Consider the following 121,798-nt stretch of genomic DNA (forward strand, 5'->3'; position numbering starts at 1 on the left):
TTTTCATGTAGATCTTCTTGACCGATAATTGCTTTGGTGACACACAGCAGCCCACGCTCTTCGGATTCTTCATTTTTCAGAGATGTGGCCCTCCCGAGGGAGACTTTATCTTCTTCCTCAACAGTAATGGAGGGCCAACACTGGGAAAATCTCATGTGCATGGGTGGGAGGTAGCATGGTGTATGGGTATAGTTGGTGGCATTTTAAAGATAAGCCTCAAAGTAAATGCTTGCTCCTGAGATGGACACCATTGCATTCAAGGATATTCTTCCCATTCTCACTTAACACAATAAGGTCAAATTTGCCATTATTGATGGACTGATTTTGGAATGAAATACAGGCATAGAGGCAACCATGAAAATGTGGGGTGAATCACAAGAGCACCTTGCAAATCTGCCTGCTAGATGTCACTGATTTGTCAGATGAGACTTCAGTGTTCTCTTCTTGAGGGTCAAGCTCATGAGTGGACAAAGTCTGTGTTCATCTCTCAAGCATGTAGAACTGTTGGTAGGGCTGTTGAACTAATTTCAGGGCACTATTAAAGGGTGTGTGACTGCCCACAGGGCAATACAAGAGAAGAAAAATGGCACACAATTTTATTCTTGGAAGGGATCACCATCCCAGGTTGAAATTTTTTTGTAGTAGGGACTATCAGCCACATTGATCCACCATTCTTCAGAGTAATGTCATGTTGCCTGGTCTTGTGCACTGGGAAGGTCACTTTTTCCACATGGGAACTGGGCTCCTGAAGGACCTCCTGGCTCACTGGAATTTTCACTGCTATCTCAACATGAGACATGTGAACTCCTGGTCCCACAGGCTGATGTGCAGGGAAAGGTTGCCTTTCTTACAGAATGTCTCATGGGGTCCTTCCAATCCCAGACTTTGCAGGACTGGGGAGCCAGGAAATTTCCCCACACATAGTCAAAAACCGTCCCATCACCTCAGGACTCACAGTCCTCATTTTGAAGGTAGCTGTCTACACGTGTGGCAAGCTCAAGGAGGAACTTAATCATGAAGCAGAATGTGACCACAGACACTCTGATTCCACCAATAAGGTAAAACATCAAGCTCCTTCATTGTCAACAGACAGCTGAGGATCACAGCTGCTGCTTTAAATTAGAGAACCAAGTTATTCACAAAAGCATATAATTTCGGGCCCCTTTCACTTTGTCTTCCAACTTCCACGTGAAGAAAAAGCCACAGTCACTGGAAAGGGTCTGTCCATCACCTTCACAGTAAGCAGAGTAAGAAACAGGCTCAGAGAGCCACCAGCAGCACTCACCTAACTAAGGGGCTGGGTTGAAGAAACACATCTGTTTAGCTCCAGACTGCTTCAAACACCCTGCAGTCTCTCATGTGGCAAGACAGTCAATGCAGACCCAAGAACACAAAGACTGAGCTAGAAAGCATGCTCACGAAAAGACTACTGCAGAACATTAAAGAAAATCACTACCACTGTCAGCAAAACTTCTTTAACCTTGGGAAAAATGCATTTGCTTTACAACACAGGAAAAATCAGAAGGCAGGGGAGTCCAGCCTGTTATGGGGCGCAACTTAAGAACAGACCGATCACCACTGAGAAGTCCAAATTTGAGAGTCTTTATTAAGCTGGCCAGCTGACTGTCTCACACAATGCCCCAAAAAATGGCTATTAGGAGAACAGCCCCAACCGCAGGGTTGTAGGGGTTCTTATACTAAAAATCACATTAATCATAAGTGTCTGTTGCTATGATTCGAAATTACAAACTAACATCATGAGATCATCAACAGAGAGAGAAGTGGATCAAAATGACCCTTACCTAGGTACAAACTAAAGAATGGTTACTAACATCCACACAATCACTGTTCACATGGTACATTGTTTAGGAGCAATAGGAATCAAAAGAGAACAATTCTTTACTACATAGGAGTTGCCATTGTATATTATTAAACGTGTCACACCAAGTAACTGATGATGGATACAGAGGCGGGGTGTTCCCATGGGAGAAGCTTATTTCCTACATAACATGGAGTCTCAGAGCAAAATGGAGTCTGTTTAGTCATTTCCCTTAGAGTCTGGCCTATAACATTTTCATGGAACCAAATCTGTCAGCCCATCACTTTCCCCACTGGTTTTACGTACATAATCAAATCATTGATTTATTAGTAGTATATAGGTGATTGCCGTGAGTGTGCAACCCCATTAGCTTAACAGACTGGATTTTATCTTTAACATATTTAGTTGAACAGTTTATCATGCATGACCTGATTAAAAGTACAGGAGCCACTTGTTTAGATCAATGCATGAGTCCCATATGTTTCATTTTTGCAACCATTTGACATAGACATAGTCTTCTGACTGAAATGGGTGTTGGAAATCAGTGGTCTCCTGGGGCTGGTTCTCTCATAAGTTGAACCTGTTAGAGAGACTTAACAACAGGTTAGAACAGGAGCAGGTTCTTGGTAAAGGTGGAGGAAGGGCTCTGAAAACATTAACATTTTAATCTCTCAGAGGTCATTTGCCTCCAAATTCCTGGACCAAAACTGGCCCTTATTTTTGTGATTTAACCCAATTTACCTATCCATATTGACTGTCTTTTTAAAATTTTTATTATTACCCCTCTAATTTTAGGGACTTTTTACTGCTGTAAGGAAAAAGGGTGATGACCCCTCTTGCTGCTTCGAGCTGACAGGGGACGATGTGGGGTGGGGCAAGCAGTAAAAAGTTCCTTTCTAGGGGTAAAAGTCTTGTTCTATGAAAGAAACAAAAAACCATGAGTACAAAATAAAAAGCATCTGGAACATGCCAATGAACATCATGAAGCTGATGGAAATTAATAATCTCTTACCAGGAGGTGGAAGAGCTGAGAGGTTGTTCCCATGAAAAGGCCTAACAAAGCTTAACAAGGCTGGAAAGGATAAGGCCTCAATTGTAAATGTTAACACTGTCAGAGTTATCAGAAATGTAACCATGACATTTAGTTAAGTTACTTAATGTCACCTGATTTTTGTAAAATATCTTTTTACTGGCATGATCTTTTTGTTTAGTAGCGATCCCTTTATTTTTGTTACTTAGGGCTAGAGAATCATACTAGCAAACATGATTAAGTCTACCTATATCAGAGGTTAAGATGATCTGCAGGCCTTAAACTGACTGAAAACTTATAACTCTGGCATTTTCTCTTGATAGTTATCAGGCACTTTTGTCTAAGAATATTTTTTGCTGCCTCTAGTTTTACTTAAAATGTCCAGGAATGACTGTGTTTTAGTTTTAACTGTTTTGCCAGGTGTTTAAGACCAAGCTTGTCAAATTGACCTCATTCCTATCTGCTGTTAAGAGTCAGCTGAGTTCCCACAGGGGTCACTCTTGGGGAACTTGAGAGCAGCTTCTTAGCACCTTTAGTGCCATTCACCTGGTAGGGTCTCCTTGATGAGGTGGCATCCTTTGGAAGCATTAGTGATGGCTCCCTTTCCCAAGGACCCTCCTCTGCAGCAGGTGCACTGATAGGCTTTTCATCCTCTAGTGGTCTCATTAATCGCCCTGATCGGAAGGTTGTGTGGCCCAGAGTTGCAAAGCTCCTTAGAGAAGTTCTCTTGTTCCCTGTGTTTAGGCTGACTCTGAGGGCAAGAACCAAATACTGATTCTCTTGAACCCTTTGTTTTAATCTTAATCTTTAAGTCTTGATCTTAAACATCCAACAACTCAGTTTCACCAGGTATATAGTAAGAGTATGGGGCTTTAACTTTAATGTCTATGACTTTTCAGTCATTTACTGAATTTTATTAAATTGGGGACTACATTATCTGTCCCATAGGTGATGGCTTATTATCTCAAATTAATTTAGATTGTTCTTGAAGCGGTACCTCTATAAAACATTAATTGATCAACAGTTACAGAGTTTACGAGGAAAATACAAAATGGAATTAACAACAGTAAAAACATATTTAGTTGTGTAATAGCTATCTTAAATTTTGACTGAGCTATGTATTATATCCCCAGTTTGAGATTACAGTAATTTTACAACAAAAAACCAATCTTTTGAATATAACTTTAAGTGAACTGAAGTCTGACTTATTTTGGAGCCACTGTAACATGTAGTAAGGTGGGAGGCAGAACTTTATCTCAGGTAAGGCAGGGCTCTTAGTTAACACAGTATGATATTACACTTAAAGTATGAATCAAAGAAAGCTGAGAGAGTTTTAAATTTTTTGTGTGTGTAGTAAAGTGGTAAAATGTTTTCCTGTTTCATGATATTAACTTTTAAACAGATCAGATTCTTGTTACTTTTTAGAGCTACATTTACATTTTTATCCCAGTGCAGAAGGTAACATAAGGTTCAGGTCCAGTTACAGACCACCAAATGATATAAATGAGTCCCCAATAAATTTTTTTATTTTGATAAGTTCAAATTTACCATTACAACTTTAGATTGGAGAACATCAGCTTGATATAATGTTCTTTTTAAACCTTTTAAAGACGTGTATACCTGGAAGATATGAACACATTTAATATATAGACAGAGTAATAGAATCATAATTGCATTGATGTTTTTATATTAACCATGTTTAACTTTTAAAGAAAATTTAGACTTTGTAATATAGTACAATACTCTAAAATAACAGTTGCTGTTTAACCAGAATTGTACAAACCCCCAATTTTTAAGACTAGCTGTTCTAGAGAATAAAACTTAACAGATACAATGTTAAGAGTAAATTAATGCTTTTAGAATTATTGGTCATTTTAGCATATAGACTGAAATTTGGTTTATATCAGTACATTAATATTTGACCTTTGGAAAAATCCTTGAATAGTTTTAACTGTTGTATTACTTATGTATACATGTAAACCTTTTAAAATTTACTCTTAATTAACATTTTTTAATCACTTAGACACTCTTGTTGTTTACTTAGATGTATTATAGCCTTATTTTATCACATAGACTTTTTTATCTAGAAACATTTTTATTAAATATATTTTTATATCTAAAACCTTATAATATTTTAATCTGTTGATCCCTTTTTAAAATTTATATTTTGAAACAACCCTTATAAATTTCTGAATTTAGATAAATTACTCCATTTTAATCTGATGAAATACTTTGTTACTTATAAAACTCTATTTAAATACAGTTAAAACTTTTGAACCCCTTATATAGAATAATACTGTTAAGACTTTTAGTAATCATGTTTTTAGTGATAACATAAAGTAAATTTAAACCCTTTTTTATTTACCAATTTATGAAAACACCAAACATATTTTAAGTATGTTACCCTGTGGAATTTAAGGAGTTAAGAGTACTTGATGTTATATTTAACAGTTAGCATTTTTAATTTTTTACACCAATCAGATGTCTCTAACAAACACATCCATGATCAACCCTATATATGTTAAATCTAATTTAGTTTTTTTTTTTAAAAACCAAGATATCGGAAAATTGTATTGAGCCATATCAGTCATTTCTTTCTGTTGAAGAAAAACCTAGAAACAATGGATATTAGACATTTTATAAAACTAACATTTTATTTATTTTTGACTACCTAGAAACAAAACTGTATTAGTAACTTGAAAGCCATATTTTTGTTTACCCAATTTAAAAACCTTTTAAATCATATAAATCAAAAGCATTTGGATCCATTTTTTTAATTTTAATTTTTGAGCTCACATGTCAATTTTGGTACCAAATATATGTAGACATGATAATACACCAGTGTACATATACATAAAATAAACAGAAGGACAAAGGCCTTATAGCTAATTTTTTAAAACCCATTAGATTGAGAGTTAACCCTTATAAACTGGCCTCTGAATGAAACAGAGCATTAAGAAAACCTTATAGTTGGATAAAAGAGGTCTGATAAAAAAATTAACTTAGGCACACCAGATCGAAATTATGAACTCAAAAAATAAAACTTTTAAAAGTCTTTGACCTCCATCCTGATGTAGTCCTTCTCATCAGAGATGAAAAGGAATGAAGAGAATATAGACAAAGGTTATGCCCTATTCCTCCCTGAAGAAGTTTCTGGAAGAGACAGCAAAGGAGCTGCTTCCATTGGTCTCCTTGGGAGAGCCCCCTCAGGTTGGGGTCTTGTTCTAAACCGGTTTTTCTGGTCTCTTAGATAGCAGCCATCAAAATCTTAGCCTGGCATCTTGGTGGACCAACTCCAATAGTTGGAAGTTCCTATTGGCAGCAGTTTATATTTTAATGTAAGCTCTAGTGAACATGGTTAAAAACCTTTTTAACCATTTTTTTCCAAATTTGACTATAAAACATTTGATCAGATTGTTCAGGCTGCCCAAAGAAAATTTGGTGGTCCCCTGAGGGGGCCATCTGACCTCGAAAGTTGGTCATTCTCTCTCACAGAATTTCGAGAAAAGACACTGCAGCGGGTTCCGTAGTCACTGGCTCTCTTCTGGAACTCCTGGAAATCAGTTAACATGCACTGGAGGGGAGTACATGACTGATGTGAGGGAGACTGACCCAGGCTTATACTTAAGGGCAGCAAAAAACAGAAAAGGACAAACAAACACAGAACAGGTAAAACACCAAAGATGCAGACAAGCAGCCACTCCAGATTCCAGATCGGAGGGAATGAGCAATGTCTTGCCAGTCCCAGACTCGGGAAGTAATGCTGCGTCCAGCCTTCCTCAGAGTCCCCAGATGCGGATCCGCCAGAAACAGACTTACCGGTCCCCCAGGGGTGCAGAAACAGGTGACTCCCTTGGAGAATTTAGTTCAGTCCTGGGGCGGGGCTCCACAGACCTTGCAGCCTGGGGCTGAGGAACCTCTCTCAGAGGCCCTCCCCTAGGAGCAACGTTGTGGCCTCTCCCCTCCACAGGGTTTCCAGGTCACTGGTGAGCGGTGATTGTTCACCAGGCAGCGAGGATCTCGCTGGGGCCTCCAAATGTTATGGGGCGCAACTTAAGAACAGACCGATCACCACTGAGAAGTCCAAATTTGAGAGTCTTTATTAAGCTGGCCAGCTGACTGTCTCACACAATGCCCCACAAATGGCTATTGGGAGAACAGCCCTGACTACAGGGTTGTAGGTGTTCTTATACCAAAACTCACATCAATCATAAGTGTCTGTTGCTATGATACAAACTAACATCATGAGATCATTGACAGAGGGGCAAGTGGGTCAAACTGACCCTTACCTAGGTACAAACTAAAGAATGGTTGCTAACATCCACACAATTACCGTTTACATGATACATTGTTTAGGAGCAATAGGAATCAAAAGAGAGCAATTCTTTACTACATAGGAGTTGCCATTGGATATTATTAAACATGTCACACCAAGTAACTGATGACGGGCACAGAGGAGGGGTGTTCCCATGGGAGAAGCTTATTTCCTACATAACATGGAATCTCAGAGCAAAATGGAGTGTTTAGTCATTTCCCTTAGAGTCTGGTCTATAACATTCTCATGGAGTCAGATCTGTCAGCCCATCACAGTTTAAACTATTTCTCAGGAACTCTGCTTACTGTATCATATATAATTATTTTATATGCACGCACACTCACAAAATGACAGCATTTCATTCCATAAATATGTCGGGCATTAGATGAGTTAAAAAGTTTTAGAAGTGATCATAGTTTCTTACTCTACACTAGGTAAAAGAAATAGAAGTCATTCAGTGTACTGAAACACATGACATAAGGCAGAAATCGGTGGGAGACAAATGATCAAAGTAGGAAAAGGGGCAGCTCCTGAGTTTTAGACTTAATCTATAGAAACTGGTGTCCAAATAGTGGTCTGTGGATCAGTTCAGGATTGGCTGCATTACAATGGTTAGACTTCTGGGCTCTGCCAGTGTTCACTCTGATTTGGTAGACTTCGAATGTTTGAAAAATTGTATCATAGAGCCGGATATGGGGATACACATCTGCAATCCCAGTGATTTGGGAGGCTGAGGCAGAAGAATCTCAAGTTTGAGACCAATCTAGGTAATTTAGAGAGATTCTGGCTCAGAATAAAAACTGAAAAGAACTGAGGATATAGCCTACTGGTCAAGTGCCTCTAAATTCAATCCCTGTTAATACACACACACACACACACACACACACACACACACACACAGTTTGTATCATAGAAAGTTCCCCAGTTCTCTCCATGAACTGCTGAGACCAGAAATAAGGGGAAGCTACTAAAAGATTTTTATGGAGAGGTAAATTGTCCTTTATATATATATTATATAGTTTACTCTGAACAGTGTTTGGGAATTTGTGATATTTATGAGCAGAACATACAGATAAATGAGAACACTATGGAAATCATCTAGGCAAGAGGCACTAAAGGCTTACCTTAAACTAGGATGGCAGAAGAAAAGCAAATAAGAGGGAAGATAAAGGTATTTAGGTCAGGACAAGCAAGACAGGATTAATCTAATCAATGATTCTCAAACTTTGACTTCCTTAAAACCACCTGGAAGGTAAATTGCTATCTCACTTTACCTGGACTTTTAGAGTTTTTTTTTCCCTTTTCTTTTCTTTTCTTCTTCTTTTTTTTTCTTATCAGAGATTAAAGATTAAACTCTTTAATCTTTACCCCTGAGCTTTACCCCTGGTGCGTTACCCCTGAGCTATATCCCTAGCCTCTTTTTTTAAAAAAATATATTTTTAGTTGTCAATGAATCTTTTATTTTTTTATTTATATGTGGTGCTGAGTATTATACCCAGGGCCTCACACATGCCAGGCAAGAACTCCACCACTGAGCAACAACAACTCCAGTCCCTTACTAGCCCCCTTTTAAATTTTTCTTTTGAGACACAGTCTCGCCAAATAGGTTAGGGTTTTGATAAATTGCTGAGGCTGGCCTTGAACTTGGGATCCTCCTGTCTCAACCTCCCAAGTTTCTGGGATTACAGAATTGACCACAAAGAACTTGACACACAAATTAACTTCTCACTAATACTCAGCACTCTGCTGTGTATTTACTATCACAAATTCACTTCTGTGAGGCAGTAAAGCAAGATAGAATTTCAGTCCTCTCAGCTGCACTAAGATTCCAGCTACTCATGGAAGTGTGAGGGAGAATGGAAGCCCCCCATCAACTACTCAGGTTAAGACACAGAGCTGGCTCTGAGACTAGCAATGATCTTAGCAGTGAACTCTATGTGCCAGGCCTCCCTCTAGTGCTTTATGCATGCTGTGTCTTTAATCTGCACAAGGTTCTTAGGCAGGAACAACTCAAGGGTCAGAGGAACTCTCATACAAATAAATTAATGTTCCTGCAATAACACAAATCATCAGCCGGGCATGGTGATGCATACCTGTAATCCCAGTGACTTGTGAGGATGAGGCAGGATGATCACCATTTCCAGGCTTTGAAAAGAGGTTTAAAAGATCAGTGTAGACTTACAGAATAAAACAAAGCAAAAGCACAGGCTGGGGTTCTGGCTCAGTGGTAGAGTGCTTGTCTAGTGTATGTGAGGCACTGGGTTCATCCTCAGCACACATAAAAATAAATAAAATAAAGGTCTATTGGCAACTAAAAAAATAAAAAAACAAAGCACATTGTAGTTCTTGTCTCTTCTCCTGCTTTCTTAATGACTGTAACACCAAAATATCTCAATTGAGATTGCAGAATGACACTCTCCACAGAAGCCATGCTGGGCTAACGGAAAGCTCTGCTCTAAAGGTACCTTTGGCCCTTGGACCCCACTCTGCACTTCCCATCTCCAGGACACACACACACACACACACTCTCTCTCTCTCTCTCTCTCTCTCTCTCTCTCTCTCTCTCTCTCTCTCTCTCTCTCTCTCTCTCTCTCATACACACACACAAACACACACACACAAGCACATCCCAAGCACATCCCTGCCCAGAATATTTCTTTAAAATTTGCTTTGTGTTATTCACTTAGAAATTCACCACAATTTTTTTCCTACCAAGAAAGAAACGAGGTTTGCATGAAAAGGCAAATATTTTTAAATGCAGTTTTATGCAAAGCCAAGTTTAAAAATTGCTGGACGTTTCTTTTGTCATTGGTTGCATTGTTCTACCTTCTAATTCAGTAACTCTCTTCACTTCACGCTTAGTTTCTTTCCTTGCAGTCCCCCTTTTCCATGAATGCTGCTATTCAACCATAGAATCGGAAATGAACTCCCATATTATGGTCAGGGAATCTGTTTCCAATTCTTTGAAAATGTGGTAAGAATACGACTCACAACCTTATTTGTAATGACTGCAGACTTGAAGTCATTTTGGGTTTGCTCCCTGGAAAAACAGGCCAAACTGAATAGGCAAACAGCCCTTTGCCTTGACCATAACTATAACCAAGTTGGAGTGTTGCAGCCCATGCTCAAAATTTAGGTGTTTTTGCTTTAATGAGAAGTGGCAAAACCCCAACCCCTTTACGTGATCAACAGCACTTAGAGGGAACCAGGAAGGCAGAGAGAGAATAAAGAAGGCGGAATTATCTCCACCCAGATTTCTGGAAATTACGGAGAGGAAAGAGGTGTCAGTCAAGAAGGAACCCCAAAAGAGGTCGGTGCCCTGGGGAAGCCTCTCTGGGTTTCCTGGAAACAACCCTATAAGGTCCAGCCAGCAGCACAGATGAACTCTCTTGAGTGGCCTTTTCTTCTCCTGGCCAATGCAGTGACTCCAGAGGAATGGGGCGCGGTATGCGGGTCCCCGAGGAACCGCGCGGCTCACAGCCCATCCCCGCCCTCCAGCGACCTCGACCAGTGGGAGTCTCCGAGACCCAGAGCGCGGCCAATGGAAGCGGCCGCGGGAGGAGAGCTGCCCTTGAAGAAGCTGCCCAGTACCCACCAGGCACCCAGGCCAGAGAGCCGCAGCATCCCTGCCTTTGTCACCTTGTCCCTGCAGGTAGTACAGCATAGGGAGGCCTTGCGGGGTCGCAGTGGGGGACGCTCTGAGAGGGAAGCGCTCAAATGGGGCTTGAGACAGGCATGCCTGCAGTCTGTGGTCACACCCACACCTGTTCCAGCGCACCCTTACGGCATAGACTGCACCTTGCCGCCTGTTGATGACAAGCCAGCCTCCCCGTGGCAATCCTTCTGGGCCCCAGACACTGGTTAAACTACCCTGAGTGAAAAAGTAGGCACAGGCCTCTGGCAGAGCGAGCGGGCCCTCCCTCAGCCGCTCTCGGTCTCTGGGAAGGAGGTGACATTCATGGAGTCAGACCTTCGCGTTGGAACCTTCTTTGCTTCTCATAGGCAAGTGTCTCTGAACACCAAGGCTCTGTGAGGCTCTAAGTTTAAAATACTTTTTTATTGATATGTCAGAAGTGGAAAACTTTGGGAAAGAAAACAAATAGAATAAATATGTGTCATTGGGAACTCTTTCAGCAGGGCGATAACCACTGCTAATGCAACGAGTGACTTCTTTGTATTTTTCCGTGTGTGTGCGCGCGCGCGCGCATATGATTATAGGTGCAACTTTATGTGCATATCATGCACACTTATGTTATTGTGTGTATGCAGTTTTTTCCTGTACTTAACGCCGTATTAAAAACATTCTTATTAAATATCCTTCTAAAATATTAACTTTATATACATGAAATTTCATAGAATGAGCATAGCTGATTAACCGTTTCTTCAGCAGGATGTTATGGGTAGTTGAAGGACACCCTCCAGAGTCATGGAGGTTCATGCCCATGCCCTGTCACCCCCTTTGTGCCTGTGACATGGTTAATCTCTGTGCCTCAGTCTTTTCATCTGAAAATGAAGGATAAATGACTGTTAAGTGAGCTCCAGGAACAGCATTTCAAACAGGGCCTAGTGTAGGGTAAATGCAGTAACAATAAGCTCCGTGAAAGTTTAAATATCTTTTTCTTATGTATGATTTATATAATTCATATTGAACTTTCCCCCAAATCATCAAAACTTTCTTCAAAGAAAAAGACTTGAATGGTAGCTATTTAGCCTAGTACGTTGGTTCTTAGTTGTTATTGGTACTGTTTTTTTTGTTTTTTGTTTTACCATTTCTAACTTATTAGTTTTTAAAATATTTTCAGTAAGGGTTTAAAAGTTGAGAAACATTACAGAAGAGCAACAGGCTAAGAAATATTAATAGCACCCACCACGATGTTATCTACTAATAATATCCCTGAGTACTCAGATAATTGGAGAAAAATACCACTTACAAATTAAACAATAAAATATTGTTTTATTAAACATTATTTTATTAAACATAAAACAATGGGGAAAGTGGATACAGGGTACACTTAACTCATACTACTTTGATAACGATTATCTGAATCTAAAATTATTTCAAAATAAAAGTCTCAAAATACTAATAAAAATTAAAAGTAACTTTAAAGACCAATAGTCAGCTGATATATTTAAACCTTCATGACCTAACTGAAAATATGGCAGGCACTGCATTGGTGCTTGTGTTGTTCCAAGATGCTATCAGTGACTCAGTAGAAGTGAGAAGAAGGGGAGCAAGTACAGGGGCCCCAGTCTTCTATGTTTTATGATAGAATAAACAGAACTGGCAGACACTCCTGGAAGCAACAAGACAAATGGAATTCCTAACTCAGCTATGATCCCCTAGTTTTATTTTTAAATTACAGTGTATTTACTCTCTCAGCAAAGCTTTAGTAGGACTGAAGTCATCTTGGCTGGACATATTTCATTCCTACATGGTGAAGCTAAGATATCAAACTGGTCCTTCAGGAAGGTACATCTTTTCAAGTCTGGGGGGATTCATGGTTTTACATTCAGCAAATAACTAACCTTTTCTTCCCCCAAACCTATGTGTGATTAAGATCAGTGAAGTACTGTGAGGAGTTCTTATCTTCATGGTTCGGTTCCTCAGTGGGAATGAATGGCTCAAAAAGGCTTTGTCAAGGTCACATGTGGATTGCCCGTGTTCTTTGGCTGCAGAAAGTGAAGTGTGAGTCCCCTTTAGAGACTATTTGCAGCTGGGGTGAAATGTGAAAAGAAACGTACACATACTGGGCTCAGTGGCACAGCCCATGATCCCAGTAACTCAGGAAGTCGAGGCAGGAGGGTTGCAAGTTTGAGGTCAGCCTGGGCAATTTAGTGAGACCCTGTCCCAATAAAAAATAAAAAGGGCTGGGAGTATAGCTCAGTAGTACTGCATTGTCCAGTATGTGCAAGCCCTGGGTTTGGTCCCTAGTACTGAAAAAAAAAAAAAAAAAAAAAAAAAGAAGAAGAAGAAGAGAGAGAGAGAGAGGCAGGAGTAAAGAAAACCTGTTTAAGAATCCATAGGATAAACATCCCCCAAAATAGTGTACCTCTGATTCCTGCATTTAGAGTTCAGTTTGGGGGGATTAGGATAGAGCTCAGTAGTGGAGTGCTTGTGTAGCAATTGTGTGGCCCTGGGTTCCATACAGCACCAAGAAAGAAAAGGGAAAGGAAAGGAAAGGAAAGGAAAGGAAAGGAAAGGAAAGGAAAGGAAAGGAAAGGAAAGGAAAGGAAAGGAAAGGAAAGGAAAGGAAAGGAAAGGAAAGGAAAGGAAAGGAAAGGAAAGGAAAGGAAAGGAAAGGAAAGGAAAGGAAAGGAAAGGAAAGGAAAGGAAAGGAAAGGAAAGGAAAGGAAAGGAAAGGAAAGGAAAGGAAAGGAAAGGAAAGGAAAGGAAAGGAAAGGAAAAGTTCATGTTTGATGTGGAATTACCAGAAGGATAGATTTGTTTCATTTTACCTTAAAAAAAATTTCTCAATCCTCCAATGAATTTCCAGGGAATTAAGTTGAGTGTAGAGTCAATCCCAAAATGTTATGTGCTGTATGATTCTATCTATGTAACCTTTTGAAGTGACAAATTATAGACATAAAGGACAGAATTGTGGTTTTCAGAAAGGAGGGAGGTGTGTGTAGCTATCACAAGGCACTAGGAGTGACCTATAGTGCTGGCATGTTCTGTCTCCAGAACATAGTAATGTCAGTATCCTGATTGTGAGATCTATTACACAATAGTTTACAGTGGGAGACACTGGGTTAAAGGCTACACAAACTTTTATTAGTGGATATTAATTATACATCAAAATGGGTTTCATTGTAGCATATTCACACATGCATATAACATACTTTAATCATTTTATAGGATTATTTTTATAATTCATATAATTACATGAGAATTTATAGTTCTCTTTAAAAAACTTTAAAAAATCAAAGTTGCTTTCTTAATTTTGCGTAAGTAAAAATGATTCTCATCTTTACTAAGTTTTCCTAAGGACAGACGTTTTCCATAATGATATCAAAGCCCAAGACTTCAAAGATAAGACATTAGCAGCAATAGGCCTGGTTGTTTGTAATTGAAGGCCTGAAACTCAGAGCTGTTCCCTAGTGGACTTTCCCTCCAACTGGTGGAGGGAAAAAGCCCACCCCCAAACCCTGGCATTTGCTCCATCATGATACTCCCAAAAGTGAACTATGTAGACTAAAGTGTTTCTCAAATTAATTATCACAAATACAAATTAATTTTGTATCAATCTTTTACTAAGGGAGTTCTGGAAATTGCATCAAACTAAAAGGTACAGTACAACACATATTAAACTGTGGGGGTCCTCCCTGCCACATCCTTCATGGAGAAGGAAAGGGCAAACTGCCCAAGGAGGATGTTGGCAGGTTTTCTATTACCCAAAAACCTTATCTACTCAATAAACACATAAGAGCCAATACTCTTTTTTTAAATGAGAGGAGGTGTGATGGGTCTGGCCATACCATCTCTGGCCTCTTACAACTCATCCAACTCTCCTTTATTTATAACATACAGGTAAAGGGGGTCAGGACCTGGAGGAGCTTCTACTGTGATGGACAGGATAGGGTGGAGTTAGGGAAGCCATTCTCTGAGGGGGAAAATTCCAGGGAACCACTCTCATGAAGTCCCTATGCTTCCTTGCAGTTCCTAGAAGCCAAGTCTCTGTGTCCCATAGCTCAACCTAGTCTGATTCTGCTAAATAAGGATGGCTTCCCACACTAAACATTTAATATAAATTGCTTGAGCCTGTTTCTAGCCCAAGTTTATTATGTGAATTCTAACTCAACACCTCCCACCCCAGTAATAAATTTTATATTATTCATACTTGGTTTAAAAAGTTGATAAATTCTTTTTAAAAAGTCTCCTGTATGCATTTTCCTTAATCTTATTTCCTAAGACTCTACCTATGCTATTTTAATAAAATGAATGATCCTAAATATGCAGATGCTTTAAAAGTTAACATTTTAATAAATAGCATTATGCTAAGTGGTGTGGGCTGTAAGGAAGAGACATTAGTCCTGTTAAGTTAGTAGAGTTTATTATAAAGATATGATGGAAAGAGGGAAATGGTGGGGGGGTGGTCTACTTGCATTAGTAGGCCTTGAAGAGATAGCCCAGTCTGGGAACTGTCAGAGCTCAGGGCCCAGGCAGCCCCAGGGATACAGTGATACTTCATTCCCTTCAGCAGGCATCTGTGGACCCCATTTGTAGTTTCTGTCATGGTTCTGACCCAGGCCATTTTCTCCATTTCTCCTCTTTTTCTCTTGGGTTCTTGTTTGTTTCCAACTATTCCATTTTCTTTCCATGTCAAGTTCAAGCTATCACAGTGAGACCAAGACAGCCTATTTGGGTTACTTTCATTCTTGACCACTACCTATGCCATGGGTACAATCTAGGTGGTTGTCCTTTGACAGGCTCACCCTGAGTCATCAGTCATAGCAGGACCACAGACAGCCACCCAGTAGTTGACAAGAAGGAACTGCTTACAAAGAAGCCTGAGGTCAAAGGCACTTTGAGTACTTGTCGATATAGACTGCCTTGTCTTCATAATACAATAGGTTACATTTTCTTATTAAATAGGACTGCTCAGTATTTCAAAAGATTAGATCGAGCTTTGAATTACAGCATATGTTGAACAATAATTCCAAGCATTTCCCCGTCAATCATTTTCACCATTAAAATAACTGAAGAAGGCTAAGGGGTATAGTTAAGTGGCAGAATGCTTGCCTGGCATGTGCACTGAAAAAAACAAATAGTTGAAGGAAAAAGTGATAATTTGCCAAGCATTGATTTTGGCAAACTTTCCACAGATGAAAACTGAAAAATTCTAATACAAAGATAAGGACTGCCAAAAGTGTGTTTTTAACTCTTTGCCTTTTGTCCTCCTTTTGTCATAAATGCTGGAGAGAGAAATGCATTCAAATATAATGAATCACCCTGACAGTAGAAAACATGTGATTTCCAATCTCTGAATAAAACTACTGAGCTACATCTGTATAACCAAGAAAACTATTTTAAAGCTAAAGGAAAAACTCCTAAAAGTTAGCAAGCATTGATAGTTCTAGACACTTGGTTATGTAGTTCTTGATGAAATTTTCATTGTCAGGTTCCAGAAGATAAAAGTGATCTCCTGGCAGCACATGAATATCAACATTTCCACTGGTTATATCTTTCCAGGCTAAAAGTAAACAAAATTTTATTTAATAACAAATGACATTTGCCATCTACAACAAAAAAATTTTTTCCAAATACTATTTCTCTAAGAGCTGATATCCATTGGCTGATATCCATTGGTAGTTATTTCTAATGTCAGGTTCTATGCATCCTATGTTTTTAATTTCTCTAAGACCTATCAATGGCATTTCTCTCTCTCTCCCTCCCCCCACCTCTCTCTCTGTCTCTCTCATACTGGGGATTAAACCCAGAGGCACTTTACCTCTGAGTCACTCCCCAGTCCTTTATTTTTTTTTTCTTTTGAGACAGGGTCTCACTAAGTTGCTTAGGGCCTCACTAAGTTGCTAAGGTTGACCTTGAACTTGTGATCCTTCTGCCTTGCTGCTGGGGTTACAGGTATTCACCATCATGCCTGGCTGTGTTCTTTTATTTCACATGAGATCAGTACCTCTCCATCTATACTAAATAAAACTGGGATGAACTTTCTATTCACTGCAGTAACTGTTAGTTGACATTTGCTGAAAACCATCAAACACATATTTCAATAAAATTCCCAAAACTATAAAAATAATTTCACCTTCTACATCCTTTGCTAAGTCTTCGGATCCAACAAAGCATGTCAAATCACAAGAAAGAACGGCCTTAGAGGGTGTGTCAAAGCTGTAGACAAAAAAGAGCTGGTTAAGCAACATACCCGAACCTCTTCCTGTTAATAGCATCACTGAAATGAAACAGGAGACCTCATCTTTTTGCTCTTTCCACAGTGCAAATATATTTTCATCAAGTGGGGGCCACTTCTCCCTATCAGAAACTGCCTGAGACTCACTGTGGCCTGGGACATTTTCCAACCTCATCTAAGTTCTAGAATGTACACTGGCAGCAGGATGGTGCTGGGGGGGTCCCAACTCAGGGTGAGGCTGGTTAACAACCAGTGCTGTTGGCTGTTGTAGCCTAGTTATGACCTCCCTGATACCTCCCAGCTCTCTCCACAGAACAAGAGTGAATTCTAAATAGAAGCTACTCTAACATCTGGAGACTAAATAATACACTATTGAATGACCAATGGATAGTAGGAGAAATCAAGGATGAAATAAAAAAAAAATACTTAGAGGTAAATGAGAATACCGATACAACACATCAAAATATTTGGGACACTGTGAAAGCAGTACTAAGAGGAAAGTTTATTGCATTGAGCTCATTTATTAAAAGAATAAAAAGTCAACAAATAAATAACATTACATCTCAAAGTCCTAGAAAAAGAACAAATCAACACCAAAAACAGTAGAAGACAGGAAATAATTAAAATCAGACTGAAATAAATGAAATTGAAACAAAAGAAACAATTGAAAAATTTGACAAAACAAAAAAAAAGTTGGTTCTTTGAAAAAAAACAATAAAATTGATAAACCCCTAGCCACACTAACAAAGAGAAAACGAGAAAACCCAAATTCCTAAAATTCATAATGAAAAAGGAAATATCACAAGGGACACAACTGAAATACCCAAGATAATTAGAAACTATTTTGAAAACTTATACTCTAATAAAACAGAAAATATTGAAGACATCAACAAATTCCTAGAAATATGTGACCTATCTAAACTGAATCAGGTTCTGCCTCAGTTTCACCACAACAGCACAAGTACATTTACTGAGCTGGATGCTGGGTGCTGGGGACATGCAAATAAACAAGTCCAGTCCTGCCCTCCTTCATCTGATAGACTGGGTGGGGAGAGAGATGTGAATGAAATAATCAGACAACTGAAGAGAGATGAAAGTAAGTAACATCGAGCCAGGTGATCTGAGAGCATGGGACAGGAGTAGGGACAAGCCAGGGTCATGGTGGGTCTCCCTGAGGAAGTGAAGTGTATCTGAGATCTGGATGAATAGAAAAGAACTGAATGAAGAGGACAGAGGCTTCAGGGAAAGAGAAAAGGAGTTCGATTTATTGCTCAGAGGATGAAGTGGGTATTGGGAGAAAAATAAGGTGAGGAAGTAAGCAAGGACCAGGTCTAGGCCACATAGAGGATTATGGTTGTCCTAAGAATGGTAAGGCACAAAAGGGTCTAACTCATAATTAAACTTGACTCTCATTCCCCTGGATATAGTGCAGGGAATGGACCGGAAGGGGACAAGGGTGTATGACAGCCAATTTAGGGGCTCTTTCAATAGTCCAGGTGAGAATTTCTCTTCTGCCTAGAATGTAAACACTAGGAACATGACTCCCACCCTCAGAGCAAGGGGGAAAAACAGAGTAACTCACGGGAAGCTGGGGTGCAGGGCACACTGTAGGCCCTCTAAGGAGAGGTGGAGGAGTCATAGGCTCAGTCCTGGCCAAGTGCACAAAGAGACATCCAAAATCAGTGAGGGTTTTAACAGGGGTTAGGGTGGTGGTCAGATGGAACTCACTCCGACTCACAGACTCTTTTCCATGGTCCTCCACTAGTGGTCCACAAGGAAGATTGGGAGCAAAGCTAGAGGCAAGATTTGTCTGTACCAAGGAGAGGGGACAGCCGTCTTGAGAAAGTCCCACCCACAAAGCCCAGACACAGGGGGCTACCTAGGAATGATGCTTGAGACAGTCTAGATGCCCAAGCATTCCAGTAGCGCACATCCAGTAACAAGCAATAGCTGTCTACACTGGGGAGCAGCAATACGAGGGGCTCAAGAAATAATGAAGGTTTGGGGTGAAGCAGGACCATTGAGGAAAACAAGTACGCTTCAGCAGCCTCGGCCCCACATTAACACCAAAGGAATGAGGAATTGATGGTGCATGAAGGTAACCATAACAACAACAAAACCCAAACTCAGCTCACCTCCAGTCTAGATTGACTCAAACTCCCTCCTGTAAGGGCAGAAGGAAAGATGTGCTAATTCCCATCATAGATTCATTTCTGCATCTACTATTCTATTCCAAAAAGTATAAAAAGCTTTAAAATTTTATATATAAATTTCAATAACAATTTTCAGACACACAAGAAAACAAGAAATAAACAATTAGTTGTTAAGGGATAAAACACTCAAAAGAATCAAGAGTGACTAAGACCCAGATGTTGCAACTATCTAACAGGAACTTCAAGATACCTATGATTAATATGTCAACTGAGTTACTGGGAAAGGTAGACGATGTATATATACAAATGAGAAATGTCTTTTCAGAGATATGAAAACTCTTAGAGACAAATGGAATTTCTAGAAATAACCAGATACAGAAATGAAGAGTTCCTTTGAGAAGCATGTCATTAGACTCACAGTCAGGGAAACAAGTCAGTGAACTTGAAAGCAGCCAGCAGAAATTATCCACATGGAGACACAAAAAGGAATGAAAGCTTAGCAAAGACATCATCCAAGAAATGTGGACAAAATCAAACAGCCTAGTGCATGTAGAGTCACAGAGGAGCAGAGAAAGCAGACCAGGCAAGAGACTGTCAGAGCTTTGGAACCACCCTGCTGACACAGCTCCACTCTGGACACCAGACTATGAGCATTGGTGTTAGGTGATGGGGAAGGACTGAGAGATGCACTGGGCCTAATTTTATTTATAATGGAAAGAGCTGAGAGCTGAGGCTGGGTAAAGACACAACAGAGTGAGAAAGGGAAAGGAGCAAGAGAGAAAGAGAACCAAAGAGCAGGGTTTGGGGAGACCTTTGGGTACTGGAGGAAGCTAATAGTGGTGACTGGCTATCACAATTTGATTCACAGCAGTGAGGGTGATAATGTTAATATGACTTTCTCTATTCTAGAAGTATAATATTTCTAGGACTTATTTATTTATTTATTTTGTGTGTGTGAGTTTGGGAGGTTTATTTGGAGTGAAAAACAATGGAATGCTAGTGAGTTTTTTTCTTGTGTTTTGTTTTTAAAAATGACCTATGGCCTTTTTACATGTCATACCCAAACTGATGGCCTGCAGCTAGTTACTTGAGTTACGCTTTTTACCCTTTCCTTGCACAGATGAGACAAGGTGTTAATGAAACATGCTTAGAATCTCACAGCTGGTAAAACACAGGATTTTGATAGTAGTAAGTGGACTCTTTAACATTTAAGTCAAACCTTAATATTCAACTATTATGCAAGTCTTAGTTATTATAAAACAAGCTTTTGTATATATTATTTCATTTAATATTAATAGTGATATGAATTATTTGTAATTTTTAAAAAATTTTATTTAGTTGGCAAGTAATAATTATATATATAGGTATATGAGGTGATATTTTCATATATGCTTTCATTATGGATCAATTAAGTCATTAATTAGCACATTCATTATTTGACATACTTCTAATTTTTTACCATGTGAACATTTAAAATCTACTGTCTTAGGGGTTTTGAAGTGTACATTACATTGTCATTAGCTGTAGTCATCATGCTAATAGGTCTTAAAAACTTACTCCTCCACTCTAACTGAACCTTAGTACCCTCTGGGCAGCATCTCATATTCCTCCCCCAAATCTCCAGCAACAGGTAACCACCATTCCACTCTCTACTTCTATTGGTTCATGTTTTTAGTGTCCACGCATTAGTGAGACTGTGTTCTGTTTGTCTCTCTCTGTTTGGTTTATTTCACTTAACATAATGTCCTCAGGATTCATTAAGGCTGTTACAAGTGACAGGACTTCATTCTTTTTAAGGCTGAATATTGTTCCACTGTGTATATATACTTCTTTATTTGCTGATGTAGGCTTAGGCTGATTCCACATCTTGGCCCTCGTGGATAACACAACAATAAACACGGAGTGCAAAATATCTCCTAATGAACTAATATGATAATTCTATTTCTTTGTTTTCAGGCACCTCTCTTCTCCATAAGGGCTGTACTAATTCACAGTACCATCAACAGTGAACAAGTGTTCTCTTTTCTCCACATTCTTTCCTGCACTTAATATCTTTTGTCTTTCAGATCCATTCTATCAGGTATCAGATGGCATCTCATGTTGGTTTTGATTTGCATTTTCCTGATGATTAGTGATGTTAAGCACCTTTTCCTATACCTGTTGGCTATCTGCACAACTTTTGAGAAATGTCTATTCAGGTCCTTTGCCCATTTTTCCATCAGGTTGTTTACTTGCTATTGGTTCTTTGAGTTCCTCATATATTTTGGATCTTAACCTCATTAGATATATGATTTACAAATACTTTCTTCTAATCCATAGGTCTTCTCTTCTGTTGATTGTTTCTTTTGTTTTGATATAATCTCATTTGTCAATTTTTGCTTGTTTCCTATGCTTTTGGGGTCATATCCAGGACAATGTCATGGAGCTTTCCCAGACTGTTTTCTTCCAGGAAGTTTTTCTTCTCAGGTCTTGTGTATAAGTCTTTAATCTTTCTGAGTGAGGCAAAAGTCCAGTTTCATTATTTTGCATGTGTCTATCCAGTTTTGCTAACACCATTTATTAAGGAGAGAAGAGAATGTCCTTTCCTCATTCTGTATTTTGGCATTTTTGTTAATAGCCTAAGTACATAGGTTTATTTTGATGCTTTTAATGCTCTCTCTTGGTTGAAGAGTTCATTTTTATGTCAGTACCATGCAGATTTATTACGATAGCTTTTTTTTAAATGTCAAGTTCCTTTTCCTTTCTTTTTATATGAGACAGGCATTTCTTTGATCCTGACTCTCTGCTCAACTTAGTCTTAGGAAAATCACATTTGGGTTAAGATGCTTGGGATAGAAATGGAAAGACGGATAGACTTAGGATATCTAGGAGGTGAACTGTGAACTATACAGTAGATTGAAGTAGGCAGTGATTGGGGAGATGTGTGACAACAGAAAGGCCTATCTCACTTCTCAAGGTGCTGCACATCTGCTCCACTTTTTGTAGCTATCTGTGTAAATGTCCAGTAGCAAGCACAGCCCATGGTGGCCCAATGCCTGTTTCAGGCTTAGTGGATGAAAAACAGGTAATGTAGGCCCAAACATATGCTTTCAAGGAATTTAAACCGAGAGAACAAGCACCAGGCAAAATAGAAGAAATGCATGACAGTATATAAGGATGACTAGGGTCCAATGCTGGTCCCACAATGATAGCTCTTGGGATGGTAGACCAGGAAGAGTCATTTGTAGGCTTAGGTTGTTGGGGGAGGATTGACAGAGCCTTATGATTTCAGTCCTATCAGAAGACTCAAGCTTCAATCCAGACAGCCCATGAGACAAGGAAAGAGGGAGATGTCACGAAGCTAAGGGAGTTCTGGAACAAATTCACAATAAAACAAGCTTAGCAAACTACTGCTCCCCTCCCCACTGTCTACCCCACACTTAACAATAAGTAGTGATCCATTCCTGCTGATCCTGCTAAGATGATGAGATTGCTTTGGCATTTATTCAATAAATATTCATTGTATGATGAAACATACATATCAATATATAAATGTATATATATGATATATATAAAATATATATTGTATATATGTATTTGTGTATCTTTATAGATATAATTTTTGTGCTCAGTCTCCATTCTAAGCCAGTACAAATATTATGAATGACCCCAAAGAAAATGGAGCCCAACTCTTTGAATATTACCTTTTCATCTACACGCCCTCTGAGAACTGCCCATCTGTATTTTTCTATAAACATCCACACACAAAATTGTCTCTGTTACTTACCTGTAATTGCTAATAAGCTGGATATCTGCCAAGATTCTGGGAATACTTTGTTGTAAAAGTTCTTTGTCATTAATAAAACTCTTGGGGGTGCCTCCAAACTCTATAAGGAAAGAATTCATTTGTTCTTCTGACAATTCATCAAGTTTGGGAATTTGAGGCCGGGCCTTTGACTGGAAACATAAGCAAATACAGGATGACATGGTACAAAACACACTTGTTCATAAACTGAAAGCTTTCTATCTAAAGTCAAGTCCTCAAATCAAGGTTGGGAAATGGAATTCTTCTTCTAAAGGCTTCAGGAGAGAATTCTTTCTCTACGAAAGCAGGGAAAGGAAAGTTCCTCAGCAATTCTAGCCTCATAGTGCCACCAAAATGACATTCTGGACTCAGAATCCCAGGTCAGACGGTGAATTTTTGAGGACAGGATGGGGATCAAAGGGAGAAGTGGAAGAGGAGCAGGAACCACAGCTTAACCTAGGTTTAAAAGTTAGAGAAGTTTGACATCACTATCCCCTTTTCAATTTTCAAGGATTCTTTCCTGGCTGATTGATCACTTTTCTGAAATTGTTCAGAAAACAATTAAGTTCCCAGCTACCCAAAGTAAGAGAAAAAGCACTGGTGCTCAGTATGAGCTCAGAGGCAGGAGCAGTGCAGGTGATTAACAGGGGACTGATGAAGTGCACTTCAGAGAAATGGAGAGAGAATGACATTGAAAGAGATTTGAGGAATTTTCAATAGCAAATAGTGTGCCTGCCATCATTCCCTTGTCAAACCAAAGTTTGCCAGAAAGAAAAATAACAACCTGATTTTTTATTCCCCCAATTCCCTCCTCTTCCCTCCTCTTTCCAAGGAAAATGAAATTACTTACATGGGGGGCAGTCATACTTGACATAAACAAGTGCACTGGCTCCAGCTTGTATTTTTCTTTTAGGTGCAGGGAAGTCATAAAAGCAACGTAGGATCCCATACTAATTTGTGTAAAGACAAACATGATAACTGTTCAGCAAGACTCGTGATGGTTCAAGTATCACAAACACAGCAGTGATCATGAAAGAATTAAAAGTAAAAGTTAACTGATTAATAACTATTTTATAAAGGTATATTTTCAATGATCAATATCAACATAAAGAGTATTTCAAACACACTAGTACTGATGTCCCCAGTGCTACAGTTTGGATCTGGAATGTCCCCAAAGGTTATGTGTTAAAGGTTTGGTCCCTGACTTGATATTATTGGAAAGAAACCTAAGAGGTGGGGCCTAGTGGGATGTCTTTGGGTTACTGAGAAAGTGCCTCAGAGGTGGATCGTGGAATCCCAGCCCCTTTCTTTTCCTCTCTTTACTTTCCTGGTGATGAGGTCAGTGGTTTTGCTCTGCCACATAGCAGGACCAAGAAATCATGAATTGAAACCTTTGAAACTATGAGCCAAGTAAACTTTCTCTCCCTATAAGTTGATTACATCAGGTATTTATTTATAGTAATGGAAAGCTGACTAACATACATAGGCTTGCAATTCATTTAAATTTCCTTTTCTTCCTTAAAGATGAATATCACTAGGTCTTTGACAGTTTATATCAGCAATTCTTTTTTTTTTAATTTTCATTGTAAACAAATGGGATACATGTTGTTTCTGTTTGTACATGGAGTAACAGCATACCATTTGTGTAATCATACATTTACATAGGGTAATGGTGTTTGATTCATTCTGTTATTTTTTCCTTCCCCCTGACCCCACCCGCAGCTCTTTTCCCTCTATACAGTCCCTCCTTCCTCCATTCTTGCCCCTCTCCCACCCCCCATTATGTGTCATCATCCACTTATCAGCAAGATCATTTGTCCTTTGGTTTTTCAAGATTGGCTTATCTCACTTAGCATGATATTCTCCAATTTCATCCATTTGCCTGCAAATGCCATAATTTCATTATTCTTTATAGCTGAGTAATATTCCATTGTATATATATAACACAGTTTCTTTATCCATTCATCAATTGAAGGACATCTAGGTTGGTTCCACAATCTGGCTATTGTGAATTGAGCAGCTATGAACATTGATGTGGCTGTATCTCTGTAGTATGCTGATTTTAAGTCCTTTGGGTATAGGCCAAAGAGTGGGATAGCTGGGTCAAATGGTGGGTCCATTCCAAGATTTCTAAGGAATCTCCACACTGCTTTCCAGCATGGCTGCACTAATTTGCAGCCCCACTAGCAATAATGGATGAGTGTACCTTTTTCCCCACATCCTCTCCAACACCTATTGTTGCTTGTATTCTTGATAATCGCCATTCTAATTGGGGTGAGATGGAATCTTAGGGTAGTTTTGATTTGCATTTCTCTTATTATTAGAGATGGTGAACATTTTTTCATATGTTTGTTGATTGCTTGTAGATCTTCTTCGTTGAAGTGTCTGTTCATATCAAATGGGCATTTGTTGATTGGATTATTTGTATTCTTGGTGTAGAGTTTTTTGAGTTCTTTATATATTCTGGAAATTAGTACTCTGTCTGAAGTATGAGTGGCAAAGATTTTCTCCCACTCTGTAGACTCTCTCTTCACATTGCTGAGTTTCCTTTGCTGAGAGAAAGCTTTTTAGTTTGAATCTGTTCCAGTTATTGACTCTTGCTTTTACTTCTTGTGCTATGGGAGTCCTGTTAAGGAAGTCTGATCCTAAGCCAACAAGTTGAAGATTTGGACCTACTTTTTCTTCTATAAGATGCAGGGTCTCTGGTCTGATTCCGAGGTCCTTGATCCATTTTGAGTTGAGTTTTCTGCAGGGTGAGAGATAGGGCTTTAGTTTCATTCTGTTGCATATGGATTTCCAGTTGTTTATTTTGGTGCCAATACCATGCCGTTTTTGTTACTATTGCTTTGTAGTATAGTTGAAGTTCTGGTATTGTGATACCCCCTATTTCATTCTTCCTGCTAAGGATTGCTTTAGCTATTCTGGGTTTCTTATTCTTCCAGGTGAATTTCATGATTGCTTGCTCTATTTCTGTAAGGTATGTCATTGGGATTTTAATTGGAATTGCATTGAATCTGTATAGCACTTTTGGTAGTATGGCCATTTTGTCAAAATTAATTCTGCCTATCCAAGAACATGGGAGATCTTTCCATCTTCTAAAGTCTTCCTCAATTTCTTTCTTCAATGTTTTGTAGTTTTCATTGTAGAGATCTTTTACCTCTTTGGTTAGATTGATTCCCAAGTATTTTATTTTTTTTGAGGCTATTGCAAATGGAGTTGTTTTCCTCATTTCCCTTTCAGATGTTTCATCACTTGCATATAAAAATGCTTTAGATTTATATGTGTTGATTTTATAGCCTGCTATTTTGCTGAATTCATTGATGAGGTCTAGAAGTTTTCTGGAGGAGGTTTTTGGATCCTCTAAATATGGAATCATGTCATCAGCAAATAGTGACAGCTTAAGTTCCTCTTTTCCTATTCGTATCCCTTTAATTTTTTTAGTCTGCCTAATTGCTCTGGCTAGAGTTTCGAGGACAATGTTGAATAGAAGTGGTGTAAGAGCATATCCCTGTCTTGTTCTAGTTTCTAAAGAGAATGCTTTCAGTTTTTCTCCATTAAGAATGATGTTGACCTTGGGCTTAGCACAAAGAGCCTTTACAATGTTCAGGTATGTTCCTACTATCCATATTTTTTCTCGTGTTTTGAGCATGAAAGGGTGTTGTATTTTGTCGAACGCTTTTTCTGCATCAATTGAAATAACCATATGATTCTTATCCTTAAGTCTATTGATATGATGGATTACGTTTATTGATTTATGGATGTTAAACAATCCTTGCATTCCAGGGATGAATCCCACTTGATCGTGGTGCACAATTTTCTTAATATGTTTTTGGATATGGTTTGCCAGTATTTTGTTAAGGATCTTTGCATCTGTATTCATCAAGGATATTGGTCTAAAATTTTCCTGTCCTTGATGTGTCTTTGCCTGGTTTGAGTATGAAGGTGATATTAGCTTCATAGAATGAGTTTGGTAGGGTACCCTCCTTTTCTATTTCCTGGAATACTTTGAGAAGTATTGGAATGAGTTCTTCTTTGAAGGTCTTGTAGAACTCGGCTGAGAATCCATTTGGTCTTGGGCTTTTCTTGGATGGTAGATTTTTAATGGCTTCTTCTATTTCATTGCTTGATATTGATCTGTTTAAATTGTGTATGTCCTCCTGGTTCAGTTTGGGAGGAGCATATGTCTCTAGAAATTTGTCAATGTCTTTGGTAGTTTCTATTTTGTTGGAATACAGATTTTCGAAGTAGCTTCTCATGTTCTGTATCTCAGTGGTGTCTGTCATGATGTTTCCTTTTTCATCATGAATTTTAGTAATTTGAGTCTTCTCTCTCCTTCTCTTTGTTAGTGTGGCTAAGGGTTTATCTATTTTGTTTACTTTTTCAAAGAACCAACTTTTTGTTTTGTCAGTTTTTTGAATTGTTTCTTTTGTTTCAATTCCATTGATTTCAGCTGTGATTTTAATTATTTCCTGTCTTCTACTACTTTTGCTGTTATTCTGTTCTTTTTCTAGGGCTTTGAGCTGTAATGTTAGGTCATTTAGTTGTTGACTTTTCATTCTTTTCTGGAATGTGCAATGAATTTTCCTCTTAGTACCACTTTCATAGTGTTCCAGAGATTTTGATATGTTGTATCATCATTCTCATTGACCTCTAAGAATTCTTTTATCTCCTCCCTGATGTTTTTTGTTATCCATGTTTCATTCAATAGCATATTATTTAGTCTCCAAGTGTTGGAGTAATTTCCTTTTTTTACTTTGTCATTGATTTCTACTCTCAGTCCATTATGATCTGATAGAACACAAGGCAGTATCTCAATTTTTTTGCATTTCCTAAGGGTTGCTTTGTGGCATAACATATGGTCTATTTTTGAGAAGGTTCCATGTGCTGCTGAGAAGAAAGTGAATCCACTCATTGATGGATGGAATATTCTATATATGTCTATTAAGTCTAGGTTATTGATTGTGTTATTGAGTTCTATGGTTTCTTTGGTTGGTTTTTGTTTGGAAGATCTATCTAGTGGTGACAGCGGTGCATTAAAGTCACCCAGAATTATTGTGTTGTGGTCTATTTGATTCCTGAAATTGAGAAGGATTTGTTTGATGTACAGGGATGCACCATTGTTTGGGGCATAAATATTTACTATCGTTATGTCTTCCTGATTTATGGTTCCCTTAAGCAGTATGAAATGTCCTTCTTTATCCCTTCTGACTAACTTTGGCTTGAAGTCCACTTTATCTGATATAAGGATGGAAACCCCCACTTTTTTACTGAGTTCATGTGCATGGTAGGTTTTTCCCATTCTCTCACCTTTAGTCTGTTGATGTCTTTTTCTATGAGATGAGTCTCTTGCAGGCAGCATATTGTTGGGTCTTTCTTTTTAATCCATTCTGCCAGTCTATGTCTTTTGATTGATGAGTTTAGGCCATTAATGTTCAGGGTTATTATTGAGATATGATTTGTATTCCCAGTCATTTGGGCTTTTTTTTGGTTTTTAATTTGGCTTGGTTTCTCCTTTGAGTGGTTTTTCTCTAAGGTTTTTCTCTTTGCTGACCTACATTGTTATTTTTCATTTCCTCCTCATGGGATATTTTGTTGAGAACATTCTGTAGTGCAGGCTTTCTATTTGTAAATTCTTTTAACTTTCGTTTATCATGGAAGGATTTTATTTCATCTTCAAATCCGAAGGTTAGTTTTGCTGGGTATAGGATTCTTGGTTGGCAACCATGTTCTTTCAGAGCTTGAAATATGTTGTTCCGGGCCCTTCTAGCTTTTAGAGTTTGGGTTGAGAAGTTTGCTGCTGTCCGTATTAGTTTCCCACATATGTAATCCGATGCTTGTCTCTCGCAACTTTCAAAATCCTATTTTTATTTTGAATGTTAGGCATTTTCATTATAATGTGCCTTGGTGTGAATCTGTTGTGATTTTGTGCATCTGGTGTTCTGTAAGCCTCTTGTATTTGATTTTCCATTTCATTCTTCAGGTTTGGGAAGTTTTCTGATATTATTTCATTCCTTTGGTTGGTATCTCTAAGCCTTCCTCGATCCCAATAATTCTTAAACTTGGTCTTTTCATGATGTTCCATAGTTCTTGGAGAGTCTGTTCATGATTTCTTACCATCTTCTTTTATTGTGCAACTTTATTTTCAAGATTAAATATTTTGTCTTCATCATCTGAGGTTCTGTCTTCCGAGTGGTCTAGTCTTTTGTTGATGCTTTCCATTGAGTTTTTTATTTGGTTTATTGTTTCCTTCATTTCAAGGATTTCCAATTTTTTTTTTTTTTTTTTTTTGGTGTTTTTTTTTGAGAATCTCTATCTCTTTGTTGAAATGATCTTTTGCTTCCTGCAGTTGCTCTTTCAACTGCTTATTGGTGTTATCAATCATTGTCTGCATTTGCTCTCTTAACTCATCCTTTGCTTTGTGAATCATCTTAATCATGTATAATCTGAAGTCCTTTTCTGACATTTCTTCTACCATACTGTCATTGGATTCTATTAATATAGAATCTAGATTTGTTTGGATCATTTTCTTTCCTTGTTTTTTCATGTTGTTCATGAATCTTCCCCTCTAGCAGTGCAGATCTGGGGTATTGCAGATTCCCCCCGATAGACTTATAGTGGCCCTATAGGTTTCCAAAACCTTTTCTTTAAGGGGAGATCAATATTAGCAGTGCCCACTTCAGACACTATGCAATCCTAGACCAAATAGCTGCTATGAGGACAATAACAAAATTGTCATAATAAACAGAATGAGTTCAACTATTATCTTCAGTATAACAAACAGATTTGCAATAAGGTCTGCAGTTTCTAATGGAGGACAAAGAGGATGCAGAGGGATGTAGGAGGTAGCTATTAATGGAATAAGAAAAGAATATACAGAAGTTCTAGATAATAGAAAGGGTGATAGTGTAATCAAAGGAAATTGGATGTTAGCATGCAAAAAGGGAGAAAGAGGGAACAGGTAAACAAAAGGAAAAGAGAGCCAAAAAAAGTAAAGAAATAAAAACTTAAAATTGTTCAATAAGGAAAAGAAAGATAATCTACACTATAACAGTCATATAGATATGACTTTAGTAGCCTGATGCAGGAGAGGTACCTGGAGACATGAGCTTCAAGTCTCCAGCAGGCGTCTCAGGATGGGATTTGCCCCACCTAAATATCGGAGCTACGGCTTCCAGGATTACCCAAGATAGCCGCTCCAGCTTCCAAATGTGTCGGCAAACGGGGAGCTGCAGCTTAGGGTGTGGATATGGTTGGCTGGAGGTCCTGGAGGCGGGCTGTGGTTAGTCAGGCAGGGGTCCTGGAGGTGGGGTATGTTTGGTCTGGTTGCAGGATCCTGGAGGCCGGGTACAATCAGTTGGTCTGGGGTCCTCGTGAGAGGGCGCACTCAATTGGTCTGGGGGTCCTGGCAGCAGGGAGCAGTCAGTTGATGTGAGGGCCCCAGAGGCAGGGAGAGATTGGTCGGGCTGAGGGATCCTGGAGACGGGGCTCGGTCAGTCCAGCCAGGGGTCCTACAGGGCCTGGCTGTTGTCTCAAAATGGTGGCAGCCACGTGTAATCAAACCTGCAGGTACTGTCACAGTGAACTTCCAGGCAATGGCAGGCAGCTGGTGCTCCACTTGCAGTCTGCGGTCAGTCTGCTGGCAGCTGTCAGATGATCGGGAGATGAACCTCGGGTGGTGGGTGATGGGTAGGTGAAAGGCAGGCAATGGACAGGCAGGAGGCAGGCAAATGGCGGAGAATAGGCACCTGATAGTGAGTAATCTGCACTCAAAAAAGGCGTCGATATGCTGGCAGACTGCAGATGATCACAGCAGACAAATGGGGTAAACAGCAGGGGATCGATAAGCAGCAAAAACTGCCTCACCAAGAAACAGATATCCTCTGCTTGAAACCAGAGTTACGGAGCAACAAGGAACGCAACCTCCCTCTAGTCTGCCATCTTGGATCCCCCAGCAATTCTTAAAGAAAGGGTTTGGGGACCTCTGGGAACTTCTGAGACTCCAACTGGTGGCCCAGCAGGTCAAAACTGTTTTAAGGATAACACTAAAATGTTATTTGCCTTTTTTACACACATGAGTACACAGTGGATTTTTCCAGAGGTTATGTGACATGAGATATTGCAAGAATGTAAAGACAGAGAGATTAGAGTCCAGCTGTCTTCTATTATGCCAGCAGGTAAAGAGATTTGCAAAAGTGTAAAGCAATGCTGTTCTTCTCATTGCAACTTTTTGGGTAAAATACAGTCTTTAATAAAAATATATTGTTTATGTCAACAATATGTGGACTATTAATGTTATGTTTTTGTTTTGGGGGTTCTTTTAAGGGGGTGGTGGGGATTGAACCCAGGGTCACTTAACCACTGAGCTACATTCCCAGTTCTTTTTATTTTTTATTTTGACACAGGGTCTCACTAAATTACTTAGGGCCTTGCTAAATTGCTGAGGCTGGCCTTGAACTCAGCCTTCTATGTCACTGGATTTACAGGCAAGCAACACCATGCCCACTGGTTAGTGTTATTTTTAGATAAGTTAATAATTAAAAATATTTAAAATTTCTTAGTTGTACTTTCTAATATGGTAACTATCAACTGATATATCACATATAAACAAAAGATATCTGAGGTCCTCGATGCTTCCCAAAAGTACAAAAGGAGACTAAGACCAAAAAGTTTGTGAACTATTAGAGCTATAGATACATTTTTGTAGAAAAAAAAAAATACCAAGGGATTATTCACTTGCAAATTGCATATTTACAGATCTTATAAAAGAAAGAGAAACCCAGTCCCATGTTCATAACTGGAGTGTGAAGTGCAGGTAACTTGGAAACACATATCAAGAGTGTTAACAAAGAGTATCTTATTCAACCTAAATATTGGGAATTTATCCTAAGAAAGCAATAACAGATTTAAACCAAGTTTTCTATAAAAATGTTCACTGAAGTTCTGCTTATAAAGGAAAAAGAAGTAACTTGTATCCCCCAAAAAAAAAAATTTAAATGAGGAAACAACATATACTTACAGGCTTTGAAAGATGATCACAGCAACGTTTAAGTGATAAATTCAGGTAAAGATATAAAACAGGACTCCATCATGTAGAATGTAGAATTACATTGTCCCATCAATGTAGAATTACTAAAAAACCATGTCAAAACTTTAAAGCATTGTTATCTGGCTGGTAGGATGATGAGTAATTTTTATTTTTCAGTTTTTGCTTTGCCATATTTATAAAAAAGACTATATAGCAGCCAAAATTTATTGAGTCCTTTCTACAAACCACATTATTTATGATCACTATTCATTTAATCCCTATAAGAAGGAACTATCATTAGTCCAGCTTTATAGAGGAGGAAAGGGATTCAGAGGCCTAAGGAACTTGCCCAAGGTCACAAAGCTACTAAAAAGTAGCCAGAACCCCAGAATTAATGACCTAACCTCAGAATTATGCAACCTAACTTCAGAAACATACTTTTTACATAATTGATATTTTTAAAATAAATGAAAATAAGTTGCTGCTAGAATTCTGATTTTATGCCTGTAAGGACAAAAAAGATATAATGACTATGCAAACTAGAGTCAAGAGAGTTGTGATTGGTCATCATTACCCAACATGCTCTTCAGCCAGTACAAAAGGTATGCATCTTACAAGTCAGAAAGAACAACATTAACCATGGACTTGTGAAGAAATTCCCCCAGATGCCTTTTAGAACATTTAAATACCTGTGGCCAAAAAATGCAAATGGTTTATCCTGGATGATTGGCAGCAAAGCATGAGCAATTTCCTCAGCTACCTGGTTGATGTCATTTGCAAAAGGTTCTTCAAGGCGACTTTCTCTTCCAGCAAGTCTTAAAGAGAGCACTGGAGATTGGGAAACACAAGTAAGGGCATGTGATAATGAATGAGGTACTGTGATGTTTAAAGGGTCTTATATTTACACAATGTGAGCACCTCCAAAGAAACAAATAATGAGTAAAAGGTTTAGAATCTGCTAATAAGAAAAACAACATGAAATACAAAAACTAAATGTCTGAAAGATACCTTCTAATTTCAAAATACCCAGAAATAGATAGATAGATAGATAGATAGACAGATAGATAGATAGATAGATAGATAAAAGATGCATGTGATTAGATGCATAGTGTAGTTCACAGTAAAGGAAGAACCTCGAAGAAGAATAAAATAAGAAGGAATTGAAATTTTCAGAGATGAGTATTACCAGTGATATGACTATTCTGACAGCCATTTCCTCTACCAGAAAAATAAAACACGAGGTTTCAAAGGTGACCAAAAGAGTTAAGAGACAAGACATTGGAATGCTTAAAATTTGAGAGTCAGAACTGAGTCCTCTACATAAAACTGGGAAACTCTAAACTCTAAACCCTCCATGGAGAAGTAGTGAGAGAAAAAATATATATCCTCCTAATGGCAAAGGAGAAAGCAGAAGTTTCTGATTTTGACTTTGGATGTAGGATGCTTGGGGAGTGTGCCCTTAGACTTTTTTTTTTATAACCAAAGCCGTGCATTTATGCAAATTTGAAGTTAGTTTATATTACCTTGATAATACAAGGAAAATGAAGTCGAAAAAATAACTCTTAAGTGAACCTGTGTTAATAGCATCAAAGTAGCACCTTTGGTTAGAAGCACCCAGTATTGCCATTAAAAAGCATTGATAAGTTTCTCCTCATGAATACATACACAGCATAAATCTTTCAGAATCAAGACTCAAGCTGATCCTAAATAGCAGCGGGCCAGAGAAAGTCTAACACACATAAAAAGGAGTATAACAAAATCTAGCAATCAACAATATAAAAATCACAATGTCTAGGATCTAACAGAATTCACCAGACGTGCCAAAAAAGTGGGAACACATTACTCATGACGTGTTTTCAGGGGTGGGGAGTGGGTATACAAACATGAGAAACAGACAAGAAATAACAAATGATGGAGTTAGAACCTTAAAACAGCTATTATGAATATGCGCTGTAATATAAATGAAAACAAGAATGTGATAAAAAGGAAGATTTTTAAAGACCCAAGGAGAAGTTCTAGGGATGTGAAATACAATCTCTGAAATTAAACATACACACACACACGCATACACACGCACCAGATGTGATTAACAGCAGATAAGACACGAAGAAGAAATAATAGTGAACTTGGAGCATTTAGAAAATGAAATATCCAAAATTAAGCATAGAGGGTATAGAATAAAAGGGGAAAAAACAGATGAGGTCCTGTGGATATAATATATGTCAATTTAATATAAATATAGCCCAAGTCCCAGAAGGACAGTAGAGAGAAAGGAAATAGACATTTGAAGAAATAATGGCTGAATATTTCCAAATTTGATAAAAAGTATAAAGTCACACATCTAGGAAACCCAAACAGAATAAATAGTGAAAACCACATCAAGGTAGGTCATAATCAAATTGCTGAAAACATAATAAAAAAAGTCTTAAGCATCTAAAGAAGAGATACATAGAGATACAAATGTAGGAATGACAGATTTCATGTCAGAAACTGCAACTCAACATGGGAAGGACAATTGTCAAGCTGGAATTCTATAATTAAATTTGGATATAGATTGTAATAAATTAAATAAGCATATTGGAGATCCTAAACAAACACCTAAGAAATAAAACAATGATTAATGGCTAATCACCCAGTGGTGGAAGTATATGAAAGGCTTAAAAACAACTAATTCAAAAGAAAAGAGAAGATGAAAGGAAAAAAAAACATATGGAATTGCATTGAATCTGTATAGCACTTTAGGTAGTATGGCCATTTTGACAATATTAATTCTGCCTATCCAAGAACATGGGAGATCTTCCATCTTCTAAGGTCTTCCTTAATTTCTTTCTTCAGTGTTTTGTAGTTTTCACTGTAGAGATCTTTTACCTCTTTGGTTAGATTGATACCCAAGTATTTTATTTTATTTTTTTGAGGCTATTGCAAATGGAGTTGTTTTGCTCATTTTCCTTTCATCTGTTTCATCGCTTGCGTATAAAAATGCTGTAGATTCATGCGTGTTGATTTTATAGCCTGCTATTTTGCTGAATTCATTGATGAGGTCTAGAAGTTTTCTGGAGGAGGTTTTTGGATCCTCTAAATATAGAATCATGTCATCCGCAAATAGTGACAGCTTAAGTTCCTCTTTTCCTATTCGTATCCCTTTAATTTCTTTAGTCTACCTAATTGCTCTGGCTAGAGTTTCAAGAACAATGTTGAATAGAAGTGGTGAAAGAGGACATCCTGTCTTGTTCCTGTTTTTAAAGGGAATAGTTTCAGTTTTTCTCCATTAAGAATGATATTGGCCATGGGCTTAGCATAAATAGCCTTTACAATGTTCGGGTATGTTCCTGCTATTCCTATTTTTTCTAGTGTTTTCAGCATGAAGGGGTGTTGTATATTGTCAAATGCTTTTTCTGCATCAATTGAAATAACCATGATTCTTATCCTTAAGTCTATTGATATGATGGATTACGTTTATTGATTTATGAATGTTGAACCATCCTTGCATTCCAGGAATGAACCCCACTTGATCGTGGTGCACAATTTTCTTAATATGTTTTTGGATATGGTTTACCAGTATTTTGTTAAGGATCTTTGCATCTATATTCATCAAGGATATTGGTCTAAAATTTTCTTTCCTTGATGTGTCTTTTCCTGGTTTGGGTATGAGGGTGATATTAGCTTCATAGAATGAGTTTGGTAGGGTACCCTCCTTTTCTATTTCCTGGAATACTTTGAGAAGTATTGGAACGAGTTCTTCTCTGAAGGTCTTGTAGAACTCAGCTGAGAATCCGTCTGGTCCTGGGCTTTTCTTGGATGGTAGATTTTTAATGGCTTCTTCTATTTCATTGCTTGATATTGATCTGTTTAAATTGTGTATGTCCTCCTGGTTCAGTTTGGGAGGAGCATATGTCTCTAGAAATTTGTCAATGTCTTTGGTAGTTTCTATTTTGTTGGAATACAGATTTTCGAAGTAGCTTCTCATTATGTTCTGTATCTCAGTGGTGTCTGTCATGATATTTCCTTTTGCATCATGTATTTTAGTAATTTGAGTCTTCTCTCTCCTTCTCTTTGTTAGTGTGGCCAAGGGTTTATCTATTTTGTTTACTTTCTCAAAGAACCAACTTTTTGTTATGTCAATTTTTTGAATTGTTTCTTTTGTTTCAATTTCATTGATTTCAGCTGTGATTTTAATTATTTCCTGTCTCCTACTACTTTTGCTGTTACTCTGTTCTGCTTTTTCCAGGGCTTTGAGCTATAATATTAGGTCATTTAATTGTTGACTTTTCATTCTTTTCTGGAATGTGCTTCATGCAATGAATTTTCCTCTTAGTACCGCTTTCATAGTGTCCCAGAGATTTTGATATGTTGTATCATCATTCTCATTGACCTCATTGAGAATTTTTTAATCTCCTTCCTGATGTTTTTTGTTATCCATGTTTCATTCAATAGCATATTATTTAGTCTCCAAGTGTTGGAGTAATTTCCTTTTTTTACTTTGTCATTGATTTCTACTCTCAGTCCATTATGATCTGATAGAACACAAGGCAGTATCTCAATTTTTTTGCATTTCCTAAGGGCTGCTTTGTGGCATAACATACGGTCTATTTTCGAGAAGGTTCCATGTGCTGCTGAGAAGAAAGTGCATCCGCTCTTTGATGGATGGAATATTCTATATATGTCTATTAAGTCTAGGTTATTGATTGTGTTATTGAGTTCTATGGTTTCTTTGGTTGGATTTTGTTTGGAAGATCTATCTAGTAGTGACAGCGGTGCATTAAAGTCGCCCAGAATTATTGTGTTGTGGTCTACGTGATGAAATTGAGAAGGATTTGTTTGATGTACAGGGATGCACCATTGTTTGGGGCATAAATATTTACTATCGTTATGTCTTCCTGATTTATGGTTCCCTTAAGCAGTATGAAATGTCCTTCTTTATCCCTTCTGACTAACTTTGGCTTGAAGTCCACTTTATCTGATATAAGGATGGAAACCCCCGCTTTCCAATTCCAATTAAAATGCAATTCCAATTAAAATCCCAATGACGTACCTCACAGAAATAGAGCAAGCAATCATGAAATTCATCTGGAAGAATAAGAAACCCAGAATAGCTAAAGCAATCCTTAGCAGGAAGAATGAAACAGGGGGTATCGCAATACCAGAACTTCAACTATACTACAAAGCAATAGTAACAAAAACAGCATGGTATTGGCACCAAAATAGACAGGTAGATCAATGGTACAGAATAGAGGACACGGACACAAACCCAAATAAATACAATTTTCTCATACTAGACAAAGGTGCCAAAAATATGCAATGGAGAAAAGATAGCCTCTTCAACAAATGGTGCTGGGAAAACTGGAAATCCATATGCAAAAGAATGAAACTAAAGCCCTATCTCTCACCCTGCACAAAACTCAACTCAAAATGGATCAAGGACCTTGGAATCAGACCAGAGACCCTGCATCTTATAGAAGAAAAAGTAGGTCCAAATCTTCTCCTTGTTGGCTTATGATCAGACTTCCTTAACAGGACTCCCATAGCACAAGAAATAAAAGAAAGAATCAATAACTGGGATAGATTCAAACTAAATAGCTTTCTCTCAGCAAAGGAAACTATCAGCAATGCAAAGAGAGAGCCTACAGAGTGGGAGAATATCTTTGCCACTAATACTTCAGATAGAGCGCTAATTTCCAGAATCTATAAAGAACTCAAAAAACTCTACAACAAGAATACAAATAACCCAATCAACAAATGGGCTAAGGAAATGAACAGACACTTCACCGAAGATCTACAAGCACTCAACAAACATATGAAAAAATGTTCAACATCTTTAGTAATAAGAGAAATGCAAATCAAAACTACACTAAGGTTCCATCTCACCCCAATTAGAATGGTGATTATCAAGAATACAAGCAACAATAGGTGTTGGAGAGGATGTGGGGAAAAAGGTACACTCATGCATTGCTGGTGGGGCTGCAAATTAGTGCAGCCACTCTGGAAAGCAGTGTGGAGATTCCTTAGAAAACTTGGAATGGACCTACCATTTGACCTAGCTATCCCACTCCTTGGCCTATACCCAAAGGACTTAAAGTCAGCACACTACAGAGATACAGCCACTTCAATGTTCATAGCTGCTCAATTCACAATATCCAGACTTTGGAACCAACCTAGATGCCCTTCAATTGATGAATGGATAAAGAAACTGTGTTTTATATATATACAATGGAATACTACTCAGCTATAAAGAATAATAAAATTATGGCATTTGCAGGCAAATGGATGAAATTGGAGAATATCATGTTAAGTGAGATAAGCCAATCTCAAAAATCCAAAAGAGGAATGATCTCACTGAAAAGCAGATGATGACACTTAATGGGGGGTGGGAGGGGGACAAGAATGGAGGAAGGAAGGGCTGTATAGAGGGAAAAGAGAGGTGGGAGGGGTGGGGGAAAGGAAAAAAATAACAGAATGAATAAAAAAAATGAAATGCTGTATTGGGGGTGGGAGGGGGGCAGGAATGGAGGAAGGAGGACTGCATAGAGGGAAAAGAGGGGTGGGAGGGGTGGAGGGGAAGGGAAAAAAATAACAGAATGAATCAAACAACATAACTCCCCCCCCCCAAAAAAAAAAAAACATATGGGACAAATTGGAAAACAAATTGCAAGAGGTAGACTTAAATCTAACCATATTAATAATTATGAAGATGTGAAGGACTCAACAGTCCAATTAAAAGGCAGAGATAATCAGACTAACTTGAACACAGCAAAATATATCTACATGCCTATCAACAAGGGACACATCTTAAGTATAAATCACAGAGAAAAGTTAAAAGAATGGGGAAAGATAAATCATGCAAACAATCATAAAAGAAAATGGGAATGACTGTAATTAATATCAGACAAAATGGACTTCAAAATAAGGGTTAAGGCAGGTGCAATGATACACAACTGTAGTACCAGTGACTTGGGAGGCTAAGGCAGGAGGATTGAAAGTTGGAGGCAGTCAGCCTGGGCAACTTAGGGAAACCCTGTCTCAAAAAAAGATATTTTTTTGAAGGGTGGAATCAATTGATGAATGGATTATGCAAATGTGGTGTATATACACAACGGAGTTTTACTCAGCCATAAAGAAGAATGAAATCATGGCATTTGCCAGTAAATGGATAGAACTGGAGAACATCGTGTTACCTGATGTAAGCCAAATTCAGAAAATCAAGGTTCAATGTTCTCCCTCATACGCGGAAGCTAGAGTTGGATATCATACAAGAAGAGGAAAGAGTAGAAGGATTGAGAGGGAGGGAGGATGGACGGCTATGGGGAAGAAATGCAGAATGAATTTGACAAAATTACACTAGTGCCCCTATAAATATACCACAGTGAATTCCACTTTTATGATTCTCTATAAAGCACCAATTACAAATATATAAATGAGTGGAAGTTAGACACCCAGTAGAGAAGAAGGAGAAGTGGGGGAGGGCAATGATGATTGAAATGGAGTAAATTAAATTCCATGCGTGTATAATTATGTCAAAGTGAACTCAACTTTTAGGTACAACTATAATGCACCAATAAAAGAAAAGAAAAAAGAAAAACACTGGGGGGGGGTTGTGGATGTGGTAGAGCCCAGTAACACACACATATACGAAGAAAGAGAAAAAAATAGGATTCCTAAATTTGCATGCACATAACAGAGCTTCAAAATACATAAAGCAATGCCGGACACCGGACTCCAGAGGCCAAAGTGCAGGATGAGGTGAAGCGGAGCGGCCAGGGCGGCTGGGAGCAAGACAGAGATGGAGCGGCTGCGGTGAGGGCGGTAGCGGGAAGCTGGAGGAGAGGTGCAGCCAGGGGAGCCGCGCGGCAGCTCCCCCGTCTCCTGGGTTGAGGGGCTGCCTGAGCTTTTAAATTGGTTTCCACGGATTCATCCTGAGCCAAGAGAGTTTGAATAGGTGCTGAAGACTAAGGAAAACACTCAGCCATTGGGTCCTGAGACTTTGGACTGGATATCTGGGGTAGTATCTTTCAAATTTAGCCAACTTGAACTAATAATAATTTGAGAATGCTCCATACAAGAGCAGGATGCACATTCTTCCAGTGCACATGGTAGATTTGCCAAAGTATACCGCATTCTGGGCCATATCACGTATCTAAATAAATTTAAAAGAACTGAAACCATACAAAGTGTATTCTCTGATTCACAACACATTTAGGCGGAAATAATAGAAAGATGTCTGGAAAAATTCTAAGTACTTGAAAAGCAAACAATTCTAATTAACATGTGTCAAAGAATAAGCCATAGGAAGTACTGGCAAATATTGTGAATGGAAAGAAAATTAAATCAAACACTGAAAATTGTATGGTGCAGCTAAGGCAGTAATTAGAGGAGAATGTTTAGCATTGCAGACATATTAAAAAGGAAGAATGTTCTATAATCAAAGACCTATTCTTCCCCCTTAAAAATGGACAAGGCTAACACAGTGATGCATGCCTGTAATCATTCGGGAGGTTGAGGCAGGAGGATTACAAGTTCCAGGCCTGACTCAGCAACTTAAGGAGACCCTTTCTAAAAAGGAATGCAGATGTAGCTTAGTGGTAAAGTGCCCCAGATTCAATCCCCAGTACAAAAAAATATAAGAAGAAGAATATCACAAATTAAATTGCTTTCCTATATATCAGCAATGAATAATTGGAATTTGAAATTAAAACTACAATTCCATTTATATTCCCACCAGAAAGAAAATATGAGACAAATATTTAGCCATAAATCTATTAAGGAATATGTACAAAATCTACATCAGGAAAGTGATAAAAATCTGATGAAAGAAATCAAAGGATATTTAAATAAATGGTGAAATACCCTATGTTTGTGGATAAGAGGACACAATATTGTTTTATTTGTTTCGCTTTAATAAGATGTTGATTTTCTACAATTCGATGTGCAGATTCAATGCAATCCCAATTAAAATCTAACAAAATATTTTGTGGATACTACAAGCTGGTTCCGAAGTTTACATGGGAGCTGGGGTGTTCTTAGTGGTACAGTTCTTGCCTAGCATGTACAAGGCCCTGCGTTCAATCCCTAGCACCACAAAACCAAAGCAAAGTGAATATGGAAAGGCAAAAGAGGGCTGGTGTTGTAGCTTAGTGGTAGAGTGCCTGCCTGGTATCCATGAAGCACTGGGTTTGATCCTCAGCACCACATAAATAAAATAGTTAAATAAAGGTATAGTGTCCATCTACAACTAAAAACAGAATTTTTTTTAACTGAAATCTGTTCTTTATTTACACGGTGTAAAATTTTCATTAACAAAAAATTCTCATCATGAAAGATGCAAAATGCTGTCAAGATTGACAATTTATTGAGGTAACATAAAGTATGCTCTATTTCATGAATTTTCACAAGAAAAGCTCGAATTTGGTTTGTCTAAGTGTGTCAAACATCCTGTTACATTCACTCTTATAAGGAATGCCCTCTTCCTGGGCAGATCTGGGAGCAGTGATGACCCCAGTGCGCCCCCACTCCACGCCAGCATGCCTGCTTGACCCTCAGTTATCTTGGACTTGTCTCCAATCACAATAGTTCTTCTAGGATAGAATTCTATTTCCACAAATATATACTGAAATTCATATTTTGCCACCTTCTGGGCTCTCTTTCACTTCCACTTACACTGTTCCTTGCTTTCCTGGCTCGGAGCCCTGAATGTAGAACTTCACTCGCAAGAGTTTCAGAATTTGTAACAACAGAAAATTTTAATAAAAAAAAAAGGCAAAAGAATCAAACAAGCTCACAAAACTCTGAAGAAGAGGAGCAGAGATGGAGAAGTGAAACTACCTAATTTAAGAATTACTACAAAGCTATAGCAATCAAGACAGTATGGTATTAGTGAATGAATAGACAAATGGACCAGCAGAACAAAATAGCTCAGATAGCCCATACATATACAGTCAACTGAACTTAGCCAAAGGAGCAAAGACAATCCAATGGAGGAAGAATGTGATTTTTTAATGGCACTGGAACAATTAGGCATCCATATGCAGAAAAAAAAAAGAATCTGGCATCATCTTTTCATAAAAATTAACTCAAAAGAGATCATAAGCCAAATAGAAAATGTAAAAATAGAAAACCTCTAGATGCAAACAAAAAGAAAAAATGTAGGAAACCTTTGGTTTGGCAATGAGTGTTTAGATATAGCACTAAAGCAGTATCTTGAATGAAAGAAAAAATTAAAACGTACAGACTATAAAAACCTTCTCATAGTAAAAAGAAAAAAATTGCTAAATTGAACTCTATCAAAATTAGATAGGAAACAAAATTTAAATTTTCCTTTTGCTTTAGGAAAGACACTGTTATGAGAATGAAAAGAGAAGTCATGGAATGAAAGCAACTATCTGCAAAAACACATAATGGTAAAGGTCTGGAAAGAAGAAATGTCAGGAAGTAGGAAAAGACATTTTCAACCCACAAAACATACAAAACAATTTGGATCCAGAATATACAAAGAGTTTCCAAATGCCCATAAGAAAAACACAAGCAATCAAATGAAGAAGTGGGCATAAGAAACTAACAAGAAATTCATAGGAAAGAAAATATAAAGAGCCAGTACATTTATAAAAAATGCCCAGTCTCACTTATCATAGGGTATGCAATTGAAAGTCAAAATAATGTCCTGCACAGAGTAGCAAAAAAAGAAAAAAGAATGATGCTGTTAAAGATATAAAACAATAAGATTTTTCACACATGGCTCTGCTAGTATAAATCATTGTGATTCCTTGGGAAAACAATTTGACATTTCCTGTAGGTGAGGACATTCACACCCTACCACATAGAAATTCCACTCCTAGACAGAGTCTCTCTTGTCCTATATGCAAAAGACATATATAAGACTAATCATTAAAGTTCTATTTGTAAGAGAAAAAAATTTTAAATGATCTTAATCCCTATTAAGAGAACAGATATTACACATTGTGTTCTGGTCACACAATGAAATACTATATAATGGTTAAAAAATTGATGAAGCAGAGAATCCCAGGACACATGATGGATCTCAAATAAGAGCAAACTGAAGAGAAAAAAGTAAGTTGCAAAGGAATAATTAAAATATGATACACTTCTATAAAGTAAGAAATGTGTGAAATGATCCTGATACCTGGCTTAGGTTAGGTTTGAGGCCAAGAGTGGAGAGAGAGGGTGTCCCTGGGGACATGGAGACTTCATTTACATTGGTACTGCTCTACTCCTTAAGGGGAGCAGTGGCCACCATCAGATTTGTGGTTTTATGCATTTTCATATATTCATTGTTTAAAAAATTATTTAAAGCAATGATCTTTAGTATATATTGAACATTAGCTTGACTGAAAACCCACAAAAGTACTTCCAACAGTTTCTAAAAAGTATATTCGTGCATGAATTACAGGGTTCTCTTCTTCCAATGAGGGCATGAGCCTGTTTGAGACCTGCTGTCAGAGCAAGGGTGACTGTAGAGTAGATAGGAAAGGACTTGGGAGGCTTGGGGGACAAAAGCCTAGTGCTGGGAAGACATTTCCAGGCTAGAGAGGGACACCTTGGAAAGGGAAAATGTCTCTTGGAGGCCTAGTGGAAAAAAAAAAGAAGAAGGGACTGAAAATAAGAGTCTCATAGAAACAGAAAATATCAAAGACTTCGCAGAATTCAGAACTCACCCCCACACACTAACATTTATTTTTTAAAAACTGCACTTCACTAGATTCACAGAAGAGGGCACTGTGGAACCAGCCACCTCAGCCAAAATTCACACCCCACCAGGAGCAGAAATAAACCTAACACATAGGACACAGTGTAAATCAAACCTTTTCTGCAAATGAAAGTACTTATTTTTAAAATTATTTTTATATGTATTTTTAGTTGTTGATGAACCTTCATTTTATTCTATTCATTTATTTATATGCGGTGCTAAGAATCAAACCCAGTGCCTCACACATGCTAGGCAAGTGCTCCACCACGGAGCCACAACCCCAGCCCAAATGAAAGTACTTATGAAAAAAAAAATTTATAAAGCAGAAGACCACACTCCAACCCAAATTAAATTAAATACAATAAGAAATGAAGAAAACACTGTAACTTGAAAATTTTAAATTCTGAATAAAAATGGACAGTTGCACAAAAATGGGACAAAATATTGGAAAGAAATAGTTGCACAAAAATTGGACAAAATATTGAATAGAAAGACAAAAGTTATTTCAAAAATGACAAAAAATTAGTTTCCTGTGACATACAGATGCCAAATACTTTAAATGGACAGAGAGAGCAAGGATTAAAAAAGAAAAAGAAGAAAAGTAAAATAAAGAAGGGAAAGATTACAAAGGAAAGAAACAGTCATAGAAGACAGAGAAAATACTAGCATGGGAATAAACAGATACCCTCAATAAAACACTAGAAAAAAACTAACATTTGAAACTCTAAACCATGCAAATTTCCCCGAAATAAGTCAGGAAATTATGTATTAAAAGAACACATGATATACTTGAGAAAATTGACCCATAATAATCAAGGTGTTAGAATTTGAAAGTTAAAAAAAGAGGAAGCCCTCAGACAAATCACCAAGCCATTTATAAAGGAAAGCAAATCAGGATGGCATTAGACTTTTGCTAACAAAATACGAAGCAAGAAAACCGTAAAACAAAATTTCCAAGAAACTCAAGAAAATATACAACATGAAGTTTTGCAGTGTCCTAGAGGTCCTGGGGATAGGGACTGAGGCTGAAACAGGAGCCATCATCTACAGCCCACTGGTCAGCGCCAGCTGCCACCTGTTTTGTAAAGTTTTTTGGAACACAACCCTACCCATTGAATGTATTGTCTGTGACTGCTTCTGAGAGCCAAGGACAAGTCTGAATAGTTCTGACTGTGGTGTAGCCTCCAAATCTGAAAATATTTACAACAAGATTCTTTGCAGAAAAAAGTCTGCAAATCTCTATAGTATAATATGCACTTTATCCATTCAAGAAGACTATGAGAAGATTGGCAAGAGGACTAGTAGGGCAAAAGGGCTGGTGGAGTGTTGATACTTTCAACTGTGGTCAAAGATTAAAAAAAAAGGAAATGAGGTTGGTAAAACAGTATGTATATGTTACATGCTCTGATAAAGTAGAAATAGCACAACTTTTTTAATGAAAGGAGAAGGAATAAAGGAAAAAGGAATAAGTTCATTGATTTCATATACACAACAAATGGCATCTCTAAGGATATTCATTTAATTAAACCTAAAAAAGAATAACAGTCTAAATTAAGGAAAATGAAGACCAAGGAAATTATGTGAAGTATGAAGGTAACTGCTAGAGGTAAAATTACAAATATTCCTAAGCAATAAGAGATATAAAAAATAAAAACATAAAAGGTAAAATAGTCCCCCCACACAGTGAAAGATGCATGGTAAATATTACATAAAATAATATGACAAGACAGAGACTCTTCTTAACAACACAAGTAAATGAGCTTAATTCACCTATTCAAAGAAAAAGATGTTTAGATTGCCACACACCAAAAAAGCGAATTCTATGCAAGAGACTTGTGATTCTGGAAGGGCTGGTGAGAGATATACTACATATAAATGAGAGATTTATATAAAGACATAAATGGGAACAAAAAGAAGGCAGGGGTTGCATTTTAATACTGGACAAGGTAGCATTTGAAAACAAAAGCATCAGATATCACCAAGGCTTTGTAAAGGCCATGATTCCCAAAGAAAGAATATGCAACAGTTATTATACGTCTTCACTCAGTCACTTTTATAAGTAGAAAACACAGAAGATGCAAGAAGCAAAAGAGAGAAACACACTATTAAGGGAGAGTTCACATGCTACTCTCAGTTCAAAAGAGGTCAAGCAGACAGAAAAAGTAAACAATCAATAAGGGAGATCTTACAGGTATGTACTGAGCTTTGCCCTCCAAACTAGAGAATGCATTTCTCTAGTTAGCCGTCATGGAACATTCATGAAAATTGATCATATTTAAGGTCACAGGGAAAACCACTGTAAGTTGCACAGAGCAGAAATAAAACTAACATCAGTCTCTGAGAAACAGTAATCCAACTCTAAATAAGAAATATGAACATCACATTTTTTTAAAAGCCCCTCTGCCTAATTTTACAAAAACATTTCTGTTAACTCTGGGATCAATAAGAAAACACAAAATGAACTATAGGATATTTTCAATGATGTTAAAAACTCACTATGTGTCAGAATTTGTGAGATAAAATTAAAGTAATAATTGGAGGAAAAGTCACAGCTTTAAGTAGTCATGCCCAAAAGGAAAATAAGTGAACTAAATAGCTCAATTCATAAATATAGAAAAATAATTACATGGAAAAATCTAGTACAGAGAAAATAATAAATACAAAAATAAGTTTATGCATCAGAAATCAAGAGAATAGGAGTAATGAATCATAGAGGAATATTCGAAATACTCTGTGCAATACATTTGGGAATTTACATGAAATTTGCATATGTTTAAAATAAATGATTTACTAAAACTAACCCCAGTAAATATAGAAAATTTAAATTAATAATTTTCATAGAGTACAGTTGCTGAAGAAGTATCCCCACACAAAAGTGCATTAGACCCAGTTGATTTCATAAGATGATTCTTCAGAACTCTCATAATATCAATGGTACTTGAATTCTCCAGAGCACAGAAAAAGAAGGAAATCTTCCACATTCTTTTTATGCAGTAGTTATAACAATCATACCTAAGTTAGAAAAAATTGGAAAATACCAGCAATTTGAAGCTGACCTTATCACGAATTATGTAGATATAGGGACTGCTATGAAATGCGATGTTGAGGGGAAAGAGGCTTAGCAGGTACCTGAGTGTGTACGGGGACCAGCTGGTAAGCTCTTAGGAGGTGAGTCCTTGCCTCCTGTACAACAATCCTGGCTCACGAGTCTGCCTAGTGCTGGGACCTGGGTAAATCCCTCTTTTCATTACTTCTTTAGAGTGAACTATAGAAACCATATTTTTGTTTTGACATAAACATGTATGTGACATACATATAAAACATCCTTGAAACTAAAGATAGGCTATACCTCCTTCCACAATCCTAGTTTATTCCCACAAAGGAAGCCCTTGTTGCCAATTTGGTATGTTCTGCTATCTTTGTGTATCTTTCACATCATTCTGCATCTTTATATAAATTTCCATTGTATTCATGTGTACATGTGTGTGTATATCCTTTTAAGCTGTTGCACAAATAGGAGCATCTCGTGACTCCATGTGACAACTTGCTCTCCCCATGTAACACAGACCATGTCCCTCCCTGTACATGCAGATTTCATTCATTTTTTTAAAGTGGCATTATAGCAGGGAGCAGTGGTGCACACCAGTAATCCCAGCGGCTCAGGAGGATCGCAAGTTCAAAGCCAGTCTCAGCAAAAGCAAGGCACTAAGCAACTCTGTGAGACCCTGTCTCTAAACAAAATAGAAAATAGATCTGGGAATGTGGCTCAGTGGTTGAGTGGCCCTGAGTTCAATCCCCAGAACCCCCAAAATAAATAAATAAATAAATAAATAAATAAATAAATAAATAAATAAATAAATAAAGTGGCAGCATATCCAATAGTGGCTATGTTCCATGATTTATTTAACTAAATTTCTATTAATGGGTGTTAATGTTTTATCGGGGATTTTTCTTGTTACTATTGTTATTGTATGTTTGTGGGGAAGGGTGGCCACTAGAAACATTGCTATAAACCAGGTCCAAGTGATGGCACACACCTTAATCTCAGCTACTCAGAGGCTGAGGCAGGAGGACAACAAATTGGAGGCTAGTAGTCTTGGCAATTTAGCAAGACCCTCTCTCAAAATAAAATAAGGATGTTAGTGTTAGGGTGCTTGTCTAGCATGTATGAGACCCTGGGTTAGATCTCCAGTACCATAAATAAGTAAATAAATAAATAAATAAATAAATGCAATAATATGGAGTTTTATATGTGCCCATTGGCATACATTGGGAAATATGACTTTAATTTAAATTCACAGAACTGACTTTCAAACAAACCATAACAAGAAAGCTATTCAGGAATTGAACACGATTCAAATGTCTCCCTTTAGGAGTCAGTACATAGTTTCATAAGACTCCCTTGCTTTTAGAGATGTCACATGTGACTTTGGACAAGTCACAGATTTATAATGGCAAAGAACCCCTCTCCCATTTCATTATCTCATTTAACTTGCAAAACTTAAGCAAAGAAAAGCAGGTCATCTTTCATTATATAAATCATCTAACTGAAAAGAAAGACTGGAGAAAGGACACCTGAGGACCTTCAGATGACTTAGTTTGGCATTTCTTAAACACACCTGAGGCTGAATGTGGTTATTCCCTCCTTGGGGAGCTGGGACTCACTTCACTCACTGTCCTGGGAGTGACCTACTTCTGAGGATTGTGGAAAGAATCGGGGAAAGCAACTTCACAGTGGAGAAACCTGGCCCTACTTTGACCAGGTGATCAAGCTTATTCTCACATGTAATGAGCCATGTTAACTGCATGTGTCCTCCATATCAATGATGAGAATATCACCACTAGGCTTTCTTACCTGCAAGCCGTAACTGTAGTCTAATCACGAGAACATCAGGAAAGTCCAAATTCAGAGACATTCTTCAAAATGCCTGATCTGAACCACACAAAACAGTCAAGGTCATCCAAAACAAGGGAAGTCCAATAAACTGTCACAGACTAAAGAAGGCTAAAGACATATGAAACTGAGCTATCATCAAAGATAAGGAGTATCTGAGAAAAAGAACATTCAGGAAAAGCTAGTAAAATCTGAATAAACTGGAGTTTAGTTAACAGTCGTGAACCAATGTTGGGACAAATGCACCTTAACAGTGTAAGATGTTAGGAAACGGGGAAGTTGGGTGTGGGGTGAGAACGCTACACCATCTTGGCAACTTTTCTGTAAATCTAAAACTCTTCTTTAAAAATTACATTGAAAATTTAAAAGATAATTATTAATTGTTTAGTCAAAAGTAAAAAATAATCTGAAGGACATATACCAAAATAGTAATGTTTGAAAAGACTGGTAGGTGATATACTCTGATGTGTTATATTACCCTTTATGGCCACCTTTCTTTTTGTGACTATTAAGAAGTAATGTTAAATGATATGCAGTACTTGTAAAAAAAAAAAAAAAAAAAAGTAGTTTGCTGCAGATCAACCCTGTGTGTGTGTATTAGTTACTGGGGGTTTTACCCAGGAGCACTCTACCACTGAGTTACACCCCCAGCACTTGTAAATATTTGGGTTTTTTTATTTTTAATTTTGAAATAGGGTTTTGCTAAATTGCTCAGACTAGTCTCAAACTTTCAATCCTCCTGACTCAGACTCCAGAGTATCTGAAATTACGGGCAGATCAACCCTCCTTAAAAAAAAGAAAGAAAACAAGGAGTAAAATAATAAAAACACAGACAAACACACACAGAGATGTGTTTGAAAGTGCATTGCTGAGGCAATGAGCACATTTTAAGAGAAAAGAGGACATTAGAGAAGTGAAATTATTCTAGCCCCTTTACTACGGTAGAGGTCAAGTTCAAAACTCCATCTGAGGGCTAAGAAGTCAAGAAGCCAGAAGAACTTTCCACATTCCCACAGAATAATTAGACACAAAAATTGAAGCACAATGCTGCAAAGGCAGCCAGACATGAAGATGGAAAGACTGCTAGGAGCAGCCAGATGCAGCTCCTTCCCCCTCAAGGCATTTGACTCCTTCCTAAATCATGGATGTCAGATTAGGAGACTGAGAACAGAAAATTACTGAAGAGAAGAGGCATTTTTTTTAAATTTCGAAATGCTGGGGAAAAAAACTCAAACAACAAAGAAGACCCTAGGAAGGCAGGGCAGTAAATTCACATGGAAACAGAGAGAAGAGGAGGTTTTAAAATTGTACAGAATCTCAGGGAGCTGTGGGGCAGTATCAAGTGGTACAGCATAGAGAAAGACAGGAAGAGAGATGCAGAAAAGACATTTTTGAAAGCATAATGACTGGAAGTTTTACAAATTACATAAGAATTATAATCTGCAGATCCAAGAAATTCAACAAACTCAAATTCCTATGCATGCATGTCATCTGACCTTAGATTGCTTAGATGATGACAAAAATCAACATACCTTCCAGGGAATCATAAATGTTTTGGCCCCATTTGGCAAAATGAGTGGAGCCACCTCCTGCCCAGGGAAAACAAATCAGCTTAAAAATTGCATCAGGCTTTGGGTATAAGCAGTTGAAAATGTTCTCATTCCTAGAAAGAAAATTCAAATATATTTAACATTTCAAATATTGATTAAATTCTCCAAATTGAATTAGGTATGTTTTAGTGGAAATCTTTGTTAATTATAAGAAAAGTATTTTCAAATATAAAGCGAATGCCATTTTTTTTTCTATAGAGGCCAAAAATGGTTTTAATGGTCTGTATTTGACAATTTGAATATATGAACGTTTAGGGATGTGGGTGAAATAGTCAAATATCTATGTATGACAGTAAAAACATATCATATGTCTAGTGAAAGTAGTATAAATGTCAACTTTGAAATTGCCATTTTCACAAATCAGGAAATGATTTTATCCAAATAGTACATGGGTGTCTTCAAACTCAGGATCTTCATTCCCACCAGAGACATTTCTCAAATCACCCAAAAGCTTTCTAGAGCATGCAATTTTTACTCCCTTCTGAGTGATGGATAAATAAATGATTTTGAATCTGCCTATAAGGTCACTGGAAAATTTATTTCAAGATTTGAGTACCCAATCATCTGATGTTAGGAAAATTTCTTTCTAAAAAGTCATTCTATATGAATATATTTGTATTCCCCACAATTTAAACCTTTCCTATAAAGTTTCAAACCAACCTTACATTTCTTGCAAAAGATATATAATCTTCCCAAGGGGAGATCGTAAACCATAGTGCAATGATTTTAAATTCGTTGTGCCTCTTTTCTTTTTTTTTTTTTTTAATATGTCAGTTTTGTCATTTGATCTCAATAAACATTCCAAACAAACTTAGACTGAGACCTTTCCAGGTTAGATTGTTGACTCTAAAGAGGACTTTGTTCTTCATAATTAAATAAGAGACCACCCATAAAAATGAGACTTTATACAAATTTATACAAGTGACAACATTTGGAGGGAAAATAATAATTTGTGAAGAAAAACTCCTTGTCTTAGAGTTGAGTACTTCTATTATAATTGCTAGCCTAAAGATAAAAGCAAAAAGGACTAAAGTTATTCTTTTTCTTCTGAATAAGAAGAACATTTGTACTGAAAGCTGTGTTCCCACTTACCAAGCCCATCTGTAGCAAATTTACTGGTAAGGGTTCAGTCCTAAATGAGAATTTCGTAGGGGTCTGTCATGTACTTGAAAAATACTGAAGTCACTTTTTCAAGGAGTACAAAACACTCTGTAAAGTCTACCATGACTTTGGGCAAAGGAGAGACTTATATGAACCTCATTTTTTTCAGTGTATTGAAGAGTCTAGAGAATCTCTTTAATCCCAGAGATGGGAGGCTAAGGAAGGAGGATCACAAGTCTGAGGTCAGCCTCAGCAACTTAGTGAGACCCTCAGCGACTACCTTAGACCCTGACCCTAAAAAAAATACAAAAAAGGGGTGGGGATGTGGCTCAGTGGTTAAGTGCTCTTGAGTTCAATTCCCATACCAAAAAATAAATAAATAAATAAAAATAAGAGGCTGGGGATGTGGCTTAGTGGTAGAGAGCCCCAGGTTCAATTCCCAGAACAACAACAAGAAAGTAGAGATAATTTTTCTCAACAACGTTTATCTAAAATTATACCATATCTTGAAAAGATACCATATTCTTTGAGGTCAAGAAGCCTTACTTCACACTATTTAAATTATTTGGGTTCTAGTGCACAAAACATGTGTTGGGACAGGAGTAAAGTATAGGTTTTGCAGTGCCTGAGGCATATGTACTTTGCAAGAGTCAGGGCGGGCTTTAAGAAAAAGAATACAAAATTAGGAATGCAAACTAGGCTGCAGAGCCTTTGATCATTTTCAAGGTAAACTGTCTTTCTCTGGTTGGCCGTGGGACAGGAGTGACCTTTCACTTATTTAAATCAGTGCCAATTTCAGGTAGTCCTCAGAAAGCATTGGACAGGACACCTACTCTGCAGGTGAATCCATAGGTAAGACCTCAGGAGAGGTTATAACGGAGGCCAGGATCCTGCCCATTGCTGCTGAGCAGGGACGCTCGGCAGAGCTGCTGTGGCCTGGGGTTCTTGCCTATAGGCATACCCACCGAACCTTCTCTGCACCTTAGAGAAAGAATCAAAAACCAACAAAAACTGAACTTGTCTTCTATTTATTGATTTATTCCCTCTTTGTTTTTTATTTGAATAATGGGAATTCTAAAACTTTAGAGTTGAGAGTGACCAGAAACATTATTTAATTCACTAGTACAAGATAGTGACAAAGACTGCAGAAGAAACTCAGTTTCAAATCCAAGCTACATCCCTTACTATGTGACTCTAGGCACAGTATTCAGGTGCTTTAAATTCACAATGTCCTCAAAATAAGGATAACGATAAAGTCTTCTTTACAAGTTAGTTATAATGATTAAAAGTATCAAAACTGCTCACCATGATTTTAGGCACACATTAGAAGAAAAATAATGTCGATTATTGCTTTTTTAAATTTTTAACTGGGGTGGAATTCAGGAGCACTTTACCACAGAGTATATCCCCAGTCCTTTTTATTTTTATTTTGAGACAATGTCTTGCTAAGTTGCTGAGGGTCTCTTTAAGTTTCCCAAGTTGGTCTTGAACTTGGGATCCTCCTGCTTCAGCCTCCCAAGTTGATAGGATTATAGGTATATGCCACCAAACCTGGTATCTAATATTACTTATTTGACAGTTGACAAAACTGACACCCAGAAATACTAAGTCCCCCAGCCAGGATACCAGGGCACCTAGAAGGGGGAAAGAGCCAAGTGGCAAAAGGAGTAACTCACCTGGTTCTCCCAGCTGGGTCTCTTCTCTCCATGCTGTGAGGAGATGGTTCAAAATTGCTGGTTTCAGCAACTAGTTGAGCCAATGCTGACTTCAATTCCTGTTTGAGTATAAAACCTCCAATCAGCCTAGTGCACTCAGAGGAGTCACCAGATTAATTTTTTAAATGAATTACTGTATTGACTACTCTGACTCCTATTAGAAAAGAACAGAAGGTTAAAGAAGACCACAAGAAATAAAAGGAAAAATAAATAAAAAGAAAAACAGGTTCGAAGCCACATAGCTGATATGATCAAAACAAAGAGTTGCTGATGATTAAAATTATCAAAAATTCTCACCATAATTTTAGGCTCACAGTATATAAAAAAGAAATGTTATCTATTTATTTATTTGGCAGTGGACAAAACAGAGACTCAGAGATATTAAGTCCCTCAGCCAGTTAGTGACAAATCAAAATTAGAATACAAATCCTATTAATTTTAAAAGTTACCTCCCTACTTAAACCTTTTCCCGTATTTTCAACATCAACATATAAGTAGTCCACCAAGTGGCAAGAAATGACCCAAGAAGCTTTGATTTAGAGCTGAGACTGGAACCTGCTCCTCACATCGCTGTACAAATTTAATCTTGCCTCCGTTCACATTATAATATCAGTAAGTGCAGCCATTACCAGGATGTTTAGGTAATATAAGGAAAGACAATGACATGACTTCTAAATACTAGCAACTAAACAATAAATCAACAGAAAACACTCTCCAAATCTGTTAGAAAATTGGGATATCTCAGTTTTCTAGGTATTTCCCAACTTGTACTCTTTTAAATCTTAGGAAAGTATTTGGAATTCTGCGAAAGGATTCACTACCATGTCAAACTTTCAATTTTGTAAACTTCAAATGTTCAGAAAAGAAAAGAAAAATAATTACCAAAAGATCTGTAAATTATAAAGACTTTCATCCACTTCCTTCCTGAGAGCTCCTTGAACCTCCAGTAATCAGTTGAAGGTGACCATTTACTTCCCAGCCTCAAGTGTGAATGCCAGAATTGTTCCTGGTTAATCTCTCCACCTATGGTTCTTTAAGTACAGAGAAGGTGCTGAAAGGAACTGAAAGACCTGTACTTCAAAAATAAACAAGCAAACAAACAAAGCAAAACAGGAAAAAGACTTACTTAAATAGAGGAGGAAAGTTCACAGAGTGCTTCTGAGAGTTGACAAACTCCTTCCATTTTTTTCTTTGGAGCCTTTTCTTAGCAATGACAATACCTCGAGCTGGCTGGGTTTGTCTTCTGGGTCTGCGCTCTACCAGCACACATCTGGTAGCCAATTACTGTGTTCAACGTCTTCATGCCTTAGTTTATCTCATCTTCAAAATGGGGAAAGAGCCAGACATGGTGCCCACACCTATAATTCCAGTGACTGGAGAGAACGAGGCAGGAAAATTGCAAGTTCAAAGGCAGCCTGGAAACATAGTGAGATCTTCGGTAACTTAGCAAGACCTTGTTTCAACATGCAAAAAATAAATAAAGGAAGTACACTTCCAGTAGATTCACCCATGGGACTCATCAGGCTTTCATTTATTGTGTGGAAGTACTTTCTTCTTGGCAACTAAACATACATACTTATAGTTATATACAGAGTCCCCCAGTCGATTAGTAACAAATCGAAATTAGAACACATATTCTATTAATTTTAAAAGTCACCTCCCTACTCAAACCTTTTCCCAAATTCTCATACAAGTAGGCCACAAGGTGGCAGGAAATGGGGAGTGTACCTGAGAACTTTGATTTAGAAAGTTGGGACTGGAACCTGCTTTCCACATTAGTGTATGAATTGAATCTTGCCTCAGTTCTCATTATATTACCAGCAAGTACATCCATTAACAGAACTTCAAGGTCCTAGGACCAGGGTCTAGAGCACATTAGATAAACATGCTACCACTGAGCATACCATCAGCCCTTGGTAAAAATATGAATACTCCTGTCAAGCAAAATAGAAAGGCAGAGGTAGGACATATATTTTTGGTGTGTATTTACAACTGAAGGTTGTTGTTGAAGGCTACAAAACTTGAATAAAATTACATTAAATTATTTCAGTTCTTCCTAACTGAAGTAGGTAACACCCTCATTTTTTATATATTTTTTTTTTATTTGGTACACTAAGTAAGTGGTTAGTCATATCTACAAGGATTAAACATTTACTCAAAGTTCAAGTTTATTGTTCAACAAATATTTCCTAAAGTTCAAGATGTTCTGCATTATTTCTTAACATTGGCAGGATCCTCAGGTAAACCAATAGTCACTTTGTCCTCAAGGAAAACCACTGAGAGCTTCCATTTGATTGTAGTAGCAGAAGAAGGAAGAAGGAAAATGGGGCAGAGGTCATCATAGTCAAGAGGTAATAGCTTAGATTTTTCCAGACCCAATGCATTCTACCAGTCCAAAGATAAAATATGCCCATTGAATTCTAAAAAGAAAGGATAAATGTTAAAAGCAGCCAGGGGGTGAGAAGATGGGCCTGGAATATCATTTTTGAAGAAACAGCAGTTAGAATGACAGCAATGTAAAAAGCCAAAAGAGAATCAAATACTATCTTCAAGTACTATAAAAAAAAAAAAAAAAAAAAAATCAACCCAGATTTCCGATAGCCAGGAAAAATGCCTTTTAAGAAACAGGGCAAGATAAAAACATTTTCAGATGAATAAAAACATAGTTTGTCACAGAAGGCACTCTCTAAGTGAAATACTTTGGGCAGAAACCAAATGATCCCAGACAGAAGATATGAGGTGCAAGAAGTAATGAAGAACAAATCAGGTCAGGCGCAGTGGTGCACACCTATGATCCCAGTGGCTCAGGAGGCCGAGGCAGGAAGATTGCAAGTTCAAAGCCAGCCTCAGCAACTTAGCAAGACCCTGTCTCAAAATGAAAAATAAAAATGGGCTGGAGATATGGCTCAGTAGTTAAGCACCCCTGGGTTTGATCCCTGATAACAAAAATGAAAATAAGAAAAACAAAGACAGTGGTGAATAGGAAGGAAAATGTAAACAAAAATTGATTGCATTTAATAGTCCTTGTAAGGTATTGTGGGACTTAAAATAGACATTGAGTAGAAATACCAGACAAAAATAATGCATTAAGTCAGGCATGGGTAAACAGAGACCCTACATTTTTCATGAAGTTTTAGTAAATTTAGACTTCAACAAATATACATTTTTTAAATCTCTAAGCAAGTCCTTAAAAGAACAAAAACAGACCATAAGTCCTCCAAACTGGAAGAGAAAAAAATGTTTAGTTATTAAAAAGAAAAGTGGAAAAAGAAAAGAGAAACAGTACAGGTAAAACAAATCAAAAGCACAATACAAGATGGCATATTTAAGTCTCAAATAGAGATTTTATTATATATGAATAGAGTAAATCCTTCAGTTAACAGAGCAAAATTGTCAGATTAGGATAAAAAGATAATCCAATTGTATGGATATGAGACAAATTTAAAAAGATACTCATCTTACAGCTTTAAAATAATTTCAAAGACAAAATACTCAGTTGCCAGGCTTTGAGGTTTGTCCTAAGGAAACAATTTCTAAAAGATAGTTAGCCACTGGCCAGGCAAAGGGAGATAGGCCTGCCGAATGGAAGCCCAGAGAATAGAACAGAAAGAACAAAATGTATCACAGCCAAGAGGAGATACAGGGGTGAGCTATTAGGAAACTAAATGGAATTAAGTATGACCACATGTGAGTTAGCAAGTGATAAAAGAAAAAGTAATAAAGTAAACAGGCGAAAGGTTGTGAATGATTGTTCCAGAAAACCCAGGCATAGTGTATGAAAACTAGCTTCAAGTTACCATAAGACTGAAGAGAGGCAGACACATCCAGAATTACAGAGAATGCAATTTGTTGGGGACTTCGTGGCAGAAGCATGGTCCTGAATGACAGCAAGACTAGTGGATCTCTGTCATTTGAGTGGGCAGAGGGTGTTGTGAGTGGCAGAGAGGTGAGTGACTAGAATTTGGTCCCAAACAAGTTGGCTTTATTTGATACACTCGGGATAACATAGACCTTAATATTTCTAATATCATACCTCAATCAAATAGTCCAAAGTCCTCTCTGCCTTGTCGGTTCCGACGACCCCGAATGCGACGTATCTTGGAAGACGACTGCTGGTCTCGGAATTTCCTCCGGCGGATGGTCCGGGAATCCGCTGGTCGTGAAGCCGGCAGAGCAGCGGTGTCTTGGCAATCTCGACAGATGATCGGTGGGCTCGCGAACCTGGCTGACGTGGATTCGCCAGGAGATCTGGGCTAAGCCGAGGAGCTGTCTGAGGGGTGAGTTTATATACCCTTCTTCTTGGCTTGTTTCCAATTCTGGTCCAGATGGTGTCTTATCTCCTTGGTGCAGCGCTCTCGTGACACTTATGTCTTTTTGGCTTGCCATCCACTAGGGGCTTGCCATTTATTCGTCAGACATCCAAGTCTGCTCCTTTCAGAGGGAAAGGAGCTTAGAAAGTACCCTGGACAAAGGTGATTACATCCAAACCAGAATGTACCTGGGTTTATCTTAATTAAAGATGCCAGTCTCATTCCTGCCCCTGACAGCTCCAGAGTTGGGTCATAAAGCTCCACATACTAATCTAATGGATTTGTTTGTTTATAAGGTTCTGGGAATGCAAGGAAAACTAACCATGATTACTCAGAGGCAGCCATTGCGGTCTGGACTCAAGATGGCTGCAGTCATGTCAGGCTAAATGCTTAAGCAACCTTGCTTTTAAGCAAGCTGTTGTAAGGAGTTGGGACTTGGTCTTAGGAATAAATAGAATCCGTTTGAAGATGAAATGATGTGAATTACCTTCAGAATGATGCCTTTGACTGTTCTAGTGATCTAAGAGACAAAACATATCCTTTAATGTTATGATTAGGCTGGCCTAAAATTAATACTAGCAAACATAACATTTCCTGAGGACCAGGTACTATTTAAAGCTTTCAATATGTGTTTTCACATAATTTTCACAATTAGGTAGTTACTATTCACAAACATAATAAAGTATTATTATATTCCCTCTTTATTTTATTTTATTATTTTTGGTACTGGGGATTGAAGTCAGGGGTGCTTTGCCACTGAGCTACATTTCCAGCCCTTTTATTTTTTATTTTGGGTCTCCCTAAGGCCTTGAAATTGTGATCTCCAGCCTCAGCTTTCTGAGTTACTGGGATTATGCCTGGATGTTCCCCATTTTGAAGATGAGAAAACCTAAGACACAAAGACCTTAAGTACGATAATCGGCTACCAGATGTATTCTGGTAGAAAGCAGACCCAGAAGACAAGCCCACTCAGCTTGGAACATTGTCTTTGCTAAGAAAAGACTCTAACAAGCAAATGGAAGGATTCCTTGAACTTTCCTCCTCTAGTTAAGCAAGTCCTCCTTATTTTGTTTTGTTATTTTTGCTGTGTGGATGTTTCTGATCCTTTCAGCACCCTTTCTTTGTTACAAGAACTGGAGGTGGAGAGACTAGCCTGGGCTCCCAGGAACAATTCTGGCATTTACGTCACAAGTGAGGTTGTGAAGTAAATGGTCACCTTCAAATGATGACTTATAAAAATAAGGAACTTACAAAGATTAAAATCTTTATAAATTACAGATCTTTCAGTAATTATTTTTCTTCTCTTTTCTGAACATTTGAATTTTGCAAAATTGGAAGTTTAGCATGGTAAAGAATCCTTTCTTAGAATTCCAAATTCTTTCTTAAGATTTAAAAAAAGTACAACTTGGTAAACATCTAGAAAACTGAGACATCTCTATTTTCAAAATGAATATACCCTTTCCCCAACATAGGTAATGAGTGTTTTCTGTCCATTTATCTACAAGAATGCTTAGTTGCTAGTGTTTAGAAAGGTCATGTCGTTGTCTTTCCTTATATTTCCTAACTGTCCTGGTAATGGCTGCCCTTACTGATACTGCAACGTGAACAGAGACAAGATTCAATTTGTACAGCAACGTGGAGAGCAGGTTCCAGTCTCAGTGCTCAAAATCAAAGCTTCCCCCATTTCCTGCCACTTAGAAGTATGTTGGTAGAGAGCAGACCCAGAAGACAAGCCAGACGAGGCTGTGCTCTTGACCCCTAATCTTTCCCACTATTGTGCCAAGGGGAAGCTGAGAATGAAAAGGAGGGCTGGCTTCTACAGCTGATCATGGAATCAACAGGATTTGCTGACTTACTAGTTAGGGGAGTGTAGGAAGGGAGAAGAAATAAGAGGGAGGAAAGATCGCAGTTTGGGGGATTGGGCACCTGGGTCCATATTGGTGTCACTCACTGAAATAGGAAACAGAAGAGGAAGGAGCCTATCTGGAAAAAGATGACATGTTAAACTGCCTGTAATTCCAGCTATTGGGGAGGTTGAGGCAGGAGGAACACAAATCTGAGGCCATCCTGGGCAACTTAGCAAGACCTTGTCTCAAAGTAGAACTTTAAGTTTGTTTGTTTGTTTGTTTTTTCTTAAAGTTAGGTAGGCTGTAGCTCAGTGGTAGAGCACTCACTTAGCATGTGGAAGGCCCTGAGTTCATTCCCAGTACTGCAAAAGAAAAAAATTGTGACATGTTGCGTTTTGAATATGTTTAGTTGGAGGTACCCAGGAGGTCTCCAAGGAGGAGACTTTTCCAGAAAGTATTTGACTGTAGGGACCTGAGCCTAAGGAAGATATTTGGGAGTCAATTCAGGGGGTTGTCTGAATAGAGTACAGGTTAAATCCAAGGAATGGAATGTGATGGCTTAGGTTGAACACTTTGAGAAGTGTTCTTTTTTTTTTTTAAGTAAGTTCAATTTTTATTCTTCTATATAATACATGAATATATGGATACCTTTTCCTTAAAGACCTTGCAACCCTGATGCAATGTGTCCTTGGGTACATAATGTATAAAGCAACAGCAAATAAAATTTGAATGCATGAAAGACAACTGGACTGCAAAAACATAATTTATATTTATGAAATTGCACACATACCAATGGCATTCTATGCATCTCTAATCTCTTAATCCAATTATGTCAACCACTTTGCACCTTGTATTTTGGACAGCCTGACCCCCTACATATATTTTGTCACATACAAAGCCTTTCTTTTGACTGAAATTTAATAAATTAACATGGGATCTCATACAGGGATTACCAGAAAGCCCGCCCAGTTTTTGATCACAGTATCTACCCACATAAAAACTTTACCCACTCCACCCAAAAGAACTGGATACCAACTGACTACAGTAATATTGGGGTCCTTCAGAATCCCCTGGAATCCCCCAGAAGTAAGTTTTTCTTCTAATTTGAAAGTTAATCAAAGGTATGGCAAAGGAGGTGGAAGGTCATGACTCATTTGAAGAGATGGAACATCAAGACTACTGGGTTTTAGCCCAGTGAATCTGCCCTGCAGGGTCCGTCCCTGTGAAGGTGAGGCAACTGGGAGTCTACAGATTGAGTGTGGTGCCCGGGAGCAGGGACTGGGCAGAGGGGCCTGGGAATAAGGCTACCCCCATACTTCTCACTCACCAACCTATGAGATGGCCACAGATCTTTCAGTAAATGGTAGAAAGCTATTTCTAAATATTCCATTTTCCCCAAAGTTTTATAAACTATGGTGAAGGCAAATGATTATAAGAAACTAAAGGTGAGATTCATTAAATTATTTACATATTATCATCTTCCCTCTGAGGATAACATGGACGTGTAAATAAAAAACAAACAAATACCTATCAGGTGACTCAAGCTATAAGCTCATTCAACTAGAGGGTGACTTTTGCCTTAAAACAATCATCAGGGCTAAAAAGCAATCCAAAAAGCAAAATCTAACTTCATCTGGCCGACTGATACACAATGATCCTGAGTCCCTCCTCTAGTGCCAAAGTCTGTTTTTTGGAGGAATATCCTCCATTAATATTTGCTTTGTGTCATAATTATTGAAAAGATAAGTACAGCTTTACCCTCATTTTGGGCATCAATGCTGCCCTGGTCCTGTTGTCTGCTCACTTCACTTATCGGAACTCCTGTGCAGCTAGCAGAAGCTGGATAAATTTTCATTGAGTGCATAGATCCTGCAGGAGAACTCCTCAGAATCTCCTAGAACTTGTTTGTTACAGTCTACTGCCACAGCACTGTTCACTGAGATGCAGTTAAATGCTTCTAGCTGATTGAGGTGAAACCTCCATGAGGAGGCGCCGTGCAAGAGTCCTGTCAGCTCTGACCTTGATCTCAGGTACACAGCTCCTGGGAAGGAAGGAATTCTTGTGCTAGACAACCATAATGTTTCCCCAGCTCTGCTTCCCCAGTTCCTTGGGCTTTAGAGGAATTTTGAACAACGGACTTTCTTCAGAGCTACTCAAAGGTCCTAACATTGCACTTTGCAACTGTGGAAATGCTACATAGATGTCCTAGTTTCTGTAACTTTCCTGAATACAAAGAATAATGGTTGCATAGTCTTCAACCTAATAATGAGACCTATATAAATAAAGATTGCTGGTGCAACTCTGTAGATCTGCATCTCCATCAGAGAGTAGAGCTCCATCTGATCCCAGCTTCATCTCCAAAATCTGTGTTTGTGAATCTTAATTTTCCAATCCCCCTTCTCCTCTTGCTGGACCTGAGAGTTTAGTCATGCTGGTTGTGGTAGTGGTGGACAATTACTAATTGATTATCAGTTTTGCTAACCAAATTACTGTAAGTAATGCCAGTCTTTTTAAAATCTGATTTGACCTGAGCTATAAGACCTGGTGACTGTGACAAGATAAAATGACCTCTCATTCCTGTATAGCATTGCTGTTGGCCAGCCTCTGGAACATTGTCCTTCTTCCTAGAGAAAACACATGGTGGCCCTGTCTTAGTTCATTTCCTGTTTTATCACAAAATACTTAGGGTGGATGATTTATTGGATTAGAGGTTTATTTAGCTAATGGTTCTGGAGTTTGGAAAGGCCAAGAGCATGGTGCCAACATCTGGTGAGAGTCTTCCTTCTACATCACAGTATGATAGACGAGTCAGCTGGTGAGACAGCAATTATGTGTCAGCTCAGGTCTCTCTTTCTTATGAAGCCACCAGTGCCATCTTAGATGCCGCACTCCAACCAGCTCCCACCTCCAAACACCAACAACATATGAATTTGGGGATTAAGTTTCATCCAAACCACAGCAGGACCCTTTGCAGATCAGACACTCACAAGACCACACTCATAAAAGAGTAAGACCACAACCACAGCAGCAGATGCTGGTTCATTATTCCAAAAGTCACTTGTGAATGCAACCTTGCAGGGATATTTTTAAAGTCATTGTGTCCCCCACTCCAGCAGTTGCATGTAGAGCTAGTAGCTTTTACTTCTTTCTAGTAAAACATCAGAGGATTCAACATCCTAGGAAATAGTTGTTATCACAATTAAATGTGAAGACAGTGCTAGAATGAGTTAAATATCTGGAAGCTCTTGGGATGGAATAAGTGGATTAATGTGTGAGAAAGGCCTGAGTCTTTAGATCTAGGGGAAAAATTCTACAGTTTTAGTGTCCCCTTCATAACTCATTTTGAAATTTAATTACCATTGTAATAGTACTAAAAGGTGGGACTTTAAGAGGTTATTAGGCCAGGAGGATTCTGCCCTCATGGATGAGATCGATGCTCTTATAAAAGGATGTGTTTACCGCCACATTGCCCTTTCTCTTTTTGCTCTCTGCTTTTCACCATGTAAAGACAAACGCAACCCCCCCCCCGCCCCCACCGCCTGTCCTGAGGACACATTGTGGCCATCTTGGAATGAGAGTGACCAGACCTGCTGGTGCCTCGATCTTAGACTTTCTAGCCTCCAGAACTATGAGCTAATAAATTTCTGTTCATTAAAAACTATGTGGTCTCAGGTATTCTGTAATAGCAGCACGAATGGACTAAGACACTGCCTCATCTCTTTCTCCTCCTTTTCCTCCTCTTCTCCTTCTTCTTTCCCCCCTTTTTCTTCTCTCCTTCTCCTTCTTCTCCTCTGTCTCCTCTCTCCCTATCTTTCTGGTCCCCCCCCACCCATACACTTTCTCCCTTCCCCACTCACAACCTAGAGAGGTTGATCATTATCAGCTTATCAACAAAGAAGGCATGGTCATGCTGAGTACCTGTATTTTAAATTGTTAAAGGATTTTCCCTTTATAGGCACCCATTATCTTAACTAAATATGTCCAAAAATCCAAGTTTATGAACATTAAAAATCAGGGAACCACTGATTCTAGTAATCATTCCTTCTGGTTAGAAAATCCACAATCAGTAAAATTGCTAAATTAGTTCAATACTTTCCTTCATTGATAGGTATCATAATTAAGAAAACTGCTTTTCATTAGAGGTAGAAATGTAGGACCAGATTTAGAATCACTTCTCTGAACTTAAGAACATGTTGATTTTTATGCCTTCTGAGAACTACTCCAGAAATCCTCTGTGTCATTCCCTGCCCATGAATGACAATATAATAGTGCCCACTTATCTATGGGAGATATATCCCAAGACCCTGAGTGAATGGATGCCTGAAACCACAGATGTTTTCCTATGCATACATTCCTATAATAAAGTTTAATTACAAACTAGGCACAGGAAAAGCTTAACAAAAACTAATAATGAAATAAAACAACAATATACTGTAATAAAATATGTGAATGTGGTCTCTGTCTCTCTCAAAATATCTGATTTTCTTTTCATTTCAAAGAAGCACTTTACAACTCCTCTTTGGCATAGCCAAATAACCAGTGCACTACTCTGGTGTCCTGAAGGTCACTTGAGCATAAGCACTGCAATACTACAATCGTAGGTTTGACAACTGAGACAGCTACTCAGTGACAACTGCTGACAGGACATACAGCATGGGTATGTTGGGAAAAAGGAACGACTGGCGTCCTGGGCAGGACAAAGTGGTGTGATGTGAAAGTTCACCATGCTACTCACACTGACCAAAAACTTAGCACTTAGAAATTGTTTGTTTCTGGAATTCTTCCTTTATATTTTGGACCTCAGTTGACCCCAGGTAACTGATGGGTAAGGATACTGTAGTGTGAAATCTGATACATCTATGTATTTTGGACTTTGTTGTTGTTTTGCTTTTTGTTTTTTGGTATCAGGGATTGAACCCAAGGGAACTTCACCTCTGAGCCACATTCCCAGTCTTTTTATTTATTTATTTTTTTAATTTTGAGACAACATCTCACTAAGTTGCTGGGGCTGCCCTTGAACTTGTGATCCTCCAGCCTCAGTCTTCTGAGTCACTGGGATTACAGGCATGGGTCACCACACTGGGGGCACACCTAAGCACTTTGAAGAGCAAATTACCAGATTCTCTTTGGGATGTTTTTCATTTCTCATAGTTTATTTGTGTTCTGGTTAAAAGTGCTCATACAAAGACACTGACAAACTGCATTGTTATCTTCAGGACAACACGGTCAAAGAGCAAAGATTCTGGGTAGTAGTCAAAAGTAGGTATCATGACCGTTTTCATTTCTGTAAGAAGTTTTTATCCATGGTTTACAAATGATATGCAAAAGTAAAAAGAACTTAGAAAACACTAAAGATGATTCTGTGAAAGACATAAAATAAAATTAAGTATAATTAAAATGCATTTTCCTTGAAACACAGAGTCTGCGTAGCCATAATTTAGAGTTAGTAGAAAGGTCAAGATCTTCATATTCTTATCCCAACTGAATAACTTAACCAACTCTGTGACCTAGAGCAGGTTACTATGCCATATTGCATTATTGTGTGCTTTTTTGTCAGTCTCAGGTGTAATATAATTTTTAATAGAATACTGTGATATAGTTTGTATTTTAGCATGGAATCATAGATGGCTTTTAATTGTCTTACTTAGATTAATATCCTAAATGTTCTTTCGGTGAATATGTGTTACTTTCAAATGAAAAAAAGAAAAAAAATTTAAATACCTACTTTTTCTAATTCTGGTAAGAAATTAACCTTCCCTTTCTATAATAAAGCTCTACTGAAGTTTTAATGCCAGAGTTCTATTCTGTTAGTACATATATGATTTATTCATTCATCTATGCAACCATTTAGGCTAGAACTCTAGGTTTAAGGGACACAAAAATAGATGAAAAATTGTAGGTTACTAACTCCACTAGCTTGTAATCTGCCATCAAAGGATAATAAGACAGACTTTTCAGATAAGGACTGAAATAAATATGCTGCAAGAACCTGTCAGGGTAAAGGCACTCAATTTAGGTGAGTGGGGACAGTGAGGAAAAACATTGCCAAAAGAGGGCAAATCAAGCAGAGACAGAGGGGGGCGATAAGCCAGGAAGAGAGCTTCAAGATGGTTTGTAGGAAAGTGGCAGCTAGCCCATGGGAAACCTGCGTGGTGGGAAAAAGCCAGATGCTCTAAGAATTTGGTAAAAAGATAGGTAAGGATGGGAAAAACAGGCTTCTCAGAGAAAAGGCCCAAGGAATTGCACAATGACAAGGTCACACAAGGCCAGGAATAACTCCTAACAGCATTTAAGTTCACTTATGAATAATGGGTTCTGTGGTTTGAACATGTCCCCAGATTTTATGTGTTGGAAACTTAGTACCCAAAGTCATATGTTAATGATGTTGTTAACATATGGGTAGGACCACAGAGAGGTGATTGGATCACAAGGGCTTTGACCTCATGAGTGGATTAATCTGTTCATAGATTAATATATTAGTGGATTAATGGGTTGTCACAGATGTGGCTATATTATAAAGTGAGGTCTTTCTGTCAAGCTAGCTGTCACTTCATGTGATGGCTGCAAAGACTTGGTATTCTGCAGTGAGCAACCACCAGGCACCAGGCTTTCACCAGTTGTGGGCCCCCAACCATTGGCTTCCCAGCATCCAGAACCCTATGAAATAACTTTCTTTTTTTTATAAATTTCCAAGTTTGTGGTATGAAGTTAGAGCAACAGAAAATGAACTAGGACTATGAGGATGCTCCAAAGAATTTATAAATGAGTAAGATTTCAAATTTGCATTTTAGGAAGCTCACCCTGGCTGCCATGAGGATAATGAACTAAAAGGGACAAGAGGGGATGCTGGGAAACTTCTGTGGAAGTTATTGTGATGGTCCGAAAAGGAGGAGGTGCAGCCTGGTCTTGGGTGGTAACAACAGAGATGGATATTCTTGATAACTTGGACGGACATTCTCTTCAGGGGGAATCAGTAGGAATTGGAGTGGGTATAAGAGCATAAAATCAAAACTGACCCTCAGATGTGGGGCTTGGGCAATCAAATGTTCCTGGAAGGAAAGACAAAGTACACTTGAGATGACATTGAAACCATATATTGACAAGTCCTGAGGAGCTGCTCATATCAAAGGAAAAGAAAGCAACCTTGATTTTTTTTTATTCCTTTCAGTTAAGTTAATCATCAAGAATCTATTCTATAAGTAAACTACAGGAAGACTCTTTCAGCTGTTCAAAGATCCTTTCTGTTTGTCTTTAGGATTTTTGTTGTACTCTTGATAAAATAATGAGGTGTTGATTCATACTGTAGATAATTCCCAGAGCTCTTGTAAGAGTTCATTAGAACAACTGCGAGAGATGCAGAAAGAAGAGGCCATGATCTCAGCAAGAGTTCAGTAATGAACTTGTTCAGGCCTAAGTTTTAATGGATATTCATGAACTCTAGAAAGGAAAATGGATACTTGATCCACTCTAGACGGTTACTAGCACTTATGTAGAGTCAGGTTTATGCAGAACACTCCAGAAAATGAGAATGGGAGATAGAAGAAGATAAAAACATTTCTAGAAACACAGTGATGATCCTCACCTACTCAGCTGTTGTCTTCCACAGACAAGTAACTACTGGAGCAGACTTTAGCCCAGAAAGCTGCCTCTGTGAGTCTCAGAGAATATCACTACCACGCAACATGATTGCATGTCCTCCTTCCTATAGATAAATAAACCCTGTGCAATTTACTTGAAATGTCTTTTGTCAGTCCTAATCCCAATGTGGTGGTGAAGCCAATATCTTCCTTCCTTGATTGATTTAAACATATTGTGTCAGTCACTGGACACAACATGAATAAGCCACAATTTCTGTCCTCCACTGGGTTTCCCAATCCAGTTTGAGATTTACTTGGTAAATCCTGGTAAATTTTGAACATATGAATAGACCTGTTCTACTTAAATTTTGTCTTTCAAAGAGTTATGTCCCAAACTCTCCAAAAAGTTTTCCCCAACTTCTCCAGTCTATAGTTTGTAGTTATATATATATAATTTTTTAATTAAATTATATACTCTTGGCCCTGTGACTTGGTCTTGAGTCTGATTTGAAATGTTCTTAACTGAATTAGAGGTTGCTGGTGGGAAGGTTATTATTAGAATTCTCCAGAAAAACAGAACTAATGGGAAATGTATGTGTATATAACTTTTATTTAACATGTATTTAATTTAATTTACTTATTATAAGGAATTGGTTCTGCATTTATGGAGGATGACAAGACCCAAGATCTAAACGTGGCAGGCTGAAAACCTAGGAGAGCCAGTGGTGTAATAGCAGTCCAAAAGCTAGCAAACTGATGTTTCAGTTTGAGTCCAAAGACAAGAAAAGATTGAAGTCCAAGTTTAATCAGGAAGAAGTTTCCTTTTTCTCCAAGGAGACTTGTGTTCTCCCGAGGCTTTCAGTAGATTGGATGAGGCCCTTCATATTAGGGAGAGCAAGTCACTAAGCAAGAGAGACACATTTGGGGCAAATTCCCACACTAATGCACCCTAAAAGTATCCTTTTCTTTATTTCAGCTAAAACTTTTTGGAATACTTTACAAAGGTCCAGCTCACTGAGCCACCCTTAAGTTTTATTTTATGTTCCTCAAGAAAAATTGACTCATTATAATATTAAACTGAGCATGCCCAGAAGCATACATTCCTGCCATTTCTAAGTGTTAATATTCATCATTCTAACCTTTTATCAAGTGCTCTATGACCTAGAACTGAACATGCCCAGTAATGTACCTCCCATATTTTCATCTTGAACTATGACACTGAAACGAGCATGCTCAAAAATAGACATACTAAACTGAGCATTCTTGTCCATGTATCCACCCCTAAAATGAATATGTGTAGGCTCCCAGAATAAAATCCCCATGTTCAAGGAAAGCATTATTTTTCAGATAACTCTGGTGCTTCAGTTATGGGTAATAAATGTTTCTCTATTTTATCCTCTGGTCAATGTCACTGGCTTTGCACTGATCAAGAAATGAACTCTTCCATGTTTTCTAAGGAATCTCCATACTGCTTTCCAGAGTGATTGCACCAATTTTCAGTCCCACCAGCAACATATGAGTGTACTTTTTCCCCACATCCTCATCAACATTTATTATTGCTTGTAATCTTGATAATTGCCATTCTGACTGCAGTGAGATGAAACGTTAGAGTAATTTTGATTTGCATTTCTCTAATTGCTAGAGATGATGAACATTTTTTATATGTTTGCTGATTGATTGTATTTCTTCTTCTGTGAAGTGTCTGTTCAGTTCCTCAGCCCATTTATTGGTTGCGTTATTTGTGGCATTTTTGGTATTAAGTTTTTTGAGTTTTTTATATATCCCAGAGATTAGTTCTCTATCTGAGGTGCATGTGGTAAAGACTTTCTCCCATTCTGTAGGCTCTCTCTTCAGGTTATTGTTTCCTTTGCTGAGAAGAAGCTTTTTAGTTTGAGTCCATACCATTTATTGATTCCTGATTTTACTACTTGGACTTTAGGAGTCTTCATAAGGAAGTCAAGTCCTAAGACCTGGAATGGAACCACCTTTTGACCCAGCTATCCCACTATTTGGTTTATACCCAAAGGACTTAAAATCAGCATACTACAGTAACACAGTCACATCAATGTTTATAGCAGCTCAATTCACAATAGCTAAACTATGGAACCAACCTAGATGCCCTTCAACAGATGAATGAATAAAGAAAATGTGATATAAAATGGAATATTACTCAGTCTTAAAGAAGAATGAAATTATGGCAGTTGTCTGTAAATGGATGGAGCTGGAGAATATCATGCTAAGTGAAATAAGCCAAACCCTAAAAACCAAAGATGGAGTGTTTTCTCTGGTAAGTGAATGCTGATTCATAATGGGGGGTGCGGACGATGATGGAACTTTGGATTAGGCAAAGGGGAGTGAGGGGATGGGTGGGGGTGTAGGAGTGGTAAGGATAGTCGAATGAGATGGACACTATTACCCAATATACATGTATGATTACATTACCAGTGTGATGCACCATGTACAGCCAGATGAATGAGAAATTGTGCTCCATTTGTATACAATGTGTCAAAGTACATTCTACTGTCATGTAAAACTGTCATGTAAAAAAACACGTAAACAAAATTTTTTAAAAAGAAGCAAACCCTTTGTGTTTAGTTACAATATGTGGTCTCACTGTAAATGCCTTTACAAACACACCCAGAATGATGTTTGACCAAGTAGCTAGGCACCCTGTGGCCAGATTGATCCGTTGGAGGTCGGAAAACTGTATATCATGAAACAGAAAAGAGGATATAAGCAGAGTGGGCAGCCAGAGTTGTTAATCAAAGCCCTCTTTCCAGAAAAAAATTCAAGTCTCTATACCACTGTTCTATGTTCTAAAGACTCCAGCAGTGTATGAAACAAAGCCCTTACTTGACATCCCAGTGGGCTAAAATAAAAACAATTGACAAAAACAATAGGTAGGGTAAGAGAGGGAAAAAATGGAACTCATATTTAACCACTGCAGGCCACTCTGGAAAGTTGGTATTCAAACAGTGAGACATATGAATGCCTACCTAGAATTAAAGTTAGAAACCATGAGGTCGGAGTGCACTTGATCTGTTGGAAGAAGGAGGAGGCCAATGTGTCTGGAGCAGAGCAAGCTAAGGATCAAGTCAGAAAGTACAGGGCACCCAGGCTGTATTTAGTCCACCTCAGGAGAGTCTGTGGCTTTTCTCTTCAATCTTAGATATACTCTGCAGGCCGGCATGTTCTCTGTACCCATATTTTCAGATTGCTGACTTGCTTCAAACAACTGCTGACTTGCTGAGAGTGGGAGAGAGAAAGAAAGGAAGTGAGAAGATGGCATGGAGTTACTGTGTTTAAGGGCTCAGTATTTGTTCTAATTGGTCTGAGGTGGGACATATGAGAATCTGGGCAAAAAGGTGGCAATATCCTCCTTAAAGGACCTACTTAAATTGGAGTGCAGATGTGGTTAATAATTTTTACTTGGCCCCTGGGTCAGAAAAAAAATTACATTTCACAGCATAACTTGGTACAAACATGTTTTCTTTTCTACTAAGTTTTTTTAAATGATGGTTATGATCTTAGGAGCCACTAGTGCAGGGATTCTGAGCCCTTCCAACTCATAAAAAGTGTCTTTCAGTGATCTGAAAAAACTTGGATGCTCATGTAACATTCCAAGGAATTGTGATTTAGTAAGTTTGGAGCCAGGACCTAACTTCCTGGTGAAAATTTGCCCTAAAGATTCTAATGTGAATCCTGGGGTGACATCCATGGCACCAATGGGTAGGGATTAAGATAATGAAAACCATTGCTTTAACATGTACAGATAATCTGTGTCCATGGGGCAAATAGATCTTCTTCACTATCTATTGTTCCAGTTGGTGTGCAATATGTGGGTTGAGAAAGTAATCAGGCCCATTGTTTCACATCTACTGAGGTCATTGGACAAAGAGGTGATGTACTAGTTTCCTAGAGCCACAGTGAAAAAGTACCACAAACTGGGTAACTGAAATAACAGAAACTTGTCCTTTCACAATTCTGGAGCCTCTAAGTCCCTTGTCTAGCTGTAGGGCCGTTTTCTCTGAAGGCTCTAGGGGAAAGTCCTCCCTTGCCTCTTTCTAGCTACTTGTAGTTGCTGGTAGTCCTTAGAGTGCCCTTGCTCACAAGTGCATCACTCCAGGCTTTGCCTCCTTTGTCCCCCGGCCTTATTCCCTGTATCGTCCCCCATCCTTGCATCTTCAAATTTTATAAGGATCCAAGTCATTTTAGCTTGATTTCCTATGCAAAGACCCTACTCCTAAGTAAGGTCAGATTTAGAGGTACCAGAAATTAGGGTTTCAACATATCTTTTTGGGGGGTACACAACTCAACTGACACAACAGGCAATGTCAGAGCACCATCAGCACAAAGCCTAAGTCCTAGTTACTTTTCCAGGACCTATGGGAATGTGTAAGACCTGAAAAAATAATGTAAAACTTTGGGCTGCAAAATACAAAGAGAAAATTACAAATACGAATTTTAAAATGTTAAACTGAATGTCAATAAAGTATAATAAATCTATTTCATAAATGCTATATTTTAAAACTGTGAATACTTTCATTTATAAAATAATGTGTGGACTACATTTTCCTCACTTCTAACAATTCCCCAGGATGCATGAAGATTTGCCAAAACTTCGAACATTCTAAAAAAATCTTTTACAGCAGCAAAAAAAAAAAAAAAGAAAAAAAGAAAAAAAGAAAGCTTCTTTTGACAAGTAGGCTCTTGGGACATTTTAACATATTGCATGTGATGTGGACGAATGCCTATTTTCAAGAATAGGCATGCCAAGTGCCTGCAGTGGTGACATCGACCCTGAACTTTCCACATGCAATATGGGTAAATGTTGTCTAGACTTCCAAGTCTGATGAACCAATGTCCTGGACAACACCTCCTTGGAACTTCCTTAGGCAATTCGTGTTAAATTAAAAACTGAAAAAAAACCATGTGGAGCGGCCTGAGAACCCTGGGAACAGTGGAAATCACATTCAGGGTGCTGGAAGAGATACCAGAAAAAAAAAATTGTACTCAAGCCTTGGTGGAAAGACCTCATCCAATTCTATTAGCAACTGGTGCACCAACAACACTGAGGCAGAGTCTTAAATTCATGTTTTCTAATTTTAAAACACATTATCAACTGCTCCTTGCCACTAGACATCTACTTCATCAGGAGACCTGTGGAGAGTAGACAGAGTCCACTCAAAACAGACTGAGCTGGGGACTGCTTTTGGCAGTGATTCCTAGGTGACCTCTTCTTCCTTAGTGAAACAAAGTTTTCTCTGCTCCACTAATACTCTTGACTTTTATTATACTCTGACACACTCTAGTGACTGACTCAGTATGCTTCCCATGTTAAGAGTTCCCAAGACAACCCCAGATTTAATGGTTTGCTAGGCGGGTTCACTGGACTCAGCATACAACTGGACACACAGCTTTCATTTACTAGAGTGAAAAGATTCAAAGTACGTCAGCAAAGTGAAAAGGAACATGGCATGAGGACCCAGAGGAAACAAGGCTCAAGTTCCTAAGAATCTTCTTCCAATGGAGTCACATGAGGTGCTTTCAGTTCCTCCAGCAATGAGTAAGACAACAGAGTGAAATGGTGTCTGTCAAGGAAGTTCAGTTACAGACTTAGTGACAGAGATTCTTATTTGGACTGGCCACATAGGTACCCTCTACCTTGCATGTACCAAAATTCCAGACTTCCAGAGGTAGAATGGTATAAATTGTACTGTTTGCACTTGTTCAGGCACGGAGAGCCTCTTATCAGGAATGGTGGGAGCACTCCTGAAATCAAAGTTCCCAGATGCCAACTTCTATAGTTTGAATCTTGAGTGTCCCCAAGAGCCCATTTGTTGAAGACTTGGTCCCCAGCCCATGGCTCTACTGAGAGGTGGTAGAACCTTAGGAGGTGGAGCCTGGTGAAAGGAAGTTGGAAGTTAAATCATAGGGGGCCCTTGAAGGGGCTATCAGGACCTCAGTCCCCTCCTCACTCTCCCTTTCTGCTTTCTGGCTGCCATGAGGTAAGCAAAAACCTTCACCATGCACTCCCACTAGGTTGCTTGAGATAAACTGCACAGCTGCTCATGTGAAGTACACTTCTCCAGTCATACCTGAAAATGTTTCAAGTATACTGAGTACTTCTCCCGGATCCAGGACTTAAGGAGGTAGTAAAGAGAGGGTTGGATTTTGGCTCTCCAACCTATAGAAATCAGGAATCTAGGGCAATAGTTTGCAACCCTGGTTGTTGTTTTCACCCACTGAAATTACCTGGGGTTTTTTGTTTGTTTGCTTTGTTTTTGTTTTTTCATTTTACCTTTTAAAAATAAAAATGAATGCCTAGGTTCCATCCCTAGATATTATGGTTTAACTGGAATGGAGTAGATTGAGGTATCAGTGTTTAAAAAAAAATCCTTGTGATGTCCTGAAGTGCAACCAGTTTGTACCATAGATCTTTGGGAAATGCATGGTTAATGAGCAACCCTATGCTCCACTGGGAGTCAGAACACCTATGACATCTAGCATGGAGCAGGTCGGGCAGTTTTGTTGACAGGGAGGCTATTGTCATGATGGACCAAAGCCTAGCTCCAGCTCCCACCATAGTACAGACATGTTTACTAAGAGCACCTGACAGTGGTTGCAGGCTCTCTCAGCAGCAGCATGGTGGGCAGGAAGAATAAGCACGTTATAAAATGTGGGCAAAAATAGACCAAGAAGTTTTTCCATATTCTAAGAAAGAGTGGCATGAGTGAAAACACCAGCTATGTCCCTCATGAGACACATTGGGAAATCACTATTCACAACTACTCAAGGAGCCAAAATGGCATCTAAAGATCATGTTTCTGAAGTTAGTCTTGCTTCAGAAAGATGAAGTGGCATTTAGAACACTCAGGATAATTACTGATATTTCTTCAGGCAAAAATTGCTTCACCAATTTCTTGAAACTGCTCTTATCTGTAACAAAATGTGTTCTATGGTCAAAATATGGCAGACAGTGATCATGATTGATACTATGTTGACTTCAAGATTCATAACACTATGTTGATTTCAAGATGATGCATAATTATTGATTTCATCTGTTCTGTTTTGACATTGTTGTTAACAAATTAGCACAAACTGAGGCAGGAAAACAACACTCTTTTATTCTTCTAGAGTTTTGAAGGCCAGAGTCTGAAATAGATCCTGTTTGGTAAAAGCAGGTGGTGTTCCTTCTGGAGACCCAAGAGGGCGAATCTGTGTCCTTGCCTTTTCCAGCTTCAGGAGGCTTTAAGCCTTCTAGGGCTTTTGTCTCCCTCCTCGCACCACTCAGACATCTTCCATCATCAAGTCTCTTTTCTCTAATCACCTCTTGCCCTCTTATAAGGACCTGTGTGATTACATTGGGTTCACCCAAATAATCCAGGATAATTTCTCCAACTCAAGATCTCTAATTATTTAAAAACTTCTTTTGCCCTGTGAGGTAACATATTCACAGATTCTAAGGGCAAGAACATGGACATTTTGGGGGTAGGAAGGACAATTATTCTGCCTATCATGGTATGTTTTATTGGACAAAAAAAGGAATCAGATTGAAAAAACCTCTTATACACAGCACCTATGGCCAGAGAGGTACAGAAAAATGAAAGATGTGGTAAATAAGCTGATACCAGAAAGCACTGGGAAAGACACAAAAGAAGCTTGCCACCCTATTCTTTTTATGATGTGCTTGTTAGAAAAGACTGCTGAACAGGCATATTTGAATTAGAGAAATGGGGCTTTATGATAAAGACAGTGGTTCTGAAAAATGGGGGCTAAAATTGAATTAATTGATAGATATGAACCTCTATTCAAAAATTTAAAGGTCATAACTTGTAAATGGTGATAAAAAAAATCTTAGTGAAAAAGTAAACTTAGAAAGATACCTTTCGTCCAGTTCACTTTCAGATTTAAGACTCACTAATTTTTGAGAAGAGGACTTCTTAAGGCCTAAATGGTAACAATGACTTCTGTGCTTGTTAACACATAGGTTGCTTCTGCAGTAATCCAGGCAGTAATGGAATGCAAGTTGCCTTGTATGGAGGAACCCAGAAGATGACCATGTGACAAAGACTTGCAAGGAAGGCTTCACTTGTAGGGAAATTGTTCAGGAGGGAAATACACTGGTAGAAAATGGGCAAAGTGGCAAAACAGGGAGGTGCCCAGTGGAATATGTTATCCAGTCAGATTATGTGGATGACTGAAACCTTAATCCTACTGGGGAAAGCCTGGCAGTCAGTGTAAAAGACACATTTCAGACTTATTCCTCCCGTGCTACCAGGTTGTGGGGGACTTACACATCTACTCCCCATGAGTCATTGGCAGAAACTACTCCCAAGCAGACATTATTTTTGGCATTTCTGGTTTGCCCAGCAAGAGGCAAAGAACTCAGAGGCAAGACTCTCAGGCAGATCTTAGTAGTTCAAATGATGTTCTAGTAAAGAGATAAAGACAACCAGGGGGTTGGAGTGTGGTATTAACCTACTGTAAGAAAACAGATCAGTAGACTAATCAATGGGATTGTTTCAAGGGGGGCTAGTTCCCCCCCAGGCATAATGGTTACTCTACCACAGTTAAAATGGTCAGTAAGAGGATGGATCAACAAGGGTACAAGTTTAATACTTCTGCAGTTATATTTTAGAGCAGGACAGGATGATCAGTAGATAAGTTGCATGGTTTCTGTGTTTCAAAACTTTAAATGGAAGACTGCATTTGGAATTATTTTGTAAAATGACAAGCATTTACATGATGTAGAATAGAAACAATGAAAAATTGTTAAGTAATACAAAGAAGAGCTAGTAAGCATAAATTTTCACTTTGTGGACTTCTTTGTCATCACATTCTCTCTGTTTGTTGTAGTAATAAAAAGTATTGTCCCTTCTCTGAAGTTTCTTCACATAGCCAGTCTCTGGCCATCGATCTACCTGCACAATCAAAAATCAGAATATAAATATTGTAATGCCCATTTTATCTTATATTTTACTATCAAATAGTCAAAAGTACAACTTGCATCAAAAAATTGAAGGACAAACTTAAAAATGCTTGTGCTTTTAGAGTATTACACACACACACACACAAAAAAAAAATACCTTAAGCTGTAAATTTATATTGCAGAACAACTAATTTGGTGCTTCTCTCTAAAACCCATTTTCTAGGTTTAATTGTCTATGTGGTGACCCAGATTGGGAAAATATTTCCAAATAATATAAACTTAATTCTTCTTATGTTTATAAATTGTTTCAAATATTATAACTTATAAAAATAATCCCCAGGAGAAAATCAGGAATAGGCCTAGGCCCCATTCTGAAAGAACCATCTGTTGATTATGGATGTCATATAGGGACAAAAGGAAGACTCAAAATACCTAAAGATGCATATATATTTCCTTCTGCTCAAATTTCAAGTTCACCTTGAAACTCAGTTTTTAGTAGGCATTTGGAGGTCATTAAGCATAGTCTTCAACAATCTTTTCTTCTCCCGCTATTCTTTCTTATATGCTGTATTGGTTTGCTTACTTTATCATCTGGCTTGATCTGATTTGAACATTTTTCTCCCCTTCCTCTCCAATTTCAATGTAATGTCTTCTTGATCAGGTTAATACATTTTTGTTGTTAAATCTGTCCTTCAGGATTTGTGAGATGCACTTTATCATTGTCAAAAACCCATTGTTCAGGTGTTAGGAAAATCAAATCTTGTTCTTCACCACCATCAATACAGGCAGCTACTCCTTTTCATCTTCTACAAATCATAGCTTTCAATTGGAAGAAAAGATGGATATGCTACCTATGTTTTATGTCTTTCATTTTATAATATTGCGTTTTTTCTTCTGTTTCCTTGTTTACTTATGAATTAGCAAAACAGACAGCAGCCTATCTGATAAATCTTGGTAGGCCTGCTCACATTTACACTGTAGAAAAACAGCAAGCCTTTTCACCACTTATGGCAAGCCTGCCTTCGTGCCTCCCATTACCCTCAGCAGGGAAAGGAGGCGTTCTTAAGTCACCCTTAGACTCCCATTTATTTACCAGGGCTCTAAAGACCAACTTACACAGTAATGAGTGCAACCACTGTCTCTGCAGAACATTCAGGGCCACTTTATATGGCATGATCCTCAAAAAAGCTACATTGGACCTGTGCTCATTGGCCTCAAGATATTTTTCTTTGTAAACCCCTTGCCACGTCTGATTATATTCTTTTCGACTTTGAACTTGACAACATCCATCTGATTTGGAACTTTCTATAGTGGAACAGAATGATAGGAATTTCCTTCTGCTCAAATAGGGAGGTCAGCAAGCACTAATAGTACTTGTCAATGGGGCAGGTTTCAGGTAAGGAAAAAGAACTTTTCTCAAACCCACAGACCTCAGAACTTTGATAGGGACCTTCCACCTAAGGCACACCTTCAGTTACCACTTTATCCCTCCTTTAAATGGCACCACAAATGCTACTGGGGCATGGAGACTTTTATGAGGATTTTCCTCACAAGAAAGTCATTTTGTCCTCTAAATTTCTATGCTTCTTTTTCTTAAGTACACATACTTTGACTTGCATATTTTTTTGTGTGTGCATGACTGTTACTTATTTTCTACTCCAAGATAATAAGAAAGCTATTAATCATTAATGACAGCATTAATAATTCATTAATACTTACTTAGGTCCATTCACTCACCAAATTATATGAGCACTATACTGCCAGGCACTTCAAACATGATTCATTTAATTCCTGTGGCAGTTTTCTAAAGCAGCCACTGCCGTTGCTATTTCATAGTTGAGGAAATAGGGGTTCAGCGAAGTTGAGAACCTTGGACAGGCCAACCAGCTTGAAGAGGTGAGGCTAACCCAGAACTGATTCCAAAAAGCCTGTATTCTTTCATGAGTTCACTGGGTTTCATTTTTTTCTTTTCTTCCTTTTTTTTTTTTTTAGCTTTTAATTTTTTACAGGCTGCATTTTTATTCATTGTACACAAATGGGGTACATAATTTCGTTTCTATGGTTGTACGCAATGCAGATTTTTTTCTTTTTTGGTACTAGGGATTGAAGTCAGGGGCACTTGACCACTGAGCCACATTCCCAGCTCATATTTTATTTAGAGACGGGTCTCAATGAGTTGCTTAGTGCCTCACTTTTGCTGAGGCTGGCTTTGAAATTGTGATCCTCCTGCCTCAGCCTCCCAAGCTAAGATTATGCACTGGTTTCTTGCAATCAGGTACTCTCTATTTTTATCTTTTAAAACTTTGGCACAGAAATTTGTACATGGCAGGTATCCAATAAATATATACTGAATGAAAACACAAAGCCTCTATAATTACTAAGTAATAAAGTAAACAGGACAGTTTTTACACACATAGATATGCACACACAACACACATACCCCTCATTTGCTATTTGGAACTTGCTTGTTAAGGATGTACTGTGTTCTCTTAAATAATATTATTAGGTATGGGGATTTAGGGCAGGAGTGATAAGAACACAAAGCACATTGTGTTTCACACTGCCTCTATGATCCTGGGTCTTGAGTGTCTTTAGAGACATCCAATCCTTTCTGCCCCTAGTGTTCGGGATCAAACCCAGAGCCTCACACGTGCTAGGCAAGCACAGTAGGACTGTGCTACATCCCCAGTACCAGCATCTCATTTAAGGCAAGGAATGAAGTTTATTTTTAAACAGCATTAACCCATTAAGCTCCAAGTTTTCATTTCTGCAAATATTTCAGTAAGCTGACACAGGTGCAGTAAAGTAGGTTAGAAATAATATTCTAAACCTTATATGCATTTTATACTAATATTAATCAACATTATTACATATTATTATTATAAGATTATATATATATATATATATACACCATATTTAAGTTTGTATAGGTGTTCCACATCTATTATGATGGGACAAAATGGGTTAAAATGACAATGATTCTAGTTTTCCCTATTTAAAAGCCACAGATGGTATAATAATGAAAACCAGCTTTTGGTAATGACCCCAGAGTAAAATGTTTGTACATGTGAAGAGATGGATATATGAAAATCACAGTAAGTAACTCTTCATTTGATCATTATTTTTAATTTCATTTCTCACCAACCCTGTCAAATTAAAAAACATATTACATTTAAGCTCCGTATTTCGTCTACATCTTTTCCTCTCTACTTTTTTATGAAGTATTAAATAGAGACCAAAAAGCAGAATGAAGAAAGATCATAGAAATCTGAAAAATTCACGTTTTTCAAAAATGATGAGTTAAAAAAATAAAACAAAAAATTATTAAAAACAGGTTAAAAATAACATATAACTCAAAATCTAAATATTAAATATTATGATTATAAATATTTAAATATATTATTAAACATCCTAAATTTTAAATATATTTACAAATACTATGCCCAATTCTATGAGAGTCTTAAAAATTCTCCTAGTAGCCAGTAGAATAAATGAGTTAAAAGAAATTACATTATAACTGCTGCAAAGACTAGATCTTGGTCTAGTCTTTGAGTGGCAAAGCAGTGTCTACACTCTCTTAGAAAAGCTTGGAATATGCAGCCAAAGTCAAGATTTTTTCTCTAAATAGTGTTTTTTCCAAGTATAATCTCCATAAAAAACCTGTTAACCCCTCTCTGATTCATAATTAAAATAAACAGAAGGGAAATAATTGTTATACAACAAACAATATCTGATCATAGAATTACCCTTTTTTGTCTACCATGAAAGATTCTTTTAGCAGAGCCTGGTTGCTCAATAAAAGCTAAAAATTTTGAAATGTCCCCAGACAAGAGACCACCTCTTTCCCCAATTGGCCTGGCAAATCACCTTTCTGGGCCTGGGGTCTCCTCCTTAATAAAATGAGAGTTGCAGAATTGTTTTTAAAATTCTTTTCATCCTCTAACAAACTCATTTCTAGTTCAGGTCTGTAGAGGCATAAATCTTACCATAGAAACTTGTTTCACTTGTTTATATTCAATTTCATCCCGATATCCTGCTTGTTGAAATCTGTACAGATTTTCTATCTCTTCTGACCATTTTTTGGCACGACTTATTGATTTTGGTTTCACGTCAGAACTAGCCATGGCTACACAGGCCTTATTACCAATTATTTCTGAAAGATGTTAAAACAACATTAATAGATAACTTAATAGTAACAATTTTAAAATGTAACACTTAAAAAATTACATACTGAGTTGAGAACCCCAGTTTAAACATGTTGCTTTTTTTAACACTCAATTTTAAGATTCTGAAAGATTCGGGCTGTAATTTGGAAAAACAACAAACCTCTTTCCAAACCCTGAAAGATACACTGAGAACTGTTTGTTTCTTCATCAAATAAAACTGTACTTGGAGTTTGGAGTAATGTCCTAAGCTGTATACCAGTCCTGGTGTTCTGGGCAATAGTTTGCACATTTCTGAAAATGTTATTTGTAACTGCTCAGCAGATTGTCAAAATATCCCACCATCATTGAATTATATTAGTAACTGTATCTTTTTCACCCCCCCCCCTTTTTTTTTTCCTTAAGAAGGGAATGTAAAATCAGTCTTCTCACTCATGGCTGGGAAGCAATGGTTTCCTCCTTATTCACTTCTTAACTGCTTGGAGACATCCCAATCACTGCAATCCATTTACTCAGGTCACTGTGGCACCCAATTCTGTGATACACCAACGTGAGAAGAAGACTAACACAAATTCCTTGCAAGTTGTATGGCTATCATTGATTTTTAAACAGTGTAGAAGATCACCAATGATCTTGGAAATTCTAATATCCAACCCTAGTTCATGTAATTGTCCATTCCCCAAACCTCTTTAGCCAGTTTTTGTTTCTTGGATTGATTTTTTTTTTCAGTGTTGGGGCTCAAGTCAAAGCTTTCTGCATGCTAGGCAAGTACTGTACCCCTGAGCTACAAGTACCCTTGTCCCATAGCCAGGTTTTCAAAAACGTAATCTTGCACTTGTTTTTCTCAGCTACTTCTTAGTCTATTACCAAAACATATCATTTAATTGAAATGAATACCCAGCATTTTCATCATGATTCCTTGAATCCATTCTTCTAGTAAAGTATATTTCTATTGACTGAAAATATATTGAAGTCAGACTTCATAAAGTAGATCTTGTGAATCAATTAGCATTTTCCAAATTTTTTCGATCACAATGACAAATGCTCATCAGGTTAAAAAAAAGCTAAGAGGCACATTAAAGTACAAGAAAAGGCAAAATAATAATCATATAAATTAGAAATATCTACCCTTGACATTGAGTAAACATCATCCCAAACATGATGAGTTAATTAGGACAGATTTGAGAAGTTATAAAAAAAAAAGTCTTATGATAAATATTTTTACAAAACTAATAAATGTAGCTTTACTTGGATTTAACAGGGGGAAATATAGGAAAAGGAAAAAATGGCAGACTTGCTGAATTTCAGGTGAATGTTTCCTCAACATAAAAATGTACCCTAAAATTTCCTTCTATAGTCAATAAAAGATAATAAAAACTAGCAAGAGGCCAAACTAAAAGTCACTTATTTCAACTCTGTGTATTAATCACATAAGGTACTGGTAGACTCTTTTCTATGAAATATAAGGAAATTGGCTGTATGCTCCTCCTATTTCTCTAGATTTTGGTTGCTTATTTAACATTCTAGAGTATGGCATTTACATTCTACTCTGAAACCATAATTCCCACATTTGTTTGGCCTTAGTTCCAGATTCAAGGTAATTTAAATGAAGTCATTTGAATCACATGGTTCTTCTGATGAAAGTAGCAACTACATAAGGGATCTATCATTCATATTATTGTTTGCATTTTTCCAATGCGCATACCAACATTTACATTCATCACTCCAGAGAAAATCAGGGTTTTGTTAGTATATGAGTTTTTAAAAACTTTTAATCCTCACTGATTTAGATTTAGGCTAATGTTGCATGTTAAAGCAAGTCATTATTAAGGCATTGTACTAATTTTTGTAAAATTTGGAATAGCCATGTTTCAGTAAAAATCCATCTTTCCATTCACTTTAATAGGGAGTTCATCACATCACTGTTGCACAATACACTAGCTAAGTTGGACATATGTGTTAAAATATATATGTAATGAAAAAATATATGTAATGTATATATATTACATACATTTACATGTAGAATATTATATATGTAACAAAATGATGCTAAGAAAGATGAAAAAGTGTGGATTCACTGTATTACAAACACTTCAAAATTGCTTTTATAAATGAAGTGGTACAATCTTAATTTATGTTTTCACCAAGCCATTTTTAAATTTAGGCTTGGGTTTTTAATGCATAATAAAACACTTTTATTTGCTTATGTTCACTCAAAAAATATTTTCCTGAATGTCATCTCCATAACTTCTTGTTGTCACTTTCAGGTCAATCATGTCAATTACACATATAAAAATGCTGCATTTAATAGAGAATAGAAAATAAGCTGATTTAAGTTGGACTGCTGAAAATCATTCGTTTTTTCAGTTGAAATATATATCTTGTAGATATCATAAGGCATTTTGAAATTTCACTTCCACAAAATATCTAAAGGAAACATGAATGCAGTTTTCAACATGACAGGAACCCTAGTGACTACTGTAACTGTGCTATATAGGAGTGGTGCAAATTCGACTTTTTTTTTTTTTCTTTCTTACTTTCACTTTATTAAAAACATAATGAAAATATAATGAAATTAGGAAATATCAACTTAAAATTCCTCGATTACTGCAGTGATTCTGGGAAATTCAGTGGCACTACTAATTCTGCTAGTAGCATTCAGCACTTACAACTGAGTGGTTTCTTTAATGACAGTAACGGAAAAAAAAGGATAAAAAATACTTTTAGTGTCTATAATACTGTTTCATTTTTACAAACAGATAATAGCAATGCATGAAGTTTCTAGTTTGCGAAAATTTAATTTTATTAAACACTACCAGGGTTATGTGGGTACTGGGGTGGGGGGGGCGGAAATCACCAATCTTAAGTCCCTGACGATCTAAGTTGTACTTCACCAGTATATAACTTTGATGTAGCCAATCACCTCAAACTTCCTTCTCTGCAAAACCCCTTTTCCTTTCCTTTGTATTCTGAAGTGCTTTTATTTTTTTAACTATTGGTGGTATTAAACCCTTAAGAGTTTCAGCCTCCCTAATCTTCCATTTCTTTCTCCATTTCATCATTTCTGTTTCTAACCGGTAGCTGGATATGGCACAGCCCTTTAGCGCGTAACTTTGGCTAAGAATGAATATTACTGGGCCTTAGTTCCCTAAGGTGAAAGGTAAGCGTTAGAAGGTCTCTAAAGTTCTCGCACTCCCTCTCCCAGTGTCTTTGGGAGTTCAGTTGAAAGACAAGCAGTTAGTTCCCTACATACGCTTTGCGGTCTACCGGCCAGGTGTGCGAATCTGCACGCAGCACAAAGCCACCCTTTTCGCCCCTCCCCCCACCGACCAAGCTAGCAGGATTTCCCCAGTCCCTCAAACTTTGTCAGAAATCACCAACTGTCTGTGATGTATAATCTGCCCAATAAAAACGGGCTGAGAAAGTTTTCTGAATCCTGGGTCCAAAGGCTGAGCCCTTGCAGTCGCGGTCCTTAAACCCAAAGAGGGCGCTGGGAGGCCAGGAAACTTATAGGAGAATCACCCTGAAGTTTAGCAGGGGCCGAAGAACTACACTAAAAATGACAGGGGAAGACAAATAACTACCGAGAACAGCCTGGAGAATCTGTAAACACCGAGGACAGCCTGGAGAATCTCTAAGATAAAAGAAACATCTGCAGGGCGGAAGGGGCGGAGCCTGGGCTTCCGGGGCGGGGCCCAGGCGGGCGCAGGGGCTGGTCTAGGGCCCGGTCCTTGGTGGCTAAGTCACCCACCCTCGGCCAGCTCTCGGTGGTTACCCGCTCAGCCGAGCTGGAGAGGCCGGAGATGCCAGTGAACAGGCGGTCGCAAACGTGTTCGAGTTCTCTACTTGAAATCCGTGGGCTGGGCTAGCTAGATGCCAACTGTCCTTGCTTCAGCGACCTTCGCGTCTCCTAGCAACGCGGAGGCACAGCTCAACCGGTCGGCTCACTTGGACCCCGCCCCGCCCCAGACTCCGCCCAATATCCTCAGGCCCCGCCCCCTCCAGAGAGCTTTTGTGTTTAAACCCAATAGTAGAGCACAGCGGAGTGCAATTTTCCAAACCAATGTCAATCCAGGATGGGAGCTTACTCCTGAGCCTTACCCCTGACCAGAGGTGGAAAGCGAAAGGTATTATTGATGCTTCTTAAATTCCTGACATAATTCCCTAAAAAAGTGAATAAGAGCATGGAGACCTCTATGAACTAGTACATAGAGTAGAATATAATGCCTTACAATTAGTAAACAGGCAACAAAGGATATCTATAGCTTTACTTTTCTAATATTATCTTATTATATCCAAAATACCATCTACGTTAATGAAAAGTGAGAAAATGCAAGCTCTATATTTTGAACGTAGAATCATCAATATTTACTCATAAATTGAAGTATAAAATAGAGGTAGTGGTGTGCTAGAGTCAGCTCATTAGGGATCACAACAACCAAGAGTTAAAGTTTTAGGAATTTTATTAGCTAGTTGATGAACACAGCCATATTATTACAAATTAAGTTACATACACTTCAAATTAAAGGAACATATTAAACATATTTACTAAAAACTTCAAAAAATACCATGTATTTACTTACAACTACCAAATTTATTTCCTTAGCCCAAATCTTTCTCTGAACTTTAGACTTGTAGAGCCAACATATACTCAACATCCATTTGGATGACTGTCCAAAACAATCTCCCCAAACCTCCCCTCACAACCAGAAAAACCAAAACCTCTACTCCTTCCACATATTCCATTTTCCCTAGATAACACCTAAAATCCTTTGTGTGTGTGTGTGTGTGTGTGTACGTGTGTGGTACTGGGGTTTGAACCCAGGGCTTCAGACTATGCAAGAATTCTATTGATTAATTTGAAGAGAGAGCCTACAGAATGGGAGAAAATCTTTACCACATGAACCTCAGATAGAGCACTCATCTCCAAGATATATGAAGAACTCAAAAAACTTAACACCAAAAAAACAAATCACCCAATCAATAAATGGACTAAGGAACTGAACAGACACTTCACAGAAGAAATACAGTCAATCAACAAACATACAAAAAAATGTTCATCATCTCTTGCAATTAGAGAAATGCAAATCAAAACTGCTCGAAGATTTCATCACATTCCAGTCAGAATGGCAACTATCAAGAATACAAACAATAATAAGTATTGGCGAGGATGTAGGGAGAAAGGTACACTCATACATTGTTGGTGGAACTGCAGATTAGAGCAACCACTTTGGAAAGCAGTATGGCGATTCCTCAAGAAACTTGGAATGGACCCACCATTTGACCTGGTTATCCCACTCCTTGGCTTATACTCAAAGGACTTATAATCAGCATTCTACAGTGATACAGCCACATCAATGTTTATAGCAGCCCAATTAACAATAGCTAAACTATGGAACCAACCTAGATGCCTTTGAACAGATGAATGGATAAAGAAAATGTGGTCCATATACACAATGGAATATCACCAGCCTTAAAGAAGAATGAAATTATGGCATTTGCAGGTAAATGGATGGAGCTGGACTGTATCCTGCTATGTAAAATAAGCCAATCCCAAAATACCAAAGACTGAATGTTTTCTCTGATAAGCGGATGCTGATCCATAGTTGGGGATGGGTAGGGAAGAATGAAACTTGGATTGTACAGAGGTAAGTGAGCAGAGGGGTGAGGCGGGTGGGGATGGAAAGGATGGTAGATTGAGAAAGACATTATTACCCTATATACATGTATGAAAATAATTATTTAAAAAAATTTTATCACTGTCCAAAAAAGTTAATGAAAATACATAAATAAATAAAAGTTAAAAAAATAATTCTATTGATGAGTGATACCCCTAACACTTTTTAAAATTTTGAGAGGGTATTTTTAGTGTTCAGAAAGGGTCTGATCATAGTAGTGGGTTGGTGACTATTTATTGAATGAATAAATTGATCTTGACCATCACATTTCTTGGAGTATTGCAGCAGCTTCTTTCATTTCTTACCTTACTGTTCTTTCTAAACTCTAATCCCATGTTTCTCAAATATTAGCATCCATCCAGATCAGCAGAGGGTGTATTGAGATGGATTGCTTGGTCTCCACCCTCATAGTTTCTGATTCAGTATCTCTGGGCAGGGGTACAGAAAAAAAAATTTCTAACAAGTTCCCAAATATTTTTGGTGATGTTATTTTAGTGTCCACACTTTGAGAAATATTATTCTAATCTTCCTGTCACTCCTTGTTTAACACAAGGCTAGGTTTCCCACGGCTGCTCAAGTTCAAAGTTTAAACTGCTTGTCTTGGGGTACAGGTCCCTTATAGTCTGATTCCTACTTAGCTGGTTCAATCTTCACTTCCCTTTTATGTCTCCATTATTTTGCCCATTTTGAGCCCAATACTTAGGTTAAACAGAACTAATTTCAGTGCTCAGGTTGAGTAAAAGCTCATTCTAGGGACTTCAGGTATTCTTAGGCCTGAAAGCTAAACTCAAATTTACTTTTTCTACCAAGTTTTTCTGATAGCCTTTCTCCTTGCAAAGTCAAGGACTCCCATTTGTCCCAACACTACACTTTGGGCACACCTCTATTAAAGTTCCTATCAAACTCTTGTATTTTTATTTGTTTCCATGGGTTTCTCCTTCTACTAGACTGTATTACAAGTCTTCTTAGACCATGACAGACTCCTTCATGTGCCTCCTGGTTCAGGCATGTGCCTAGTCTTTAATAGATGCCAAATAAATAATAATTTCTGAAATTTATTGAGAACTTACCATTTCTCCAGGGATTGGACTTTTTTTGTTACTTCCATTTTACAGATGAGAAAACCAAGTTTGAGAGAGGTTGGTTCACTTAGCCAAGATTATACTCACAGGAAGGACTCAGAGGAGACTCTAAGCAGGACCTCCACAATCTAATGACAAGGCTCTGAGTCTGATCTGTGTGTTTTGTAATGTTAACTTGAATGAATTCAAACATTTCTCTGCCTACTTCTAAGCCCAGTTTTCACTTACATTCTTCTAAAATTGAAAGAATTTTAAAAATCACAAAAATTAAAAATAATCTGCAGCTAAATCTTATAGGTTAGGACACTTTGAATTTTAAAATTGTTAACCTTTAGTAAGAAGTACAGTACTTTGTTTTTATTTAAATATAATAAACATTTTAAACATTGCTTTTTCTTATGAGTTAAACTGTATTCCTTTCAAATTCAAAATGTTGACATCTGGACCCTCAAGCACCTAAGAATGTGACCTTATTTGAAAGTGTCACAGAAGTTGTATTTATGCAAGATGAAGTCATACTGGAGTAGTGTGAGTTCCTCCCTAATCCAACATGACTTGTGTCCTTTATAAAAAAGAGAAATATGGACATAAGCATGCACAAATGGAGAAGCCCGTGTGAAGATGAGTCAGAGACTGGGGCTACACTTCTATAAGTCAAGGAACACCAATGATTGACTGCTAACCACTAGAAGCTATGGGAGAGGTATGGAATAGATTCTTCCTCACAGTCCTCTGAAGGAACCAACCTAACGACACCTTGGTCTTGGACTTACAGCCTGCAGAACAGAGATGATAAATTTGTGTTGTTTAAGTCACCCAGTATGTGCTACTTGTTGTCACAATCCTAGCAAATGAATATAATTTTTAACATAGATTATCTCATTGTATCCCCCATAGCATGACACAGTATACTCCCTATCATAGCATGACATTCTGTTCTAAAAAAATAGAATAAGACACAATAATTATAATTTATTTACATTGACAACATTAAGTACATTAAATTAAGAAAAATATATCCTAAAGTGACTTCCCAACAATGATGTATATATCTCAATGTCTAATTACTTTTTAATAGTGAGGATTGAGCCCAGGGCCTCACACATGCTATGCACATGCTCTACCTCTGAGCAACACCCCCAGACCTTCAATAATGAATTTTTAGGTATTCGACATAAGTTATTAGCAGTTTTCAGTCTTATTGGGATAGAAGGAATCAAAGACAAAGAAATTGAAAAAGTTCTGAGATTGCTGAAAGATGGAGATTTCCAACTAGGGAGTGAGGGGCCAGAAACCAGTAGATGACACTGATGTGAATCTCACAGCTTCATTTTGTTTTTTAAACAAACAACCACTGGAGAAATTTCTCTTGTGATTCAGCCTCCGAACTTGGACTTCTGAAAAACTTATCTTTATTTAAGAATGCCACAAAGTTAGGAAATGATGGTGTTTCAGCCTCTTAAAGAGCCAAATCCAGGCCCTGCCTCCCATATGAGTACGTGTAGGCTGTGCTTAGCTATCTTCATTATTTGTCCCATCTTTCCCTCTGCCTTGACTCTATTTCCCTATATTCTTTTGTATTGTATCCAATTGTGAAAAAAGGGGAGATAAACGAGCAGATGAATAAGGGTATAAGCACGATCCTGTCTTGACTTTCTAGGAGCTCTACATCTGCAAGATTCTACAGAATTTGTGTTACATATTAACAAACAACTTCACCGTAGCAATAGCCCCCCTTTATTCTAGGAAAGACCATCTTATCCTAAATCAAAGGTGTTGCCAGTAGTACATTGATAAAATATTTTTACTTAAATTAGTGAGTATGGTGTTTATACCTCTCCACTCCACTGCCCTTTCTTTCCTTCCCCTCCCCGCTCCTCTTTATTAAGATTTCGTGAGAATCTGTACATAATTAGAACTCTCAATATCATGACCACAAGGATAAGCCGATGTTCTCGGACCATGGCATTTTGCTTCCTGACTCCCCTGGTCAGAACTTCTTTGTTTCTGGCCTTTTTCTCATATCATTTTGCGTCTTGGGGAAGCTCTGATTTACCATATTCTGCAAACATGTGGTCTCCAAACTGATGGACCACTATTTGAAGGCACTTTTCAGCCTGCTATGTAACCACCATAAGGTTTGTCACCGTGTCATATATAAGCAGGATTTTAAAAGTGTTCCAGTTGTTTGTGATTAATAATATAGTGTTGTCCCGAGAGACTTGCTGAAGAGAGGCACAATAAATGCCATTGTGACTACATATTTGGTGAATCTTAACACTTTAATAAACCTCTTCAGAGCTTTCCCCATCATTCATTTGTATATTCTAACTTCCTAAAAATATAGCTCAAACGGGAATGGGGGACGGTTAGTAGATAACACACTGTTCGGATCGTTAATTCTTTGCCCTAAAAGCATGCTTCTGAGTTGTGATTATTAGAAATAATTCTCCCCTAAATTTGTAAATTATGAATATAAACAGAGGAGCGAACGACCAACTATGGAATCTACCATGAGTGCGATGCAGTTTTCATATATGATCCTCATGGCTATAGAAATTGCGAGGAGAAAAACAAGCTTGGTTTTCAGTAGACAAGAAGAGAAACGCAGTCAGATTTAAAGCCACTCCGCAGCCCACTTCACAGGAATGATACTCTTCGTTCCACGCCCTTGATCCCAGCCAGACGGGCCACCCCACACTAGGTAAAGCCACAGGCTCACGGTCTACAGTTCAGCTTTGACACTTAGCCTGAGATCCAGGCGGCGGGAACCAAGGGACGCACCTTGGCACCGCCTTCGGTCGCTAGGCTCCTTTGATTGGCTGTGGCTGCATTCGGCCGACCAATGGCGAGGCAGCGTGAAGGTTGCCGGAAGTGGCGGACAGATCTGTGTCAGCCTCGGCTTCCGCTACCGGCTGGGGATTCAGTTTTCCGCGGCGCTATGAGTTCCTTCCAGGGACAGATGGCCGAGTATCCCACCATCTCCATAGACCGCTTCGACAGGGAGAACCTGAGGGCCCGAGCCTATTTTCTGTCCCACTGCCACAAGGGTGAGACCTCCGCGACCCCCACTTCCGGGGTGCAGTGGGTGGAGTGACGATGACAGAGTTTCGGGGCCCTGGAGCAAAAGGCATGTAGGTTGTGGGAGGCTAACGAGGGACTGAAAAGCGCACATGCTCCAGTCGGCTCTTCAGCCTAAGACCATTCCTAGATCTGCACAACCTGAAGGAATAGCGACTGCCAATTGCGCAGTGACACACTGGCCAGTGTGGTCCGGCACTATTAATTCTTTTGGTTGCTCTCCTAGTGGCGGATAGTCAGATGTTGCCTAGGTTTAGTTCCTTCTTCCCCTGTGTTTCCCACCCACTTCTCTTTACCCTGTATAAAGAAAACAAGTTTCAGATCAACTTCTGTTATACCCAGCAATAGCTCGCAGCTGCGCCCACACCTGATCTAGTCGAAACCACCGGTCGTAAGCCATACCAAGTTCAAACTACCTCTCTTTTCAGGTGTTCTGACCACACTTAAACTGCAAGGTTTGTTCTAGCCTAGGATTTACCTTCTAGAAGGCATCAGGCAAGCAGAACACTACAGTTTTACAGCTGGACGTATTTAGGGATGAAGTTTAGAGTATCATCTTTTATGATACTGCTTTGAGGCTAGATGCTCCAGGGGAGAAAGGAGCCAGTCCTCAGAGCTTGAATACCACTAATTTTACAGCCGATGTTCATTTTTAACATTTGTTTTGCTGATTAGTAAGTCAGCAAATTTTACCAGAGAAAAGTTTTACAATTCATTTGTGCTTAATTAACACAACCAATTGGCACTGATTAATGTAAATAGAAACCCTCCAGCAGCTGCCTCTTCCAGTGCGGTCTTCTGGATTAGTTACAGAGGAGTGAATCAAGAGCGTAATGAATTCCTGCATGCATAACATGATACAAAATTATTTAAAGCAAGTTATGAATGTAGAAATTGCCTTTCCTCACGTGGTTGGTGTGAAGACCAGTTATTGTCTTGAGGTGATCTAAAGTGTTGACATTACTGCTTTTGGGAAATGCCTCTTTCAGTGATCTCTCTTTAATGTGAAAAACTTGGACCACTCCCTTTGATCAGCTAAATAGTATTGTGACCCCGAGAGTCTGTTTATTCTTGAGGACATTATTTTTGGTCTTGTTTTGTTTTTCATTGAGAAGCCACTGCTGGATGAGAATGCCCATATTTTTACTTTTTGTGCGATGTCTCATTGGAGACTCTGAACTCAAAATGTGATTGCCATTCCTCAACCGAATTAAAATTAGTAGAGTTTATTTGAGCAAAGAAAAACAAAATATGATTTGTGAATTGGGAAGCTTCCAGAACCACTACAGGCTCTGAGAACAGCTAACAACATGATCTGACAGTATTTACAGAAGAATAGAAGTCAAGCCTAGAAAACAACTTAATTGGCTACAATTTAGTCAATCAATTATTCAATTGGTTATAGCTTAATTAGTTGATTACAGGACCTTCTGCAGCCAACCAAAGCCCAGTTACTGTGATTAAACTATATTGGTTTGATTTGTTGTAGCTTAGTGCAAGAGCCTAGTTCAGATCAGTAGCCTCCTACAAAATTTATTAACAGCAGTGATTAAAGTTGATTTAGGAACTTGCCCTTCCTGTTTAGGATTAGTGATTTTGAAGAGTAATTCATCTACAGGAATTTGTGAGATCACTATCATGTGTTTGCACATTAAGAAAATGACTTTCCCTATTGTGAAGCAATTTATAACTTTTCCTTTTCTCTAATCACATGTGAATTTATTTATGCAAACTCGACAAGGTTGAGAACTCAACTGCTTTTGGAGTTTCCTACATTGCTTACTGGTATTTTTTACCTTTTGGAGGCCTAGGCTTCTTTGACCGTGCTATACATGGGCTGCCTCAAATCAAATATATTAAAGTCCTAACCCTATTTGAAGATAGGGCCTAAAAAGAAGGTAATAAAGGCTAATGGGAGAGGTGGGTGTGGCGGCTCACACCTGTAATTCCAGAGACTCAGGAGGATTGCAAGTTTGAAGCTAGCCTCAGCAACTTTGCAAGACCTTGTCTCAAAATAGAAAAACACCCTGAGTTCAATTCCCTGTAAAAAGAGGAAGAGAGAGGGGTCTCTCTTTCCAGGAGCACACAGGGGGAAGGCAGCTCCAGGAAAAGAGGCCTCACCAGAAACCAAATTGGCCAACATCTTGATCTTGGATTTCCCATCTTCCTGAACTGTGAGAGATAAAAGTCTTTTATTTAAACCTCTCAGTTTATGATATTTTATTATGGAAGCCCAAACTGACTAATGTAGAGTACCAGACAATAGAGTATTCTCTAGAAAAAAAATAGACACAAATACATTAACATCATAATATGATTAAAGTGGGTCATGGACCCATCTGGAGCCCAATTCTATACTCAGGGTAGGTTTTACTGAGCATCAGTAAGGTTCAGAGGAAAAGAGGGCACCCATGGCTTCAGATAGTGGCCCAAGGTTAGGGAAGACCCCTTGAAAGGGCAACTTAAGATGATTTTTTTTTTTTCTTGTGAAGGAAAAGAAAACCACTCTGGAAAGTAGACTCTGGATGCATTCAAGGAAACCACCCAGGTTCTCTTGACTACTGGTTAGGAGGGGCGTCAGGGTGGTGGGGATGGGGGTCATGATACAAAGGTACAGGTTGCTGCCTGCTTCACTAATTTCAGAGAATGGAGCACAGAGTCTTAATTCAACATCCTTTCTGCCAGGACACAAGTTCTTTGGAAACCCTTGGGACATACCCATAAGTCCTAAACAACTGGACCAGGGGTGCAACCTGAGGGGATTCACTTTCTTAGGGAACAGGTGATTTGTCCTGGAGGGGCATGTGTCGCATGAGATATGATGACTGCTTTGTTTTCTCTGGGTTCACAGATCCCCAATTATAAACCAAAGGCTTGTGTGTATGTAGTGGTAGTGATAATGAAAAGATTAGAAATAGTTTGATGTAGTTAAACAATTTAGAAGTGTTTGGACATTATTATCTAGACACAATATATTAGAATGCACTCTGTGATTAATGTACTATTTGATATAATTATTAGATTTCTTGCGTGTCATCTTTCTGTGTCAGTTAACTCAGAGGGCTGTAGAGCAAGTCTTTGTGGCTAGTAATGTCCCCCTTTCAACCCAGCAGTCACACTGGGCTGAGAAGATGCTGAAACACTGCTGTTGAACTGTGGCTCAGACCAGGAAGGAAGGTTTCAAGCTCTGGTGGTTGAAAGAAGATGCCAGGCATAGTTGAAGTAGGAGACATGCTTTATTCAGAGGTTGCAGCAGCCCCTACCACCCTGAGTCTTTCCATAGGCCTTTTTTATATACAGACCAGACAAAGAAGGCACATGCTCACAGGCAAATGTTTATGAGCTTGAGTGCATACACTGAATCAGGGTGTTCATGACCTTGGCTGTGTACAAAAAATAGCTTTCAGGAAGCCTTGGTGAGGGAGCCTATCTATAGCCTTCTTGGGCCTGCTCTACGGCTGCTGATTCTGGCCTCAGCCTGAATGATGTCCTGGTGGAGTCTATTGGAAGCAAGCTTCAACTTCTAGATGGACTAGCATAAATGGTGGGAGTTGAATGGGTCATACATTACAAGGCCCAAGGGATGTTTGGGTTGAGGACAAGAGTGAAGGGAAGTGCTGGAAGCAGTTGCCTATCAGTGGTTCCTCAGAGTGGTTCAGACTCTGTTTTGTGATGTTGGTGGTCACTTTCCTCTTAAATTGCTTTTGATGGCTCAGAGTTGGGCAATTTTTAGTGGTTCCTGCCCTCTTCTCATAGGGATTCCTCATCTGCAGAGGAAAGGGCCCACAGCCTACCTAAATCAGTCTCCTGTAAAAGTTTACCTCATGTTTTCTCTTAACAGGAAGCATCAGAAGAAGACTCAGTTTCTTTAGGCTAAGGAATTCTCTGGGGGGAAAAAAACATGTTTATGATTTTTATTCTTTTGTTTTTAGATCACATGAAAGGATTAAGGGCCCCTGCCTTGAAAAGAAGGTTGGAGTGCAGGTGATTTCTTTTACTACGTGTGTGTGTGTGTGTGTGTGTGTGTGTTTAAGTAAACATTTTAATTGGGAAATAACATCAAGACAGAAAAGTACATACATAAGAAGGGAACCAACAACTTTTGCAGAGTGAACACATCTACCCAGATCAAGAAATTGAACACTATCCCAGACCCCCTGCCTCCTCCTCATGGTTGGTCCTCCTCCCAGAGGTAACCCCTGTAACTCTTGTCATCATGGCTTAACTTTGGTTGTTTTTGAACTTTGTATAAATAGTCATACTGAATAGACTCTTATATTTTTTCTTTCACTTAACATTATATTTCTGTGATTCATCCATGCTACTGGCTAACAGCAGTAACATTTATCTTCATTTGTACATGTGTGTATGTGAATGGTCTTATATAATCACTGGATTTTTTTTTTTTTTTTGCACCAGTGATTGAACCCAGGTGTGCTTAACCACTGAATACACCACCATCCCTTTATATATTTTGTTTTGAGACATGGCCTTGCTAAGTTGCTGAGGCTTTGAACTTGTGATCCTCCTGCCTCAGATGCTTGAGCTGCTGGAATTGCAGGCATGCACCACTTCACCCAGCTGGATCTGTTTTTTTTTTTTTTTTTTTGTTTCATTTGTGTGTGTGTGTGTGTGTGTGTGTGTATGCGTGTGTGTGTTGTATGTGTGTTTTATTTTGTTGTTGTTGTTGTTGTTGTTTGGTACCAGGGATTGAATCCAGGGTGCTTAAGCATTGAGCCACATCCCCAGCCCTTTTTATTTTTTATTTTGAGACGGGGTCTCACTGGGTTGCTTACAGCCTTGCTAAAAGTTGCTGAGGCTGACTTTAAACCCACAATCCTCCTGCCTCAGCCTCCTGAGCTGCTGGGGTTACAAGCTTGTGCCACCATGCCAGGCTTGGATCTTTTCTTAAAGGTAAACTATTGGACTCTTTTTCCTGAAGCCATTGCTTAATTCCAAATTCTCAAGATGTGTATTTGGAAAAGGTCCTTTTGACTTTTAAACCAGTGACTTCAGGCTTCTCTGCTACCTAATAGCAATAATTTGTGTTCTGGATAAAGATAACTAATGTTTATGGAATACTTACTGTAAGTAAGGCACTATGAATTTCTTCAGGAAATTTTTTTTTTGAGTGCCTGTGATGGGCCAGGCATGATACTGGAGGTTAGTATACAATGGTGACACTGATGAAAATCCCTATCTTCTAGGACCTGACATTCTCATTAATGGCTCTTGATACTCTCTTAAATAGACACTATTATAATTTCTATTTTACAGATGAGAATACTGAGGAGTCAGCAAGGTTAAATTAGTTGTCCAATGTCATGCAACCAGTAAGTGGCAGGACTAGGATTTCAATCAGGTCTGTCTGATTTCAGCACCTATATATCAGCTATCCATTGCTGTGTAACAAATTGTCTCAAAACTGATTGACTTAAAACAACAGTAATCATGTATAACACTTCAGTTCCTCTGGGTCAAGAATTGTGAGAAGGTACAAGGGAAATGGTTTCTGCCTGCCTGGTGGCAGATGGGACTGAAATGATCTGAAAAGTGTCTAACACCTTGACTGGGAAGACTCAAACAGCAATAGTAAGGGCTAGAACATCTAGGGCTCTTTGGGCATATCTCTGTCTCTAAAACCTCTTTAGTCTGGTGGTTTTAGATATGAACATCAAATACATGACATAAAATAGAATGGTTTCATTATATTGGATAGGAAGGCCTATCCAATATAATGGATAGCTGGCTACTTAATGATAGCTGGGCTACTTAATGGAGACTCAATTAAAATTGTGTGTCCTGGAGGAACTTTAGATTACATTAGAGGGAAATGAGAGGGAAGAGTGGGATATAAAAAATGGTGGAATGAGACAGTCATCATTACCCTATGTATATGTATGATTACATGAATGATATGAATCTACATCATGCACAACCATAGAAATGAACAGATGTACCCCATTTGTATACAATGAATCAAAATGCAGTCTATAAAAATAAAAAAAAATAAAAAAATGAAGTGTCCTAAGAAAAGGTCAGGAGGGTACCTTGCTAAAAGTTCTCCATGTTGCCTGGAGAGCTAGTTCAAAAATCAAGCAATAGCTTTCACTGCATTCTGTGGTTAAGGCAGTTACAAGGGCCTACCCAGGTTCAAGGTAAGGGAACACAAACCCCCTCCTTCAAATGAAAGAATTTTGATATCTGTTTTGTAAGAAGAACATGAGTACAGGGGTATAGAGTAGTGTGGCCATCTTTAGAAATACAATCTACCATGGACTATATTCCTAACTTCTAAACTGTACTATTGAATTTTTAAAGTTTATTATAAAATTAATTTCTGTTTGCTGAAAAAGTAAATACAAGGGCTGCAGATGTAGTTCAGTGGTAGGGTACTTGTCTGGCATGCACAAGGCCCTGGGTTTGGCACTCAGCACCACAAAAAATAAAAATAAATATAGTAGATCAGCCTGAAGTAAAAAAGCATAACATTTAGTAGTATCTTCCCAGATGTACCTGATTGTGTACACAATTTTTTTTTCAGTGCTGGGGATTGAACTCTGAGCCTCACACATACTAGATGTGTTCTATCTATACCCTGTGCTCCCTGACGTGTATTTTTAATATAAGAGCAGTAAAGGTGTGGTTGGGGATATAGCTCAGTTGGTAGAGTGCTTGCCTTACATGCACAAAGCCCTGGATTCAATCCCCAGCACCACCAAAAAAAAAAAAAAAAAAAAAAGCAGTGAGGGACTTTGTTTTAAAAATTATTTTCTTATAGCTAATTCATCAGTCTTTTTCATTATGGCATTAGCTTTTAGGGTAAGTGTTTAGAAAGGCCTTCCTATCCAATATAATGAAACCATTCTATTTTATGTCATGTATTTGATGTTCATATCTAAAACATTAATCCATGGAATTAGTTTCTTTTTTCTTTTGCAGTACTAGGACTTGGACCCAGGGCCTTGTGCATAGTAGGCAAGTGCTCTACCACTGAGCTACATACACCAGCCTCTTTTATTTTTTATTTTGAGACAGGGTCCTACTAAGTTTTGCAGGCCATCCTTGAGTTTGCCATCCTCCTGCCTCAGCCTCCTGAGTTACTGAAATTTCAGGTGTGCACTACTGTGTCTCACTTGGTGAAGGACTTAGTGATCAGAGAGCAAAGTACTTTCCCCTGCATTTCCCCTGCTCTGGGTGGGACTGAAATAGTCATTGGGCATTGGTATGTGGGGAGCTTCTCTAAGACTTTTGTGCCAGCAGTTTTGGAGTTTTCTAAAAAAAACCCAAAGCTAGACAATGTATATTTCCTGGTTGCCAGAGTGCTCATTTTGGATTGTACTAAAACAGATATTTTACTTTTTTTCTTTGTCTTTTCCTTTCAGCTTGAAGGTTTACCTGTACTGTTCTCCTGTTACTAAGGAGTTGTTGTTAACTAGCCCGAAATACAGATTTTGGGAGAAACGAATTGTAAGTTTCATTTTTTGAATAACACTAATTCTTTGTGTAAGTTGGAAATAGTTTTAGAGGTAGATTGAAGGCAAAACAAAAACACCATAAAAATTGGGGAGGATGTCATTTATTGTTACAAGGGAAAATGAACCACATAGATATGAACATATATGCAGTTGACATAAGAGTCTCCACCTGCATAAATAATTGCAGACCCTATCTCACCTTGTGCAGGATCAGAGGAGGAAGACAACTATGAGTGAATAGAATTTGGGATTATTATGTGGCTAGGCCTTAATGCATTGTGGGAGCTGGCAGAAAAATCGGCACAAGTGTCAGGAGGAGTCAGTTTCACATCTGACTGATGATAGCTTTCAAGGCCTGCTTCTTTCCCCTTTGTCCCACATTTGAGTGAGCTGGTGGGGAGTGGGAAGCCTAACCATGCCTTGGCACCAATGTGAAGTTCAAACAAGGCAAGTTTAGACCTACCCTTTTACCACAATAAAAACCTACTTTCAGGGGCTGGGTTTTTTAGCTCTGTCTTAGAGTGCTTGCCTTGTGTGTATGAGGCCCTGGCCCAGCACTGTGAAGGGGCAGGAGAGAACAAAAAAACTATCCTTAGTAGAGTATATATAGTCTACAACAATTCATGATAGATTTCAAAATAATTAGAAGAATCTGAAGGCTCCCAACACAGAAATGATTGTTTGGGAGGATAAAAATGCTAATAATCCTAATTTGATCAGTAAATTATATACATATATTTAATTATTGTAGTGTACCCCATAAATATATACAAACATTATGTGTTGATAAAACAATGCAAAAAACCTACTCTATCTTAAGCCACACAGCCCCTTCCATCTCAGCCTGGGTGCTGTGCTGCTCTTCCCAGAAGGTCTGGTGATGCAAGGAGCACATTTTTCTCATACCCTCTTAGCGTGTGTGATGTCATTAGTCTGAACACTGATCTGTCTGTTTGGAGGGAGGTCCTCCTCCCTTCTGCAGAGCAGCTTCAACAGAGGGTTTGCCTCTTATAGCCCAGCAGTTGTTATGGGTCTGTCCTTCCAGTGATCAGGAAAGGAGAGCAGAGATAAGCTGAAAGACTTATCTCTAGAGACAAACTAGAGACTGGGAGGGTAAACAGGTCCACAACTGTCACTTCTTCCAACCTTGATAGTGCTGGTCACCCACTTTGGCATTATATGTGAGTTGCATACACATTTGGCCCAGCACTTGGGAAATGCAGGCAGGTCCCAGTAGAAGTTGGTGTGGTTGAGTCCTGCCCTTCACCCATGAATTGAGCCAGATCAGTAGTGGGCAGGAGCTGTTAAAATTTCTGTTGCCCTTCAGAGTGTTAAAAAAAGATTGTGGTTCACTTCCATCTCTCTGTTTTTTTTTTTTTTGTGTGTGTGTGTGTGTGGTCAACCCTAATATGGAGTGATTTCTAGAAAATAGTTCCACCTTAGATAGGCTGGTGTAGTACAAAGTTTCACAATCTAAGGAGAAACAGGCAATCAACAGTTGCTACTATAGGACTTAATATACCCTTCTCAGATACTTAAAGACAGGCTAAAAATAAATGAAGATATAAAAACATTGAATGACATAATAAATGTGAACTAATTAAAAATGTAGAATAATAAGAAGACATAGCTTTCAACCCAACATGGAAAATAGTATTTTGGGGACATCCATGGAACTTTTTAGAAATTTGACCATGCACTGTGTCACAAAAGAAGTCTTTAGGTTTCTTGGTGACCTCTGTTTTCTGACTATAATGCAACAATTTGAGGAATTAGGAAAAAGGGGACAACTAAAATCATTCCACACATATGAAAACCAAATGCATATAGTAAATTATCTTAGGTTGAAGATGAAATTATAAAAACAATGTAATATGTAGAATGGATGGACAGTGAAAACATGACATGTCAAAATGTGTGGAACACAGCTCAATTTGTACTTAAAGGGAAGCTGACAGCATGAATCAGGTTTCTTAGAACACAAAGCCTAAAATAAACAAGTCTTCAACTAAGTAAAATGGAAAAGGAACAACTAATGAAATGTGAAAAAAAGAAACAAAGATAAATGCAAAAGTTCATCATGTAGAGACTACCTACAACAGAAAATAAAAAGGGGAGATTAGTAATATTGAAAGTTGGTTCTGGAGAGGAATAGAGAAATTTTTTTGCCAAGATTGATTTTTTTCAGAAGATGCAAATGAAAACACAATGATAAAAAAGGAAAATGATTACTACAAACAGCATTTTTTTCTTTGAAAATTAATATGCTAGTAGTATATTTGATAATTTAGACAGAATACTATTTGGGAAAGCAGGAAAATAACCAAGTTGAGGCAAGAAAAGTGACAAACTAGAGTAAACCAAACTTAATTATCAAAGAATTCTTCAAAAAAGTCCAAACCCAGATGGTTTTATGGGTGCTTTTTACCAAATGTTCCAAGAACAAACAATCCCATGTTAGATGAGTTACTGTAAGAAATAATAAAAGATAGATTGCTTAGCCTTATTAGCAAAATAATACGGGGGTAAAAACATGCATATATGAACACATGTGAAAATCGTAATTAAGATAGGTTAACCCTAACCATATTAAATGGTGCATCATGAATAAGATGTTTTATTCCAAAAATGGAAAGAGATTTTAACTTCTGCACCTTAGTCACTTTAAGTTTTATGACACTGATTGAATAAAAAGATGATGAATTACATTTTTCATTCACCACCTTCTTAATCAGTGCCTCTTATGTGCTAGCCACTATTCTAGTGAAATGGGTGAGTACCCTGGGGAGCACTGTGCAGTTAGCTAGCAGTGAACGAGGTATACATATTATGGGGTCGTGGGCTGGTCCAGATCATTCTGTGTCACAGAACCTACACACAAAGAACACATGACCATATTTTTAAGACTCTAAATTGGATGGGATGGAGGAGGAAAAATGAATTCAATGGAATTAGAATTGCCATGGTGAAGGATATGTCTATACACACACACACACACACACACACATTTATAAGGCATTTAATACATATTTTAAAACCCACCTTAATAAGGGTTTCATTTTTATCATTTTTTCAAATGTTTGAAATGTTTATTGTAGTGCAACTAGAAATTGTTACTATAGTCTGGAACTTTTTCACATAGTTCCCTTTCAGTATTTGAGATGACAAAAGCATGTAAAACCATGGAAAACTGATATATGCATGTTTTTTTATTTTATTTTAATAGATATCAATTGAAATTGAAACTCCTACCCAGATACCGTTAGTTGATGAAGCATCAGGAGAGGTAACTAAATATTAAATATTGTGGGGTTTTTAAAGTGATAAAATGATTGTCCTTGCTTTTGATTGTTCATTTAGTCATAAATCAAATTTATTAATTAGTTTTTAGAGAAAACCAAACCCTCTGTGGTTGTCTTGTGTATCTGTAGACTGGGTATCTTAAACACCAGGGATTTATCTTTCATAGTTCTGAAGGTTCAAGGGGATTTGGTGTCTGGTGAGGGTCTGCCTTTTGGTACAACTGAAAGGGTAAAAACTCCCCTTTAAAGAGCACTATCCACATTCATGGGCACTCCACCTTCAAGAATTAATCACCTCCTAAAAGCCTCCTAATAAAATCACTTTACTGGGCTAGACTTTCAACCTACAGATTTTGTGGGGACACATATATTCAGTCCATGATAGTGACATATTTATTTCTCACATTGAAAAGATTAGATATTTTTGTTGAAATTACTTCTTTTTAGTATTGCATGCTAATGATGGGAACACCAGTTGTTGATGATAATTCTATATGATACCTTGTTATGTTTATTGTTTATTATAATTTTCAGGATCTAAAATGGTAATTAATACTTTTGAAGCAAACTTATGTGTGTTGCACATTTTTTCCAGAATCATTTTCTGCATTCTTAAAAAGATATCACTGCCCAAGTGGACCAAATTTTTCTTTCATCCTTAAATTTAGAACTAGTACTTTGAGAATGTATTGTTTTAATAGCAAATACAACTATGGGCCTCCTTTAAAAAAAAAAAAAAAAAGGCAAAACAAAACAAGACCCTTAAATTACCCATAGGGCTAAGAGAAATTTTTCTATTTTATGGCAACTCTAGTTAATATTTTTGTAGTCTGGTCGTAACATGCCAATTTGACATCTTATACTGAGGATGTCTTGTGGGAATATGATCAGGACAGAGCTGACTTTTTCACATGTATTTTCTGAGGAGAAGATCAGATGGTTGAAGTCTGCCATCCTGGGTCCAGTTAGCCAAATACTTGTGGAGGGAATATAATTGGTTTATGGCCTTGTCACATGCAGGTGTATTGGTGAAAGGCTTTCTCAAAACTGGCAGCAAATAGCAGTCAGTCTCTTGGTAAGCAGATTCTTGTTGTCCTGCCCTGATCCTTTGTTCCTGTTATGCCGTGTGGCTTTTGTACATTGATTATCCAGCCACAACCAATGGGAGATGACGTTTGCCTTCAGGATGAAGAATGTTAGACTTAATGAAAGGAGTCACCATTACTGAGCAGGAAGCTGGTGAGAACAGAGCTCTGCCTCTGCTTACTTATGGTCGAAGAGTTAGCCATGCTCAGCAGGCTCTGTCCTAATGGGATAGTGTGATGTGCAATGTAGTAAATTGGTTCCAGGCTACATCCATTTTTTTAAATAGTTTTATTGAGATATCTGTTTGCCACGTAGTTCATTCAAAGTATACAACTCAGTGGCTTTTAGTACACTCACAGCTGTGTATCATCATCATAGTCAACTGTAGAATATTTTTATCACCCAAAAGAAAAACACTATACCCATTGCAGTCACTCCTCATTGCCTCCTGACCCTCCCCAGCTGCTGGTAACCAGTTTATCCATGGACTTGCCTGTTCTGGAAATTTCGTATTAATAGAATCACATAGCACATGGTCCTTTGTGTCTGGCTTCTTCCCTGAACATAATGTTTTTTTCTTTTTTTGGTTCTGGTAAAGGAATGTTTTACCTTTGAGCTACATCCCCAGCCATTTTGCTCTTTTAATTTTTTTTTTGTTTTGAGACAGGGTCTCACTAATTTGCTTAGAGCCTCACTAAGTTGCTGAGGCTGGCTTCGAACTTGTGATTCTCATGCTTCCAGCCTCCTGAATTGCTGGAATTACAGGTGTGCACCATTTCCAGTTCTGAACATAATCTTTCCAAGGGGATCCACATATATGAACATGGCATTATGTTGTACATGTAGCATATTCATTCCTTTATAGATAAATAATATTCCATTGTATGGAAAGACCATATTTTGTTTATCCATTGGTCAGTTGATAGACATTTGAACTGTTTCTACTTTTTTGGCTAGTGTGAATAATTATGCTGTGACTATGCATGTACAATTTTTTGTGTGGACATAAGTTTTCAGTTCTCTTGAGAATATAACTAGAAGTGGAATTGCTGAGTCCTGTGGTAACTCTTACATATAACTGTTGAGCAATTGAGGATTCTATTTGTTTCCAGGATTTGGAAAGGGGAGAAAGGCATATTCTTGAGAAATGCTTGCTTTATTTAGTTAGGTCCCAAAGATAACTTCTGTTGTTTTTTTTTTCTTTCTTCATTTTCTTTTAGAAGGAAGAGATTGTTGTGACTCTTTTGCCTGCTGGTCACTGCCCAGGATCAGTTATGTAAGGGACTCATCTATTTGCCATTTTATTGTATGTAATATATATGAAAATACATTGTTAGAGTAAAAAATACTATATGAAGGGAAATTTAATTATTTTTCTGGCAGTGTCTTTGTTTCCAAATTGAACTTAGGAGATTGAGGTTAAGATCGGATTTGAAACATGACTTTCTTATAATGGAGGTCTTCAGTAATTGTTTCTCCAGTGACTTTACATTGTCTTATCACATGGATTTTTCCCTCCATGAACAGGAATGATCTTGATATAAACTTTAGAGTGCTAACATATTACAGGCTGCACATATTATGAGCACAGTAGTATCTCCATTCTATTATTTCCTTCTTCCCCAGGGAAGAGATAGTAGTTAAGTGCCAGGTGTGAACTTGGAGCTATTGAAATTCTATTAACACTGTATCATAAAGGATATATTTGACAGGAAACATCTTTTATAGATTTACTGTGTATTTGCTTTATTAAGACTTGGTCTGAAAATTAGAAGTCACTGAGATACATTTCCTTTTCAGGTTTTTATTTCAGGGCAGTAACGGAACTGTCTTGTACACAGGAGACTTCAGACTAGCAAAAGGAGAAGCTGCCAGAATGGAACTTCTGCACTCTGGGGGAAGGTAGGTATGGGTCTTATATGCAATTCTTGAATTATACAAGGTAAGCCTGCATAGTTTAAAAAGCATGCTTGCTCTCTTCCCACCAAACACAAGTCTTTGTTTCTATTAGAAATCAGACTTGATTATAATAATTATAATCGTAGAGCAAATTAGCCAGGTACAGTGGCACACACCTGTAATCCCAGTAACTCAGGAGGCTGAGGCAGGAGGATAGTGAGTTCAAAGCCAGCCTCAACAATTTGGCAAGGCCCTAAGTACCTTATGAGACCCTGTCTCTAAATAAAATATACAAAGAAGGCCTGGGGATGTGACTCAGTGGTTAAGCACCCCTTGGTTCAGTCTCTAGTCATTCCCCTATCCCCACCCCCACCGCCACACACACAAAAAAAGTAGAGCAAATTTTCTTCCTTGGAATGGGGTAATGGAATGTTCTGTATGTTTATTGGGGTGGTAGTCTTATGAGCTTGCCAAAATTCACTGGATCCTTCACACAAACTATTATTTTATTGTGTAGAAATCATTTCCCAACAAATTGATTAACAAAAAAGTTCCAAATGGAATGGAACACCCGGTAAAATAAAATGTAAATTGTTCCCATGATTTATGTCACATTAGACGGTGAACACCATTTTTTTTTTTCTGTTTTCAGAGTAAAAGACATCCAAAGTATATATCTAGATACTACTTTCTGCGATCCAAGATTTTATCAGATTCCAAGTCGCGTAAGTCTGCCTGGAGAAGTGGGGCAATGACCTGGGCATGGCCACGTATCTGGTTGAAAGTATGTAAGATGACAGGAGGCCATCATTGTCCCCCATGGCTCAGATACCTACGAATGTGGGGATGAAAGGGGTAAGTGAGAGGCTCTTTTGAGTATTAAATGTCCTTTACAAATTCTGTCTAGGAGGAGTGTTTAAGTGGAATTTTAGGGCTGGTTCGAAGCTGGATCACTCGGAGCCCGTACCATGTTGTGTGGCTGAACTGCAAAGCAGCTTATGGCTATGAATATTTATTCACCAATCTTAGTGAAGAGTTGGGAGTCCAGGTATTGTGTCACTCTCTTCTCCTGCTCCCTTTCACCCACCCATTCACCTTTCCTTCCTCTCCCCACCCCCAGGTAAATGAAAACAGCTATGGTAGAAGCAGCTTATCAAGACATGGCTACAGCAAGGGTTGGTGGCTCCTCTGAAGTCACATATCATCTTTGTTAATTCACATCCTCATGGGAGGAAATTGGCAGGGACCTGAATGGTGTAGAAGGGTCTTAAGTAAAATACCCCATAGAGGAAGTATTATTCCCAAACTATAGGTCATGAAATAAATTGTGATTGAAATTTGTATTGGAAATAAATTTGGACTAGGAGATATCTGAGTGTATTGCTTGCAGCCAAAGCAGTGCTCATTTTGTGAAGATTTACTTAGGACCCCAGATACAAACACATATGCATATGTTTGTATATGTGTGCTGAGTTGCTACGGAAATATATTTTCTTTTGTGGGTCATGGCCAACAATGCATGAAGAACATTGTCCTGGAGAATTGGTTCCTGAGCCTAGTTAATGGATCAATGTCAGATTGAGAGGGAATTTTCACCTGTCCCTTCCAGATAGTTCTTTCCAGCTGCTCAGTGCTAAGCTCTCAGGCCCAAAGCAGTAGAGCCCAGAATGTGTGTGAATGACTGTCAAGCAAGGAGCCCGTTACCTGAAGAGTATTTCTTGAGCTCTTGTCTCAAGAGAAAATAGATTTTTGATGATGACTGAACAAAATGATATACTGGGACTAGTTGGACATTTAAATTGTTTGATTTTGTAACTTTTAATATAGATTCCCTCAACTAACAAACTTGTGACAAGAATTATAAATTATATATAATGTACTCTAGCGAAGTTAAAATGATCTAGTTTTTTTGCATTTGAAATTTCAAAAACTATTTCTTTTGTACTTAGGATTGAACCCACTAGCACTTAGCCACTAAGCCACATCCCCAGCCTTTTTTATATTTTATTTTGAGAGAGGTCTTGCTATGTTGCTGAGGCTGGCTTTGAACTTGAATCTTCCTGCCTTAGTCTCCCTAACTGCTGTGCCACTGTGCCTGGCTAAATTTCTCCTTTACTTCTCAGGTGAAGATCTTTATTTCCCAAGTCCTTTCCTTGGTTTTATCTGTCCTCAAGTCACTCTGTCCAAATATATCTGTATAAAGTTGCCAGTTCTCTACCTTGAGAAGGATGCGTTTTTGTTCTGAGATTTTCCTTCCTGTTTTTGATGTTAAAATGGTCTTTTAAATTAATTACAGTGGTAAAAGATTGTGATCTCAAAAAAATAACAGAATGAATCAAAAACTATTACCCTAGGTAAATGTATGATTACACAAATGGTATGCCTCTATTTCATGTACAGAGAAACAAGATGTATCCCATTTGTTTACAATAAAAATGAATTTTAAAAAATAAAAAAAAAGAATTTGGAAATTTTAAAAAACAAGGGCAACTTCAAAAGTGTCTTTGTTATACTTTGTATCTTAAGAATTAGAAGTAAATAAAAAAGCTAAAAGTAAATTTTAAAAAAATTTTAAAAAAAGATTGTGTTCTCTCCCTCTTACACACAAAAACACACAACGTGCTTTTTTTTTCCCTCATGCATTATCTTGGCAAAATATTTACCCCTTTAGGTAGTAACTACTTGTCAGTCTCAAATTTGCTATGTAATTTTAGCGGCATGTGGAATAGTAGAAGCTACTGCTTTAGAACCCTTGCTGGAAGAAACCAGGAGGGCGGGGTTCAGGGAGAAGCATTGGTGGTGACCCAAGAGTTTCCCCTGAGTGAGACCTTTTAAGTCTGTTCATTCCTTTGTGGGGATGGGGACAATTTTAGGTCAGGAATTTGAAAAGGAAAAATGGTGAGGTTTTCAACTAAGGGACTTCAGTAATAATCTATGGCTGCTTTTCCTATCTTCATTTTTGTGAAGGTGAGTTTCTATACCAGTCTTTTCATCTCAGAAATTATCTCTATTCACCCCTCTTCCTTAGCCCAGAAAATCTAATTCATTGTTACTTCTTATGAGTCATTAGTGAACAGGTAGTAAGCAGAATGGGTTGTAGGATTAAAAAGCAGTTACATTTATGTTATTTTTATATCTGTCTTGGTATCAATTAGCACATCAATTTGACATTATTTTTTGACATTTTTTTTCTTTTTGTGGCACTGGGAATTGAACCCAGGGGTGCTCTACCATTGAGCTATATCCCTAGCCCTAGTGAGACAGGGTCTCAAAACTTGGGATCCTCCTGCCTCAGCCTCCTGAGTGTCTGGAATTAAAAGTGTATGCCACTGTGCCCAGCTTCAGTTTGACATTATTCTAATATATTTGTTAATCAGACATCCAAATGAGATGCTTCTTTTTTGCCATGTCATAATCCTACTATCAATTTAAATGCTTGCCATTTTCTCTGAAATACCCAGAAGAAAAGCGTTAAGTAAACTTGGCACCTTGATTTAACAGTTCAACATGTGTTAGCCTTAAAATGCTTAAGGTGACCAAGGTCTGGATATTTGTTTTTCTGCATATGCTCTCCCTCTTGACCCAGAGAATTGATATGTGGTAGGGAGCTCTGGCCGTTTCCTTGTCCCACTTTATTCATCTACCACTGCCCCTTTGTGGCATCTTCTATGTGTCTTTAAGAGGAGATTCTAGATTATCTCTGTCAGCTATGTTCATACATATATACCCAGGATTTAGAATAAACCTTGACTGTATAGTAGATGCATAATAAATATGAATTGCATGACTCTTGAAGAAGTGAAGGACCGTATTAGCAAGATTAAATGAAATCCATGAGCCGAGTCCTTTGTTCATTGACATCATGGCAGAATATTAACAAGCACTGAAATAGCAAAAAGCCAGGTGTCAAAAAAGCAGAGAAGGAGCTGAAGAAATAGCTCCTTTTGCAGAGCATTCGCCTAGCATGCGGAAGGACCGCGGTTCGAATCCCAGGCCGCTCAAATGAGAAGAAGAAAAAAAAAAAAAAAAAAAACCTGCAGAAAAAAGCAGAGAATATATATCTAGATATAATTAACTAGATATTTTCCCCTCAATATTTGTTCCCCTTGAACAATTTATTCTTCAGAAATACATTTCAAATAATTCGCTTATGCCTGTTATTGTCCATAGATTCATGTGGACAAGCTGGACATGTTTAGAAACATGCCTGACATTCTTCATCATCTCACAACAGACCGTGGCACTCAGATCCACGCGTGTCGGCATCCGAAGGTATCTGTGTAAATGACCATTTTCATGTTGTTTTCAGGATGCATCAAAGCCAGAATTTTAGCTCAAAAAGGAACCTTAAAGATTTCATGTGAGACTTGTTACTTTGTAAACATAAAAACTGAGGCTACGATCCTAAGTTGTTAGCTCAAGGTTATGCAGTCATACATAACTGTATTTCTTTTACGTATACTTCATAATTAGTAATAGATGTAGATCTTTATGGTTTTTAAATAAAATCTATTCCTGTACATTTGAGAATGTAAATTTATTTCTAATGAAATGGGTAATATGCTATAGCTTATAATTTAAGCAAATATATTCATGGTCTACTACTATTTAATTTTTGAGACTCATGACATACACGTTTAAAAACTTTAGTTTTCTTTGACTCATTTGAGATAAATATCTAGATATAACTTCCTTCAGACTTTGAAGAAGTGACGTGTTGATGGCCCAATTTCCAATGAATGATTCCAATGCCTTTGTAACTCACCTATAATTTTTTTTCCCTGAACTAGTAATTGAACCTAGGGCCTTTCTACCACTGAACTGCATCCGCAGCCCTTTTTATTTTTATTTTGAGACAGAGTCTTGCTAAGTTGTTCAGGCTGGCCTCAAATTTGCCATCCTTCTGCCTCAGCCTCCTGAGTAGCTGAGATTACAGGAGTGCACCACCATGCCCAGCTTTGATGTTTTTAATGTTACTGTAGAGCTTTTCAGTTATTGAACACCAGGGATAAGGCTTACATTTTGAATTTGCCTTTAACATTTTCATTTTAATTATTAAGACTAATTACCTTCAAATGCAGTGATATGAGTGATCATAATTTCCTTCTAAATTTTTAATAATCTTATCATTCAAATGCTGAATGATTTTTTTTTAGTAGGCAGTGCATTTATTTGTTTAGATTACCATGTGGTGATAGTTGGTCCCATATACTTAAGCCAAAACCTTAAGTATAATTGCTTGGCCCTCACAATAAAGCATAAATTTAAATTAAAAGGTAATTCTTATTGATAATATGGAATGTTCTTTTGGGAGCCACTGTAAGAGTTATAGGTAATAAATTACATTTGATGGTTTATAGGCTACATATTATAACTTGCATTCATGAATATATTTAATCATTTTTGGTGTGTGTGTGTGTGTGTGTGTATATGTATACATACAAACATGTGCACACATCCAGTGAATTTGTGGATGGATAAAAACATAGGTAAAAAATATAAAAATTAATGTAGATAAAAATCTTAACTGTTTTGTCCTTTGTTTCTGTTGGACTTGTAGTCTTTTGTCCCATGACCCATAAATCTTTTAATTAGCAAATTTCTTTTTGCTCTGATTTTTCTCACATTTCACAAAGTAGCTTACTTTGTAATTGCTATTGCTATCATTTCCCACAAAGCTGACTTGCCTTGAGACACTGTCTCTAGTGTCTTAAGATATTCCTTAGGTCACATAGTTTTTACAAAAACTAATAAGTAGATCCAGAGCTTCAAGAGTCCTCTTGCAGTCTCATCTAGATCCTCACAAGAAATAGTAATTTCTGTGAACAAATATGAGTGGGATGGAGTGAATCCAAACATAATGTCTTTGGAACAATCATTCCATTATTTTTAAAGCTTGTAAAAGCACCTTTGTTCCATTTTTTCCTCCAATTTTCTTTAAAAATTTTTAAAAATTGTTAAATTAGAAGTCTAGTACAAAGCATACTGTATTTCCTTCATCAGGACTCATAATGTTGTTGACATGATGCCACACATTCTGTCTCCCTCTCTCTATGTGTAACCACTCATAGCCCAAAACATTGCAGAATAAGTTGCAGATTTCATGTTATTGCACCCCAAATCATTCAGCATGGATCTCTTAAGAACAAAAACATTCTACTATGTAACCACAATATGATCCTCCCACTCAGGAAATCTAATGTTGATACAATACTGTTGGCTAGTTTATAGTACATATTCCAGTTTCCTAATTGTCCCAATAGTATCTTTATAACTTATGAGGATGGGAGCAGGGGCATTGCATTCAGTCAGCTTGAAGAGTCTTTTGATATAGATCATGTCTCAAGCCTTTGGTTCTCTTTTCTCATATTGATGCTTTTGAAGATTCCAGGTCTGTTTTGCCTTTGGTTCTCTTTTCTCATATTGATGCTTTTGAAGATTCCAGGTCTTCTGTTTTGCAGAAGGTTTCTCAATTTGGAATTATCTGATTGTTTACTCATATTTACATTTTTTGTTCATGTCTAAAAACTTATTTACTTTTGTTTTTGAGATCTTTCCTGCAGTTTTGTTGAAAATATATAACTGTATCTATATCTATCTATATATATATATATTTATTTTTTAGGCAGAGGAGTATTTTCAGTGGAATAAATTACCCTGTGGAATTACTTTCAAAAATGGAATTCCACTCCACACAATCAGCATTAAGCCTTCCACCATGTGGTTTGGAGAAAGAACTAGAAAAACAAATGTAATAGTGAGGTAAGAAAGTCATGCCATTCATCTTCTGAAAGAAACTTTGAGATAAAATATTTTATTGAATTTAGTTTAAAAACAGTCTAGTCTAAGCCCAAGAAGAGGATTTACTCTAATGGTGGGAATTTCTTTCTTTAAACATTGTATAAACTGAAGAGATACTACTTCCAAACTTATTATGATACATTGGCCATATATCTAAAATGCTGTTGTAGTGAGGAGAGATGATTGGAGCATGCAGCAATCTGAGTGATTGGGTATGAGTTGGACATTGGTGTGGAAAATAGAAACCCCTTGGCACAGTAGAAGAGTTTCCATAATGATATCATCATATTTCCTTGACTTTGGCTGTTTAGAATGTCTACAGATTTTTCAGTTCTGGAAAAAGTCTACTCCTAATAAAAAATTCCTGATTGTTGTGTGATTTCATACTGGAATAACCTAAAGGTCAGGACTTTTAGTTGTACTAAATGACCTTTTTAACTTTTGCTTTCATTTTCCTTTAGGACTGGAGAGAGTTCATATAGAGCTTGCTTTTCTTTCCACTCCTCCTATAGTGAGGTAAGAGGATCCTGCAAACTCATAACCTACTGTTGGCAATACTTGAGTCTTCATCATCAATAACAGTACCCTTGACTTTCAGAGGCATCTCTTTCTGTTTAAGTCTCATTGCATTTCATTTTTTTTTCTAGTAACAGTTGATTCTCATTATTCATGAACTCCTTATTTCCGAGTTCATTTGCTCACCACTATTTATCTGTAACCTCAATATCAATACTTCAGGAGTCAGTTGCAGATGTGGACAGTGGTGAGAAATTTGAGTCACTTCATATGCACTTTTCACGCGGTAGGTGAACAATGTGGCACTCTGTTTTCTTGGTTTAGCTCTCATACTATAAACAGATGTCCTTTTTGTAGTCTATAGAATGCCACTTCTTTCATATTTTTGTGCTTTTTCTTGGTGATTTTGCAATTTAAAATGGCATTCAAGTGTAGTGCTGAATGAAGTACTGTCTAGATTCCTGAGCAAATGAAGGCTGTGATGTACCTTATGGTGAAAACATGCATGATGGTGCATGCCTGTAATCCCAGCGGCTGGGGAGGGTGAGGCAGGAGGATTGCAAATTCAAAGTCAGCCTCAGCAACTTAGCAAAGCCCTAAGCAACTTAGTGAGACCCTGTCTCAAAATAAAAAGGGCTAGAAGGGCTAGGGTTGTGGTGAAGCAGCCTGAGTTCAATCCCTACTTAAAAAAAAAAAAAAATACACATCAGATTTTTAGGATTGAGTTTCAGTGCTATTTGCTGTGAGTTCAATGTTAAGGAATCATCAGTGTTAAACAAGGTGTCTTTAAACAAATACATATAAAACAAGAGTATATGTTGATTGGTTGACAAAGATATCAACAGGGCTTTCAGGAATCTATGTACCATTTTCCTTCCTAGAAGCAGTGGCTTGGTATCCTCTAATTCAGTGTTTGTGTTGACTTTATAGAATGTAATTCCCTGCAAATACTGAGAATTGGTTGTATTAGTGTATTTTGTTTAGACAGATTGTCAACTTGTACAAGAAAGGGTATTCCTCTGTAAGGAGTCTCAGAAATAGTGAAACATTTCTGGGTATAGGTTCGATCTTACTATATTTCTATCCTTATATAATGCCTGAGGAATAGACCTCCCCACCTTTCTTAAGGTAGCCTTTTATTTTAATATAGAGTTAATGGCAACTCCCGAGCTCTCATCTCTTGATATGATGCTTTATTTGGAAAGTCAGATGCTAATTTTCACTCTGTGCCCTTGTCATTCCATTTGCAAAAACTCTTTTGTGTTGTCATCATAGAGATAGTTGATCCATTTTATTTTCCTTCTTCTAGATTAAAGATTTCTTAAGCTACATTTGTCCTGTGAATGCATATCCAAATGTCATCCCACTGGGCACAACTGTGGATAAAGTTAGAGAAATGTGAGTAGTTACTATTTATGACATTCATGTTACTCCTGTTGCCTTGGTTATTAGGTCATTTGTATGTGCCTACTGAGAGCAATTTCAATAGACTTGTGAATTGGAAGCCAGATTATTATTATTTTAGAAATGGAGCTGGGGATATAGCTCAGTTGGTATAGTGCTTGCCTGGTAAGCACAAAGCCCTGGGTTCAAATCCCCAGCACCACCAAAAAAAAAAGAAGAAAAGGAGAACTCTGGGGTAGACTATTCTTTAAAAAGTTTGATAGTGTTGAGCATGGTGATACACCTCTGTAATCCCTGTAACTCGGGAGGCTGAGGCAGGAGGATCACAAGTTCGAGGCTAGCCCTAGCAATTTAGCAAGGCCCTAACCAACTTAGACCCTGTCTCAAAATAAAAAGGGCTGTGGATGTGGCTCTGTGGTTGTGTCCCTGTGCCACACAAGGACTCTATGGTACCAAAAAAAAAAAAAAAAAAAAAAAAAGTTTGACAGTTCAGGGTACAGACAAGATGTTAAGAGGCTTGATATTAAAAAAGCCAAGATGTAAAATGCCTTATGTAATTAATCTTGAATACATTTAAGAATCAGTTGGAGTGCTTGGTAATTTCCTCTTCTCGCATCTTGCATTTCTATCAGGCAGTTCTGTTGCAGGCAGGTAGGGGGAGAACCTCCTCACTTTCAAAGTTACCAAAGGAGAGTAGTTAAAATGACTGTAAGAAGTAGTAACAGAGCCAAGGGTCTGGAGCGATGGAACAGAATGTGTGAAGAGGAGTGAGAATGTCAAGTGGGTGTGGCTAAACATAAATTTCAGTTTGGGAGCTTCACGGCTCTCTCCAAATGGTATGTTATATGTAATCCTCAAGGCTTCTGGCAATCCTCAAGGAAGCAGTTAGCAATGCTGCCCTCTATGAAGGGTAGGACACTTTCTCATTTTATTTATCTTCACTTTCAGTCTGTGGCTCCAGAATGAAGAGATAAATATATGAGATTTGCAAGATTATTGCAAGATATAAATAAATCCCATTAAACAGGGAAGGGGAAGCAGCTAGCTATCCTGTATTCCCTGAATGCTGGAAGGAGGCATTGTATTACTTAATAGTGTTTTAGGACAGGGACCTACTTTTCTGCATTACAAGAGTGAAGATCTAAGTTTTGTTTCCCTTAATCTTAACAGGTAGGTATTTCTGGGTTGTATTTAAGAACTTGTGTTTACCAGTTTATTATATTAAAGTGATTTTTTAATAAACTCTTTCAGTTAAAAAAAGTTGTAAGATTTCCCCTATAGTCATGTTTGTGGTCTTTATAAATAATACTTATTTTCCAGCAGCTTTTCCAAAAGGAATAGTTAAATATTCTGATTTATTTCAGCTTAAAGCCTTTATGCAGGTCTTCCCAAAGTATTCAGCCAAAGTATAAACCACTTGGAAAACTGAAGAGAGCTAGAACAATCCAAGTAGACTCAGGTAAGAATAATGGTCCTGGGATCAGTAGTGTGGGTTTCCTGCAAAGATGCTTTTCAGGGTGTTCTGGTCTGGGAGTGACATGGGCTCCACTGTACTACAGATAGGTCACATGGTCTCAGGAAGAGCTTTGCTTTCCTGTCTTCAGGAAGTCAGGAGTCTGATGTCCTTCCCAGGTTATGAAATAAGTGGTGAAAACTTGTTGAATATTGCAAGGTGTTCTCAGCTGAGAACATGCCCTGTGACTGGTAGAGACCCCAAGGAGAGGCTGTGTTGTTACCTCTGAACATTTCCTTCAAAATACAAAGACTGAAAATAAGACACTGTTGAAATTTCTCATCAGGCTGATCAGTGGTGGAGAAAATCGATGGCTTTTCTCTATATTACCTTCTTTCATCACTACTTTCATTTTTTAGAGGTAAGTTCTGAAGTAGAAATCAGAACTTTAGATTCCGAGTGAAGCTTTCCTGGTTTACAGCAGCCATATTGCATGATTAGGATTCTGGAATTTTATTCCTTTGGTGGAGAGTCAGTTACTATACCATATAGTGAATATATGCTAACACTTCTTTTTGAACATCTATTATATGGCTGCTATTTTACATATATAGCAACTAAACCACTAAAGTTATAAGCAGTACCATCCCTGCTTGTAAGGAATCTGGAGCTTAGAAGATTAAAAAATCCCCCCTCAGTGGTACAGTGCTTGCCCAGCAAGTACAAGGCCCTAAGTTCTGTCCTCAGCCCTAAGGAGAAAAGAAAATCCACCAAGGTCTGGCAGGAAGTAAGTGAAAGGGTTGGGATTTGAACCTAGGTCTGTCTCTCCCATCTCTGCTTCTACATTTCTGCTCATTTGGAATCTAATGCAGAAACAGAGATGCCAGTTCTAGGACTGAGACTGTAATCCTATTATTGGTTTCTGAAAAAGCACATTTGTTTTGGTTTCAATAATGAAAAGGTCGTAGAAAAGAGTTGAATTAGTTTCAAATGGTAAGTCATGTCATCTTCTAATTCTTATATACAAACTTAGTTTTTTAAAAAAAATGGCTTCACTGAGGTATAACTGATATACCATAAATCACACATGCGTAAGGTATACAATTTGATAAATTCTTATATATGCATACTTTAATATCTACGGTTATAATTAAGATATAAAAATTTCCATCAGCCCCAAGTTTACTTATGGTACTTGTGATTCCTTTTTCCCCACGCCAAGGCAAGTGCTTTCTGTCATTTTATTTTAGTATACCTCCTTATTTCACTCTGTACATTTGACATTCGTTCATATTGTCACATGTATTAGTAGTTTATTATTTTCCACTGCATGGCTACACTATAATTTTTGATCCATTCACTTGTTGATACACATTTGGGTTGTCTCCTGTGTTTGGTTATTACAAAGTAAGCTGCTATGAACATTTGTGTACAAACTTTTGTATAGACATAGGCTTTCATACCTAGGAGTGGATCATATGGTAGCTCTATCTTTAAGAAACTGCCAACTTGTTTTCCTAAGTGGTTCGATCATTTTGCATTCTTACCAGAAGTGTCTGAGTTCCAGTTGCTTTACACTGTTGCTGATACTTCACTTGGTTAGATTATTATTATTTTTTTTTTTTTTGGTACTAGGGATTGAACCCAGGGGTACTTTACCATTAAGCCACATCCCCAGACCTTTTTACTTTTGAGACAGTTGCTGAGGCTGGCCTTGAACTTGCAATCCTCTATCCTTAACTTCTTGAGTCACTGGGATTCAGGTATGCACCACTGCCCAGCTAGACTTAATTTTACATACCCTAAGAAGTATCTAGTGATATCTCTTTACAGTTTTAACTTGCATTTCTCTAATGACTTGAAAGGTGAAACATCTTTTAATGTGTGTTAGCCACCCAAGTATCTTCTCACTGGTGAAATGTCGAATTAGGGTTCTCCAGAGACAGAACCAACAGGATGAGGGGATTTAGTAGGGGAATTGGCTCATGCGATTATGGAAGCCAGCAAAGCTAAGTGACCTTGGAATGTCAACAGCATGGCTCAGTCCAAGTTTGCAGGCCTTAGAACCAGGGAAGTTATATAACTCAATTTGGAGATGGAAGATCTGAGAACTCGCCAGGTGGCAAGAACTCACGTTTGGTGGGGGAACTGGGCTTTAAGTCCTAGAAATGAAAAGCCAGAAGCCTGGAGTTCTGCTGTCCAACGGAGGAAGAGTATTCCAGCTTCAGGAGATAGACACTTGCCTTTTCTGTTATGGTCTCTGCAGGTCTCCAGTTAGTTGGGTGGTGCCTCCACATTGGCATTGAGGGCACATCTTCCTCACCTTATGTACTCACTAATCTCTTCTGTGTCACAACCAAAATGCTGCTTTACCAAGTTTCTAGGTATTTCTTAATGTAGTCCAGGTGACATAAAATTAACTATCACGTGTCTATTTATTTACCTATTTTTAAATTTTTATTTTTAAAAATCAGATGTATGCTTTGCAACATTTTCTCCCATTTTCATCTTTGCAGTCTTTTAAAGAGAAGGTTAAATTTATCAATTTTTAGGTTTTTTTGTAAAATAAGTCTTTACCTGAGGTCACAAAATTTTCTTGTTTTCTTCTAGTTGTCAATTTTAGGTTTTACATTTAGATATGTAATTCTGTTCTGGATAATTTTTTTATATGGTACAAATACAGATCTAAGGTAATTTCCTGTTTTTGGAACTTTTGTATATGAATAGCCAAATGTTCTTGAACCATTTCTTCTCCACTAAAATGCCTTTGCACTTGTTGAAAATCAGTTTATCATATATGCTTGGGTCTATTTCTGGACTTTGTTAGAGCCATGATCTCTATCTTGACACCAAAACCATCTATCTTAAAGTCAGGTAATGCCAAGTTTCCCAACTTTGTTCTTTTTCTGTTATTTTGCCTAGTCCAAGTCCTTTTCATTTTCATATGATTTTATAATCATCTTGCCAATATGTATAAAAATATTCTTGCCTGAGATTTTGATGGGAACTGTTAGATCTGTTTATCGATTGGGAATAATTGACATCTAAATATTGAATTTTCAGATTAATGAATACAGCATTTACTTGCCATCTGTAATTTATCTTAGCAATGTTTTATATGGTTCCAACTTTACAATCATGCAAAATGCACTGCATTTTAAATTTGATCTTTTCCTAATCTGGCAAGTTCCACATTCTCTTATGATCCTGGGCAATGAGTTGCAGCTCCCATTCACTTGGTTAACACCCACTATACTACAGTGTACTCCATTGCTGTTTCACAGGTGTTTTTATTTTTCTTGGGTATACACTTAGAATTTGAGTCATATGGTATCTTTATTTTGCTTGAGCTGCTGTAACAAAAAACCAGATTGGGTGGTTTAAACAAGAGATTTATTTCTCACAGTACTGAAGGCTGGCAAGGTACATTTCATTCTGAGGCCCCTGCTCTTGGCTTTCATTAGCCATCCTCTTTTGTGCCCACAAGGTACAAGTACTTCAGAACTAGAGAGTTCTTCTTAGGACACTAATCCTGCCAGATCAGGGCCCTATCCTCATGACTCCATTTAATCTTAATTACTCCTTAGAGGTTCCATCTGAAGATTAACTGGTACACTGGAAGCTGAAATTCTTTTTAAAAAAGCACATACCTTTTCTGCATTTACTCAATCCATACTTGTTTTCTATGATTATCTTTTCTATCTGGCCACTGGTTCATATTTAATGCTTGCTTCTATTATATTTATTCCTAGATTTTCTCTTATTTGTATGGGTAAATTATTTTGATTAGTATTTTAATGTACTTCCCCCTTTCCCCTCATACATGTGTATATACCTATTTTTCACTTCACACATTTTACTGGAAAATTTTACTCTTCAAAAAGAATGGTTGCATACTTTCCATTATAATCTTTGAGTTACATGAATATTGTCAGTTTGTTTTATAATTGTGATAACTATTGGGTTAAATTATCAAATTGCTTTCTAGTATGATTATCAATTTTTTACAAACATTTATGGCATCTGTCCTTTTTTTCCTTTGAGTTTAGGTGTTTTTATTATCAGTATTCATAAATTCTAAGAATTTTCAATAATTGAATAGTGATATTTTCTGTTATGCCTATTTTCATAGTTTAAAATTTCATATAGTTACAGAATAGTACACAGTGTTAAACTTTTAAGAGTATATAAACTTTGCTTTTTAGATGCACACGGGTAAGGTGGCATGAAAATGTGACAAAGGATTATACAGTTGTAACATGATACTGGTATAGATGCTGATCTAGGACAGAGTTGTCCAACTTTGATTTCATAAAAAGATGACTCATGGCAGAAGTAAAATATATAGCCCATGACTTTAAAGATAAAGCTATATTCTGGAGACTAGCATGATTCTAAATGTAGTAGCTAGATGTTTTAGTCACCTTAAGTCCTTTAGGAATGAAGGCTAAAATCAATCATAAATCCTAAATGAAACAATGGACATTAAGAATTAGCTTCAGGCTGGGCATGGTGGCATATGCCTGTAATCCCAGCAATTTGGGAGGCTGAAGCAGGAGGATCCAAAGTTCAAGGCCAGACTGAGCAATTGAGTAAGACCCTTTCCCAAAATTAAGGGGAAAAAAAAAAAAAGGGTTTGGTATTGGCATGCCTTTTCTCTGGATATTTTCTCCTTATTGGTAAAAGGGGAGCTGGATGATGGTCTCATGGTTCATTAAACTAGTATTTAGCTTCATCTTTATTACTGGGAAAGCAATTAAGAAATTAAAACTAGAATATTATAAGTTAACACCATAATTAGTAGAATAAGTTGCTGCATTTAATTTCCTGCCTTGATGCCTTCAGAAAGTGGGAAAATACTTGTTTCCCTCTCTGTGCCTTTAATTTATGGACATTTTATTCATTTATGAGAATTTAATTTGCCAAGTAAGAACGACTGCCTAATCTTAAATAGCCAATCTGATACTGTTTTGTTACTATATGCTGATTTGGCATGCTGAAAAATCAGTAAAATGTTGACTTAGTTCTTGACACTTAATTGGGCTTATCTGCTATTTTGGTTAAAGTTGATACCCCCAGTATCTGTTATGGTGTTGTGCGCAAACTATAAATAGTGGGGGGGAACCAATGTTTTATTAAAGTAGCCAACCCACTGAGCACCTACCATTTGCAAAGCACACAGGGTTTGTAAACCTGGCTGATGAGCAGAACCAGCTGCAAAAGTTTATTTGGTCTAGACTTCTCAGACAATCTCTGGAATGAACCTAGAAAGTTTTTTTTTAAGTTCTCCCTATTATCCTAATGACCAGTCAGATTTAAGAGCCTCTTGACCTATATTCTCAACTCATAGTATGGCATTATAAAATTCCAAAAAGAATGATAGATTGTTCAGGATATCCCAATAAGAGGCCTTTTAATTTATCTTTGAAAAACAGTAGCCTTCCCATATTTTGCTGTTCCAAGAATTAAAACCACTGGTAAATGCTACAGATTAAATTTTCATTGAAAGCAGAAATTGACTCTTTACCTCATTCCTTATAATTTTTTAAATTGTTCTACAGAAGAGGAGGATGAACTCTTTGATGACCCTCTGCCAGTACCATTAAGGCACAAGGTTCCATACCAGCTAACTCTTCACCCTGAGGTATTTTCAATGACTGCAATATCACAAAACCAGCCTGAAGAACTCAGAAAAAGCACAGGATGTTTCAAAACAGAGAATATACAAAACTCTCTTTTGACCAATTTTATAGATTGTGAAGAATCTAACAGTGAAAGTGAAGAAGAATCAGAAATCCCATCTTCAGTGCAAGAAGATGTGGGCCCTGTAACACTTCCCCAGCAAAAGGCTGATGTGGATGTACCACAGTGGGAAGTATTCTTTAAAAGAAAAGATGACATCACAGATGAGGGTTTGGAAAACTTGCCTTCCTCCACAGAGACAAGAGGATCTCAGTCACCCAAGCTTTTCAGCGACTCTGATGGAGAATCAACCCACATCTCCTCCCAGAATTCTTCTCAGTCAACACACATAACGGAACAAGGAAGTCAAGGATGGGATAGCCAATCTGATACTGTTTTGTTATCTTCCCAAGAGAAAAACATTGGGGATATTACCACTTTGAACAAAGGTGCCTACAGATCAAAAGACAAAGAAAATATTCCTACCTCTCAGATGGAACAAAATGTACTTTGCCCAAAGGATACTTACTCTGATTTAAAAAGCAGAGATCCGGAAGTAACTACAACTCCTAATGTTGGAGAACCAACTCCTCTGAGTGGTGGGAAACATATACCTGAGAAAAACAGGTCACTAAATCTTAGCACACAGGCAGATTCACAGAGCTCCTCTGATTTTGAAATTCCCTCAACTCCAGAAGCGGAGCTACCTAAACGAGAGCATTTACACTATTTATATGAGAAAATGGCAACAGGTGAGAGTATAGTAGTTGAAAGAAAATGTTCACTCTTGGATATTTAAAACATCAAACCAATAGATTAATTTAAATGGAATACTTAATCTCCAAATAACCTAAAAGGGAAACAAAGGAACAAAGCACATGAGATGGTAGAACTAAATGTAAACAGTCTAAACACATCAATGAAAAGACATCTGGGGAAACAAACATAACCCAACTACACGCCGTCTATAAGAAACTTAGTTCAAATGATGTTAAAAGGATGGAAAAAAGATACACCATGTAAATAAAATTCTAAAAGCTGGAGTAACTATATAACTATATAAATATCACTTTCTAAATAAAAGGTTCCAGTTTCCAAGAAGACATAAGAATCCTAAGTTTGTATGTACTTAACAGATTCAAAATACATGAAGCTAAAACAAAAGGAAAAACTAATGTACAATTAGATTTTAACATCCTTCTCTTTGTAAGAGAACTAGTATAAATACAGAAAATCAATACAGAACTAAACATCAGTCAGCTGGATCTAAGTGACATTTATAGAACACTCCACCTAATTGCAGACCACAACTCTTTTCACCAAGACATAAAAAGAATGTAAATTAGAATAACAATCACAATAAATTGATGGTTATGGGAGGGGGGAATCACCTTATTACTCTCAAAAGATGTTCTACCACTTTAAACCCTTGGTCTGAATACAGTGGTAAAACAAGAATGTAAAAGAAAATGCTTATGAATTAAATGACTGTATGCTCTGAGTCATTAAATTTAAGTTCAACAGTGCTTCTATTATGAGAATTCAATAAAGCTTTACAAACATTCATAAATACTTCAGTTCAGTATGCTAACATTTCACACACTGAAAAAAGCTGAAACATGACTCTTGTGGTATCTCACAATCTGTAGATCAAATTGACAATGATCATCATCATGCTGCATAGTAATCACACCAGAAAGTAGTACTGGATCCACCAGACTACAGTGACTATATGTTTGTATATATTCACTAATACTGAAGACTTGGTTTTAATAGTATACCTTATGATTCAAGATAGGCATACAAAAAAATACCTATAAACATTCTTCTGAATATATTCCTAGCATTTTATAATCACATCATTTTATCATGTCTTAAAAATATTGGCTGAATTCAAGGGCTAAGTAGTACAGATTGATCAACATACTTGTAGAGATTATCAGATTTTAATGCAGAGGTTTTGAGTAATAAAACTTGTACATAGTGCTTATTCTGTGAAAAAGTTTTTTATACACATACATATGCTTTAATTCTTATAACTGCCCTTTGAGGGACAGGATACTAAGGCACACAGGTTAGTTCACATAGCTAGTAAGGGGCAAAGCCAGGATTCAAACACAAGCAACTTGGTTTTATAATCTCTGCTCTTAAGCATTTCAAAAATAGCATAAAAATGGGCAGGACTAACTTAGTTGCTACTTGATTTTTTATTTCAAGAACTGTTAAAAGGGAAAATGAAAAGAAGTTGAATCCCAGGACCTAAATACTTTGAGAGTACAATTTTTTTTAAGTATCCCTGAAGTTGAAGATTAAATACTTATAAGTAAAGTTTTCAGCCTAGCAGCTGGTGATCTTGGGTGCATTATTACCTAACCAGTCTAACCCTGCTACCCTAGGTATTATACAGGGATGATGGCACCAACCTTCTAGATTTATGCAAAGTACATGCGTATACACATAAAGGGTCTAAGCCTTAGTCAATGAATATTAGTTCTAAATT

The 121,798-nt window shown here is 37.8% G+C and overlaps 3 protein-coding genes across 7 annotated transcripts; 1 reads left to right on the forward strand and 2 right to left on the reverse strand.

Moving 5' to 3' along the window:
• Nucleotides 1–15,177: 15,177 nt before the first annotated feature.
• Nucleotides 15,178–54,410, reverse strand: LOC306641126 (S-acyl fatty acid synthase thioesterase, medium chain-like). 2 transcript variants are annotated; one of them, XM_079105975.1, is made up of 9 exons: nucleotides 54,228–54,410; nucleotides 53,890–54,030; nucleotides 52,969–53,066; nucleotides 50,114–50,244; nucleotides 32,682–32,820; nucleotides 23,818–23,917; nucleotides 22,950–23,119; nucleotides 16,929–17,011; nucleotides 15,178–16,355 (listed from the first exon to the last, which is right to left on the reverse strand). In XM_079105975.1, exons 3-9 carry the CDS (start codon nucleotides 52,998–53,000, stop codon nucleotides 16,213–16,215), a joined length of 798 nt encoding a protein of 265 aa, XP_078962101.1. In that variant the 5' UTR covers nucleotides 53,001–53,066; nucleotides 53,890–54,030; nucleotides 54,228–54,410; the 3' UTR covers nucleotides 15,178–16,212. The 2 variants fall into 2 exon arrangements, with proteins under 2 accessions (XP_078962101.1, XP_078962100.1); XM_079105974.1 differs by having other exon boundaries at nucleotides 53,890–54,038; nucleotides 54,134–54,410.
• A 19,237-nt stretch (nucleotides 54,411–73,647) lies between these two features.
• MEIG1 (meiosis/spermiogenesis associated 1) lies at nucleotides 73,648–83,781 on the reverse strand. Of its 2 annotated transcripts, none has more exons than XM_079105977.1 (3): nucleotides 83,450–83,781; nucleotides 79,660–79,826; nucleotides 73,648–75,665 (listed from the first exon to the last, which is right to left on the reverse strand). In XM_079105977.1, exons 2-3 carry the CDS (start codon nucleotides 79,795–79,797, stop codon nucleotides 75,537–75,539), a joined length of 267 nt encoding a protein of 88 aa, XP_078962103.1. In that variant the 5' UTR covers nucleotides 79,798–79,826; nucleotides 83,450–83,781; the 3' UTR covers nucleotides 73,648–75,536. The 2 variants fall into 2 exon arrangements, with proteins under 2 accessions (XP_078962103.1, XP_078962102.1); XM_079105976.1 differs by having other exon boundaries at nucleotides 83,421–83,779.
• Nucleotides 83,782–89,478: 5,697 nt separating this feature from the next.
• Nucleotides 89,479–120,156, forward strand: DCLRE1C (DNA cross-link repair 1C). 3 transcript variants are annotated; one of them, XM_079106917.1, is made up of 14 exons: nucleotides 89,479–89,646; nucleotides 93,610–93,661; nucleotides 97,063–97,147; nucleotides 100,382–100,441; nucleotides 102,764–102,819; nucleotides 103,344–103,445; nucleotides 104,095–104,167; nucleotides 104,350–104,490; nucleotides 107,613–107,714; nucleotides 110,068–110,204; nucleotides 110,705–110,759; nucleotides 112,069–112,157; nucleotides 113,528–113,622; nucleotides 119,178–120,156. In XM_079106917.1, the coding sequence occupies exons 1-14, from the start codon at nucleotides 89,538–89,540 to the stop codon at nucleotides 120,095–120,097; spliced, it is 2,076 nt and encodes a 691-aa protein (XP_078963043.1). In that variant the 5' UTR covers nucleotides 89,479–89,537; the 3' UTR covers nucleotides 120,098–120,156. The 3 variants fall into 3 exon arrangements, with proteins under 3 accessions (XP_078963043.1, XP_078963044.1, XP_078963045.1); XM_079106918.1 differs by having other exon boundaries at nucleotides 113,546–113,622; XM_079106919.1 differs by lacking the exons at nucleotides 89,479–89,646; nucleotides 93,610–93,661 and adding an exon at nucleotides 94,384–94,591.
• The last annotated feature ends 1,642 nt before the right edge of the window (nucleotides 120,157–121,798 follow it).

This window comes from Sciurus vulgaris (assembly GCF_902686455.1).
Source record: "Sciurus vulgaris genome assembly, chromosome: 12".
Classification (NCBI taxonomy): Eukaryota; Metazoa; Chordata; class Mammalia; order Rodentia; family Sciuridae; genus Sciurus; species Sciurus vulgaris.

What these genes read in the sequence shown, in the direction of transcription:
- LOC306641126 (XM_079105975.1), bottom strand. Translation starts at nt 53,000, where the DNA reads ATGGAGAGAAGAGACCCAGCTGGGAGAACCAG. An exon ending in CAAGTATGACTGCCCCCCAT is followed by an intron (nt 23,120 to 23,817) that starts GTAAGTAATTTC and finishes TTATGTTTCCAG; the next exon opens with TCAAAGGCCCGGCCTCAAAT. An exon ending in CTTAGCAAAGGATGTAGAAG is followed by an intron (nt 16,356 to 16,928) that starts GTGAAATTATTT and finishes GTTTACTTTTAG; the next exon opens with CCTGGAAAGATATAACCAGT.
- MEIG1 (XM_079105977.1), bottom strand. Translation starts at nt 79,797, where the DNA reads ATGGCTAGTTCTGACGTGAAACCAAAATCAATAAGTCGTGCCAAAAAA. An exon ending in AAGTGAAACAAGTTTCTATG is followed by an intron (nt 75,666 to 79,659) that starts GTAAGATTTATG and finishes TTGATTGTGCAG; the next exon opens with GTAGATCGATGGCCAGAGAC.
- DCLRE1C (XM_079106917.1), top strand. Translation starts at nt 89,538, where the DNA reads ATGAGTTCCTTCCAGGGACAGATGGCCGAGTATCCCACCATCTCCATA. An exon ending in TTGATGAAGCATCAGGAGAG is followed by an intron (nt 100,442 to 102,763) that starts GTAACTAAATAT and finishes ATTTTCTTTTAG; the next exon opens with AAGGAAGAGATTGTTGTGAC. An exon ending in AAAACAAATGTAATAGTGAG is followed by an intron (nt 110,205 to 110,704) that starts GTAAGAAAGTCA and finishes ATTTTCCTTTAG; the next exon opens with GACTGGAGAGAGTTCATATA.